At 39.2% G+C, this 123,695-nt stretch overlaps 1 protein-coding gene across 3 annotated transcripts; it reads left to right on the forward strand.

The window, feature by feature from the left end:
• Nucleotides 1–12,751: 12,751 nt before the first annotated feature.
• LOC122873631 (protein ELFN1-like) lies at nt 12,752–120,183 on the forward strand. 3 transcript variants are annotated; one of them, XM_044190605.1, is made up of 6 exons: nt 12,752–13,140; nt 82,365–82,428; nt 111,367–112,150; nt 112,239–112,392; nt 113,428–113,594; nt 114,576–120,183. In XM_044190605.1, exons 3-6 carry the CDS (start codon nt 111,861–111,863, stop codon nt 116,716–116,718), a joined length of 2,754 nt encoding a protein of 917 aa, XP_044046540.1. In that variant the 5' UTR covers nt 12,752–13,140; nt 82,365–82,428; nt 111,367–111,860; the 3' UTR covers nt 116,719–120,183. The 3 variants fall into 3 exon arrangements, with proteins under 3 accessions (XP_044046540.1, XP_044046542.1, XP_044046541.1); XM_044190606.1 differs by lacking the exon at nt 12,752–13,140 and adding an exon at nt 65,466–65,483; XM_044190607.1 differs by lacking the exon at nt 82,365–82,428.
• The last annotated feature ends 3,512 nt before the right edge of the window (nt 120,184–123,695 follow it).

Consider the following 123,695-nt stretch of genomic DNA (forward strand, 5'->3'; position numbering starts at 1 on the left):
AAAGGAGCGTTTGGACAGGCTGGATGGGGATTTGCCTGAGGCCCTACTAAGAAACAGAAGGAACAGCTGTCCTTGACACATACACTGCAGACAAATATTCGTGCAGGCACGCAGACAAAGACATGTACATGGACACGTACATGCAGAGTACACACATTCAAACCAAGCCTGTCTATTGTTGCCTGAGGGCACATTTTTGCATGGAGGGCAGCTATTCCACAGGACGGGCACAGGAGAAGCCCACGAGGCCGACACACTGCATGGTGGAAAAGACCTTACATGTGAGTTTCAAATTATGTATGCTTTTCATGAATGCCTTTGTTCAAACACACACTCTCTCTCTCGACCTCTCTACATTTGTTTTATTTCTCAAATGAAATAACTCCATTGCTGAGGAATCCTGCAGGACTTGTTAACATAGAAGGCCAATAAACTGACTCGTTTAAAACAGACACTGCTTAAATCTTCCTAGAATGGATAAATCAATGTCTCTCTCTCTCTCTCTCTCTCACACACACACACACACACACACACACACACACACACACACACACACACACACACACACACACACACAGGCGCATGCACGTACATAAACAGATACGGGGTCTTAAAGGAAGGTGTTAAGAGTTATGGCAGCCATTAGGTTCTCACATGGAGCGTTTCTTGCATATTGGTTTCTGTTGCTGTCACTGAAACTGATCATTCTTCTCCACTAGCAGTGTTTACACTTACAGTAGATGTTTTAAAAATGTCACAGCAGATTATTTTGATGAATAGAACAGTTTTAGTAGCTGTGTGGCTTACAACCACATGTCAGTGTTGTGCTTAAAAGTTAAAAGACAACATAAAGATGGCAATATAGAGCTAATCTTCAAATAACTAGCAGAATGGGTCTTCCTGGAAGATAAAGTATCCTATAAAAAAGATAATCATCTCCATTACAATGTTTAAAGGGCTTTATGAAGTTGTGTAGTAGCTTGTAATACAGGCAGATGTAAGAAATAACTTCATCAGGCGTTGCAATCTGAAAGCAGATAAATAGAAGCTTGTTGAAAAGATTCCAGTGAAAAGTTATAATGAAATGCAAGGCATGGACATAATGGATCCCCTACCACGATGCCCAGAAATTAATCAATTCCTGTTGGTAATTTTGGAATATTTCTCCTGATGGGTTAAACATTCCTGACATGAACACAGACAGTTGTTTCTGGAAAAGGCAGTCATTTTGAGATGTGACCCCCAAGCACACCACAACCTAACATCCACCGACTAATATGACTAAAAGAGGGACCTGTACTTGTAAATGTAGCCATAACTGCATGTCTATAAAGATGCTCAGTAATCCAGGTAGTGATATCTAGAAGAAGCAAGTCAGAGGCAGCTGGATTGGAAAGATTTTTCATTTAGACACACCTGTGCACATCCAGCTGCGCGAGATGATCACCAGTGTAGAAAATAAGAAAAAACTAAATTCTGCTACACAAAATAACGTTTTTCTGACTTTAATCTTTGCTTTTTTTCTTGCAAGATACTGTATAGTTTTTACTCTTCAGAACTCTAAAACCTATCCAAGTAAAACAGTCACTCTTCGAATTAACCGTTAACACCTCATAGATGTGCATGCAGAAGACACTGTTTTGTATCAAGTGATCAAGCAAAAAAGGTTGGGAACCACTGCTCTAGAAAGCTCTAACTGTACTTTTAAGTATACTTTGAAATAGTCTCTTGTGTGGATCAAAATCATTGTAAATGGGTTAAATATCCAGAGTTCAGGTGCGCCTTAAACTCAGCAGCTCGAGAAACCACTGGTAACACCTGAAGATTTATAAACGGTCAGGAAGATGAATAGTGGACAAAGTTCTTCCAGATGCACCTGCGTATGATGTTGTTTGTTATTAAAACAGCTCCAAGCTGATGTGGAGGAATTAAAACAGTCTAAGTCTAGTGCTAAATATAAATTCACATCTAATCTCGCCAAAAACTGGAAAGGTACTTACCTTGCAGTTTAACAACTTGGATTCTAAGTTGTCCCAGACGATACTGGTCAGGATATGAAAACTGTTCATGTCTGCAACCTCAAACTGTTCTACCCTATAATGCTAAAGACCTAGAAAGCTTAGAAAGACATGTTCTGAAGATGAAGAGTTTTTAGGTGTGTCAGATTAATAAAACACGAAAACATATTAAGAAGGGAAGAGTGCGGCAGAAAGGAAGGTTGAAAGAAAATGCAGATTAGCCCTTTAAAGCCTGCAAGGTGAGAAGATAAATGCGTGACATCTGTGATCGTGGGAGAAGCAAAAACATACAAAACAAACTAGTATGGAGGAGAACAGAAGGGAGAGAAGACAGAGGCCTCAAAAAATGGGATATTTAAGATCTAATCCAGTTTCTGAGCACTGTACCAGCTCTCTGAAAGAGAAGCAGAGAAAAAGCACACAAGTATGACTAAGTAAAAGTAAATTTGGAAGAATGTGCGTGCCAGTCTGTATGCAGAATCAGCTGGATTTCCTACTTGGGCAACCATGTGCTGATAGGCAGAGTGCTGATCCCCGGAGTCGCTATGATTGATTCTTTTTTTAATCTTCACCTTTTTCTGCTTGGATTTAACCCTCAGCTTTTTTCTTTGCTTTACTGGATATTCTCATTTGCACAAAAGAACTATCTACAGTAAGTCTGCTACTTTATTGGACTCTCTCTTGGCTTCTCATAGTCTGTTCCCATAGACAGAGTTTGGCCCTTAATTTACCAACCTGTTTCTGAATAAGATGTTTTCCAATAAGATATGACTTAATTTCTAATACGCTAACGCTGCATCTGTCCATCCATCATTTATATATTTAGTTGTGTCTTCAGAGTAAATAGGGGACTGTACAAAAATTATCTTGGGGATAGGAGGGTCAAAAAAGGTTGAGGTTTATGTATTTTGTCTTTTTGCTTAAGGAAATGTAGTGTAGTTTTTTAAAACTTCAACCTTTTGTTGAAAGATGGATTCTAAAACAAAAATTTAAAATAATGGCGTTAGTGTGTGCAATAAGTCATAAAAGTGCACTTTACCAACAATGTCAGATATACACAGAACCACAGAATACATGTGGATTTTAATAGATATTAGTAATTAACCGTTATTGTTATCTCTATCAGCAGTCATTCCCACTTTCACATATATGCACATGTAGTCATCATAAAGGAAAAAGTAGATGTGTGGTATAAAGTTAGCCTATAATATAATTTACGTTCAGTATCACATGTTGCCAACATGTTATTCCATTAATATATTCAGAGTTAAATTACGGTACACCATCTTAAATTCTTCATGCTTTTGCCTCTTTGAGTTGTTGATGGTGAAACGAGTTGTACCAACTCAATACTGATGGATTATTTTGAGATACTGGGGTCGGAGGGTGTTGCAGTTTGTAAGTCAAGGGGAGTGTCCAAAGAAAATATTAATAATGTTGGGGATGGTCTTGCTTTTTACAAAAGTGAAACGTAAGGTTCAGCCCGACTTCCCGCGTTAGTAATTTTGGTACAGTCCCTAGGAATCTGGTTTATCTTTTGAATTTGGGACAGAATTATGATTACTTTTAATACTTGGATAGGTGACCACACATGAAACATATGTATGTCTACAAGCTACACACATCCATGTCTTGGCTGTCCCTGAGTTGTACACACAAGATTGTGCACGCATGATTAATATTAATCAGACTTTACTGGTTAATGTTGCTGGATTCACTTTAAAGAAGAGGAAGTTCTTTTAGATAAGTAATTAGATTAGAAGTAACAAATGAGTGAGCCTCATTCGAACGCACATACACACACACACACACACACACACACACACACACACACACACACACACACACACACACACACACATCCTCTGGTGAATATGTATGAATTGATGCTTCCTAGTGGTATGACAGACTGTTTTCAACCCCCTTTGATCTGTATGCCTGCTCCTGTATCCCCCCATTTCACACACACACACACACACACACACACACACACACACACACACACACACACACACACACACACACACACACACACACACAAACAAACACACTGTCCCTTTGAACCTCGGCCAAGATGGTGGGTCAGGAGCACACAGTGTCCAAACAGGACAGGAAATGGAGCTGGTCCATGTAGAAAACAGCATTAGCAAACTCCTGTTTACATGTTACAGAGAGAGAAAAGATGGACACAGAGAGACAAAGAGCAAAGGAAAAATAACAGCTGAAGAGAGTGTGATATCTGTCAAGCCTTTCTAGTACTGTTACAGAGATTCTTTGTTGAGGGTTGACAGTAAATGCAACTAAGTATATTTTGCACGTATGCACAGCTTGTGTGTGTGGATGTGTGTGTTTGAGCTGCACTTGTGTGCACACCACTGCAAGTGTTTGTGTACTTTTTACTTGTGTGTCTGCATGTGTCTGTCTGTTGAATAGGCTTCTTGTCATTGACCTAAAAACAGTGCGAGAGCCTGCCAGTGTTGCTTAAATCCTCTTTTCTTCTCCATTCCCCCAGTCTCTGTCTTCTAGTCAGCTCACACACTCGTCTGTGTGTAGATGTGTGTGTTTCTGAGAGTGTGTGTGTGTGTGCGCACGCGTCAGTTGCTGTCTCTATTTAAACATCTTACAGACTCACAAATGGCGGTTCCTGCCAACAGAGATGAGAGCATACTGTTCACAAAGACTCTTACTCTCCCACTCTTTCTCTCTCCCACTCTCCGATCAGTCCCTCCTTTATACTTTGAGGTACCCATGGGATATCATTAGTGTTATTACCGTATTAGGATAAATGAGTGCATGTATGTCTGTGTGTGTGTGTGTGTGTGTACAGTTACATATGTATGTGTGCCAACAGCGTAATGAAGTTGGTGAGATATTGCATGTCCAAACCCACCCTCTGAAGGGTTGGGTATAAATAAAGAGTAAGAGATATTACAGACGTTGCCTTCAAGATCTCAAGCGTTATTTTTCTTTCCTGCATCCTGCGACTCCTTCATTCTCTACTCCATCAACTGTGTGTTTACACATCTCTCTCTCTTTTTTTTTTTTTTTAGCCTTACGAAAGGTAGAGCGAAGTGCTGGTGTTTTATCAGCTTCATGAAGGTAAAGTGATGTTACATCACCAAATCTCTCCTTAAGGGGTGAGGGTTAAGCATAATTAAAGCTGCTGCTTTCATGTTTTCTCTCGCCTCGGCTAGTCTTCGCTGCCACCGCTGGCCTTTCGTTCCGTATCAAAGGAGACTTTGGTCCTCTGGGGCTGCAGACCCAGACACACATGACACAGATTACTACACACACACACTACTCACACATGCACACACATACACATTCATCAGGATTTTATTTGGTGATTTGCATCAGTTAGTTTTTTTTAAAGGTTGTAATTTCAATCTTGCACACACACATCAGGATTTAATTTACATTTTAATGCTGTGTTATTAATTTTGAGTTATATTCAGTTTGGCTTTAGATAAACTCAGATGTAGCTAATTGGGTACCAATTTTCTATTTTTAGGTTTAGATTTTATTTTCAGGATAAACTCTTTGTAGAATGGTGTGTATCTTGCAAACTGTATATCCTGACGTACAGTTTATAATGGAATTACCCTACTGTAAGATTGCATATAGCCTGTAATGATTGTAGTAAATATAGGAAGTGAGTGTTCTCTTAGGACCGCTAAACTATTCCATTCTCGCACAGCACATAATGGTATGTACCACAAAAAATTCATAGTAATTTGGTGGTAGACAAAAGAGGGCTTCTTGTTTCTAGACAACAACTGTCGAATTTTCCAGCTGAAATGATGATTTTGTCTGCTTTAGTTAGCTAGCTAGCTAATTAAGCTAATGTTAGTTCCATGAGTTCAAGAGGGTCCAACTGTCGACCTCCCATCTGGGGACCCCAGGTCTGCGAACCAATGGGAAGAGAGTAGGGTCCCCATACGTGAGCTGTATCATTTAGTTTTCTGCCACAAAAGTATAAAAGCAAATAGGCTACTACTTTTACGGTAAATTTAATTAAAAGTGAGAGGGTAACAGTAAACTGTGTGAAAAAATATAAGTGGAATAAAAATCCAAGAGAGCCACACGAAGAGTGCAATGTTCAAGTATTACTGGGCAGATGTAACTTTATTTTCAATCTTTTATAAAGATGTTTGTAACAAACATTAGAATTTTAACATTAGCGAGGTGTGAAAAAATAGATTTAGGATCCAACTTAATGCTAACATTAAACGCTAGCCAATGTGCTGTTGAAGAGCTTGTTGTAGGCCTATATGGTCATTTTGTGTTTGTCAGTGTAGTAACGTTGTTATGTTTTTATTCTGAGCAGAAAAAACACTGGAGAATATGTTTTTTACTTTATATATTTCATGAACGTTTTGAAGCAGTATGAGTTTAGGTACAGTAATTCACTAAAATCAAACCCTGACACTGACAACACAAGAGAGATTTATGTTTTCAGTTTTATTCCAGAGGATATAATATATTGCAATCTCTTTCACATGGTTTTAAAGGGCTAACATAGCTTCTCCAACAGGCTAACATCACCTGCTGCGCTTTATGTAATGTCAATTTTAGGTAAATTAGCATAGTTTATCTTTGACACTGACAAACAACAAGAAAGAATATTTAGCTAGCTAATTAAGCTAATATTGGCTCTGTGAGTTAGTTGGAAACTGTGTCTCCAGCTGACTCATATTAATATGAACCCTCTAAAAGGGGTCTTAAACATGCATTGGACAGCAGCATACATATTGTGCTAAGGCTAAAGCTTCATTTCCCAAGCAAAATGTCAGCATCTTCACTATGATACATGTAGAAGACATGAAAATAAATAAACATTCGTGTTATATTGCAGTGTAGAGCTAGTTAGTCCTAATATTTTAGATAACAAATGGGAAAATTTAAGGTCAGACTTTTATGTGGTTTAGTGGTAGAAGGGGTCATCCACCAATTAGAAGGTCGGCGGTTCGATCCCAGCTTCCCCACTGAAACCCAAATTGCTCCCGAGGGCTGTGCCTTCGGTGTGTGTGAATGATTAGTTAGTTTCTTTGGACTGATGAGCATTCATCAGTGGGTGAATGTGATATGTAGAGTGTGAGGCGCTTTGAGTGATTGGGAGTCTAGAAAGGCGCTATACAAGTACGGTCCATTTATTTCATTTAAACATAACCCTGTTTGGCTGTTTAGCTTACATACTTGTTTGTATTTTCAAATCATATGTTTTCACTCTTAACTTTACAAAAGAAAAGGCTTTTAGGGTGAGGACTAAACAATGTGTGTAAAGAGCAGGACAGAGCTGTAAATGTTAGCCTACACTCTGATAGCATCCAGGACCGGTTTCCACACAGTAGGGCATACAATGCGGTGGATGCTAGTCGTGAATGGGGCTTACCCCACAAAATAATGTAGTTAGTTAACAGTGTGCTCCTTGACTTTGGAAGTAACGCTTATTTACCATCTCTCTTACTACAGCGCCACACATATACACATACAGTATAACACATAATGTACACAAATAACTGTGACGTTCCTAACAGCTGCATAGGGACAGGGGTCAAAAGTAACCCAATAATGCCTGATAGATTTCCTTCTCACCTCCATCCTCCTCTTCTCTCATGCTGTCAATCATCTTAAACCTTAAACCTGTGAGCATTTCTGTCTGTTTCTCTGTTGGTCTCTGTTGCATGACAGCACTGACTGCAGTGTTGTGATTGTGTGCATGTGTATGTCTGTATCTTACCAATACAGAGAGGAAATATACAGTATGACCACATATGTGCCTTTATAGGGCATCTATGGAATCATAAAGTCAATTGTATGTCAATAGAGGAAAACAGCATAAGTGATCATACTATGTGTTAACATAAATGTTCATATATGCAATGACAATATTGGATTATTTTTGTGTATATTGACATACAGTATGTATGTAAGTAGTGATCATATATGTACATACTTTATGACAACATACAGTATATATTCATATATGAAGGTAACATTGTGATGGTTGTATACATAAATATGGAGAATTATGTTTATCTCAACCCTCCAGTTTGTACCTCTCAAGTGTTACTGTTACGTTTAAGTCACAGAAAATACATGTAATTTCTCCATTTCTACAACAACCAAAATAGCCATTGTCAAACAATGATAATATTTTTTAATATAATAAAATAACATACATTTTGATAATTGTATGCTGACACTAAAATATTGAGGGAACAAATGTTTATTCTGATCAATTTTTTACACACATTTATTCAAACAATGACCAATACAAACAATGCATGGTTATTTTTATATGGTAACATACATGTTAGGCAACAAATAAATATTTGGTTGTGATTCATAAGTCAGCATAATAAATGCTACAATGCAGCACAAAGGTACGTAGCATTGTAGTAGTTCAAATCATTTCTCATGTTTGCATTTATGTGCATAAATAATACATATGCACATGTAGTTGTTATTTGTGTATGTCCACACAGATTTGATGCACACAAGTTAAACACTGTACATGTATAATACATTCAGTATTTAACACTGTATGTATGTATGTATGTATGTATGTATGTATGTATGTATGTATGTATATATTGTATGAATGTGAATTTGGCATAAACACATACTGTGCATTTGTATATTTATCTGACTTCCATATGGGTGTGTAGATGTCTTTATACAAACCTGACTGTTGTAATCCAGTTTGTTAGTCAGATCAGATCAGATGACACCTTTCACTCATAAATAATCAAATCACAGTTAAACAATTAAAACAATAGTATAGCCCCTCCAGTATTCATACACATTAAGGTCATCAAGGTCATGTTTAATTGAGGACACACACCTGTGGACACACACACACACACACACACACACACACACACACACACACACACACACACACACACACACACATAATGGTTAAGTCAGAGTCACAGAACTGTGACAGCAACCTTTGACCCTAAAATGTCCTCAGACGACTGGCACAATGCCCACAAGAGACATTCACCATAAAACATTTGAACAGCATTTGTCAAAGTATTTATGTTTGCTAGATCCATTTTGTTTGTTTTTAAGTTTCTTGTTTCCACAGAAAACTGGCCAAAGGTAATATAATATCTTGATGTGATGTGACATTACATCAACATGTCTCCTGTGTAGCTATAAAAGAGTCTGAAAGTGGAACATTTGTTAGCAATCTGAGACATCAACAGTAACCAATAGGTCGTGCTGTCAGTCGTCAAAGAGCAAAAGCCTCTTAGACTCAGCATTTTGCAGTGACTTTCAACAATCATACCGGCAAAATCCATCGTAGACATGGAAGAGATACCATTTATAGCCACAAAAGACCACAATGCAGAACACACACAAGACATGACACATCCTGACTAGTGGGGCATAACTCGTTTCTTTTGAAACTCTTGGTCTGGTACAGTATCACTACATCTATATGTATATTATTCATCAAATAAATAAGTGAAATAATGTGAGACTATCCCTATTCTCTTCCAAGGTAAAAAGTTGATAGCAGAGTTATATTTTACCATGATCTTACTAGCTTTTCGCACACCTTTCAACCCCATCTCACAATCTTCCGCAGTGGATGGAGTTTGCTCAGTTGTCATCAGTGTGAAATCTTAGTCCTTTGATAATAGGTAGTCATATACTGTATTTCTATTATTTAAAACAATATCATAATGATACCAGCAGTGGTAGCAGTGCAAGTAGTGTCAAGTTTCAGCTTTACAGTCTGCACAGGGGAGCAATTAGTTTGGGTTCAATTTGATTGTTACAGGGTGTTTCATATTGATTATTGCTTAAAAAAAGAAGCTATGTGAATTGATTATGTATTTTTAGCAGATCCTATGTATTAAGGTGGGATAGTGTATAATCAATACATTGATGCCCCAAATACACTTCTGTTTAACACACCTTGATCACAAATTAAATATTGAGTTGCACTAAATATCACAGATTTTTACAGATTTCTTCCTTTCACCGGGATACTATGTTTTTATGTTTTCCAAATCAAGATTCCCCTTCTTCACTAGATGTGGACTTGCAGCTCTGTAGTGCCTGCACCCCCAACTGCCTTCATTTCTTTTAAGTAGAAACCATTAAGAAACATTAAAAAAGTCTCTATGTTTTCGAAGTATTTAGATTTTTTATATTTCAACTAAAGTTAACTGTTCAGTTACACCTTCTGTAAATTTTATTACAACTTTAAGGTCTAAATGCTTTCTTCACAGCCTTCCATAATGTATTATTTTGTTGGCCTAAAAGTAGTCAAATATAAACATACAGTATTTATTAAAAAATAATATAATTGGCTTGTAAAATACCCACCAAGTATAGGTCTTTAATTGTTGAAACTCAGATTTCAGTCCTAGTTGATTTGGTGACAGCAGTGGTTTGGTACTACAGGTCCCAGAAGTCTGGGGGCAGCAAACACTTATTGAGCAGCTACTTTGTCAGAAATACAACAGAAGAGCAACTGATGTATCTGTTCACAGTACAGCCAAACAAACTCCTGTTGTTTTAATAAAGATGTCAGACACTAATTGGCCTTTTTTCCATCATGTCATGAGCAACCGTGATCTGATTACATGCTGCGCACGATGCAAGAAGTTTCCCACACAACAGCAGGAGACAGAAAAAGGAGTTACCTTGCTGAGGAGTTGGAGGTGTGCAGCTTGTCGCCTGCAGGTCTTCATCTAAAAGCTCACTGTCGCTGTTCCTTCTTGTTCCATTACTCCCTGCAATATTTAAAACTGATCTGCTGTCAAAAAATGCTGAAAATGAGTGTTGTCTTGTTTTGTATGCATTTTTTATGAATGTTCATGGTTACCACTATTTCACTGCATTTCTTTGACTATGTCACAATAAAAGCCACCCCTGTGTTTCACCAGTTGAACATTCTTAATGTTAAGCAGCAGGAGTAGGAAATGTTGCATTTGCATTAGCAGTAAATTAATAGCTCTGATACAGCATAAGGAAAGTGAACAGTAAACAGTGAGGCTGATTTCAATTAAATACAATTACAAATGGTAACATGGATTACATGCATGGATCGTTTCCTGTGAAACCCTCACGCATGTGAAGGCAATTTGAACCCTGTGGCGGACTCCGCCAGTAACAATGAAAACTATACTATACAGAGAGGTGATTACTGAATGTAAATACATTGATTGGCTCTTGCTGAAAAAAGGTTGACCATAAATAGTATAAAAATGGGGTTTGATTTCATGAAAATCTTAAAGATGAACTTTAAACCTCCAAATTCACAAGAATAAAATCAGAGGACATGGTAGCTAAGTCCCTGGTTGTTGTGACCCAATGCTGTATGTAAAAGCACCATGGCTCCACTGCATATTAGAAAATGTGTCATCTAATTGACGTTTTTATTCTATCAATAATATCATGCCTCATTATATATTCATCCCCTGTGCAGAAATTAACAGGTCAGAGGTCAGGTCAAAGGTCAGCAACTAACAGCGCACCTGGCGCAGATGCAGATTATTTAGTATGTCATTCATGGACACTTCAGCATGGTCTCATCTATTCGATCCACATATGCACAGACAGACAGGAAGAGAGGCTTCTTATGTTTCTTCCTTTTTCCCTCCCTGACTTCATCTGCCTCTCATCCCCCTAATTCCTAATAACTCAGTCATATATGAGGGTAACAGGGGTGTGGTTCACTCCAAAGTCAGCCATCACCTACAGCCATATAATGGCAGATTACTGGGTTTATATATAGTCTGTATATCCACTAATGCGACATATGATGTCAGCCACAGAACATACAGCTGTGGATTTATGCTATCTGTGAAAAAGGGTCAGTTAATGTGCAAGACTTTGAATAGGAGTCATGTTTTTTTTAGATTACAGTACATGTGCATATTGTACTGTGGTATTCATGCGTTCATTTCTCTTTCAAGTTGGTAATTTATCAGCCTCCATGCCTGTGTGAGTGCATGTGGGCCTGTGTGTGCCTGTACTAAAGAGGCAGTTAATCTGACCATGTCTGCTGACAGGACATCAGGTTGCCCCATAGTGCATTTAGGCAAACAGCCAACCTCAAATAACATTGGACTGTTCATTCTGGTAGGGCTACTGTAGCTTTGCCTCCAGGAGCAGAGACCTGGTGCATCAACCAGCAGCTGGAGTGCAGAAAAACACCAGGAAATGTGGATTCCCATCACTTCCAAATAATACAGTATTTCTCTAATGTGCTGTAGGACTCTTTCATTCTCCCAAAGAACTCCAATAGCCTGGATTTCATACAATTTCGTCAAGAACTTTGGCAGCTTGAGTTTGATATTACTGTACTTATCAGGCTATCTCCCTCTCCAAATGGGAAAGCATCTAATCTAAATGACTGTCTGCGGCGCGTGAAGTGCCATGCAACCCTCTCTCCTCTACCGGAACAGCTGGCCTGCGGTCGCTTCAGTTCAGAGGTGGGAGGCCACGGATTGAGGGTGATTGAGGCACACACACACACACACACACACACACACACACACACATATATATATACACACACACATATATATATATATATATATATATATATATATATATATATATATATATATATATATATATATAGAGAGAGAGAGAGAGAGAGAGAGAGAGAGAGAGGGGTAGAGGTAGAGAGACACTGAATTGATTAATCACAGTCTGTTTCACTGTTTGAGAGAGAGAGAGTCAAAAGGCAGTCAGAGAGAGAGGGGGGGAGTGGAGCCTGACGCAGTGTGAGAGGCAGAAACTGAGAGGAGAGAGACGGAGAACGAGGGAGACAGCGGCGAGGAGGCAGCACATCACATCACGCGCCGTTTTGCATCCCAAAATCTTGACGCGGGTGAATCGCCACACTAGCTGCTGCTGGTGCTGCCGCCGAGCTCTTTCCCGGTCACTGATCTTCACAGGGACCACAGAGGAGACACGTGCAAGCTGGGATCAAATTAGTGACAAAGACTTTAAAAAAAACAAAACAACAACAACCCAAATCTACACAGCCACACATATCGCCAGAGGCAACGAGCGGACCGTTTTTGCCGAGGAGACCTGCGAGGCGAAACGGCGTCTTCTTCTTCCACGCTGGCATCTGGAACAGGTAAAGTGAAAACATCTGTAGATTGCGCACAAAGCCTTTGGCTTCATTTCATGTTGCCTGCAATGGGGTGGCTGGACTCGCATTACGTAGGCAACTTTGAAATACGCCAACAGCTCTGGCATTCCTGCGGGTCTGAAATCACCGACTCTGACCCCATCTGTGTGTGTGTGTGTGTGTGTGTGTGTGTGTGTGTGTGTGTGTGTGTGTGTGTGTGTGTGTGTGTGTGTGTAGGCGTGATGAATGAGGGGAAACTGCCGGTTGGCTATTGTCAAGCAGCCTTGCTTGCCTTATCTCCATCCCCGTGTGTCCGTTGCTAATGCGGGCGCAGATACATAGATCCAGATTATCGGCTGGTGACTGTGTGCGGTGCCTGATCGTCCCGTGCTCCAGTCTGTGCAGCCTAAAACTGTGCAACTTTGATCGGAGCATGTTCAGCGTTTAAAGATATGTCTGAAACGCGTCATATTTTGCGCACATTTAGGCTGGTCACTTGGTATTAATTTAGTTTTTGTCCCGGGACGGGCTGCAGTGTCAGAGTGAGGGACCGGCACGGTTTAGCCCTCATATCCGCACCGCAGTCCAGCGGGCTGAGTGTTCAGCACCCTGGACAGCGGCTCTGCACACTCTGGGCTGCACGCGGAACTCTTTTATTCCTTTTCATGTGTATGTTTCCTGTCAGCATGTTTCTTATTTTATGTGTGAGAAGTCTGTTGTAGGAAACACTTTCATACATCAGGCCTACTGTAAAACCACATTCCTTCATATTCTAAGCAGTTAGGAGAAAGATGTATCCCCCTGACAGATTTCAGTCCAACCATGCACTAGTTTTAACATGTTAGTCTCAACATGCAGATCCATACAGAATGCAGAACATCCTAACACAAGTGCTTGTGCATGCAAGAGACTGACCATGTAAAGACAGGTGACAAATTAAAGGGGTACTCCAGCGATTTAGTATTGCATTCCCATAAAGTTGGGGGACTCACAAGAGACAGATAAGGAAATAAATTCTGGTCAAAATTGAAGCAGCAGAGGCAGAGATATCTGGACTTTTATTTGATTTGATTTGACTTTATAATCAGAATATTTCTCTGAAATTTGTGTTGCGTCCCAAGACGTACACTGTTTCACATACATAACAACACCCAACATTTAACCAAACAAAATAAATACTACAAACGTAAATTACATCAGATATATTCGTAATGTCTGATGTGGTCCGTCTACGTTTCCCATAATGTAACTCAAAAGCGTCTTTCATTCGACACAATCAGGATTATTATGTTCAAACTTTGAAAAGCTCCAGAGCCTGTTTTTTTCAAATCCTGTGTAGTACTCCTCGTGACAAGTAAACTGAACTTCATGTGTGAAATTGGCGCTCCTTTAAAGGAACAACCTGATTTAGTGAGTGGAGATACATAATGAATGCAGATGCTTCCATACAGGGCATGAGAGGCTCACTGAATGGTTTAATGGGCATGCAAATTACACGAATCATATACTATGGCCTTCATAGACACCAGATCTCAACCCAACTGAACACCTATGGGAGATTTAGGAGTGACGTGTTAGATAGCGCCCTCCACCATCATCATCAAAACATCAAATGAGGGAATATCTTTTGGAAGAATGGTGTTTGTCCCTCCAGTGGAGCAGAGAGCTGTAGAATGTATGCAAAGTAGCCAGGGGTGGTGGCCAAACACTTAACTAAAATCCTTTCATGTTAGTTTTTCCACCCATCTGCATGTTTATCACCACTTTGCTGGCTTTAAATGTATAAGCCTTACCCAGTTAAAATGTGGCTGTGCAGCAAAAATCCAGGCCTGTTAAAACAGCCTTGATGTGCAGTTAAAATACAGTAGCCCACCGAGTGCATGTGTGTGACAAAAAGTCACTCAGCCAGTTAAATTTTGGCTGCTGTGCCCTGTGCATCCTGCCTACTGCCCCACTATCTGTTGTAACGGATGTTGTTGCCACTTTGTCCCATAGGGCATGGACTACTAACAGAGTTTTTCCACTGACTGACTCCAATTGTTGGCTGAGTGCCACAGAGGGAGAATGGGAAAGAAAAGAAAGACAGACAGATTGATAGAAAGAGCGAGAAGAACAGGGTCCCACTCCAACCATGAATAGACATGAGGTAGTTCCAGTAAAACAGAACAGCTTCAATGACTCATTTTAGGACGTTATGCGTTTGGGTGTGAGAAATGGTTGGCTGGCTCTTTTCAAGGCCAGAGATCCTCAGTCACAGTGAAGTCTTTAGTTGTCCTGGAAATTCATTGATAACTATCTTAGAGGTCGCTCATCTTGCTTTCATCCTGCATTAGTACTGCAGTGCTTGCTGCAGCACACTTCTCCAGTCTCAAGAGTTGTAAGAGCAGAACACTTTTGTTCAGGCTGGAACAAAAGGGTCCGTAAACCTGTGGTAACAGCTCTGTTTTGATTCTTGAGAGCTAAATCCTTCACTGAATAAAGCTAAACAAAATCTCTCTACAAGCAGCTACACAGTGAAAGCTTTTTGTGCCGCAGCAGCAGAAATGTCAAAAATGGTGGGATTCTAATGGTTACATCTGTATAAGGCAGGCTGCAATATTAGAAATCAGCAGTAATAAAAAGTGACAACTTTAGTAGAGAGGAACTGCCAGAATGTCTGCAAGTACCAAATGAATGAAAAGTGATGGTTTTAATGTCTGTGCTGTCTTGTCATAGTACCCGGTTGTTGCTCTCAACCTTCACCTGAAGTTGTAAAGGTGGTTTTCTTTTCTCTCTGTATCATTTACTGTAGACCCAGGAGTGAGCTATCCATCCATGGTACAATCTTAGTACCTAGAGGCATCACTTTGGGGCAAATTCTCCAGGAATACTAAAGAAACTCTGTTGTGTAATGGGAGATACCTCCTCGCTCTCCCATCCATTTACTGCATTTTCGCTCCTTTAGCTGCCACTGCAAAGGAGCAAATGGAGCACACATCTGTTGAAATCCCAGGCTAAATTTCAAAATCAACTCTCATCAGTTATTATTTGTCAAAGCCATCCATATTTCAACAGAAACTAGTTCCTCATATTAAGCATGTTGGTGCACAGAGAGCTGGCAGCATCTCTTGTCATAATGTTGATCTTTGTTGAGAGGGGACACCCCATGGTGTGGAAGCAAATCTGCATGCATAGTTAACGTGGCACCTCCCTGCTGACTGAGTCTGAATGTGAAGACATTTTTTACTGGGCTATTGTTGAGAAATTGTCTACTGTTACATTTATTCATTTTCTGATTTCTTATTGAAATACGATTGGAATACAAATAAGGTGTAAACAAATCTTAGATTAGGCTACTTGTCATGAGAAAAGTACCCAAACTCACACACATTAAAATTCTGTGTAACACACAAACACACCCACACTCATGACATGGCATTGTGTATTACGAACCAACACACACAGTAGCACATATACACGTATATGAACAAAGCTTCTGGGGAGGGTACGAGGGATGTGTAGAGACATTCAAACAGACATGTGCATGCACAAACACTCGCACACATGCATGCTGCTGACACACACTACCTAGCACAGAATGCACACGCTCAAGCAAGCACATGGATTAATAATGTACCATATTCCCAGTAGGAGGCTAGTTAGCATTTCAGGAAGATTGCACTAACACTGGGGAACTGTAATTAGGAAGTTATTGTTGCAAGTTGCAACTCTCTCTCTTCTCTCTCTCTCACACACACACACACACACACACATGCACAGAACATGCACGCACACAGTATGTAAATAATGAAGCAAGGGGGGGGCAGTTTATTATCCGTTCTCCAGTCTGTGTCAGTCTGATTTTTATTAATCTGTGTGTTATGTGCTTTGTCTTTTTCTTTTTGTTATTCTTGTACCTTTCTAGAAAACGGTAGAATGTAACTAAGTACAGTCACTCAAGTACTGTACTTAAGTACAATTTTGAGGTACTTTACATGAGTATTTCCTTTTTACTTATACTCTACTGCATTTCAGAGGCAAATATTGTACTTTATACTCTATTAAGTGTATCTGACAGCAAAATTTACAATGGAAATATGGAAAACTATATTTGAATTACAGAGCCCCCGAAGCCCTGAAAAAATGACATGTATGTTTTATCTTGTTCACATAAGATAAAAATAATATAAAATAATTATTATTTAGTTTGCACAAGATCTATATCTTGCACACAAGATTAATCGAGCGGGCTCTGGATTATCTAGCCATGTGTCTCTGAGATTTGTACCTAAACGTTTTTGGCCCAAGCTCATCAAATTTTGATGGTTTGCTTTTTATCTGGGAATCCTAAAAACTACAATCATTTTGGGTCTCAAGTTAAAGAATCCTGAGAGCCAAGCATTCCGTTTTGAAACAATGAGACAACCCAACGGTGACCTCATACCTCATGTTCATAGCGTGAATGATGAATGAGCTGCTTAATGTATGCTGACCCATGTCTTGCTGATGCCAGCATGCCAGAACTAGAGCTAATCCCAACCTAAATTCTCCAGCAAAGGTCTTACCTTTTCTTTTTCTTTCTATCTCCCCTCCCTAAACACCTTTTTGCTCCTCCCGCTTATTCCTCTCATCTCTCGCCATCTCTGCTCCAATCTTTCTATACCTTCACAATGCACACACCCTATTCATGCAGCCTGTATGTGTGTGTGTGTATGTGTGTGTGTGTATGTGTGTGTGTATTGAGTCAGCTAGTTTGTATGCCGGCTGCTGCTGTACCAGCCTCTCTCTGGAAATCAAGGAGAGATCGTGGTGTGTATGCTGAGAGAGGGAGAGGAAGAAAGAGCAGGGGAAGTCGGCGAAGAGGGCGAGAGGTGATCGAGACAGAAAGATAGATTGAGAGAGGGATAGGGATGCCACAGGGTAAAATGAAAAGGGAGAGGAAAAAAATAACAAAAGGGTGGGAAAAGATGGCGAAAGCGTTCAATAGATGTGTTTTCCTCCCAGCTTGCTTTCGTCTCTATTCTGTTTCATTACCTCTGCCCTCTGTTGTGCAGACTGTCTCTGTGGCAGAAGTAGTTTGGAGACACTGTGGCCTGGCAGAGACTTTATAACCCTCTGATGTTCTGTTCTGAGGTGCTCTTCAGGGCTAAGAGGTGACATCTCTCTGGCTGTCCCATTAACTACTACAGACTGGACTATTGAAATGGTATTACCTCCCCTGACTGAGCAGCACATCGGCACTTCCTCCATTTCCCGACAAAGATCTCTTGTTCAAACCCCAAGATACCTGCAGCAGGAGAGCAACAGGGGAGATTGTTTTTTTTTTTTATTCGTCTCTCCTCTCTTATCTTTCAGGCATCTCTCTCTTTTCTCTCTTCTCTGGTGACAAATTTCTCTAGGGTTTGGGCGTCATTTGTGTACCCTTCCTGTTGCTTGAAATATCCTAATAGCAGCTCTGACAGAGAAAATAATAGAGAAGAAGGGCAAAGATAATTGTCTCTGTTAGCTAACAGATAACTTTCATATTTGAGGGACAGTTTGAATCCTGAAATGTTTTTTACTCCCTGTTTGAAAAACCATTAGTAGGTCCATTTAATATCCAGAAGCTCATTTTACAACCAGTTGACAATCTGTGGCCCTGTCATAGAAATAAGATGTAAAGAAAACAAGCTTAAGAGTCTAGAAATATGGATTGAGAAACCTTACTTCCGGCATTGTAGCAACCGTAACTAGGCACAGCAGGCCTGTCAGTCTTTGGATTTCTACGCATGTCGAAGCTGTGTGTATTCGGTTGTAAAAAGAGAGATCATCTGCATTTAAACAGTTTGGGCTGTTTTTTTATTGTTTTTTTTTTTTTTACTTTTTCAAAACAACAAATTCAAGAGCAAAAGTGTAAGAAATGGATTAAACAGTGTGTCTGCTGTTATGTAACTACAAATATTAGCATGTCCCGGCTAACTAGCTTACTACTAACTAGTAACTTAACCCAGCGTTTCATACTATGTCATTTTTTAGGGTTACAAGTTATGTTAAAAAAAGCCCTGTTCGAAAAGCACAGTATTTCCCCTCTTCATAGAAGCTGGTTCTGGATGCTATATCATAGTTAATGTTAGTGTTTCTGTCGTGCTCTTGAGAAAGTTTACACTCCAACAACCCCAGCCAAACGTGTTATCCAAGACAACGCTACAGAAAACACATTGCTTATTCCTCATTCTAAAAGTCTTCTATCTTCTCTTGTAATGTTAAAAAGTGAAACATATTATTTGAAAATATGAACAATAAAGCATAAATATAACCTCTGTCTTGTCTCTGTCTCTGTCATAAATATAACGCTTGTCCAAGTATGTTACTTTGAGCAGCTAAATAGGGTTATGTTAGAATGAAATACATTAAAATGATCTTACATTTGTCCTTATTATAGGCTACTTACAATGCTAGGACTAAGTAGCTCTACACTGCAATACAAGAACAATGCTTCTTCTGTATATCCATGTCTTCTATATGAATCATCAGCTGCTGACTTTTTGTCTCAGTCTCCAGCACAATATCATGTATGTAGCCATCAAGTGCATATTTAAGACCCTTCTACAGCATTCTCTTTTTAAAACGAGTTAGCTGTAAACATTAAAAAGTCATCCAGAGGCAGTGTTTTCAACCGACTCATGGAGCTAATGTCGACTTAATTAACTAGCTAGCTACAGCTGTTAAAATCTCCCAGTGACAGATGTCATTTCTTTATGACAAAATCCACAGTCACTGGCTAGAAATGTTAGAACTGTTTTTGTCTGCCTCTGGCAATAATTTCGAGTGGTAAATCTGCCACCGTTATCACTGTAAACTTCATATGTGCCGTGCGAGAACATAAAGCTTGACACTGCAATTATTAGGGCAGTATTAAAACCTGAAATCTCTGAGTAGGGCTGACAAGTAAGCTCTTTGTTTCTTTCTTTTTGTGTTATGGAAGAGGATCAAAAAGAATCACTGTGGGACTGAAGAAGCTATTTTATGTGCATTTGTGGTACATGTGTCAACTGGGCATCTACAAAGAGAAAAATCATATTTCTTGTGGTTTCAGTCTGCCATGTCAAGTCAAGTTTGTCTGTATAGCCCAATATCCTATTCAGTGTCTCAACGGGCTTTCCAGGCCCACAACAGCAGCGGCTCTGAGCCCAAGCTTTCTAAGAAGACAAGAAGAAACTCGCCCAAAAAAAATTCACACATAAAAAATGGAACAAACTTTTGAGAGGAAATTCAAAAAGAAATTGTCCTCTACTACAGTATGTATGTCAGCAGCAGAAAACTTCAGATGTCTGAACAATGGAGTTAGAAATTGTCGATAACTAATGTTTCAGTATCAGAATTAGAAATACTTTATTGATCCCTGAGGGGAAACTCTTTTGTTACACTAGCTCACTACAGTATCATGTCAGTGCACACAGGAATAGAAGTACTAAGCAAAAAATATAATACACTATAATACAGGTCAGATAAATTAAGTGCCAAGTGGGTCTAAGTATAAAATTAAAATAAGTGTAAAGTACAAAGTGGGTTTCCTGGTTGATGATAATAATATGGTATAATAATACAATGTAATAATACAAGTAAAAAGTAATAGTGCATGAACTGTCAAGTTAAGTGTAGCCTATTAAGATTATAATGAGACGGTGGATATTGCACAGTAGTAATAGATGTATGAATAAATATCAATAAATAGGGAATTTTAAACTGAAAAGAGTATTTTGCACAGCAGTTTCCACTGTAGGTTTGTATAAGTGTGTGAAATAGCTTACGTTGCCTAGTTTGAATGGGGCTCAGGCAAGAGTGGCACTCAGCACAGCCTTTCAAGTTACCCAAGTAAAATAGTTGAGGTAGAGTCAACTGTGCTGTATTTCCAACTGCGCCGCCACAGTGGTGTTAATAAAAGGAATGAGGAGGCTTTGTTTCATGATGCAGCGCTGTTATCAGTCTGAATGCAGCCTAACTTTAGCAGTGTCGTACACCAACCATTGATGACAGATTTAACTAACCAGTTGAGATGAAGGGCTGTTAGCATACAACATTATCAAACCATTAAACAACAATTGAGTAAAGCCTCAGTTTTCAAACTAGTACCATACACTGTAAAAAAAACCCAAAACATATTATCAAGTAATTTTGTCTATTATTGAGCCTTAAAAGTCCCTTTTCTCCTTTTTTCTTTTCCAGTGCAGTAATATAATTTCAAATGTTTTCCAGTTATTTCAAGAAATTTCTGGAAATGCCTGTGTATCTTAAAAGAAAGCAGAATAAGACAAATTGCTGCACAAATAATGTAAATGAATAATGAAAAATCTTAATTAAAAATAATTTATAGCTTAAGGAGTTAAACAAGAACTTAAAAAAAGAAACAAATACCAGTTAAAACACTGTTACACTAACTCAAACATATAATCATACACCACTACAGACACACAACGCCATCATACAATATACCACCAGTGAGGGAGAGGCACCGAGTATTATAATGCGAATTCATCCATTGTCAACAAGTTCAAAAAGTCCTTTCTCACAGTTGAATTAATATAGTTTCCAGTTCATCAGTGTTATCGGCTTGGCTGACAGGCAAGCCAGTTTGAAAATCAGGTGTACAATTTAAGAATGTAAAGTGAAACATGTTGATTCAAGAAAATTCATGAAACTGTTGATTTATGTTGGATACAGTATGAAATGATCTCACTATACTTGAATATTATTATTATTATTGAATATGTTTCACTTTAAGGCACTCAATAGACGATTAATGACTGATGAAATAGAGATGCAGTGTGTGCATAATATAAAAACAGTGCCTGCAGTCAATAAACTTAATGGTTAAAGCTGATGCATGGTGATACTGACATTTAATAGTATAGGTGATATTGACTGCTTCTTACAGCTGATTTGTTTGAAGTCCTCTAACCAAACATGGAAGGTGTTTCCATTTCATTGATGTTTCTGTTCTGTGTAGTTTCTGCAATATGTCCTTTTTGTCAGTTTTGTTCAATTTAGTACTTACAGTTATTCACAAGCTTTGTGAAATCAGCCAATTGGCAATCACAACAGGGGCTAAACCATACAAACCTTTTGTCAGTTAGCGCTCAGTAACACCAGGGAAAATACCAGTGTTTGGCAGCCAAGTGTGCATGTGTGTGTTTGGGGTGGGGAGGATGTGTGAGTGTGTTTGTTTTGTGTGAATTATTAAGTGACAGAGTGTATGAGTGGGCGGGCTTCTTGCTTCTATGTGTTTGAGTGAGGTCAGAGGTCATGTGTGTATGTTTATGTCAATTTGGGAATTGTGTGTGTGTGTGTGGGCAGGAAGTGATGTTGGAAAGTGTGTGTGTGTGTGTGTCGAGACAAACTAAATATCTCGTATAATCCTTTAATTTCCCAGAGCACTGTGCATTTTATTCAGTTTTTGTAGCCAAGTCGCAGACATACTGGAGTGAGTGAGTGAGTGTGTGTGTGAGAGAGATACAAGAGAGGGAGAGTATGTGTGCATACATTACGTGCATGTCTCTGAGAGTTCAACCAGAGAAAAGAAAAGGAAACGAGAGAGAAACAGCGTTCATATCTGACAGCTGTTTGCAGTATGCACTCTAGGCGTTGGAAGTATGACACGCTCTGTATTTCTCTGTGTGTGTGTGTGTGTGTGTGTGTAAGTGTGTTGAGGCATATGCTGGGGGTTAAATGTGTGCGTGAAAGCAATATTAGGTGTATGTGATTTTATAATGGCAGTCTGTAGTCAGCCTATCATTTTCTCCCTTTGTTACTGTCACTTTTCTGTCTCTTAGGCATTGTGTTGTGATGTGACATGTTGTCTTCAAGTATTTTCAGATTGCTTTTGTTTGGAGAGCTTTTCTCAAACCCTTAAGAATTTACTCCTTAATTTCAGTTTATTTGAGGAGGTAAAAACATGCTGTTCATAGTTGTGAGTGTTAAAACAACAGCTATGCAGTCTAGAGCTGCAACTAACAATTGTTTTCCTTATCAATTAATCTTCCAATTATTTTCTTGATTAATAAATAAGTTGTTTGGTCTACAAAATATAATAAAATTGTAAAAAAAAAAAAAAAAAAAAAGGTGTTTTGTCTGACCCAACAGTCGAAGAACTAAAGAATTTACGATGACGCAAAACAGAGAAAATCAGTAAATCCTCACATTGGAGAAGCAGGAACCAGAGGATGGTTGACATTACTGCTTGAAAATAAACTTAACGATTAATCGGCTAATTGGTTCTGCTCTAATCCAGTCTTAAAGACTTCAGATGTATTGAAGGAATAGTTCGACATTTTGGGAAATACTGTATGCTTATTCGCTTTCTTGCCAAGAGCTAGATGACAAGATTGATACTATTCCCATGTCTGTACGGTAAATATGAAGCTACAACCAGCAGCCGGTTAGCTTACTTAGTACCATGCCTGGAAACAACTAGACCAGCTGTGTCCAAAGGAAACAAAATCAACCTACCGGCACCTCTAAAGCTCACAAATTAACATGTTATATGTAGTTTGTTTAATCCGTACAAAAACCAAAGTATGTACCAGATTATTTTTTGGCTGGACGCAGTAACTTCCTGGAGTGTGTGTTTGTTGCCTGGTAACCTCACAGTGACGACAAGACTCCAGCATATTATTTCGTGTATATCAATATAGACCGAATCACCGTGATGTTACGCTAACAACAAAAGTCACTTCAGAGTAGACAACTGGCAGTTGATTTGAATTGCGGAGATATGTAAAATCTGTAAATTTGTTTATTTCTGTTGTCATTTCCAGCCGTAACTGTAATGCTTAAAGATATATAGTTAAACACGGTGATCCGACCCATCTGACGTTTCTGCTGTGCTTATTTTATGTACTGTGCTCCTTTGCTAGCGTCTTTTATAAACAAAATCTACCCAACAGTGTCATCTCACCACTGGTCAGACTAGTTTTGGGTAAGCTAGAACTTTGATTTTCTTTGGTTTGTGGCCCAACAGGTAAATTAGTTAGTGAACGTGTTGTTATTAGTGAGATATGAAAGCATAAAACATGCGCTGTAGATGAATGAGATGCATGCATTTTGAAAACATTCAACATGATGCTGCAGTTAAACTGTATGTAAAACGTTATGTGACGCAGAGGTTTTCTACCCAGAAGTTATTGTAAACAAATTTCTGACACCAGTGATATCTCCCATTTGGTGAAAAAAACTACTGACACGTCAACAACGTTGACAGGCAGTTACATCAAAATAAGATTCAATATTAACACTGATACAATCGATTCAGCTAGTTTTATTGGAGCTATACACTGTTTGTTTTTGGTTTCACTTTGGTAACGAAGTGTTACAAATACAAACAACAAAGTGGTTAATTTAAGCTACTCATCTGGTGTGACAAATTCTCGACAGAAAGCAAATGCGTGCGTAACCCAAAATGTCAAACTATTCCTTTAAACATTCATCTCATTTTAATCTCTACCATCAGTCTGAATTCAGATATAATGTGTATAGGTTAACACACTTAACAGGTTCTATACTTGTACACTGATGTTTTGGACATAAATTGAAAATTAAAAAGAAATGTGTTTTTGGCATAAATGTAAAAAAGTGAAAATCAATTGATTTTGCAGCTAAAGTAAGTATCCAGTGTAGCAGAATACCTTTTTTGAGCCTGCAGAGACTGAAACACTCCACAGGTGAGAACAAAATAAAAAGAACTTAAGGGAGGTAAAGGCAAAGAGTTTCTAAATGTATCACAATGGCTCAATGTTAGATGTACTTCCATCCTTATTTCTCTGCCCCCCTTAGATCTCCCACAGACATTACCATGACAACCCTGAGAATCCTGGGTAACGACAAACAAGCAGCGCTGTCAACCATACAGGACTGTTCCAGTCGTCCAGAGCTACAGCAAAGCATTGCACTGCTCTGATACAGAGAAATTTGAAAAAGAGTGTCATTTTAAAACAAGAAACAAGTCAAATTAAATCACAAACTGTAAGCAGCAAAAAGCTACAATAAGCATGTGACACCAGAAATGTATTTCTTTCAGTTGTAGTGGATTGCACTATACTGTAATGTGTTCTTGTTATATTTTCTATCCCCCCTGAAAGGCTGTTCCACTGCCACCTTTTTTGAGTAGCAGACAAATGCAGTTGTGAAAAAAGAGTTCATATTAAAATTCCAATAAATTTCACTGCATGTGAATCAGGTGCCAAGATATTACTAGTAGTACTAGTGACTAGGGTTGGGGAGGTGGACCACGTCATCTCCTTACAGTATATGCAGAGTAGTGTGACTTTTCTGCAAAATCAAGCACACATGTCATTAAACCTATAAGGAACTTGATCTTAAATCATGTTATTTTCAAATATATCATCTTCTGTGCTGTACTAAACATTTGAGGCCACAAGAAATATCAAATAATTGTTGAAAAATGCCACATAGTTTAGTTTTTGGCACATTGCAGTACAAGTCAGCTCAATTTGCTTTACATTAAATTGCATACAGCAACAACAAGTAGCATTTAATAACAGAATATAATAAATACAAATACAAAAACAAACAACCAAATGAGATATGAGAAAAACCAAACGTACACAGTAACTTGTTGCTAGGCGACACTGGCTGGAATACCATGGTGCATGGTTCAGAATCACCTGTTACAAAATGAAGAAAAAGGAAGACCTAGTTGAGCTATTCTAAGTCTGCGATAGCTTTAATATGAACTGTATACTTAAAAAATCTGAATATACAAGATATTCTCTTTAGGAAATGTAACATCTGACTTGAATTGGAATAGAGAATAGAACCAAGTCATTTTCTTAATTTAAGGGAGGCTTCAACCATCACATTTTTATTAAATTTGGGCCTAATAACCTGTTCTGAAGACGAGAATGTGTAGTTCAACATCTCCATGTTTGTCTTCACTGCCTGACCTTTTTGTTGATGCTGCCTTTCTCGTGAATATTTCATACATAAAAAAGGAGAGCAGGCTAGTTTAACAGGTATTTTACAGTCTTAAAAACCAGCAATTCTGTAAAGATGGCTTTATTTCTAAAAGCCCTCAAATATATGAATTTAGGAGAGCAAAGAGTATGTTTAGAGAGCAAAAATAATACTTAGATTATATCTCCACCAAAAATAGAGAGATGCAATTTTAGCTGAGCATCGAGATAAAATCAGGCTAGCATATCATGGAGCATGAAGCACACACATGCGCAGTACACACACATACACAGACACAAAGACGGCAGCAGCATGATGATGTCAAGACCAAAGTCACATCATCTAGGAGAGAAAACAGGCTAGAATCTCATCACAGCATCCTGAAATGAGATTACCACCCCAGCCTTGCTTTTATATAGAAGTCAATATATCATTCATCCCTCTCTGCCTCCTTCCCCTACAAATTGTATTAAACCCCAGATATGTCCCTTAGAATCAAGACCGGATTGCTGGGTGGGGTGGTGGGACGAGAGACAGAGAGGGAAAGAAAGGAGAGAGAGAGGAAAGAGAGATGTGAGTGTTGGGGACTTTACAGAGCGTGGAGCTTCTTTCTGCGTCACTCAGAGCAAGCTCAGTCAAGGACACATTGAGACGTGTAAACTCAAACTATCACACATCTGTTGTGTGTCTGCGTCTGTATGCATGTCACACAAAGCTGGGTGCACCATTATGTTGAGGTACCACACACACACAAATACACACGGTGTGGATTCTGTGAACAAAGCTGATGCTCTCAAATCACTGCACTCACATTGGCTGCTACTACACTACATGGCCATCATTTATTAAGGCTCTTTTAGCTAACAGCCAGCAGCTTTTTTGCTCCTGCCAGTCCTGTGAGATACACTCTTTGCCATAACCATTATAAATTAAGGAGAAAGGCCTCAGAAGTAGTGTATTTGGGAGACAATGACTATTTATACCTATATTAGATAAACTGGGTAACAATTTTGCTTAAATTTCTGAGTTCTCAGACCATTTTCACAATTAAGAATGACTTCCGGATGGGAGCCGAAACGTCTTGATTCTGAAAACAGTGTCCAGATGACTACGACTGAAACCTTTTCTACGATGGAACACTCCTGGACGAATGAGGGACTACACCAACTTGTTTTGAAGAATTTTGGGTAACAAACACGATACACAAAAATGGGAGTAGTTACTAAGGAACGAGTGAGGAACGAATCAGGAACGACCTGATAATTAATGAATAGTTAATGAGTAGTTCCTGAATAACTTTGATTTGAGACCTATATAGTAGATAAGGATGAGTTGCTAGAGAACAGAGTGGGAGATACTATTTTAATAAATCATTCGTTAATAATTAGTTCTTAAATATCTGTGAATCGGAATAAAGTCCACTGTCTTCATGAGTCGTTCATGATTAATTATGAATCAGCCACTGAGCGCCAAAAACTAACAACTCATTCATTAATCATTATGTAATCATTAGTTACTCTTTTTGTGCATCCCCAAGTAAAGTGATACATCACACTCAGTAGTTACTAAGTAGTCCCTCATTATTTCATGACTATCTGACCATTACCTACCCCCTTTTTTGCCCCCCAAAGTATAGTAAAACATCATCAAACAAAACTAACCAGTACATACTCAGTTTTTACTGAAAAATCACAATTAGTTTTAATAACAAATCAGAGATGGCAGGATTATCAGATTTTTTTAATCCGTGGTCATACAGACAACAGCAATGTGGGAAAAATGCAAGTGCAAGAGCTCATTCTTGGTAGATTACTTGACATGGCAAATACGGTAGCATGATTGAAGTATTTCTACTGTTTATCTTGAAATCAGTGGCCAACCTTGCTAATGGGAGCACTGGATGCTATGTGTCCTCATAAGTTTGACCATTTGGTATATTTTATTTCATTTTATTTCACCAGTATAGTCTCTTGAGATAAGGGTATCTCTTTTTGTATTCGCCAAATTGGCACTACAGTTTACAGACAATAAAAACCTCACAATACAAAATACAGTGGAAAAAAGCAAAGACAAAACACCACACAATGCAGGCATACAACTCACTGCTTCCAGCCACAGAGAACATATCCCCACAGGAAGAAGCAGAAAAAATCTACTGTCCTTACACTGTACCTCATCACACAGCAGTGTGACTCACCCACCCTTCTCTTCCCTCTCTGGTCTACAGTTGCCAACTCAGCTATTTAGCTCACGTCTGCCCTCTTTGACCATGCATGGCCTCACCCCTCCTTCCTTCTCTCATGCTCACCTCCGTTCTCCTCTTCTCCCTCTCTCTATTGGCTTCTGCTGCTCTATAAGTCTTAACAAAAACACTCACGCACACGAACACATATGTGCCCACACTGCACACACATGCATTTAAGGCACTTTATACACTTAAGATGCAAATGCAACATAAAAGAGTGTCTTGATCATTAAAAGGTCCTGAAGCCAATCATAGTAATGAGATCCTTTGGGATGTGCTCATGTCTGAATTAGAGTGTGGCTCGGGCGGCATATTTCTGTCCGTACCTGACCCGAGTCCGAGAGAGTAGTAACCGAGCCTGACAGGCATTTTGTTTTTTATGTCCAAACCTGACCCAAGCCTGCAATTAAAGTAAGCAGAAGCACTGAGTTTGTATTACCCTGTCACGCAATTGTTGTTACCATGGTTTCAGCTTGCCTGTTTACCCTAATATTACACGTGTGGACAGTGCACCTTGGAAATCACCATCAAAAGGCACTGTTGTATATAGGCTATAGGTAGCAGTTATAAATATAATAAAATTTGAGTTTTACCATTGATGATTGTCAAGTCTTCATCTTCATGAACTCTTGAACTCAACTGTAACTGTTGTTAACTGAACTATTTACATAATCCAACCATCGTGGTTTATTTAGAGTTGTCGTGAAGGAAGAGGATAGCATCCACCGTGGATGGCTTCAGCACTGTCCTCCTCTGGGCGATGGTTCTTCCAGCAACGCTAAAGTTCAGTTCTCTGCTGCTGCTAGCTGGAATGGCCAGAATGCCCCGAACAAATACACCTAGCTTCGGTAGTTTTAAACTTCCCCGATGACACATTTTGTTTGACGTCCTCCATCCTTAGCTAGGCTACATGAAAATTTCCCGCCTGAAATAGCCTATGTGTTCCATTCATGTGTTATTAAATAAATAACAAACCCCGGCACTGAACAGGAAGTAGCCCAACACAGACAGAAGGTCCATCATTTTTATTTTTACACTATATTTTCACTAAAAAGAACATGAAGCACCATGTCGAGTAGGGCAGCCCACTAGCCCAGCCGACGTGACTGAACCCGACCCAAACTCGAACATCATTTCTAAATTTTTGTCTGAACCCGGTATCCACCATCTTAGTGTAGATGTGTTTGCTTGCATAGGATTGTGTTTTACTATGTGAACGTGAAGCTGTTTGTGTGTGGTCATGCATCCTGTGTGTGTGTGTGTGTGTGTGTGTGTATGTGTGTGTGTGTGTGTGTGTGTAAATGGAGCTCTCTATGATGGCTGAACAGTTGACTACTGTCCGTCTGTCCACGTTTTCTACAATTAGAACTGAGTGACTGTCGGAATATTTGGCTCTTCTTCCATCCTCAAAGTTCTTTGATGTGTGCAGCCAGCAGCTGTGTATCAATGGGCTGGGAGCCAATCAGAAGCCAACTAGGGCTCCTTATACTTTGGCCCAATACTGCAAAACACTGGACTCTTTGATATGAGTGATATGATCATTTTGTGATCAGTGGATGATAAAATGGAACAGCAAGAAAGGTCTACTGTGGATTCAGGAGTTTTTGATGAGTCTGTGTACTGTGCATCCATCATGTCTGTAGCCTACATCTAGCCTGCATTTATAGTGATTTAGCAGCTTGAGCCTTTTTTTATATAAAGTAGAGCCATACATGCATATTATTACAAAATACTGTTACTGTGCTTTAATTAGTTTCTGGGACTTTCACTATACTATTCAAACAGCTAAAATAGGAAATGTTGCAAAAAAAAAATCTGGCATGAGTACGAGATTCCACAAAAGAATCGATTGAAACAGATATTGTACATGCTGGACAAATTAATGAACTATGGGGAATATTTAGACGATGGAATTACTCACAGTCCCTCAAAATTCTCTCTCAAGTTCATGTAGTTGATTTAGATATAAAATAAAACATGATTGTTCAACTCTGTGGATACCTTGCTTTAACTTTATTTTTTGGTGTGTTGTGGAAAATGTGAGAGGTTTGTTTGCCCTCTTCAGAATTGGTAGGTATCATGCTGACTGTCACATATTTCCTTGTTCCTATGTTCGCAATAGCATGCTGGACAGCTTCCTTCCTTTGGTGGCTCCACGCTTCACCATGGTAGGTCTTTTGTGGTGGATTTTCCGTGGAATTCTTTCTTCCATCTCATTAAAATAATTGTTCGAGCGGTATGAAAGAAGTTGAGCATGAAAGCAGTCGAATTTAAACGACATTCAATAGGATTTTTATACGATATTGTGTGTATTGAGTTAACTACAAACTTAACTATTGAAATTGGGTGATATACTATACTATACTATACTGTAGACACTATAAATTTTGTCATACTGTTTATATCATGGTAGCTGTCCATGTAATATTTCTCGGTGTATTATGCATTTTAGGCAATTTTGCAAAACAATAAGCTGGACTTCTTTATGGTAATATTGGATTTTTACATGATTTTTGCATCAGTGTGAAGAAGCACTTTAATCTGTGAGGTATCTAATTTACTGGATTATCCAAAACCAGCCATGCTGTTTGGTTTTATCCATAATTGAATTTCCAGAAAATCTATTATGTATACAGATACTGTCATATATATATATTTTGTATGTAAAACCTCAATTTGCTGGGCTGTCTAAAAAATGTAGTGGAGTAAAAAGTAGAATGTACGCCAAGTACATAAAGTAGCATAAGATGGAAGTACTTAATTAAAGCACGTCAAACCTGTAATTAAGTACACTACTTGTGTAAACTGTACTTAGTTACATTCCATCACTGTCTTGGTCTCTGAGGAAATGCTACAGAAACAAATGCTCATCTTTTCCACATCAACTTGTGTGTGCATCACATTGAAAAGGTCAGACATTTCCTGTAAACTGTTTTCTCAACCTGTTAAGATCACGCTCGATCAGTTCTCTAATGTCTCCCCCTGCGACTGGTTTTAATGAGCAGATATCTCCTGAATGGGTCATCCAGGGCCATCTGCTGCTTGTCACTGGCTGATTATTGTGCTTGTCATCCTGCTTTGTCCGTCACCTGGTTGCTAGTGAAACAGCATGACTTGACCGTGAGGATCCAGTCTGCTGAAGCGTCCTTGAGCAAGACACTAACTCCTTATCAGCTCTAAATGAGGCTACTGCTCTGTAGCTGGAGGGCAAACGAAAAGAGAAACTCCCTAGAGGGATAAACAGAGCATCACATTATTGCTAATTATTATCAGTGGCCCTGATGTGCCGATGATGAACACCTGATTTAATTATCATTGAAGAGTCTTTTTCTTATCAGCCTTATCGCCGCACTAAGGTGCTAAAAGTGCAGGAAAACTAGATTCTGGAAGTGCTATTTCCCCGCTGAACAGACTGGTCTCTTAACCTGAAATGATCATGTTTATAAGGGATCTTGTTACATATTGCACGATGGCCCATTAAATACAAATCACCAAATGCACAGATCAAATAAATGTCTGGGACATTCTGCCAGTCTGTGTCCGTATGTGTACATAATTAATGAAGTAGCAGTACTCTGAAAGAAGGGACATAGGTCGTAGCTAGCTAGCTAGCTTAGAGAGACTGGTATTGCCATAGGAACCAGCTACACCCACGCATTCATGGATGGGAGGCAGGGAGAGTCACAGAGAGACAGGGAGAACAAGAGAGAGTGAAAAGAGAGAGAGAGAGAGAGAGAGAGAGAGAGAGAGAGGGATAGATGTGAGAGTGATGTCTTTGATGTGACTACCAGCCTCAGGTCTCTAATCTCTTCCTTCTAAATATTTTTCTGCTTATGCGATGAGATTCACCCTTTTTTTAAAAATTCTCCCATTTACATGTTCTTTGCATCCGTGACAGATGTCCTTGGGCAGAGTGAACATGGAGATGGGAGTTTAGTCAGAGATATAAAACATGCGAGCGTGGTTTAAAACAAGAAGTGATGTCAGTCAGTCCACCTCTGTGTGCTGCTATGTGGAGGGAGAAAAGTGATAATACCTGCAGGGTGCCTTGAACTGGAAGAAGCCTTCAGGGAAGCAGAAATGCACTGTAGAATTGTATATGCATTAGACATGTGGGGGCCCATGTGTCACATCTTATCAGGCTGCCCAGAGTATCTTAGCAGCCGCCCTGAGTCTGCTGCGTGATAGCTCTGTCTGTCACATACTGTAGCTGTACTGAAATACTGCGGTGTCATTTTGTTTGGCTGAGCATTGATCTCTCTCATCTCACTCACAGCAAGCCCATCAAAAATTCCTTTTATAAAATCCAAACTTCCATCAATTACTAACTAGGCCTGGGTGTAGAACTTTGTTTTTTCTGTTGGCTTTATCAACTTGTTTCCATACAGTAGAGACAACAGTCTTTTTTTTTTAGCTGTAACAGGGCGTGTTCGCAATGTTTTATTCTGTTAGATGAGCAAGTTGATGTAAAATGAGACTACAGATGATTTTGGAGAAAATCAGCTGGTGAACATTGCTGTGCAATATGTATGTCTGTGAGTTACAATCATTACAACTTTCTGCCTTACGGGACATAATGTGCAATAATGGGACATTATGTGCAATATCATGGACATAATCATGAACATTTTGAATTAACCATGTACACTTACCTGCACTTTTGTACATAATAGCTATATGCAATTCACCAACTTGAGATATGAGCAACTTACGATTCTTACTGTTTACCTTGTTTATATTTTTGGCATTGTGTAGAATCATAATAATAATAATAATAATATTAATAATAATAATAATAATAATAATGATGATATTTTGGATTTTGGATATCTGTTTATTGATATTTTACATTTGCACTCTTTTGTACTGCAACTGTTGCACAACAATTTCCATCTGGATAAATAAAGTTTTATATTTTCTTATCGAGCACCAGGATCACTATCTATCGAACCTCAGGACTTTTGTGGTACCCAACAAAATATGTCCATAGCACCAAATATTGAAAAGTCAAGCCATCTCATTTTATTTCTTGTATCTCATTTCTCCATCTCATCTAATTTTTGAATCTCATTCTTCTAGCTCATCTTATTTCTTTAATTGCTCTATTTATTCTCAATTCTTGTTTTCATTTCTTTATCTAACTAATTAGTTTCTCATTTCTCTCTCATCTAACTTTTTAAATCTTAATCTTTCTTTGTCATCACATTTCTTGTATCTCTTTTTTCCACCTCATCTCTTTCATCTCCTCTCTCTCATCTTTTTAAATCTCATTTCTACATCTCATTTTTATGACTTATTCCTCTATCTTATCTCATCACGCTCTCTCATCTCATCTCATTATCTCATTTCTCTTTTTCATCTCATTATCTCATCAATCACTTTTTATCCAACCAACTCAGAAGTAAATGGTTGCTAAGCAAAAAGTAGAGCTTTTTCTCTAGTCAATGAAAAACGGCACTTTTGAGATACAACCTTTTAATGTGGCACAGTCTGTGGAAAAGTAGGAAAGAAAGTGGACAGTGATAATGAGGATAAGAGAGGTCAGTGGGAATGATAAAGAGGAAGTTCGATGTCGTCCTGACGCCCATGCTGACGGGACCATCTGTCAAACGCACCTATCGCTTAGCTCGCCTGCAGCCACCTCACTCATTGTCATCACTACGGCCTGATGGATGGATTTATGTGGTGTGTGGTGGTATGTATCAAGACTGAGTCAACACCACAGTGACTGTGTGATAAGCCGGGTGAGACAAGGGACAGAGTGCTTCAAGCGGATTTTGTCATTAGATAATTGTGTGTATGTTGTTGGCACAACACACATATGCTTCAGGGCAGCATAGGCTATCATTCCACCGCTCCTTTGTTCTCACTCTCCCTGTCCCTCATGATGGAAAGTCCTCGAGCTTTCCATTTCCCTTACTTTTCTGTTGTGTCCTATTTTTTTGTCTCTATTCCTTTCCTTTCTCATCTTTTCAATTAGCTTTCCTTTTCTTTTCTGTCCTTCCCCTCGCTTTCCTTTCCTTTTCTTTCTCTCTTTTCCTTTCCTGCCTTTAACCTCTTATTCTTTCTTGCTCCTGTCATGTTTGGTGAATTCAATTAAAAATGGACGTTGAACTTTTTCAGTGATGAAGTTCTATCCACACGCTCTTTGCTTAGTGATTAAACTTGTGTCTGACAGTAGCTTTTTGAAATCATTCTCCCCTGAGGCTGAGAAAATGACAAAAACAAATATTAGGAAAAAGATTTGGGTCATTCGCTTGTCACAAAAGAACTTCCTTGTTGGGTTTGTTTGCTGAAATATAATCTTGGTTTAAAATATGTTATTTGACCACCTAAGCCAGTTGTCCTGTCATGTGCTATGATTTCTGTAGTGGATTTTCAGATTTTTGCAGGAGGTTTACAAACCTGCCTGTTTGTTTGAATCCCAATGAAAACCACAAGATCAAATTGTTCTCAGTCATTAATGGTCCTTCTCATTCTCTTTGACTCATCCCTCCTGACTCTTTTACTCTCATCAAAATACAGTATTTCTGCTGCTCCTGTTTCCCCACAACTTCTATCTCCCTCTCGCTCTCTCTCACTTTCTGTGTCTAACCCTACCTCCTTAAAAGTGATCTATACCACCAGAGGGGTAATTTGCTTTAGCTCAAATCCTAGATGAAAGCCATTTTTCACCCAACAGAGTCAGGACGGCTACATATTCAAGTGTTAAAAGCAATATATTTCACTGAACGGAGGTGGGAATGGGAGGAATGGTAAAGATCAATGGGGGTTCAGAAAAACCCACAGTTCAAAATGTACTTCCTAGTATCGGGGACATTCTGTGCCACTTTCTTTTCTTTCCTAACATCAAATAAAATAGACGCCATTGTTTTTGTGTGCTTTTCTGGTGATGAGAATGTGTTAATTAACCAAGGAATGCCTTTACAATCATTCGTGCAGAGAGAATAATGAGGAGGAGAAACAGTTACTCATGCATTATTCATTTGGGGAACCATTTTATTTTGTACAAATTTTTAAAGTCCAGAAAGTAAAGCATTGGTCTGGTGTTTTGCTCCCTGATCCAGTCATAGATTGACTTTCTGTGACTCTAGCGAAAAAGGTCCTGTAGGTCTTCTGTCTACATATTGGCTTTCATTTCACACTCCACTTTAGTAATGTATGGGCAGTCACAGTAAGGTCCAAATCATCCTGCAGCCCAGGGAGCAGCTGCTTTACTGCTGTGGCGAGAAAGAGTTATTATAGCCTCCTCTCTTTCTGCTCCAGTATTGGCACTCTAGAGTGATGTTGGGCCAAATGACTTTACATATTTAATGTATTGCCACAGGCTAGGAGACAACAGACATCCACTCTTCACAATGCGCACTATACTTGTCCCTTATGCCTCCTAACAGCAGACCTAAATGATGCTGTTTGGAGGGATTCTCAGCTTTGCCCTGGGCTTGTCCACATGCCATTTTAAAGAGGTGTGCACTGTGGTTTCAGGTTTGAATTTGAAAAGAACATTAGCAGATGTGCATGTTCTCTAGCTGAGTGAAATCAAAGTGTTTTGCTCCTCACGGAGCATCACAACCGAGCTTTAAGGCATGTGCTGCTCCTTTGGCTTTATGCTCACTGTAAAATAACTGTTAACAGCCTGTGAGATTTTCACACCGCAACTTGATTAAATCAAATGTTGTTTGGCTCATTGATGTGCAATGTTAGCATGTGAAGAGTATCATAAACACAGGAGAGGGTTGAGGTAGGGATGTTATTAGTTTCTGCTTCTCTTATCTCTGTACAGAAGGTGAATATTATATTGCTATCTCTCTGAGGCCCGTGTGTGTGTGTGCACTTATGAATCTATGCACAGGGTAAAATGTGTGGTCCTGGACAGTCTAACATCTGACACACAGACACACACCCACACATACTCATACATACTCATGTTTGTATTTCTATACTTTTGAGGACCCTCATGGGCATAATGAATTTCCTAAGCCTCTAACCCTAACCAAATTCCAGCATTAACTTAAAAACCAATGGGGATATTTACTAAGCCTGTTTCAGTCACCACAATTTCTCAATTTAATTTTCATTCCCTCCTCCCATATTCTGCACAGCTAAACAGGAATGCTTTAAAAATGTATATTGCATGAGCCCAAACACGCAATTTTCAGCAGTGCCACTTTTCATGCATTTTACTTGTGCAAAACGTTGTTAGGGTCCTTTAATAAATAACGATAGACAATTTGACTTTTAAGTGACTTAAGAAGGGAGGCATATCCTTAATAATTATCTCCCAAAGTGTTAACAAATAAACAAAGTGAGGACCAGCAAAAATGTGCTCCCTTCTCAAAAATGTTCTCAATCTTAAGGACTAAAAATCAAATCGGTCCTCAAAAGACCACATTCATTTCTGTACCTAGGAGAATCCTCTGACAAAAAGCATTCCCTCGCCCCTAACCCTGAACCTAAATGTAACCATCACAACTAGATGCCTAACCCTAATCCTAACCTAAAAGTTATATTTCTCAAGATTTCAGTACTGGTTATAATCCTTAAAATTTCCAGTATGTGTATGCATCGTTTCCAGTGAATCTTACCGTGCTCCAGTGTCCTCAGTTTACAAAACTCTCTTCACACCAAGACACACAAACACACACGCATATACAAACTGTCATAACATCTTTGTAGTTTTTACAGAGAGTTTGAATGAAATCACGTGTGTCTTTGTGTGTGCTGCAGCACTTTACATGTGCAGTCTGAAGGACAGAAAGCTCAAGCAATCAGACAGCAGCTCCTGTGGTTCTTTGCACAAGTTACAACAGAAAAGGCAAGTGGCATTAAAGAAGAATTCACCCTCAGAGACTGTGGCATTATTGTCAGCTATTAGACTCTGATGTTCAGTGCATTCCAAGAATTATTATAAGATAAAGTGCTGTAATTTACTCCCCCCCTTAGACCCTCATGTACTTTTAGTTCAGTTAGCTGAGACACCAGTGTGAATTGGCATCCTTCAGCTGTGGATTATACAATACTATGTATCCCATGAGTGAGATTTTTGGTCAAGAAAACATGAGAGCCACGCTGTTCACAGATGAAGAAACATGCCTTGTGACTACATTGCATTTTGGTCTGTGGAGGCTGCTCTTGCAGGAGAAACTTGTTTGATTTCCTCTTTTTTAATGGATTTTGTTGAAGATTGTTGAACCTCAGTGAGTCTAGATTTCTGAATTACTTTAACTAAAAAACTGATGTGTTAGATAGCCAAAACATTTTTGCTGCTGTAAATACAGTACAGTGTATGTTTGTGAAATCTGGAACTTTGCCCTCCATCTTTTTTGTGCTCCTGCGATTGAAAAAAAAAAAGGGTTTGACTAAGAGCTTTCCTCCTGCCTTGGAGTTTAATACATGATCAGTAAAATTCTTCTACATATGGATGATTGCTTGAGCCTACTTTAATTTACCCCAATTTATCCCTTCTGCACTAATCTGCTATTGTTTTCGGTTTTATTGTTGTGCCTGCAGTCTGATTGAATTTTCATCCTTTATCTGGAAGTTGAGGAGCTACTGAACTTCTCCTCAGTGTCACTTGACAGCCCTGAGCAGAGCATTATGGTAGCACTTTAATCAGTGTTGAAAATAAAACAGTCACTGCTAAATGTAATGTATTGGTGATTTACAGCAAATACAGCAAACTGGGTTTAGATGAGGGATTTATTGTCTATTCCAAGATATTTTAAAATGTTTTTGATGGGCTTTTTGCCTTTATTTTGATAGTGTAGTTGAAGATAGACAGGAAAAGGGGAGAGAGAGAGGGGATGACATGCAGCAAATGGCTGCAGGTTGGATTCAAACCCTGGCCAATCTTGCTACATGGTAGCCACTCTACCAGCTGAGCTATTGGGGCACTATTATTATCATATCATCATCATTTTCATTTCTCTTATCACATAAAAACTCAACACATAGTGGCTTTAATGTAACATACTGATATACATACATTTTACAGCAGGCATTTTTTGCCTCCTACCCAGAAATCGCTATTCTCTGTATAAAATAACATGAAGTATACAGTATAAAATAGCTCACTTTTTTAGTGGAAAATCCAATTTAAAAGTGAATGACTTGGTTCTGTGTCTATACTTAATGTCCATAATTTGAGTGACTTCTGCTCTAATCTGATTTTGAGAAAAATATTTTCCAAAAAAAATCTCACATACATTTTAAACTATAGTACAGGCCTTGCAATCCAAATGTTTTCTTCCATTTTTTTCACAATGCACAAATAGAGGAGATGACCTTGTCAACTAACAAAACAAGAGACACTTTTAATCTTAAATGCCTAGTTCCAGCACAGCCTCTCCATAAATGTTTCTGTTTAAATTGAAGATGTTCTTCTCCATGACATAACCAGAAGACTGTGATAATTTTCTTTGCTATTAGAAGCAAAATTCTTAATAAATAAGTCAAGTATTTTCTGGTATGTTTTCGGGAGCTTTGGGCAGTCCCAAAATATCTACTAAACCCTGACTGATGTATTTTTAAAGTAGTAAACTTTTCTAATCGTCTTTTTTGATTCGTTTTTGGACATTCTCCATTGTGAAGTACCACTATGATCACTGCACTTGGCCCGCAGCACGGCTTCTTCACACAATCTCAGAGTGATTGCTTAAAGTGATCTGCCATTCACAAAAACACACTGCTCACCTCGGGCTGGCTGTGTTTGGACAGTTGTGTCATCATTCTCCTAAATGTCCCTGTTAGCATGTTTCTCTCTGCTCACGTTGCTGTGTGATGTGCCAGTAATTAGTTTCTCTCTCTGCAGCTAATTCAGGTTGCGAAAAAAATAAATGATTACTAATGGGAAAAGGATCATCACTGAATGCACAATTAGGTGAAATATAATAACATTGTGCCATTAGATGTTGTAATGGTTATGCAGGTCAGTAGTCAGATATCACTGCAATGCCTCAGAGTGACACAGTTTGAAGGTAAAAGCTGACTTGTGTCCCCTAAAGCCAAAAATCAGAGTGAAGAGGTTGTCCTGCCCGCCAGACAGTGACGTCTCTCTGATGTTTGTCTCTGTAAAAGAGGCTTTCAGAGGACTGGAAAAATGACTTTCACAGTAGGGTTACATGCTGATTATCACATTGAATACCATTTAAATTGCATGAAAATCATTTGAATGTAGAAATTATTGAAAAGAGTCTCACAAAGCGGTTGCCCGTACTCAGAACGACATCTGAGAGTGATGTATTTTCAGCTCATAAAACTGGCTAGAAATTTTCATAATTTCACACATGGAAAGACATCAGGTCATTCCAAGGGTTATAGTGAAAAGCATCGTGTAAAAATGTGCACAAATCGAACGTTAATTTTACAGATTTCCTCCTTTAGGAACCAATTCATCATTTCCTATTTAGCTCACTATAGTTATGACCAAATCACTCGGTTGTATTGTAGAAAGCACACCTTAAAGAGGCTTGACATTGCTTTTTACTGACTCAACAAATTATGAACTAGAACTTGACAATGATTACTCACGTTGATTTACAGAAAATAGTCATCAACAATTTTGATAACTGATTAATCGTTCAGATTAATCAGATTCTGTATTCCATTAAATACATTAAAACTCTTCCAACATTTTGTACCATGCTTGAAATTTCAGGGGAAATGTGAAATCTGCATCAGTCATCTGCCTTTAAATTTTGTGAGCTGCTCTTGTTGGCCAGAGGAACAGCATTATGTAAATTCTAAATTTGAGTAGTAGGCACCTTTTTTTAACACAGCTACAACCCATATGGCCTGAGTACTGCCTGTGCTCATCTCTATCCCAGAATATTCAGTTCTCAAGTCCCCATGGAAACCAGGCACGCTACAAGATCCACAACACTCATGTGTTTGTGTGTGTGTGTGTGTGCATATATGAGTTAACACTTTAGATAGACAGATACTGTATACACGTAGATTACATCATACATAAATACACTGTAAAGATCAGACCAAAATGGCAGAAATACCTCAGAATTTGTGGTTTAACAAGCAGCCAACCTACAGTTTGGACTTATTTACTAACCATCAACAGTTAGCTTAGCAAACAACCCCCAACTCTGAAGAAACCCAGGTGATTCCTGACTGTAAGCTTACAAAACCCTATCACCAGACTGAATGCTGATATTGGACGATTCTGCAGCCCTCTTATTATGTTCAGTGACAGCTTTCTTAATGTTCAATGATATGTTTTAATTTTTACAGTATCTGTGCACGGCAGCTACCGTATGGTTAAGGGTAGGGAAAGATTGCGAATACGGCAAATAAACAGTTAATGTATGGTTAAGGTTAGGCAACTAAAACACTGAGCTTAGGGAAAGATTGCGGTTATATTTTAAAAAAGCTGACATTAATTGCAGGGCTGGGATGGGACAAGAACTGCAGTCGCCCACATGAAAGTCAGACGTGCAACACATGCCAGTGATGGAAGAAGTATTCAGATCCTCCAGATACTCCACTACAAGTATAATTCCTGCATTCAAAACCTTACTTAAGTAAAAGTATATAAGTATTATCAGCAAAATGTACTTAAAGTATCAAACGTAAAAGAAAAATGGCATATGTCAGTGTTTTATATATGATGTTTTTGGATTAATATTACTGCTGCATTAATGTGCATGTTTACTGCTGTAGATGTTTAAAGTTGAGCTAAGTTTAACTACTTTATATACAGTATAGTGGCTAGCTACAGTAGCCAGCTAAGAGAACAAAACAGCCTTCACACACTTTAGCTAACATATTCCTGTATCAGTCTTTCCACTGAACTCTCAGAGACAAAATAGATCCAACAGATCCAACTCCTGATAAGACAAGCCGACTGTCCACAATGTTGAAGTAACGGAGCGTTACTGGGATTAGTAACTGTGATGCAATTACTGAATTTCAAATTGTAATCCCTTACACTACTTGTTACTGAGAAAAGTAATCACATTACTGTAACTTTACTGTACTTGTCCTTGTCCCACCACTGTTTTTTCTTACACTCATACATCTTGCTTTCTTTTCCTCGCACTCTACCCGAAGACTTTTGCCTCCTTTTCTCCTCTGCTTCCTCTCATCTCTGGTAGCTCTTATCACTCTTTGTGATTGAAGTTTCTGGTTCAACAGTGTAGGTTTATTCCCTTATATGAGGTAAAATATTCAGATTTGACTAAATCTAACACACACAATGTTGTGTCTCTTTGTCATTGAGGTTTTTGTCCTTGTTAGTTGTGTGACCTGAGGAAAGAGTTGTCTCTTTCTCTCACATGTACACACTTTCACAAGAGATGTCAGTTAAGTGAACCAGTTTCAAAGCACAGACCAAGAATGTGTTGCCCTGATAGCTTCTGATCACCAGTTGTCACCATCACCTGATGCTGACACACTCCTCTATGCCCCAGACACCACTAACACCAGACTGGAGTGTGACTGAGAGCAACAGCATGACACACTTCAACCGACTCTGCACTCAAACGCTTTTCCTGTTTTGAACAGATCTCTCTTCCAGCTTGACCCTCCCTTCCTCTTCTCCTATCGCCTGTCCTCACCTGTCGTGTACAGCCTTCTCCTCTCCTCTACGCTCCTTTATTCCCCTGTCCTGTCTTTTTCTTTTTTAACCCTACACAACAGCTCCTCCGCCCCCAACTTAAGATCCCTCACAAAGATTTTTATGTCTTGTCTCCTCCTCCTCCAGAGAGCTTAACAAAGAGATGGGGAGAGAGAATGAGAAAGGAAGAGAGAAAAGTTTTTAGATGGTTTGATTGAAGTGAGCCCTCATTCCTCTTACCTTATAGTCTTTATAGTGATAAAGAGGAGATGAGAGATGGATGAGGGAAGGTGAAATAGAAGTAGAAGAGTGGGGAGTTGACAAAAGGAGCACTGATTGTGACCAAGAGTGGAGGGGAAGTGGGTCTTTCTCAGTCCTGCACTGATGAGGTGAGGAAGTGATTGGATTGAAGAAACATATATGCATAGTATTGGTAACATTGTGCAAGGCTTTGACTATTTTGGGATGCCAGGCAGTTTTTTTTCAGGCAAGTCAGTTTTTACTACAATAAACCTGACAAAGAACCCATGCCTTAAAATATACACAGAACAAACAATTTAATAAAAACACACAATATACACCCAACAACATTGCAAAAACACCACAATCTACAAACCCAAGACGCTCTCCTCACTAGAAAAATGACAGTATTGTTGAAACACTTTAAAGCACGTACACTATCCTGGCAAACAACGTCTTGCAAACAACATTTCCTTCCACACTGTCTCCGTTTTCCTCCCGTCTCTGTGCGTTTATGATGCAGATTCATAAAGCCCTGCAAATGTTTCGTTCAAGTTGAAACATTCTGAACTCGCGCGAACATGTCTTTACGTCTGATCGCATCTTTCCATTGACTTTTTATGCAGTTGTGCCTCTAAACTACGCTTTGCGTTCTCTATAAACACATAGTTAGGAGGAGGGTGGATGGTTAGGTCAACAAAGTGTGTGCCTTGAAGACCATTATTTGTATCCTGCCTCCTATGACCACAATCTTTTTCTTTCCTTAACCAAGTAGTTTTAGTGTGAGGTGGAAGAGCAGTAAACACAATTATAATGAATAATGTGAATAATGAACTGAATTATCATTTGTAACAGTTTTGGTCCTTGTTGTCGTGCCAGTAGCTGTGCCAAATTAGAAAACGCTCATATGGGTCGTTTTGGTAGGCAATGACAAACAAGGTAGTTTGTCATTTAGTTTGCAAGACTTGTTGTTTTTTACGGGTGTCTTTTTTGAAATGGTTGTGTATGGGGAAAAAGTCTCTTTAGGCTGAGGTGCTTGACAGGATGCTCCCCAGAAGCTAGATGTTTATGGTTGTGAGGCAACAGCAGGTGGAAGACACAACCTGCGCAGCTGAATCTGCCACTAAAATCTGCAGATCATGGTGACGGAGGAAGCAGAGGGTTCGGCAAAACTCGTTTGAAAGACAGAATGACAGAATCACATATAAATATTTAAAGCTGGAATAGAACATGGGAAGAAAGCTAATTGGTCAGTGTGAGAAAGTGGACGTGATGGAGAGGCTGGAAATGAATCAGTGAAAACCAGCAATTGACGAGAGTAAAAATTCACAATGAGGGCGCATGAGCGACAAGAGATCTTCCTTATTCAACTTTTGAAATTAAAATCAAAAGGATGATTGGATTAATCCCTGTATTCAGTCATCATACTGTATATTGTGATTTAAAACAGCCTAAAAGTGTGTGCAAAAATACAAGAGAGATAATACAGACAAACACAAAAATAGTCCTGTTTGTAATCTGTTTACCAAATGCACAAACACATGTGTGGGCAGGTACCCATTTACACACACACACACACACACACACACACACACACACACACACACACACACACACACACACAAAAGAAAGTGCAGCGTTGGCAGGGAGGACTAATTTATGCTTGAGTGCAGTTAAATTAAGGCAGATGTAAAGAACTGTTACCCAGTTTCAGCATGTGCTACCCTGTTAAACGCAATGCAGAGCACACACATTCTCTCTCTCTCTCTCTCTCTCTCTCTCTCTGTCACACACACACACACACACACACACACGCGTGCGCGCGATACAAAGGCGTTACAAAAATTCATGGACTTACATAATGAAGTTGAAAGTGTTCACTGAGCCATAGGATGTGGACAAACACAAGAATGCCATGGCAAACGGAGAACAGAGGATGCCAGAGTGCTGGAATTCAACTAAAATGATTCATGGCTGAAATGGACTGTGTCAACAATGCTGGTGGGAAGCTTTTACACACCAAATGTTAAAAATACAACAAAGATTTTTTTCAATTAAGTAGAACAACTAAGTCAGTGGCAGCAACATCAGACTAGCCAAGCACTAATTAAAGATGAATTGTTAGTTACAAGATTTCCCAGAAGTAACGTCACCTTGCTATAAGCACTTGTTGACTGTAATGGTTGGTTTTCTTGCTGGTCATAACTGTTCGTGGTCCTGGATATTGCCTGGGGTAGTTATAGTGTGTTTTTCAGTCATAAAATGGTCTGAGAAGTTGATTTAGTGAATCTCACCTACTTTAAATATCATGATGATTGTAAGAGTTGTAGGTTGTCAGTTTGTTGTATGTCAGGACCCTTCTGCAGTTTATATTTGAAACTGGGGCACAGTGTGTATATAAACAGTGCGTATATGCGTGTGTTTGTGTGATTGTGTGATGATTGGAGTTAATTGGAATAAAGCTGGACTAATAGTTTTGACCAATGTTCTGGATTAGTTTTTGGGACTACAGGTGACTGTTAGCTGTTTTAGCCAACTGTTGCACATTTACAGTGATATTTTTGAAAAAGGCAACGTTTACTAATGGTCCCTTTGCAATAAACAAATAAAGAAAAAATAAATAATTGAACACACATTTTTGGCAATACATGCACATTCTACCTTCCAGTCGTCCCAGTTTCACACCCATCATGCATGCACATACTGTATATTTTGTACTAGCAAAGAAAGAAGGGCAGTACATAAAGCTTTAGCCATCCTACAAAGCTAACAAAGAAGCTACTTCATAATGTAAACAATCACAATATCAATTTTCAAACCTGGTACCTTCGTCTGATATTTTCTGCTATGCTTGAGCTTTGTTACATAAGTCCAGATAGGAACGAGAGTAGGTTTACATAACTTTGGTAACTAAAAGATGCACAAAATTATCTGGTGATATTCAATATTTTTATTACTAAATTTTATTTGAAATTAAATCCCATGAAAAGACTAAAACCAAAAATGAATTGATCCTACTAATAAGTATTGCCTGTGTAGCCAAAGCCTGATATAGCAGTTTTTTTTTGTAGTCAATCCAACATACACCATTATACTGTTGTGAATACTCACTAGAGCCCCAAATGTGTATTAATCTGCAGCTGAAAATAATCCCCAACAAATTCAATATTTCCTCCTCTTTGAGTAAAAATTGCTAAAAACTACAGTGCCCAATTGTTTTAGGAAAATGAAAGCATACATTTGTGATGGGTTTTTTAAAGATTCCTGTCTTCAGTGGGAATGAATGGGCTTGGGGCTGAGAGCCACGTACAGGGTGAGGAAGTTGGAAAGTATAGAGAGACAGACTAACACATTGGTTGTCTTTTGGTCGCTTTGTGGGATTTGTTGGCACTAACAAAAATGGAATAGCATTTTGCGATTCTTATCCTTTAACTTCTCCTTAATTTTTCTCTGCAGTTAAATTGGTGCCGTCATAGCTTCTGCCAAATTCTGTTGGAAGTTCAGAGTAATTGAACTTTGGCTGTAAAACCAGGGCAGTGTGTGCCGACACGGTTTGCACAGCTGCCCAGGAGAACGTAGCCGCTCTCTCCATTAAAAAATAATAACCTTGCTCTGTGCAATGTCTCACTTAAAGGTTGATGTACTGTATGTTTTCATTGTTTGAAAATGGTCTGACCCTAACTAGTCAATAATCTGTTTTTATTGTACAACTGACCTGAATTACCATTAGAGTTCAATTAGCTGTAAAATCACTAAACATGGTCTTTTCTATCACAATAGAATATTTCTAACAAAAGCATTCACTACTGATGCTCAATAACAATCAATAATGGACCAGCAATGAATGTTTACCGTCTTTTCTTATAGCATGTTATTGTTTGCAAACAACAGCCCATCTTCTTTCTCTGTTTTTTTCCTTTCTTTGAGTATAAATAAGGGACATACTTAAACACTTTCCTCCTTCAACCAGTAATTCTTTTCCTCCATCAATACCTGCATAGTTGTGTGTCCTTGTTATACAGTTTTAGTTTTTCTAGGTCTTACTGATTCCCTGCCTCTCTCTGCCTCTCTCCGTCTATCTCTTTCAGTGCTCCCTCCCACATCTTATTGCTCAGAGCAAACAATTACTTGCCTTGTTTGAAATACTCTGGACTAAAATAAATCTGAATAAATGTAGGGATCTCAGTCGCTACAGAAACGTAATGTGGGTGATGGAGGAACAGATGCAGAAAGGCAAAAAGAGGATGTCACTGCTTCTGAGCGTCAGAATAGCCCTCTGTTATTTTCTGCCTTCCACACATACATACAAACACACAATTATATATGTCCCTATATTTCTGAAACAGAGCTTTGTTTTAACGAAATTGTACCCCTAAAGGCAGAGAGGAAATGAGGTATTTTCTAGTGAATTACTAAAGAAAGCATACAACCCTGTCAGACCTGAGGGCTTTTTATTATTCCTGGGTAAAAGAAATATAATTTCTTTCTTTTCCCTGCCTCTGTTCTTATCTACCCCTGCATATTCATATTTGCTTTACTATAAAGCTAAATATAGTGGATCCCCTCAAATCATCCATCCTGGTCCGTCGATTACTGTGACTTCCATTTTCCCAACTGCAACTCTAAGATCTTGGAAGGGAAGAGAGAAGGATTTCAATTGCAAATAAGACTCTGCAGAACTCTTGAGGATGCATATGCGCGATTATTTAAAACATTTCTGACATTTCTGACTTTTATTTTACAGTGTACAGTAGGATGACAGAGGAAGAAATGATGGGTGGAGAGAGAGCGGGAAGGGATGTTTATGGTAATGAACTGGATTAACCCTTTAATGGTCTCACCCAGAAAAAAAAAGATGAAATAATTTTTGGCGCTGTCCATTTAAGTGAAATGAAAGACATTTTAACACATCTTTTTTTGACAAAGAAGAGTCATGTTTAAACTTTTTTTTTTCAAATTTTCTCAAAGACAAATAAATAAAATAAAAATACCCAATAGTCATAGTAAATAGTCATAATACAAACCATTGCTGACTTATTTTCCTATAGGTATTTCCTATACACAATCTAGATACACCCTTTAGACAGGAGTTGCCCCAAGTCATCAGAGTGATGTCCACAAACTGTTATTGTGTTTAATTGAGACAAATACTGTAAAAAAAATAAATAAATCAACAAACACTTAAAAATGTTCTTATAGCTGCATTCAACTACATTATAGTGTGTTATAAACCATTTATGAAGTGTTTGTATACTGCTTATTAATGCTAAATAGGGGGACTTAAAAGTGACTAAAGTGTTACCAAAAAAGGTTAGCAACACTACTTTTACCATTGATGGACATTTTTACTAATTGGTAGACCATGTTTTTAGAAAAAATTATTTTTCTTTTGGGGGATATTAATTTAGATAATTCTGTTCAGGAAGCCCTCTATTAGGAATAAATACTTCACCACGAACAGGCCGCATGCTAAGAGTAATTTTCCTGCCACCAACTTCCTAGAAGGAAGCCACCTGGGAAATTAGTTTGGCCTAACAACTGCTAGAGATGGCTCAATCAACAATTTTTTCAACAAAATATCACAGCTTAAAATGTGCTCTTCCAAACAGTTGAGAAGACCAATAAAGGGTTAAAACCTACAGCGTGACACTGTATTATTACCTCAGGCCACCAGAAGTGTTACTGTTAACAATATTTCATCCTCTCAAACGACTTCCATTAATTAGGAGTTGAATAAACAAAGCGAGGCTACACTATGGACCGTAGACCTAATAATAAACCAACAATTAATTCATTGAAGCACAAAGTCCTAATCTACTTTCTCTGTAAGAAGATATATAACTTAATGCTGCCTTTTCAGCTTATGATAATTTTGTATAAGATCTCTGCAAAGATATAAGATAATGCTGCATTTCTGCAATTCCAGTGTGGTCGTGTATGTGTGTATGTGTGCGATTTTGTGCCAATAATAGAATCTTAATTGGTTGATTAGGGAGGATTAAGGTCATTGATTGGATAGAGCTCAGGGCTCACCTGCTGTTCCCCATATCTAATTGGTTGGCTAAATAACATTTCAATGAAAGGCTGGGAGCTGCAGCAGGCGAGCGTTCACACACAATCACACACACACATACAGCCGAGAGGGAAGGACGAAGACGGATAAGAAGAGGAGCAGGGGATGAGGGATGGAGGAAGGCAGAGAGAGGGAGAGAACATACCCGAGTGTCTCAGACTTTCTGGATGACAAAAATATGGTCTGTCAATCACAAATCAGGGTCAAAATGTGTGTGTGTGTGAGGGAGAAAGATGCTCAGAGCGCACAATGTGCAGGTGTTCAGAGTAGACCGCTAATAACCTGTGTCAGCACACATCCACACGTCTCACACACAGTCACACACTGCGCTGTGTGTGAAGTGTGATAGCTGTAGCGACAGTGACAGGCTGAGGAAGATGAGTCTAATAATTGATTGACATCCGTGTCCTTGCAGCTGTATCTGTGGCTGTATGTGTAGCTATGGATTTTGTGAGTGTGTGTAAGAAGTAGTGTGTGTAGTTGCCTGTGTGTATGAGTGAGTGTGTGATTTCAATGTTGAATTTGACATAGTTAAACCTGCATGCTGCGTCTGCACCTGCAGGTTTTTATATGTGATGGCACATGTTCAGTAGCTTGTTGTCAGTTGCTGTTTTCATGGAACAAGGACTCACAGAATTTCACCTGGTTTATGCAGGCTGTTACAGGATTACTGAGGTGTCTGCTTGGCAACTACAGCCTGTATTATTATTATGGGAGACCTTAATGATGGTGAATTATCATTACTGCAGAAAATGCTCCCCTGCACAGTAGGAAGGAGGCACATAAACAACATATTCACACACAGGAGGTTGTAAATCCCACTCTAGATATTTCTAATGTGCTGTGCTGAGCGAACAGCAGTGTGTAACCAAATCTGAGCATATGTTCGGTAGAAATCCAGAAAACATAGCAGTAATTTTGTTTAACGAAATCAAAAAAATGGTGAAAGATGTACAATAAATTCTCATTATTGATTAAAGACAGCAGTCCTTTCACACACACAATTAAATTAGCAACAGATGAATGGTTTTATAGATGATCAGGTGAAGAAATTACCAAAAAAATGTATTTTCAAAGAACTGGAACTAAATGTGATCCTTTACTGCTTGAACATATTTAAAGAATTATATACACAAAATTACAATTCATGAAATTAAATTGCATTGAATTATCGACAGAATTAATCTCCAACTAAATTTACTCTCAACGCAGTTTTCGATAAGTAAATCATCTGAATTCTAGAAACTGAGATTTGCTACAACAACTAACAATATATAACCAGACTTTCAATTCAGTTCAATTTTATTTATTTATATAGTGCCAATTCATAACAGAAGTTATCTCATTGCACTTTTCCTATAGAGCAGGTCTAGACCGTACTCTTTATAATATTATTTACAGACATTACATTTGGGGGAGAGGGAGGCACAATGCAAATACCACCTAGAATTTTTTAAATAGTAGAAATGTAATTGTAGTGTTAATATTAAATAAATTAATAATAATAGGAATGACAGCTATGGGGCAAAAACATGTCAGTATTAGTAACAGAGCCAATAACAACAACTGTAGTAGCAGTTGTCGAGCAGGAACACGGGGGCAGCAGGCGGCCCACAACCACAGATCCAGTCTCTGCAGCTCTGGAGGCAGAAAAAACTGCTGAAAGCGACAGAAGGAGAGAGGAGAGAAACGAGAAAGCACAAAACTACGGGAGAGAGAAGATGTCGAGTTAGTAACATGCAGTAATGGGATGAAAATGCATACAGATGGAGAGGGAGAGGAGGAGAGAGGAAAGAGGTGCATCATGGGAAGTCTCCCGGCAGTCTAGGCCTACAGCAGCATAACTAAGGGATGGTTCAGGGCTCACCAAAGCCAGCCCTAACTATAAGCTTTATCAAAGAGGAAAGTCTTAAGCCTACTCTTAAATGTGGAGATGGTGTCTGCCTCCCGAACCCAAATTGGTTTCTGATTCCACAGGCGAGGAGCTTGATAACTGAAGGCTCTGGCTGCCTTTCTACTTTTGGAGACTCTAGGAACCACAAGTAACCCTGCATCCTGGGAGCGCAGTGTTCTACTCGGGTAATACGGTATTATGAGCTCTTTAAGATATAATGGTGCCTGTTAAGAGCTTTGTAGGTGAGAAGGATTTTAAATTCAATTCTGGATTTTACAGGGAGCCAGTGCAGAGAAGCTAATCTTCAGCTAACCAGTCAGCTCATGTGCAGTCCACAAGTCTAGAATCTTTAACTGGTAATGTAAGGGAAATAAGATGGATGAATAAAATAAAATATGCATGATTGTTACTGGGCAGCTTTTTATCTTCCAAACTTCAAGCTCGTTAGCTAAGCCTCACTGTTGCTTACATCCAGTTAGATACAGTGGTGCATTAATCAGGGCTGCAAACAAACACCTGGATCATAGGTGTCCAGTTATACTGTCCGCTCACTAAAAGTTCCATCTTCCAGCCAATCAGAATCGAGAATTCTCAGTGGCATATAATGGTATAATGAAGACAAACGTATCAGAAATAAGCCACCATGAGAAAACAACAAATTCTGATGTTTTTGAAAACTTATTATTGTTAATTATTGTTGCACCATGCTTGCTCATGGTAGGATTTGTTGGGTCTCTGTAAATAATATTATAAGACCCGCTCTATAGGAAGTGCAATGAGATAACTTCTGTTATGAATTGGCGATATATAAATAAAATTTAATTTAATTGAATTATTGAGATAGATGTGGCAGATATTGTGATATAAATTTTAGATCATATCATCGATCCTATTCTTAAAGGGGGTAATGCAGCGATTTTTGCATTGCGTTCCCATAAAATTAAGTGACGGACGGATTAAGACAAAAAGTTCAGAGACGTTACGATATCTTGAATTTTAGTCCCCAGCATAAGTCAGGCTCTAGAAACCCTATCTACACTTCCCATAATGCAAATAAGCAGTGTCTTTCTTTGCACCCTTTCTACCTGTTAAACACCTTTTTCAAACTTCACGTCCCCATTTTGTAACAGGTTTTCTGTTAAAAATGTGTAGTCTCCCATCCAAAACTGAGATTACTTAAGTGACATCATCAGGGTTATTTTCATGACAAGTAAACTGATCTTCATGGGTAATATCAGCAGAGTTCCTCTTTAAAAACAGATAACAATCAACATAATTAACGAATCGCATTTGCAACATAGGATGATCAGCAGTTATTGCATACTGAGTTGTTGAAGATGCTTGAGGCTTGAAAGACAAAAGGACATTAAACACCACAAAACATTCTTCCTCTCTTGTGTGCTCAGTGTTCTGCTATTATTTAGACTTTAGAATTTGGACTGAACAAATTAAGTGAATATTCAGTTGATCTGATGTCAAATGTGAGTTATGATCTGATCTGATGATGCTCTCTCTCTCTCTCATTTACACACACACACACACACACACCCACACACACATAATAAAGATAGGCCTTGACCTTTTGGCCAATGGTCGTGTCATATTAAGTAGGGTGAGAGTACAAACCTGACTCAGCTCTTTAAATGTAGCTGTATGGACACACACATACACTGTGCACGTACTGTAATGTGTGTGTGTGTGTGTGTGTGTGGTGAGGTGGAACCACTAGAATAGCAGGCTCTACTTTCTCATTTGCCATATTGTTCAGAAGAAGGCACTTAAAACTAGATGGATCTCTCTTTCTCTCTCTCTCTCTCTCACTCACACACACACACACACACACACACACACACACACACACAGATGCATACACACACTCTTTTACAAATTCAGTATGCATATTTATAAGATGAATCACTGAATTATTGAAAGGTTTGAAAAGGAGCCAATAAAGGTGCTGTGTATATACTGTATGTACACACATACAGTATATGTGTGTGTGTGTGAGAGAGAGAGAGAGAGAGAATGTGTGTGTTTTGTTTTTAAAAAGCAAATGAACTAAAAATCATGACATGCATACCTCTGCAGGTATTGATGGCTTTACCAAGTACATGCACATGGATATGCATACACCACAGACCTACACTTACACACATGCACACATTATCTCTACTGTATGAGAACCTTTTCAGTAATTCAGTAGTTCTTTGCTTTTAACACTTCAGTTGAGCTTTTTAACAGTTTAGATTTTTCCTGACTCATATGCTCAGACGCCATGTTCATAAAGTTTAGTGCTCATTGGAAAAACTTGTTAAACAGCCAATCCTCCATTAGCAAGCCTGGCTTCAGGATGTCATGATAGTCCTTCAAATATACAATAAGAAGGTCTGTCAGGCTGTTCTTTTGAAATTGGAAACCATTCTTATCCTTCTGGACTAGTGAATAAAGATAATGATAACTGTACTTTAGACCATTTCAGTATATATTGTCATGTAACAAGTCTCTCTCAGATTGATTTCAATCTGATTGGAAGCCAATCTGTGATTGGCTTTAGGCTTTGTAAATGCAGATGTGTATGTGACTGTGCGTTTACCGTGTTCACACATACAGACTGAAAGTGGCAGCCTTCTCGCACAAGCCTTAAACCTGCAGGCGTGGCAGCACCAAGCAAGTAATTTACATACTGTGATGTATTTCCACGCATCATTTTTCTTATTCAAGTACTGCTAGCTTGTTAAAGTTATATCATTAAGATTCGGGAAGCTGTTGACCTCAACATTTTCTTTGAAGTACCTTTACGTAGTTGAGTGGAGTAAAAAAAAACAACAACTGTTCCTAAAGGAATCAAAGCAAGCATGACTGGTTATCTCCAGATTTTTGCTCATACGTATCAAAGACGTTTTCAGCAATTCCTCCAAATTAAATGACAAAATATGTTGCTTGTAACTGCCCTGTAGAACGGGCAGGTTAGGTTTAGGCACAAAAATAACTTTGTTAGGGTTAGGGAAAGAGCATGGTTAGGGTTAAAATAAGTACTTAGTTGAGGTTATCTGACCTTGGTCATCATGGTTACAATAATAACCACTTGGTCAAGGTAAGGGAACAATTGTGGTCATGGTTACTTTGGTTTCTAATTTTATATATAGCAGCACTGGATAAGCATTTGATGAGCCACTTAAAGTTACACCAGTGTGAAGAGTTGGAAGGCTTGTCAGACACCAGAACACTGTCCAGCAGTTTACAATTATGGAGATTTAACAGCAATCATTTTATTCTCTGTTTTGACAATTGCGAAATATATAGTAGAATTACCTTGTTCATGGTACATAGTAACCTGGAATGGGTGCTGGCACATGTTGGATTGGCCAACGCTGTATGTTGCCAGATGTTACATTGCTTTGGAGCAAATGTTGAACCAGGTTCAGCTTTTTTTTTGCTGGACAAACCTGCATTTGCACCGCATCAAATAATTGAAATGAATGATCAGGCTGCACATTCTCATACATTGTCTTGAACAAATCTGGCTTTGCATTGATCTCCACTTTAAAATTTAAATTACAGTATGTATCTACTTTGTCTTACAACTTTACAACTGTTTTCTCTTAATAAAATATAATGGTTAATAGGAGACAAAACATTATATATTACATATTACAAAACATAAGTGCTGATCTGATTTTTCCTTTAGAGTCATTGGGAGGTATAAATGGTCACATGACCTGACCAGCCACCCCAGACCAGCAGTCCTATTCTTAGAATTTTAATGAATACAACCCAGTTTTACATCTTCCTATGAATCACCCAGCGCTCAGACTCTTTTCACTATTAACACCCTGCGGTAGTCACTCTGTGTTAACTTGAGTGCGTACAAAATCATGAGTTACTCATTTAAATGCTCATGACAACAAACCACATCAATCCAATTTACATTTTCAGATGACAGACGTTTCCAACTTCCAGCCTCTGAAGACTGCAAGCTGCAGAGTTGTGTACACACAGTTATGAGACAGCACAGCTTGTACATTATGATGAAAAATTAACTGAAATCAGAGTCATTAGTACAGTATGTGGGCTGTTCAAAAATCCACATACTGTATGATTCTTTAGCCCGGGGTTTAAATTAAAGCCCTCTTTACACTGGTAATCACACTCAAAAGGCCTGTGCAGAACACAGCCATATCTCATCCTGATCTTGTCTGTCTTCTTCCATCATCTGTATAACATATCATCCCTCCCCTGAGAGGCCCACTGTTGGTTTTTCAAAAAACTTACATACAAGGTAAATGGAGCATTGATGCAGAGCAAGATGGGATGTTGCGCTGTACTCAGTGGTTGCCATGACATTTGTAGCATCCGGCAACTGAGCTGAGCAGTAAAGATTTCTTCTGTCATGTACTTTAATACACACCACTTCAGCAGGATATGAGGCTCAGGTTTCTCCTTGAAGATCAGTTTTCAGATATGTCACTGACCATTTGAAAAGACAGATCACTATTTAAAAACTAAAGGAAGGAAAGACCGAAATGTAATTTAATGAGTTTTTTTAAATTGAGTTTCAATGATTTATGAACTTTAATTGACCTTGTGTTTTACCCATTTATTCAATTGTAACTGGGTTATAAATACTTAATAGCCATATGAATGGTAGAAATGGTAACATTTTGTAATATACTCCTATAAAACAGTTTATAATGCCTACCATTATCACAATTATCAATCACTGAGTCACTGAGTTTTTACTTATTGTGTTTTAAGCTTTCATCTACATTTACGTATTCAATTTTTCTGCTTGCTTGCTAATAAATGAATTATATAACTAAATAAATTACATAATTTTGCAGTTAAACAAAGGTCTATTGGTCTGTTTTCTACTAAAGTAAAGGGTTCAAGATCAGTCATTCAGCAATGTTGACTTAAGTGATGTAAAATTACAAGATGGTGTATGCTCATCACAGGCAGAACATTTCCTTGGAAGAAAAAGTATTCTTGCAAATTACAAATTAATTTCCAGAAACAGTTGCATTAGCAGAGAGCTGATGTTAAGTAGATTGTGTCCATTCAGGCCAGCATGGTGCAGGATATATGTGTGAAACAGGGAAGGTCAAGGAAGGTAGATACTGTAGTTAGTCGCTGGCCGAGTTTTTTCAAACCAGCCCAATTTCATTACTTTCTACTTGGGCAGTCTATTTATTATCTTTAAAAGGTGAATCTTTAAGATCGCTTTATTTGTGCAAATTTGGCTGTTGATTTGTTGGCTGTGTCTAGTTGCCACAAATAGCCAATGACCAAACTGTACAGACATTAGCTGTTAGCTAGCCTGCAACATATGTACAAGTCATTTGTGTGCATTTGAATATGGAGGACTGAACTTGGCTTCTGTAGTTTCCAGATATGATTTTATGATTTATTCGCTTGAGAGCCTGACATTGCATTTTGCACCAAAACCTATGAGAAACAGAGTCGCAACAACTTGACTGTATTGTAGGCCTACTGTACTAAACAACCATAAATACAGTATGACTTCTGGTTCAGACCTTCGTAGAGTTTACTTGTGATATTGATAGGCTAACTCCAGTGTGTGAGATGACATTAGAGGCTACAGTCAAATCTAAAAAGGGTTTCATAACCTAGAGGTGAGATGTGACTGGCATGTTGTTTGAAGAGTTGCAGAGTTGAAGGTTGCGTGAAAGAAACTTTGGAAGCTGAAACCTTTTTCACAGCAGACATTTTGGCTTGTCATAGTAGGAAAAACACAGGTGTCACTTACGACTGCGCCGGTCCATTCAATTGTTCCTGTAAGTCATGACATTGTGACAGTGAGCCAGCATTAACAATTCAGACATCATTCATTTTAATATTTACACCTTTGTTTTTCCTACTGTGACATGTCACAATGTCTCTGTGCTTCAGAGAAGTGTGATACTGTTGGGCTTTAGCTTGATTTTAAAATACAAACATGGTGTGAAATTGTTACTTCCAGTTCCTTGGCTGCTTTGAATGGACTTTATCAGCCCTGTCAACTAGGACGGGTGTCTGTGTTTTTTGTTATGTAGTCTCTGCTCAGATTTCTAGTAAAGTGAAGTGGAAGCAAACAAGACGTTTAAAAGAGCATTATGCAATTTATGACCATTATCAACAATTACCAGCTGCTAGCCAAGTACAGCAGCATCCACAGGTATGTGTGAAATAAAATAGATTGTTTGCTTTTTATTGCTTAATGAAATGTAATGTAACACTTGTGACTCGCTTTTAAACACCTACTATTCCCCATCTTTAAAAAGATATCTGAAGGTGTGTGTGTGTGTGTATTTGTGTATCTGAAACTAAGGCAAAAGTGTATTTCGGATGCTAAATCTCAGCATGCAAAGTAATCGTTAAGTCATTGGTATTGAATGAAACTCCTGCCGATATATTAGGGTCATTTTATGAGACAGTAAAATCTTACTCAGCGCACCTTCAACAACTACATACATTTTAAAATCATATTGCAGCAGACAGAAATGAAAATCCATAGTGCTAATATCAGGGGTCCCATATTGATTGGGATTGGGTTTCTTTGCTCTTAGCTTCTTGCACTTTCAGAGCAGTGCCTTCTAAATTAATCCCTGCTGCTTTATGTGAGGAAACAAACTCTGAAATATTAGTAAGATAATGCGAGTCGACAGATCTGGGAGAGACATGAGCAGAGATCAGCATGAGAAACCAAGAACAAGACTATAAACACTTTGGAGAATGAAGCCCTGGCTGTCTGTTCTGGATAAGTGAGAGCCTTGTTCCATGTTTATAAATTCAGACTAAAGTGATCAAAGATTAACAGGTGGAGTCTTAAACAATTTAAAATGGCCTTTTAATAAGCAGCTGAACGTCAATGAGGGGAAACCAGCTTAGAACATCTTGCATGCCTCCCAGCTGGGATGACTTAATAATTTTTAACTCTTGGTTAATGTTGTGACTAAAGTGTTCAGAAAAAAAAAAAGACTAAGACTCTTAATGCTAATATCTTCAGTTATAATAAGTAATGATTTGATTTTTTTTCCTTTTTTAAATTGTGTAATGAAATTTGTGTAGATTTTTGATAAAACTCTTCTATGGGTTTGTTTTTATTATGAGTGGTGGAAGTATTCAGATCTTTTACTTAAGTAAATACCACAATACTATATTACAAGTTTACTCAAACCTGCAATAAGGCAGCGGAAACATGACATTAGCAGCTTTTAAGTTGATTATTCAGTTACAGTATCAGTAAACAACTGATTAGACAGTTGTTTATTCATACATCCAGCAGTTACGGAGCAACATTATCATTCATTTGGAGTCGTGTTTCTAGCCACCTGGTGAATGTAAGTCCAATATTCACTCTCCTTTTAGCTCTGTTTTTGATCTCTACCAAGTCCTGATGGATATATCTGGTTCTTTAGCTGGTAAATGCTACACTTTTTCCCACCAGCTACTTGCTAACTTTGTCTGTCTGCTGTTTGGTGCAGAACAGGTAGCGTATATTGTGGGTTTTTTAGAGCTTTTTCACTGAAAACAGCTGCCTGCTGCACCTGAAAACACCGCTATGAGTACAGCGAGAGTAAGACTGTTGTATTAGTAGTCAAGCCAGGTAATCCAGATAAACAGTAGTAGGACCCAAAATGCAGACACCGGAGGCAGAGGGATGCAGTTCAGTGATTTAATAGAAACAGAAAGGCTTACATGGCAGGCAGAGAGCAAAACCAGGAACGGGAGTCCAAAGCACAGGCAACTAATCTGAAAAGGAGCAGGCAGACAATCCCAAATCCAAAGAAACAAGCAATAATTCCAAATCCAGAAAAGCAGGTGAGATCCAGGTGAAAAAACACAGTCCAATAATACAGGGAACACAAACAGGAAACAAAGACCGGGACACTTAACAGGAAGACAAAGACGATCTAATAAAGAACAAAGGAAGCACACAGACTTAAATACACTCAGGTGAGGGAGACAACAAGACACAGGTGAAAACAATCAGGGCGGAGCAAACAATCCAACTGGTGGGAAAGGCAACCAAAGACAGGAAGCAAAATTATCAGACACATGAGGGAAGGAAAATAAAACAGGAAATAACATACATAAACCCCCAAACCATGACAAAAACAATAAAGTTGTGGGCTGGACAGCTAAACAATGAGGTGAAACTCACTATAAAGCTCCATAAAGCCGAGGGGGAGCCACAGATTCAGGTGATCTCTGTAGGTTCATCACTACAAGTGACTCTTTCACATTGTCATATTGTTTTCATATTGTCATTTGATATGTTGTTATTATAAAAATATCGATTATAGCTGCTTTAAGCATCATCTGAAAATTACTTAAAGTATCAAAAAAACTACTCATTATGCAGCAGAATGGCCCCTTTTAGTATTTTGTTGTTATATATTTTGGATTATTATTACTGATTTATTAACATGTAAGCAACATTGTAATGTTGTAGATCGTTTAAGTGGAGCTAATTTTAACAACTTCATATCCTGTTATGTAGTTTTATCTATAACAACGCATAATATTTATAAGATGATCATGTTTAAAATCTTAATCTGCAAAGTAACTAACCATAGCTATTAGATGAATGTAGCAGAGTAAAAACTATAAAAACTATAATAATTCCCTTTAGTGCTTTGGTACAGTACTTTAGTAAATATATTTAATTACTTTCAAGCCTGATTATGAAGTATTTTAGTAAACCTTCATATTACTGTTGGTCCAGGTTATGGCTGTAAGGTGAGAACTTTTGGTGGTAACTATTTTGAATAATTAAAGACTAAATCATAAAAATTCAATTTATGTATGAAATTGTTGTGTAATCCATTTACAAACAAAAACAAAGTCAACCACTGCTTCCATATTCAAGTGGTTATCTCTTCACTTTTCTCCTAACATGCAGGTGTTAATGCTGCTTCCGCAAACACTAAATACAACAACAATCAAGGGCTTGATATTGTAGTTTTATGTATTAAATTAAACAGTGGGGCTGCTGTAGCTCAGTTGGTAGATCAAGTTCGGCCATTAAACGCAAAAATGCAAGGTGGATGGTGGTTTGCTTCCCCAAGCTCTTCCTGTCTATGTGTCCTTGAGCAAACACTGAACTCCAGTGGCTTCCAATGTATGTGTATATATGAAATAAATGTTACTTTAGACAAAAGTGTAATAACAATAATGTAAGAATTTTGACCCTTTTTACTGGGATGTTTAACCAGTAAGCATTGATTTGAAAGTTTAGACGTCTTAGTTGCATATAACCACTGTTTCAAGAGCATGGAACCTTGACATATAAAAAACTTTTCAGCCACATTTATAATAGTTTTACCTTAGACGTCAAGACATCTTTTGACCTGGAAGTAAACAAATCAATTCTGTGCTATTCTCTAGTGCATATTTGTCTATTATCTGTACCAATAACACATTTGTCAGGACAAATGATGAAAATGAAGATGATGAAGTATTGAATAAACAGCTAAATTACAAGCAATAAGCTTTTCATATATTATTGACAGCTTCTTGTTTGGTCACCTCTGTGTCTACTATTCGCTCTGTTCATGTGAGAAAGATTATACAGTTTTTCTAATTGTTATGGTTCCTATTCATTAGGTTTTTTTCTATTATAGATTTACAGAAACTGTCATTTACTGCAGTACTGGAGCCCTCACTGCTCCAGTTGCAAATAAACTGCAGCAGGACATGAAGGCAGAGAACAGGTGGCATTTAAATGCCTTGTATTTGCAAAATGAGAATTTCAGGAGGAGAGCAAGAGAGCGCAAATGTGTTTTGGCTGAAAATGCAGGCACTATTGAACCTGAAGGTAGGGCAGGGAGCATGGAGACAGTGTCCTTACCTAACCCAACTTAACCATAGCATTGTCATGTCGTAAAAAGGGATTTATTTTTCAAAAGTGATTTGTAACAGTTTTGGAAGGCACAGACAAATGATGTCATCCTGCCGATAATAGGTCAGATCACACGTGTCGTTCTATAGGCCGTGGACAAATTATGTATTTTGTTGTTTAATTTGGAGGACTTGTTGACTTTCTGTTATGATGCAGACTAAAGTGAAGGGGCGGAACAACTGCTGGTAGAGATTTAATTACTAATTTGTAAATTGGTTGACATTTAATCACGTAATTCATAAATATCCATATTCTATGTTTCTCACAACTGACATACTGGTCCTATTGATGGGAAAAATTAAAACCTGAAACAGTGACAGGATTGTTGTACTGGGTATGATAAAGCGCACCTGTGCACACTAAACCCACCATTTTCATGTTTACTAAAAATTTACAGACCCTCACCTGCTTTCCCAAAAAAGTCAGACTACCCTCCTTTCAGCAAAAAGAAAAAATACATTACTCTCCCTCTTTTCCGACCTCCCTTCCCCCCCTAATCATTTTTGTACAGAGATTTCCTAAGAGGAAAGATGATAAGTTACTCTGTGAGAACAAAAAGCAAAGAGAGACTGAGAAGCTGGAATATCAGATATAGTCAGTGGAGGTACATTTTTTACATTGACTTTTTCTTGCTTTTGCTACCTTTGAGCTTTGTAGGGCAGATTTTACACTAAAAACCCCAGAATAACCAAGGCAACATATTCCTGCCTTATACAACTCCTTACCTTATCTATCAAAATATGATCATACCCCATGAAACATTCACAACAGCCACAGCATGGATAGTAACTTACAGACAAACAGCTGGCTGTTGAAGATTCCCCACAGAGGCTTTTAAGACATTCACAGTGTTCAAGGACACCTGCAAATGTGAAGAATTGGCTGAAATGTTTCGAAAATTCTCCAAGGTACATTTCTCCCTTCTCCATGCTCTCCTCTCTCTGTCCCTGTCATGTCTCCACTAGTGCTAAAAGTCATTACAGTCATGAAGTGTCTCTATCATGTTTGTCTACTAAATCAGTGAAGTGTGTGTGTGTCTGTTTTTCTGTCTCATTGTTTCTTTCACATCTAATCGTACACTAGCCTGCTTCCTCCATTAGAGATACAGTGTGTCAAAGGAGCCTCTGGGCCTGTGTGTGTGTGTGTGTGTTATGGTGTGTGTGTGTTATGGTGTGTGTTGTGCTGTTAAGAGTTTAGCCATGAGTCCTGTCAAAACCTTGAGTAAACACACACAGAAGCTCATTTGCAGAGGACGCTCGACAACGAAAAGACAAGACAAACAAGGCGTGAAACAGAAAAGACGTTACGCAGTACAACTGTTCGGTGTGTGTGAGAATCCTTTGTGTTTGTGTGAATCCTCTGTGTTCTGGCCTTATTTAGGCTCATTTACAGTAAACAGATGAGTTAGGAATTCTGTTTATCTGGTGTCAGGGGGTGGAGGGGGCGGTTGGAGACGTGGGAAAGACGGAGAGAAGAGGCAGAGCAGCTCCTTGCATACAATGATCTATTTATCAATTCCCCATCCTGTTTCTCTCCTCTCCTCCCATTCTCTCCTCTCCTCCTCCTATTTCTCCTCCTCTCTTGACTGGCCTACTTGCTTATCCTCTTCAGAGCACTTTAAATTCAACTTAACAACACTTTTTCTTTGGCTGCTGCTTCGTTCCTCTCCTTTTTCCCCTACACTTAATTTCTGTTCAATTGCTCATCTTCCCTGGTACAAATAAGATACAGTAGAGACAATTGGCTGCCTCTATCTCATTCCCGCTATTACTCCATCCACACACACGCGTGTGTGTAAATGTGTTTGTGTATGTAGTTTGTTTTAGAAAGACTGAAAGAAAGAAGCAATGAGGACAATACAGAGGGCCATAATAACTGTGGAGTTGTTGTTCTCAGCAGTACACTGCTGCAATGCTTTAATTAATGTCTAAATATAGAGTCTTAAATAAATGCTTAGAGGCTGATTTGAAGAAATACATGCCAATTTCCTGTAGGCATATTGCTTAATTAAAAATGTTATTTTCTGAACTTGAGATTTTGTCAGTCTGTAAAATGGAACCAGAAACAGGCAGAGAGAGAGAAAGAGAGGAAGGGGAAGACAGAATAATAGAACAACATCTAAAGTGTGAATTTTTGGAAATGTGTTTAAATAAGACTGAGAGTCTACAGCCAGCTGTGTGACTGTACTTAAAAACAGTGATGCTTTGAGCAAATGCTAACATGCTCACAATAACATGCAGGTATACTGTTTACCAAGTACACCACCTCAGTTTAGCGTGTTAGTATGCTAACATTTGCTAATTAGCACAACACAAAGTACAGCAGAGGTTAATGGGAATGTCATTAGTTTTGCAGGTGTTTGGTCATAAACCAAAGTATTGGACAAAGTAAGTTTTGACTTGATGATGTTGAAGTTTTTACAATTCATCCTGAGAGGGCACGGGTATCTATACTAAACTTCATGGCAAGGCAACCAATAATTGTAAAGACATTTCACTAAAAGCCAAAAATGTTAACCCGTTGGTGGCGAAAGAGTAAAGGTCAGGGATCACCAAAGTCAGTAGAATTCATTATCTGGGGACTATGCATGTCTGTACAAAATTAAAGTAGCAATCCTATAGTTGTTGAGATATTTCAGTCTGGACAATGTGTTGTCAGCAGTGTTGGACCAACCCACAGAACGATAAATCCCATGAAAAAGACAAAAACCAACTGTATACTGTAGACTACTGTATGTAGTTTGATTTTTTTTAAAGGCTCAGCAATTTTCTAAACATGGGCACTGCAGTTTTTAGCTAACGTTTCTCAAACAGTCGTAAACAGGGCATTTGTTGGGGACTATTTTCTACTGCGGATTAATATACATTTGGCGTGCTTATGAGTATTTACAGCAGCAGGACGGTGAATGGAAGCCATTCCATTTTTCTGTCACTATTTTTTGTGGATGTAGCTATAGGTGGCTATCAAGCTATGCAGGAAGATGACATTCTTAAACCTCTGATTGGGTTGACTCTTTCTCCAACTGGGGGAAACAACATTCAGTGGGAACAACAGACCTACTATATATTAATCGCTGAGATGTGGGCAGCCATTCAGAGATATCAGGCTAGGTGTACGTGGCATCTGTACAGTGGCCATGTTCATCGTAATGAACATGTTACCCTGTGTAACAGTGTGGCTCACTGATATGTTTCTAAGAGAGAGAGAGATCTATGTCTCCTCATTTCCGGTCAGGATTGTACATACCAAAGTGGGTTTTGTTTTTGTATGAACAAACAGTAATCAGAGCAGGAAAACCCAGTGGGGGGCAGGCAGAGAGAGAGAGTGGGTGGAATCATTACTGTGTGTGCTGCTGTTTGTGCTTTTCGGGGGGGGGGGGGATTAAACTGAAGGGATAACTCAAAGCTGATTGAAAGCCGTGGCAGGGCCAGAGCATGTGACTGGCTCATGTTGATATTATGGTGTCATCGAGATCATAGTTTGTTTCTCTCTAACACCCGTCAATCAGGAAAGCTGCTAAAAAGCATGTGTTCAAGTGTATATTTAGCAACACCGCACTGCTGGCTTCAGCCTGCATTTGCTCAAAAATTTCAAATCCCCTATGCTAGAGAATGAAAATGGTGGATTTAGGCACTTAAAGTGATTTGTAGAATCTTTGTTTATCATCAGATCTTTCCTTGAAAATCATGAAGCATATTATAGATCCTGGGGGGAAAATAACAATTAGTCATTTTAGCAATTTAGTCATTTGTACTCTATATTTTTGCCAGGTATAAACAGTCTGCACAGTTTGCTCAAACTCTAAAAAATCCACCCGGCAAGTTGAAAGGTCATTTAACTTTGCCTCTTCCTGCTACAGCATCTCAAACAAGCCTGTTAAACGCTATTAAATTACCTCTACCTTGGCAAAGGTAACATAAGACGGGCCCATACAGCAGCATTGCTTCTTTTGACTTCAGATGTGATGTGTTTACCAGCTCTGCCTACCTAATTTGTATATGGAGATTAAATCACACTGCGAGCAGAAGTAGTAAATGTACAGGCCTGTAATCATATGTCATCATTCAGATTGAGATAGTGATCATGAACATGTTAAACCAAGTAAACCGTACATGTTACTATAACAGCATAAACTGAAGTAACAGGATGTTGTGGCTACTCTGGTCAGTTAGGGAGGAGCAGCCAGAGTGCTAGCAGCAGGCTAGCAGGTGGGTTTTGATATTTAGGTGCCTACAATTACTGAATTCATTGCTTCTTGTTAATATAGTTAAGTTATCGTTACATTTGTCCCCTCAGCACTCTTTTATACAGTTGTGGTGCTACATTGGATCCTGGTTCAATAATACTGGCAAACTTCAGCTGCTGTCAGTAAGGTGCACATACTGAATACCTGTGTAGCCTAAAGGTAGAGTCACTCTAGCACCAGTCTCCAAAATTAGCTCTTCCATTCAAAGCAACTGAAGTTTCTGTGACAGACACATACAAGAATGCATTTCCTGGTAGGTACACCTTTGTTCAACTTCACAAATTTGCCTCACAAATTTTGCAAGGTCAGCTAATGCAAACAACGATGCACTGTGTTTTGAAATGTAGAAGCCATGTTTCTACTGTATCTGTGTGTCAATTTCCTGTCTAGTACAATATTTAACTACCACACTACAAACTGCAGCATTGTTCTCATGTACTACTTACAGTTTATGATCGGTCTGTTCAATATTAATTTATTACCAAATCAGACCTGTGAGTGTGGGGCAATTTTGTTGGGCAGAAGGCTAATGTACCTTAATGTAGTGCAAAGTAAGAGCCACTTGGATTGAATGCAATTTTGTTTTCATTTAGGACGGAGATATATGGATATACTTAGATTTTGCCTGTGAAACAACACTGTGTTAGCTTTGACATCCCATAAACAAATATTAAATTGTCAAAAATATTATTTAATATTATGTTCTTTTAATTTGTGCACAAGAGTTATTCATTCAAGAGTATGTCTGGGTATCAAACCTCAATACTTACTACTTTAACACATTTACTTTTTGGAAATGTGTCCATAGCACAGGGTATGAAAAGTGTAAAGTGCTGAAAGCTGGCATTAAATGTCAGATTTGTAATCTTTTTAACTTAAAATTCCTTAATTCAGTGAGCAGGGGTTAGCTCCTGGTTGAAAACAAAATGTTGCTAGTTTTATAATATCTTATTTAAGTTCTTGTACAGCTGTTTTGTGTTTAGTAAAACATTTAACAAACTCCAGAGCACAAATTTGTAATTCTCCCCTTGAGACCTTAAAAGTCATAAATAAACAATGTCAATAAAAAATCCTGACTTGATAACACCTCAAATAAGTCCTTTACAAAGGGAGGGGACTAATGTTCTCACCCTGTCCAAACAGGACACTCTTGCTGCTGAAATAACCTGGGAAAAAACAGAGGGAGAGGTTGGTGTGTTTTCAGCTGATCCACTTCCTCCCTGATGTTGGCTCTCATTTGTCTTGGTTGGAAAGTGAGTACAAGGCTGGAATACTGATGACTGTTACCCCCTCCCCCCCTCTTTCTACCTCTCTCTCATCTTCACCCCATCCATTTATCCTCTCAACACATACTCTACATTCTGTCTGCTCAACTGATTTCCTGCCTCCTGTCTCTCTCCCCCCTTTTTACCCTCCTCATCTCGGCTCTCTCCCGATGCAGCTGCACTTCGCCGACCCAAATTTCACTTCCACCCCTCCTCTCCTCTCCTTCTATCCATCTCTCCATCTGACCTCACTCTACCTCTCCCGCTGCTCAGTCTATCACTTACCGGCTACATTATCCAGCTCCATTCCTCCTCCTCCTTGCCTTTTTCGCCCTGCGTTCCAACCAATTCCTCCTCTCATCTTGCCTTCAGCATCCTCCCGCATCTTGCTTGTCTTTTCTGCTTTGGCTTTCTGCTTTCTCTGATTTAGCGTCGGCCTTCTGTCCTTCTCATTTGGTCTGCCGTCACCTTTCTGTTTCTCTTTCTTCCTCTGTGTCTCTTGCTGGCCTGTGTGAATTAGTTCCTGGTCTATGTGGGTCACGAGGGTGATGAGACGTGAAATCAGAGGTGTGTATATGTGTGTGTTCCTGTGACAGAGAGCAAGGGAGAGTGGTCGAGGGAAACAGGAAGGAGAGTTACAGGGAGAGAAACAAAAAAACTACAGGACAGCTCAGACTCCGCAGGTGACGTCCAACCTGGTCTTGAGAAATTAAGTGAAATGTCTCCAAAGTCTCCAAATACAAACATGCTCTGTGGACAAAGTGTACACCTGCCATCCTTGTAGCTTCTACATCTAAAACATTGTAGTTTGGTATGGCAAGGCATGGTATCTGCCTTGACTTCACAGCTCTTGCTTTTTTAATTGCTTATTAGAAGTATTTGTCTTAACTTAAGGTGCAAATAGCCTAATTTATAGTAGGAACCATCTCCTCCAGAAAAACAACTGCGCTTGTTCTAAATGCCCAAAAAGTTGACATCGCTGAGTTTTTTATATCTTTTTTTACATTTTGCTAAATTTTCAAGTGTGATTTTGTCTTTTCACTTTGAGCTACAAAGGAAGGCCTTAATCTTAACCTGCCTAATAATCCAGTATGCATACTGATTTAAACCCAGACACTTGACCTTTTTCCATTTATGCTTAATTTATTACTGTGTGTTCTGCCTGTAGCTTCTTCGATAGGCAGTGGTGGAATAAGTATGGAGATATTTTATTTGAAAATGTAGAAATACAAAAATGTAAAAATACTCCATTACAAGTAAAGGTCAAGCATTCAAAACCTTACTTACGTAAAACAACACACATATTAGCAGCAAAATGTACTTAAAGTATCAAAAGTAAAATCACTATACAAAGTATTTATCTATAACAATGCATCATATTTTATAAATTGATCATCTGTTTTACATGTAAAATCTAGATCTGAAAAGTAACTACTATACTATAGCTATAGCTGTGAAATAAATGTAGAGAAGTAAAAGTACAATGTTTCCCTTTGATATATAGTGGAGTGGAAGAATAAAGTATCATAAAATGGAAAGTAAAATACAAGTACCTCAAAACTATACTAAGTGCAGTACTTGCATAAATGTACTTAATTACATTCCAGCATTTAATGTCCAAACTCTCACCACACCACACCTCCTCCCTCTGCTGCTGCTGTGATTCACTGCAGGTAAGTTACCGCTTGTAGAGAGAGGAGGGGCTGGTTTGTCTCAGCCAGCAGTAAGTTTACAAGAATTTGCCAAATTTTAAGATTTGTGGCAAACTAAGATAGAACAGTTAGACTGCATACAGACAGCTTCATTTTAGCATGTTTGTAACAATTCACTATTAGCCGAGCTAGCTCACTGTGCTTGTGTGAAACATAAAAGACTGCAGACCAAGCAGATTAAAATATAGCTTTCTACATGCCATGTTTATGCTTGTTGAACAGGTGTATTGATAAAGTAGGCCTAATGCTTTTTACTTGTGGAGGTTTAATAATGCTACAGTCATTAATGATTGAGCACTGGGCCCATTTAATACCATGCTTCAGTACCCATCCCTACTCACAAGTGCCGATCGGTATGTGCAACTCTCAACAGAGATAGCTACTTCCATCATCAGCTCTGAAAAAATACATGTGTTTAATTATTTTTTACCAGTTGCCTCATCAGGCAAGTGAGTTGCTAGATTTACTTGCCTGATGTGGCATTTTACTTGCCCCGGGCAATCGAGCAATCCTCATTGTTGAGCCCTGCATGGGGATTAATGGGGATTGACTCGCTTTTGGAGCCAGCTTCAAGTGGCCATTCAAGGTACTGCAGTTTTTGGCACTTCCACGTTGGCTTAATTTTTCAGCACCGAAGGTTGCAGCTTGGTTACAGTATGTAAAAATAATCTGTATCTTGCTGCAAAGTGAGCTGTTCATCTCCAGTGAGGTTTAATCTGAATTTAAAAAGGATGTGAAATGCATGCTGCATTTACTGGGATTTCTTAAAATCCGTCTCTGTGGCATTTCACATTTAGGATAATGGGAAGTGAAATGCATTTCATCCTCAGTGTCACCTAAATTGCCTTCTTTCCACAGTCTGTGCTCCCTTGGTGACCAGGTTTTTCAATGGTGCTCTCTCTCTCACTGCTCAATAAAAAAAACCGACATGATTTATGAAATATGTCATCAATGTTAGCACAAAGGTATAGAGGAGCAGAGCATCTCACCCCACACTGAGTGACTTCAATTTATCACTTGATGACCAGGGTACTGTGGTACTGGACCATAAAAGTAGCTTTGTTTGTTGTTTGTTTCCATTCATTTGAGCTTCTGTGGTGTAAATCGATCCGTTGATTGATTGCTTCATGGACTGTTTGATTGACTTAGTGTCACTCGGTTGCCAGCTTCTCTATTTAAAACTCCCTCTCACCAGCAGGCTGTTTGTGTGAAGCAAACTCAACAAAAGTTGAGTTTTCTTTCAACGTGAAGTTAACTATCCGAGGAGAGCTTTTGCTTTACCCAGGATGATCTGTTGTCTATCTGATGAGGTTTGTCAGCAGACTGTCTTTCAGCCTCTTTCCGAGTCTTCTTCCCTTCTCATTTCTCTGCAACAGCGCGAGGCGAAGAGCAGCCATAAGGTTGTCTCTCTCAGAGCTCATTTTTACAATCCCTGAATTTAATGAGCATCTGCAGCGGAGCAGTCGATAGTTTGCTGATGAGCAAGAACTCGTTTGTTTTGATCATTCGCTATCTGGAAGACTTCAAAGTTGGAAGTCTCAATAGATTTTCTGTGGGATGAAGTGGCAGGAGATCTCTGCAGCAGTGATGAAGAAGGACACTCCCTGAAATGTCAAATCAAAATTGTAGTCACAAAAAGTAAAACCCTAATTTTGCATGAATCAGTGAATGAAGTAAATCAGAAGGAGGAGATCATGACGGCAAAGAGGCTGTGCTGAACTGTGGGTGCTGAATCATAGAAGTCTGAAGTGGATTCAGTTCTTGACTTATGCAACAAAGTTTGCTACTGTGAATTAAACTTTTATTTTAAGTTTTTATTTGTATTAAACCATCATCAAATACTTTACTGCTAAATCGTGTTTGCGCAGTAGGAGGTTCTGCTGTTGGCTGCATAGTACTAATCTCATATTTTATAAGATCTACAGTAAGAAAAGTTGTGTAGCACCCCAGTTGAATAAAGGAAAGCCTTGACTGATGGTCTAATTCTGTTTATTTGTTTCCGTACACTTCATTAAACCAATGTAAGAGCTGAACAGAGAAGTAGACAAACAGAAGGCAAGAAAATAAATTACAACTCTGTTAGATTACGTTACATTAATTGGCTGATAGCAACACAAAGTTAGCTAACTTAACATAAAAATAATCCAAAGTCCTTACAAACATATAAATTCATTAAACTCAACCTTGTTGACTGGAGCTAAAATTACATTCTTGTTGTTAACATTATGTATTGCTCTGTGAGTTACTGTACTGTTTGCTTGTCCTGTTTTTGACTGTTTGTTACATCCGACTAAGCTCCTTTTAAAATAAGGTACCTCTGTGTTTGACGGAAATAACAAAATAAAAGCCATTAAAACAAAATATACAAACAAACTTTACACAAGTTAGGCGCAAACTACACTGTGTATTGGGGTCTTTTAAATTGTGTGACATATTGAATACTGGGGTTATTGTTGTTTTATTGTTTCCATTATTTATTTCCAATTTCACTTTTATAATTTTAGTGTTTACATAGTGCTACTGCAGATGGACTTTTCATGAATTGTTGTTTTGCAGATGTTATGCCTGTTGGAGTGTGTTCGTAGTGGCTGTTTTGTGCATAAAGACTAAACATAGCTTTTCCTTTGCTGTTATGTTTGCCAGTTAATCAGGACAAATTCATTATGAGAGGAGTCTCAATTCTCCCACTGAACAGAAATAATCAAAAGACTAAAACAGAAAAGAGGTCACATTTATTCTCAGATTCTTTAAATCAGCAAAGGTAAGCATTTTGTTTTCAGCTTTTTAAGTACAGCATTAATTTCAGTTAACTTCAGTTCTGTTAAGTTATCTTCATCTTTACGCCGAGGTGAGCTTTTGATTTAATTTGGATAAAATTACTTTTCTTTAAAAAATACACAAAAACATAATTTTCCTCTTAGCTGGAGTGCTATCTATGCATCCCAATAGTGTTTGTGATTCTCTGACATTCGCTGTGGCACAGTGGCATCTGATGACGCTCAAAGCAGCACAAAGTTACATTTGACAGTGACGTCTCTTTTCGAATATAACCACACTGTTAATTACAATAATCAGCAGACTGTGTTGGAAACACTTTCTTCTTATTTCTGCACAGAGAAAGAGGCACAGTGCGCGTATGTTGTTTTGGTTGAACCATGCCTTTAACTAATGATGTTGGTCAGTATAATGTAACTGCTGAGCCTTGTGTGTTATAAATAACAATCCTCTGTAGTGTCATTCATCTACATCTACTCATCCATTCTTTTTGAGATCAGTCGATTTCTTTTCTTCCTCCATCCCTCCTTCCCTCACACAAACTCACCCACATCCCTCCCTGCCCTACCTCCCTTGATCCCTGTCTCTGTAATTCAGATTATTTTAATTCATATTTCATCCTTCTGTTTTATTCCAACTTAATCTATTATTCACAGCCTGTTTTAAAAATGTAACAGTGCGAAGGTCGCTGATCCGTGCTCGCTTCTTACTGGCTCATACAAGATACCATGTGCACACACACACACACACAAACACACAGACACTCATACAAACACAAATAAACAAATATACTAACACACATCAAAACACATAGAAATGTCTACAGAAATTATGCATGAGGGTTGAGACCAAGGTTTTTCAGAGTGGCCAAGAGAAAGATACAAATGGGGGGGAGAGAGAGAGAGAGAGAGAGAGAGAGAGAGAGAGAGAGAGAGAGAGAGAGAGAGAGAGGCTGTGTTTGGAATTGCATACTAATGTACTATTTATACTAAGTATGATGTCAAATTGAGTGCGTTCCAACTGCATAGTATGTGGATTTTGTGTATGCGAGAAATGCCCGGATGTATACTAGATTAGCAAGAATTTCTGAGTATGCGGCATGAGCTTACTGAACATACTCAACCGCCCCAAAATACATTGTGTCTCTTCAGACTGTCCAATGACGGACTGCGAGGCAGACGGTTCTCGCAACACCCTGTAGGTTGTTTTTTTTTTTTTTTACAATTTCCTTATGCTATTTCATCACTAAATTCAGTTCTGAGAATTTTTGAGTCAAGAAATCAACTGTGTAGATTTCGAATATTGACAGTTTTACAAAAATTGATGGCGAATCGAAAATCTGCTCGTTTTCGGAGCTAAGAAGCTCCACAAGCGCCTGCGGCAGTAGCTAGCAAGCCAGCCGGCCAGTCCCGTTCACAGTCCAGCTCTCCATCTTTGATCTTCATAGTTATTTTACCTTAATTGCTATTCTTCTTTAAATCAAACATGAACCAGCAATATCTTTATTAATGTATAAAAATTTGTACCAAATAACCTCCAACAATAGGAAGCAAAATATTCACATCCAGTGTGAGGGATAGTGACAAGGGCAAATAGTAAAATCTGGCTTCCCCTTTGATGTCATCAAATTGGAAAACAACAATAACAAAACATAAAAAGATCATAAAAATGAACTGAAATAATTAAAAAAAACATTTCGCTGCTTTTAAGAAGGGTTACCATACTGTCATGTTCATATCATATTTTCATTCAACAAAAGGAGATCAGAAAATTCAGGCAACTGCAGAGGACCACATATAAATCTGTATTTATAACTCACCTGCCACCATCATCATAATACTTAAATCTACATCCTGCATATATTGTATAAAAGGACACCAAATATTTTCAAAGGGCACTTTTTTCCTTTTAATAATGTAAGTATCTTTTCCAGAGGCAGAGTCATGGACAACACTTTATTAAACTTTGGTTTACTGGTCTTTTTCCAAGAAAGTGAGATCATTATTTTGCAAGCAGTTAACAAAGAACTAAGGTAGCAATATCTGTCTTACATAAGTAATGTTTATCAGGGTATAGTCCTGAATTATTACACTTTGTAAACCTTGTTTAACCTGCTTCTGCAATACTGTATTGCACTGTACTATGGTGATGTCAATAAAGCAAATTTGAATTTGAGAGAGAGAGAGGATTAAAGAAATGATAACACTCAGAGCAACAGACAGAAAGAGAGACATGTCTAACAAAAGACAGGAAGAAAATGAGAATAAGAAAGAGGGAAAAGATGGGAAAAGGGTTGGACAGATGTTGCATACTGAGCCAGCAGATGGTGGAGTTGGAAGGAAAAAAGGTAAATGGGGGAGCGAAAGAAACAGAGAACGAGACAGAGAGAGAAAGTCATATTCATAGAATTAAAGATGAGGATGAGGAATAGAGTGAGAGAGCGAGAGAGAGAAAGAGCAGAGGGAGTGATGGAAGTTGTTTTAAAAAACTAAAGAAAGAGGAGAAATGAAGGGAAGTACAGGGAGAAACACACTGCACGCAAAGTAACACACTCACACATACACAGACACACTAGAGTAGCAGATCACAGAGCAGTTAAATAGGATCATAATAATTAATAATTTAAAGAAGCGAGTGACATGGCTGCGGTGTGTTTCCCTTTGAAGCGCACTCTCACACGTAATGTACAGAAACCATCACCCCAACTCTCTCCCTCTCTGATGTGCATCTATGCACTGAATTCTAATTGCCTCCTTTACCAGCCAATTAAATGGCAGTATCTGTCACCATGACAGCTCATTAGCAAATCAGCATTCAGCTTTCAGGCAGTGTGTTTTTCCAGCCGCACGTATGTGTGTGTGTTACTCTGTGGACGTGTGCATCAGTAATGCCTCATAACTTTGCCCAGTATGCAAAAGCCGATCGCTGACCCGACCACGTGTGTGTCTGGGAGTGCTGCTATTAGCAGGAAATGGAAAATGTTTTTTTTTTCCCGTGACTGTGCATGCAGATATAGACGAGAGAAATGGGAGCTCTGATTCGTGGCATTTTGTATCTGCAGCCGCTTCTGAATCCATTTTCATTTGTTTGGAGGAGAGATTAGTTCCACGGCTGGCAAAACATCGTCAGGCGACACAGGGAAGCGGGTTTCATACCCTGCCAGACAGGGAAAGACCCAGCAGAGCATGCTGGGAGCAATGACTAAGAACAATGGCGTTTTGCCTCATAACTGAGGGGGTTCAATTATGATCTCTACTACAGATCATCTTTGTAAATTACATTACAAAAAATCTGTACCAAAATGAAAGAAATTAATATTTTATATGTTCTGGTTTCATGATTGCGCCGACAGTGACACTAACAGCTGCCACACAAAGAGCACAAACTTTGCACTGCAGCCCACTTTAACTTTCTAGCTGATGTGACCTTTTTATTTACAAGCATGGAAACATTTCTTGTCCTGTACCGTAGCTTAAGGAATGCGTTACCAAATGAACATACACTGGGGGTGAAAGTACACTGCTAACGTCATTGTGCAGCTTAGATTAGAGTCAGCTGTAGCATTTGGAACAACATAAAAACTTAGCTTGCTTGAGGAGCAGCTGCCTCCAGAAGTATTTTTTAACACTGTAAGTCCTTTCTCAAGGTGTTTTTCAAAATTTTTATTAGTTTTCATTATTTTGACTTTGTTTCTAAATCATATTTTTTCCCCCATCAGTTTGGTATGGCTCTAAAAGCTACAATGCCCACCAGCCTCAGCGACCAATGCTATAGAGAAGAAGCCAGAGGCAAGAATCAGAGCCGCAGAAAATTCAGAAACCTTTGTCGTTACAACTGGAAACAAAAAAACAAAACAATAGAAAAACATCTCACCATACTATCATTGCTGATCTCATCCAGATTTGACCCAGAATCTACAAGTTAACTAAATTTAAACTGCTGAACGTTTCATCAAGTTTCTAGAGAACTTGATGTTTAGCTTCAGTTTGCTGTTAGTGGCCTACGCAACAGGTCAGTGATTGGATGTTTCCCACCAAAATGCTTTTTGGGAGTCGTAGTTGACTTCTCAACTTAAGTTTTCATATACACAATTATTTAATTAAAAAAAACAAACATATTTTATGGCACAGTTCATCTTTTGTTCTGATGATACACCTAGCACAGTTTAGTGCCCATCCAAGCCTTAGAAATGCTCCAACTGCCAGTCACCTGCCGAAAATGAATGACTTTCACTTACAAAGTCGCCTAAAAGCCTAAAATATCTCCTCCCACTTCACCTACTTCTATGCCACTGCTAACAAAAGCTGCCTGTCCTTGACTTGTAAGCTACAATTAACAGCACAAGTTAATTTACATTGTGTGTCCATGTCCCTGCCTGCTGAGCTGTCATTCACCAACCCACCCACTCTGAGGCTTGGAGAATTTCTGATGCGTGGTAGCAGTCTGTACGGACATGGCTTGAAAACGGGAGCTCGGACCAGACGGTACAAAGTGTGGACTAGTAGCTGTAGAGGTGCAAGTTCTTGAGCAAGGTAACTGCTCGTGGAGCTGTGCTACCCGGCAGCCCCATCACTCTGGCATCTCTCATTAATGCATGTCTATAGGTCTGGTGCGTTCAATTGTGTGTTTCGGGCCTGTGTGAGCGTATAAATGAAGAAAAATAACAACGGAGTGAAAAATGTGAATTTCCCCAAGGGGACTAATAAAGTACTTTTTATTATTATGTATCTCCAAAAAGTGTTCTTTCTTTCAGTGATAAAAACCTAACAATAAACCTGAAAATCATTTTGATCATGATTTTTAACTCCAGAATGGGGTGAATTTATGTATCATCACAGTGCTGCTATCAGCGTATACTCTAGTGGTTGTGGAGTGGGAAGGGAAGGGTCATCAAGTCCAAGTGCTAGCTCCTATAGTCTGCATGAAAATTTTACAAGCTAGCTGTTTCCCCTGTAAGCAGTCCACTTGTGCCTCTCTTGGTTTGGCCTGGCTGCCTGCTCAATTGTGCTCATCACACTCATCGCCTCCTTCAGACTGTTTTTGCTGCAGATTGTTCGCTGTCCTCTCCTGGTAGGTGTTCTTCCCATCCTCCATTCTCCTCTTTAGCTCCCTCTAGACAGACTTAACTTCCTCCCTGTCCCAGAGCCTGAGAGCTCTTTTCTGCCTATTTAGAAGGGATTTGATGTCTTTGTCATCTGGAGTTTGTCCTTTGGAAAACAGTTTTTTTTGTTGGAATCTAAAGTGTCCACACAGACACTGAAGTAATCCGTAATGCCATGGGAGAGTCCTTTGATGTCCCACAGAGCAGGTTCAAGTCTGCGCATTCATTAACAGTCCAGGAGACCGTCACACACTCCGGAGACCAAACACTTACAGTCCTGACAGCAGCGGGTTTCTGCTTGACAGCAAAAAAGGATCATGTCATGGTCTGATTTGTAAGTAGAGGAAAAGGTGATGCAGCAAGTGAAACTTGCAACAAGCCGTAAACACAACAACATTATAAAGCTGTTAAAAATGTGTTAGCAAACAGATTTATTACACAGGTTTATTACACATCCAGCAGATAGTGAGAAACATTAGCATTTATTTGGAGTTGTGTTTCTGGCTACATGCAAATGTCCAGTTCCAATATTCACTCTGCTTTTAGCTCTGGTTTGGACTCCACCAAGTCCTGAGGGAAATATCTGGCTCTTCAGCAGCTAAATTCTCCACTTTGTTCATCAGCTAGTCACTAACTTTGTCTGTCTGCTGTTTGGTGGTGGGCAGGTAGTGTATGGTGGGTTTTAGAGTTTTTTTTTACTAAAGAGATTGAGCTGTAAGGGTGGCTGTGGCTCAGGAGGTAGAGCGGGTCGTCCAGTGATCACAGGTTGGCGGTTTGATTCCCACCTCCTCCTGTCCATATGTCAAAGTGTCCTTGGGCAAGACACTGAACCCCAAATTGCTCCTTATGGTTGGCCAGCACCCTTCGTGGTAGTGAGTATGTGTGTGTGAATGGATGAATGAGCAGCAAAAACCTTGTAAAGCGCTTTGGATAAAAGCGCTATATAAATGTAGCCATTTAACCATTTAACTACACGACTGAACCAAAACAGTAAAGTTCAAAAATACATATTTTTCCTTACCTGTTTTGCTATTTATCCATCTAGATTGTTTTAGTGTGAGTTGCAGAGTTTTGGAGATATAATGGAATTAGATGGCACTCGGCTTGTGGTGCTCACCAAAAAAATAATAATTTGAAAAACTCAACAGCATTGTCTGTTTCCAGAAATCATGACCCAGTTACTCAAGATAATCCACAGATTTGTTGTGAGCAGTTTCATGTAGGAACTATTTTCTTTCTACCGATAGTTCTTACATGAAACTGCTCACAACAAGGTGAGTTTTGGAGATATATGACTGTGTGTCGGGTAAACAAAATACCACATGTGCGAACAGCATCTTTAACAACACAGACTAATAAACACATATTTCACAAGGCTTGTCTTGGCAGAATCCAAGTGGAAAAGGTACCTTTGTGTCTTTGCCAACATTTAAAAGCTGTGAAAAGATTAAATTAAAGTTTACTACAGCATCTCCACTACCTGCTTCTGTTTATCAACTGCGATTCAACCTGCTACCTGATATGCCGCCTTCACACAATTTAAATGGGATTCCCCACCCTTTCACACCAGCACAACAAAAGGGAGCAAAGCCAAAAATCTTTCGCTATGTTTTCCCGCCCCAGCATTAAGCAAGTTCATCATATTAAGGAAGAAAGGATGCCATTTCTTGTGTCTTTAAACTGTGTTCGTGCTCGTTCTTTAAGTTGTTCGATTGTAGTTGAATTTACAGTAACTCAGTATCTTGCATTACACATTGGATAAAGTGTGTGCAAATTGAAGAACAGACAAGGAAGACAAGGTTGGAGTTGCCAGACGTAGTAAATTGAGGATTAAAAGAATTTGTCTTAGTCCAAGCAAACATACAGTGCAGTACAAGACATTTTGACATAATAATTCTGAACATCCATTTGATCTGTTTTTACTAAATCAAACTGTTTGCCTTGTTATGATCACTGATAGCAGATTATATTTTATCCACCTTTTTAGATGTCCTTCATTGTCACATATTAAAACAACACATTAAACAGATATCACATGGTAAATTACACATACAACACATATGTTGCTTAGCGGTAGAGAGATTTAATATTTAGAAGAGTCCGACCAAAGTTGATTGGTGCGCCCTGAGCATGCCTGCGGCCAGCCTGGTTTTTTTTTTTTTTTTTTTCTCACAACAAATCAGATATATCACACTGCAGACCTCCCACTGATGGAGACCAGCTGAGTCTGACTCACTCACACTGCTCCTGGGCTCACTGGTCACTGTGTTTTTAGCCTTCACAGACTCTCATCTGTGAGGATAACAATAAATACCCAGCTCCTCTCTCTGCTGTCCTCTCCATTCGCAGTCAAGGGGACCACAGAGGCGAAAACGCACTGCTGATGCACATGGAATAGCTAAAGAGTGCTGTGTGTGTGTCTCTGTGTGTGTGACAGTTCAGTAGTAGTTTCTATGTTTAGCTGATTTGCCAGCAGTAATGCATCAGAGCCTCTGTTTTTAGTTATTCTTTGTTTTACTGCAGGCTTCGCATCCATCTCTCCCCTCGTGTTTTCCCCTTTGTTTCTCTCTGTTTCCTCTTCCACTTCAAGCTGTTTCACCTGAATGATTTTCATTTGTGCTGTTTTCAGTGGGTTTTTAATGTCAAATAAAGTTTATAATGGGAAGGTGGACTGAAGCCAAAAACAACTTCCGAGACAAAATTGTCTTCACAGTTCATGTTACAGTATGTGTGTACAGTTGTGTCTTTGAGGAGTTTGTCTTCATCGCCTGCAGTGATTAAGGAACGTTTGTGATTTTTGTGATAAAAAGCTAATCTCTGCAGTAGAGCTCGGAGCACGGGAGCTCAGGGATGTTGACTGAACGTCTGACTGTTTATTCTGTCCATCGGGCTCATAGGACTGCATGGACACACACAAACACACGTCATTATCGCTACATGTGTTAGCGGTGTCATTCAGCTGTCAGTAACACTCAACAGCTATTCATTTGTAACAGTTTGCTACTTTGCCTTTTCACTCAGGCCTTCTCTTGTTTCCCAGCATCCCTCTCTTCCTCATTCAGTCTCTCTCTCTGTCTCCCTGTTGGTTCTGTCAATCTCTACATCGTCTTGCTCAAACAGCTCTCTTGCTAATAAAAAAACATAGCTGCTTTATATTCAGTTGTATAGCATGGCTGTTTGTTTCCATAATTCTTCTTTTCTTTTCTTTTGATTGTGCAAGTAGCAGTAGATTTAAGAGATTTAGCTCAAAGTAGAGACTAGAGCTGCAAACTTTAGACCTAATGACTTAAGACTTGACTACTCTGGGACTTGACTCCCTAAAGGTCTCAAGTAAGTCTTGACCTGCCACACACACCAAATCTCAATTTATTAGGTCTATGCATTGAAAGTACAAGGTCTCAGCTACACTATTGCTATACCACATTTTTGAATACTGATCATTAAATGACACAGCACATTTTCCTTTTAAAGTCCTAAAAGTATTGTATCTTGACTTGTACTTTGTTTATAAAGACTTCTGACTTGACTTGCCCTCATGTCATGGACTTGAGATCTGACTTGAAAAAATAGAGACTGAGAGAGGGTCTAGATTGCCTTCATGCTTAAGTTGTAAGCCAACAGGTATGTGAGATCCATAAAGTACTCAGGAAAGGGGAGAAAGTGGTTGGGAAAATAGCACAACATATATGCAATGGAATTACATCAGCAAGTGACCCATCCGAGGATTAAAAATGAACCTCCATGCTCAAGACTTGCGAGATTGAGAGACCTGATTTAGACCAGTCTAAAATTACTTGACTTGACTTGGACGTGCCCCAAAAGACCTAAAAACAGTGGTGGTTAGCGACACATGTATACAGTAGCATGTGTTTGGGGAACTAGAGACAAGCTTAAGATACACAGTTGGTGATTGATGCAATATGTGAAGGATAAGAAATGTTCACATACAATCTCCCTAGAGTATTAAGTGTTTATTTTTCCTTGCCTGAAGCTTAAAATACTGCCTGACTCATAATTTCTGTCCTACACCGGGCAACAGGTAATTTAATGTCAGGAAAATGCTATGAAATGTAATTTACATGAAGAATCCTTGTTTTTTATACTTAGAAAATACTTTAAAAATCACAGTGCTGCTCAGATGACAACCTTTGCTTGCCAAATTATATTATAAAGAGGTTAGAAAAGCATCTTGACAGAAGACAAGTCAGAATTGTGCATGCATAATATAAACATTCAGTCAATTTGCATTAAATGATCCTAGAAAACATAGATAATCAGATTATTTAGCTCACATTAGTATTTCATGATTTGTAAATGTAATATGTAATTCTGCAAAGACACTTGGCATTTGGAAACATGCTGCAAGGGAATCAAATAACACTATCATGAGGACTAGGTTTAAAAGACTTACAGGGGTGGACAAAATATCATGAAAACCTGATAATATAACATAATTCAATTTAACAGCCCTGCAACAAATTGACCGCTCGCTGAACCCCTCCCCTTAACAGAGATTGTCCAATCATAGCTTAGCAAACGTAAATAGAAACAGCAGGCCTGTCAAGCTTTGGATTTCACAACATGGTGAAGGAGTGTACATGGGGATGTAGTAAGAGCGATAGAGTTTGGAAGGTTGTGTCTTTTGTTTAGCCTTTCCAAAATCAAAAACACTAGAGAAAAAATGTAAGGAATGGATTAAACAGTGTGTCTGTCTGCTCTAATTTAAATGTTAGCATGCCTGGTTAACTGGCTTACTACAGTAACCTAGTGTTATTTACAAAGGCAAGGGACATGTCATCAGTTTACTACATTATTACAGGTTACATTAGAAAAATAACCATTCAGGACTGGAACATCCACTGCGTAATGATATAATGCGTAATGTATTATAATGTAATGTAATGCTCTTTATTTGGTTTGGGTAAGTTTACACTCCAGCAACTCCAGGCAAAGTTGCGTTTGGTAGCGTTACGTTTGCCAAACTAGTTATTCCTGAAATACTTAAAGTAAAGCATAGGCTACTGTGTGAAAATGTGAACATTAAAGGGGGAATATGTAAGATTTGGCCAGAATTTTAGTTTAAAACATTAAAAAAAATTAACTAACCTTATCAAAAGAATTTTGAAGTAACAGTACTGACGTCATGTCAAAGACGTCTATGTATTGTGTTGCAGAGATACAGAATCTACTGAAATTAGCATGCTAACCTGCTAGCCCCGGGCCGTCCTCTGTTGTAATATCATTTGTGCTTTAAGAGATAGTATAGCTCAAGTAGTTCCAGCTGGGAGTTGTGCGAGCGGCGAGTTCGCTACATTACACAAGCTCTTAGCTTTTTTAGTCTAATAAATAGGGTAAACGTACCTATTTTAGTTAAAATGAAAGTCTAATCTCTCATTTGAAATGTCAACAATTCATTTATACCAATTTCTAATGTTTTTATTGTTTATTTTGTCAAAATATGTCAAAAGTCTGGCATGGGCTTAATGGGTACCAAATAAGCCCACTTCATGATTTGTTGATAAATAAATATATATATTTAAAAAATCTTGACAATACAAACTTTTCTATTCAAATCTGTAATCTTTTAGCTCTCAATAGCTATTTTCATTTTATCTCCACTCCTATCCTATGGCCTGTAAATGGCATTTGAAATAGGCATGACCAGCCTTTCTGCTGTGCTGTCAATGCAGAAAAAACTAAACTTACAACAGATCTTCTTTGGAATGTGGCCAAAAAACTATTTGTGAACAAAATCTCAAAACTATGGAAATTATTCTTCAATACTTCATGTTTCAGTATGTGTTGTCATTTTGTCTGTATCTCTATCCTATGGAGTGCTGTTGGTATTTGAAATTCCACAGAAACAAAATAAAACTCACCAAAGCCGTCTTGGTTAAGTCTTTCCACTGTTCCAATGCTCACCAACTCTGGTTTGGTCAAAATAAATCCTTAATCCACCGCGTTAGATGTGAAAAATATTCTGGCTCTACACGCTGTTGCTGCTCTTCTCTGGAGAGTCCTTGTCTGAGCTGCTGTAAATCACCTCGGATGCCTTTGCCTTTTAGCATGATATCATGTGTGTAGCCTTCATGCGCATAATAATACCCTTTTACAGGCTTCTTGTTTTAAAACAAACCAGTTAAAACATTAAAAAGTCAGCTGGAGATCGAGTTTTTAACTAACTCACAGAATTTTAGCATTAGCTTGCACTAACTACCTACAGCTGATAAAATCAGTTAGCGGCAGCTGTCTTTTCAGCCGACAAAATACACTAGAAATAAGAAGTGATTGCTATTGCTATATGCTGTTGTTCACTAGTGAGATTTAAGACCTATTGTTTCAAAAAATTGTATCTTTGTGACGCTGATTATAAGTCTGTGTCCAACGTGTTAAATCGAGTTTGTGGTAATTATATTTTTATTTTATTTATTATTTTAAGTCTGTGGTGTGTGGAGGTGATGTATAGCATTTGTAGCTTGTCATATTTTGGTGGGGCTTGGACACAATAACAGGACCACTTTACAGTAACAGGTAGCTTTCTTTGCTAGGCTTTCTCATATTGTTTCATCTGAATTATTGAAGACTTTTTTATATCCCTTTAAAGACTAAAGACACACACACACCCACTCACACACAGCAGTCTACTAGACACTTGAGGATGAACAGTCATGTGACAGAGAGGACAGAGAAGGCTGTCAACTCTCTCCGTATGAGATTGAGTTTTTCCTGTGAGGCAGAGCCACAGATTAGCCTTGGAAATAGGAGCTCTTTCTCTCCATCTCCCTCTGTCTGTCCATCATTGACTTGCCAACTGTCAGATGTTGCTGTCATCCTCAGCCGTCCCTTCATCTGTCTCTCTAATGGGATTCCCCCTCTGTTTTCTCTTCACACAGCCCTTATTTCAACAATCCCTTGCTTTTCTTTTCTCTTCTGCATCCCATTTCTCTATCTACCTCTCCTCCCCCTCTGACACACATAGAGCTTTGAGGTGTCCTATTAATTGTGTTATATAAATCCAATTTTTATTATTATTTAACGAGTTTCACTTTACCACAGTAACCAGGGGAAAAAGCTGAGTGCAAACTTCATTCCCACTCCTGTTTTTTTCTTTCCCGATGCTGCTTAGCTGTCCCTGTTTGGGGTTTTTAATGTGGCAGACTGTCAGTCTGTGCTGCTGCCAAACCATTTTCAGAAATGTCTAACCTTTGTCATTCTAACCACCCTCTGTCTCCACCCGCCCCTTCCTGTTCCCTTCTCCCCTTTTTTCTTTCTTTTTGATAGTGATGTGAAAAGCAAGCTGAGACTGAAGGCTCAGCTGGTTCGGAGAGGTCCGCCATCTGCAAAGGTAAAAAGTTTTCCTCCTCCTTTCTTTGCCACTGTCTGTTTTCCATTCTACTCTGTCTCTGCTTCTGAACGCCAACCTTCGCTGCTGCATGAGAAGACGTCAGCAGAATACAAAACATTTCTTTAACGGTCCAGACAGTAAATGGCATGCAGCAAATATTAAGAACAAACTTTACACCTACAGTATTCTTAAAAGGCTTGCATGGAGTCGTACAAATGTACACACACACACACACACACACACACACATGCACTAGAGGGAACGGGATATTCATCATGTGATTTACCCTTTATTTCCTTTGGGAATACATTTATGACACTGTGTGTGTGTGTGTGTGTGTGTGTGTGTGTGTGTGTGTGTGTGTGTGTGTGTGTGAGAGAGAGAGAGAGAGAGAGAGAAACCTATTTTCTTTTCCCTTTATGAGAAATTGTGAGCTGTCAAAGGTTTATGGGTTGCAGCCACCCAAGGACAGCAGGATTTGTAACACAAAAACAGAGATGCTCAATGTACATGCTCAATGTACATACATGCAGCTTAAAGCTGTGATAATGCTACAGTTCATCATGTTTACCTTATTGAACATTACAGTGTATATTTTGTGGCATCTCGCATATCAAGGTCTGTTTTCACCCCTGTCTCAAAATAGCAGTATGAAATGCAGTTCATACAGTCTGTAAGGGAGGAGCACCCAGAGTGTTAGCAGCAGGTTAGCAGCTGTGCTTCAGTGTTGAGGTTCCTTCAAATTACCAAATGAATTCTCTCAAATTAATATTGTTAAGTTGCCAGTTACACACACCAGTCACACCTGGAAACTGCCCAGTACAACTACAGTCTGACCTGTTGCTCACTGAGCAGTGTGGATCAGAGGCAGGTTAAGGGCCCTTAAGGGACATCTCAGCAGATTAATCCTGCCAGTCAAGGGACAGAGCTATCATTGAGGACGCTGAAGTCAAGCAAATTTTATTTATATAGCCCAATATCACAAATCACAGATTTGCCTCAGGGGGGCTTTACAATCTGTACAGCATACGACACCCTCTATCCTTATACCCTCGCACCCCCTGGACCCTGAGGCTACATCCTTTTTCTTTTGGGGGTATATAGTTTGGGGGTTTTAGCAACCTGGGGGTAGTTACATTCTACACACTTAGTGGATATTTTATACTGATTCCAGTATGTTTAGACTCAGTATATTTAAATGTTGGGTAAACATTCAAGAATTTGTCCACCCTGAATGTTATTCCAGGCAGTGTGGAGAAGGCTTTGAAACAGCCTTCATGTTTCAGACCCTTCAAGCTGGGAAACATTTCAAAGAAATATAACTAAAGAGTTCACAGAATAAATGAAATATTTAAATTATGAAGAGATTTTAAAGACTCTCTTTTTGGTGTTGGTTACAGCCCTAAGCAGGGATTGAACTGTTGGTCACTAACCTGCTTCACTAACCTTTAGTCTACTGCTACAGTGGATGTTGTTTCAGTTCTCATTTTTAAATCTCTACTAGCTATTTTTGGCTGCTATCAGTTAGGTGCACATGTGCCGCTGTGTAATGCAGGACATGACAACATCTTGGACAAAGTGGACTTAAATCTAAATGAGTTTCGCTGGTAGTCTTGTTTTGATGTTGGAATATGATTCAGGGATTAACTTGTGTTATCTATGATAAATATGTTATATTAACAACGGGTCACATGACTTGTATGTGAAAGGGGTCGCTTTTAGTGATGAACCCACAGAGAATTATCATCTGACTCTACAGTTCGCTCCAACTCTACAGATCGTTTTTTTGGTTTTACAGCCCAGAATGTTTCTGTTTTAGTTCAGTCTCTAATCATTTCCAGCCGCTGCAAGCAGCTGTCTTCAGTGAAAAAGCTCAGATAAATCCACTGTACACTACCTGACCAGCGCCAAACAGCAGACAGACAAAGTTAGCAACAAGCTGTTGAACACAGTGGACATTATAGCACCTTAAGAGCCAGATATTTCCCAGGAGTTGGTGGAGACCAAAATGAGAGCTAAAACAACTAGAGCAGAAGAACTCAAAGTGAATATTGGATTTACATTCGCCTGGGGGCCAAAAACACGACTCCAAACGAATAATATAATTAATTAATTATGCTTTTTGTCTGCTGGATGTGTGACCAGGAAATTGTTTGCTAATAAGTTCCCCATATCGACTTAAAGCGAGACTGTGTTACTTTTGTGAGAGGAAATAACACATCTTCCTCATACAAATGAAAAGCTTTATTCATAGGCAATAAAAGGCACTTGTCCTAATTCAATACACTTTGCTGCCACAGCCTTACTTGGTCTGCTACGACCAGTAGCTTATGGTGGCTAATGTTAGCTAATGTTAGCAAACTTCAGATAGATATTGATATGCAACTGACATTAGTGAGCCACTTCACAGACTTTATGACATTTCTCTACTTGTACTACTGTTACATTACATTTTAGAATTCACCATTACCCTGTAGTTGCCACTTGTGGCCACAGTGGCCACTTTAAAAGGTGATATTGTGTCAGTGTTGTTTTCATAACTTGTTTCTGCTGCCCCCATGTGGCCAAAATATCTGTTATTGCAGGTTTAACATCCCTTTATAACGTACTTCATGAGATAACAGATTTTTTCTCCATTCTGTTCAATTGTATGCAGTAATAATTAAATAAATTATTTAAATTATCAAAATTATACCTCAGAAACCTGCCAGGCTCCATTGTCAATCAGAGCTGCGCACAAATAAAGATTCTTGAAACTAAATTAACAGCAGGAGATTTTGCAGATCTTGTTACGATAATATCTGTCTTGTCTGCCAGGATCAATAATCTCTTCAGCTGCACCTTGGACTCTAAATTGCAATCACAGTTGCACTGTGAGAAGTCGTCAGTCAAACCTGGAGTAATCACAGAGACCATCGACAACATTCATGTGAAGCTGGAAAATCGTGGTCTTCATCACTGAGGGGAGGGACAAGATAGAGATTGAGAGAACATCATTATCATCAGTTTCATCGCTTATATTGTCACTGTGACCTTCATCATTCATCAGTTTAATCATAATCATCATTATTTCAACCTCCACAACTGTGCACACCATTGTTTCTCCGTCCGTCCCTCCATTATTCTTCCAGACTCACATGTGGCCTCCTGCGCTCGTCTGTCAGCATTTACACACCAGGATTCAAGGCTTTTCTATTTCCATCCCTAATGCATGTGAATGACCTGTTTGTGAATGTCTGTCTGCGTATGTGCATGTGTTTGAGAGGATGTGTATGTGTGAGGGTGTGTGTAATGAGGTGATTTTTATCCGTCCGCCTTGTCCTGTCAAGACCGCAGATTCAATTTGTGTGTTGAGACAGAAAGAGAAAGATAGTGTGTGTGTGAGAGCGAGTGCGAAATTCCTGCCTCATCTTCGAGCCCAGAATCAGAGATGGATGCAGAGATGAATGCTATTTTTGCCATTCTGTGTTTACCTCTGTGTGTATGGGGGGGGGGAGGAGATGGAGAGCTCAAATTTAACAACTTGGCACAAGCTTGTGTGTGTGAGAAAGAAAAGAAAAGCGTTAGAGGGAGGAAAAGGGGGCAGGAGAGAGCAAGAGGGGTGGATAGGTGTGAACAGGGGAATGTGTGGAGAGATGAGTGATTTTGGTAAGAGTGGAATTTCAGATTACAAGAGGGCAGATATATCTGACAGGAGAGACAAGTGCTGCTCCGTGCGTCTTGTGGAGCCCAGTGGGCAGATGAATAAATGATACATGCACACAAAAACAATACATATGCCCCTTTAGACTCAGAAATTGGTATTTATTAAAAGAAAGTCATGATAGACGCACATATTTTCTCATCAGTGCGTACAGACTTCTATGTGATATGGAATTTGGGTTTAAATCAAAAAACACACTGGTAACACTTTACTTTAACCCTTTGCCAGTTTATTCGGTACACATAGCTAAAATTAATGCAGTCTAATGCTGCAATAAATCCTCCGTGAAGATTATAGTGTTCAGTTTTTGTTGAAACAGTTTTAGAGAGGTGTTGATTCAACTTAATGATCATTTTGGAGGATATAGTTTGTGGTGCTGCTGAATTGTATTGCTACAGAGTTGTTTGTTATTCAGCCTAACCTCAGTGCATGGGCTGGACAAAATAATAGAAACACCTGCCAGTATAACACAATACAGTTCAACAGCAACACAAACTCTAAAGCCTCCAAAATGACCTTAGAAGATGAGCTCTTACAATATCCACTTGTAGCAACTTTGTATGGTTATGTTTGGGCACTTAGAGCACTTTGGAGCACTTTGTTGACGTCTAATACAGAATAATTCAACAGTGACTTGAAGCACAAGTGCTTATTTTGTTAACATTTAACCAAAACTACAGCCTTTTCCTAACCTTCGTCATATTCTTTTTGTTACCTAAACCTAACCACACGCAGGACTCAGGACGTGAACCCCGGTGTCTTGCACTTAAGTACTTGCATAATCTGTGTGTGATACATAAATGGAGAGCTTCATTCAATTTAAAAAACTTTGTCTGTGACCCCATTCCAGGCAGCGTTTATGTTTACTGCACAATGTAACTGGGAAAACAAATTAGTAACATATAAAAGTAATTTCTAAGAGACAGGGTTGAGCAGACAGACAGGCTAAGGTGCCGGCTCCAACTCCAACTATTGCACAATATTCATAAAAGAAACCTTAATAACACATCCCTTAATAACATTCTGCTTTGACTTGAGACTTGACTTGGACTTGACTGCTTTAAGACTTTAAGAGTTATTTGAGACTTGCCTTGACTTTGAAACTTGACTTTAGACTTGAAAGCAAAATAAAAGTACTTGTACATTTCAAATTCTGACCTGTTAAAATCCTGGAACAATAAAAATAAATACAATAGCAACACTCTGGGCTCGCATGGTCACAGCTTGAATATTTACATGCCATGCATTAAAAGTACTGCATTTGTTTTTTATTTATTTCAGTTATGTAAAACACAGCTGTAAAAGCAAAATTTTCCGATGCTCTGTCACTTTAATGGTCAACATTACAAGATCTGACTTGACTCATACTCATGCTGATAGAACACGAGATACAAACAACTCTGGCACTTGCTAATCAAAGTATTGCCATGCAGTGCCACCAGTGGTCAAAAACTCCACAGTGTCCATTTAATCTGCTCACAAGGTTGAGTCATGAGGTCTCAATAGAGTTTCACACAGTGTAATTTCTACAAGCATGATTTTTATTCCAGCAGGAGTAAATAGCTTTCCACACTGTCAGCCCAAACGTGCAGTAAAACACACATCAGATCATAAATTATACCTGCTCCTGAGTGATCAATCACGAGGCTGTTATGACTCGCAGTATGTAATGGTGCGTAATGATACAATAGCTGCTGCGGGGCTGTTAGTGTATGCTGACTATGCAAGACCGAAGACAGAGCTAGTCTTATTTTCTGGCGTATGATGATGATTTAAGTTTATCCTCAGAGCAGGTTTAGTAGATGTGTGTCAATGTTCATTTATGGTGGAGGCTATGCTCTGCATAGGTTGAGCTTGTTATTTTTTTAGCTTATATAAAACAAAAACCCGTCCAGGAAGTAAAAATAGTGTTGAGTGAGATTTGTAGAAAATCAATATGAAAAGATCTGAGTGAAACTCGTGTCTAATCAGCTGCTCATTGGTGTTTTATCCATATTTTTCTCTACACTCTTTACTTGAAACATTTTTTTAACTGTGCTCCTCACAAAAAGATGTTGTTTACTACAAACTATGGTGAATAGCAGCAGAAAACACAACAATATTTGGGTGTATGGCAACATAAAATTCAGGTGAAAATCAGTTCAAACCAGTCTTCATTCGGGAAAAAAAGTATTTTTCTGTGAAAATTGGAAAAAATGTTTTATGAAGGCAAGGTTTCAGGAACCTGGGGAATGCATGTTTTTAGCTTTGAGCATACAAATCTTTTCTTGTCTCAAATCCTCTGTTTCATGCATCTGTACCCTGGACTTTCTCAGTCTTTTCCTTAATCTGACAGATAGCATAGAATCACGTTGATTTGATAAAGTAGGAAGAAGTGTGCACAGCCTCATATGATATCATTAAAGTTGTCTGACATCTCTCAGGTTGGGTGTAGGCTCCAATAACCATCCAAATTAGACGAGTCGTAGCAGCTCGCAAGGCAGATCCATCTTGGTTTATTGATAAAGCGCAGCGGCAGCAGACACATTTCAGCACTCATCAGCACCACACTCTAATTATCCATGTATTTACCTGACTGAACAGGTGCTACGTGTGCCATTAGTAAACATCAATATATTTTTGTCAAATGAATTGCTATACGATGATATAATTACAAAGGAAACCATAGTAAAGACAGTGGATAGCTTCTATTTTTCTTGTTTGTGTGATATTTGTTCAAATTAAGAGCACATTTCCCAGAAATATTGTTGTAAAGATGTTGATTTCTGTCTTCTTTCCTCTCTGGCATATATTTGCATACATTTATTGTCTCTTTGGATTTGCTGCAGGAGATAAAGATTTATTTTCCTACAACCTTTTCATTCCCCTCAGATTCTAAAACAGCAATAAATCTGTTTATCTGCACTGCACAAATCTCCATGTTATCAAGGCATTCATTGTCGTAAAAGTTTTAATATTTGAACAAAAAAAAAACCCTGCCAGGTCAGTGAGTTTAAACCTGTTTCCAATACAAATTGACTGTTTTAAACAGTTAAAGTTGACTTTTTTATGTCTTCTTTCAAGATAATCATGCTTATGTTTAGAAACTTCTTGATAAAAGCGGATTCATACAGGAAGCTGGACGAAAAAACCTCAAAGCACTTGCAGATTGTTTTACACTTGTTTTCAGAAATAAGACATTTGTGGCTCTGTGGCTCAGTAAAAGACAAACATTTGTCCAAAAAGATGGTGGTTTGCTCAATGAGTTAATCTTGGGATGCACTCAACAAACACACACTGGTGCAAGTGAACAAAAAGGGTTGAAAATTTACAACATGTACAAAAGAGCAAACGTCACAGTCACATGTAGAGGAGCAGAAGTAATGTGGAGTTTTGAATGAATGCATAAAAAGGTCAGGTATTGTCTCCTGATTTGAACCCTGATAAAGACCTGCCGAGGTTGACACATCTGTTATTTAATTGTTTCATGAGCAGGCTTTTTATCAAAACATTACTCCTTCTCCTCTACATGTGAGTGCCTGAAGTTTGCTCTTTTGTACATGTTTAACAGACAAAAAATACTAGATGTTTTGCAAGTGTAAGTCCCCTCTGTTTTGTGCTTGAGATCGATACTGTACTGTATATATCCCATGTAATCCACTCCAGAAGAACATAGAGGAAAAGTAAGTGTAGTGGCTGCCAATCCTCTCGTGATAGTTTCTTTTGTTTAACCTCATTATACTAGCGTATCAAAATTAAGGTGGTAATGATGTGTTTATTTTAAAATGACAAGCTTAGCGAAAGCAACAGCACATGCATCTGAGGAAAAAATGTCCTGAGAAGATCCTGTCAGCATCCTTGTGGTTCATTTGTCTCCGCAGCGTGGTGGTGACAGGTGTAGAAAGAGAGACAGACAGGGCAAAAGACAGACAGAGAGAAGTCGATGCAGAGCCTGCTGACAGTTGAAAGAAGATCAAAATCAGCCACATAACTTCTCCTCGCTTTTAAACAGGCCCACACATCCAGGCCGCACGTGCTCAGACGCCTCCGAGATGTGACAGACGATCGTCTAGCAACACGACACGCGAGGGAAACAAAACTGAAAACAAACAAAACGAATCACAAAGTATGAGGAGGTGCATTTCGTATGCAGAGGAACTACCAGGAACAAGAGAGAGGGACAGATCATAACAGATGGAGGGTCTTGGATGACTTGAGACAAAAGTGCTTCTTATCTACCTAGTTCTATGAAAAAGGAAAAACCAATGAACAAATAATATAAACAGTGATGAACAGATAAACAGAGTTGCAGCTGGAAAGTTTCTGGCTATGCGTTTATCTTTCATACACAATCACACAAACATACATGCACTCCAAAAAAAAACACACAAACACTTTAAAAAAAGTTATGGAATATTTTGAATTAAAATCAGATTTCCAAGTATGCACGTGCTTTGGGGCAACAAAGATTAGCCTCAAATAGCTTTTTATCTGCTGGAAATTAGCATCTTTGCCTGTATGTATTTGCTAAAGTCTCTTAGAGTGTGTCTTGTCCTAAAGCATCTAATTTGAATTCTTCAAATGTGAAATTTGCAAGGTGGGACTCACACTCACAGACAGATGTCTCTTGGGATTATGCAAATGGTCAAAACCTAGCTGTAAATCTGCAGCCTAGTCAGATCTTTTCCACCCAGCACCTAAAACTGTATTAAATCTTCCCTGGTACATTATTTTGGTGAGGAAAAATGACTAATAGAATAATCTCCCGTCATCGCTTTAGAACCAGCCTCTAAGCTTGTCACAAATCCAAAACAATGCCCGTCTGAGGCAGAGGAAAACCAAAAATAAGCTGGCGCAGATGGGTTTTTTGTGGTGGGGAAGGCAGGTGAGGTGCAGTGAAAGAAAGAGCTCATTTTACGCATTAAACAGTGTTTGAGATATAAGTCCTGCGATAGCAGACATAAATATAAGGTGCTTCAGCTGGAATAGATTTGTAAAAGTGCTCAACAATGTTTCACCACATGAATATTCATCTGGTAAAGTTCTTCCCTGATTCAGGCAAATTATTTTGATTTTAAAAGCATATTTGGTATACTTTGCATTTGAATAGTGGTGGGGAAAGTATTCAGATCTTTACTCAAAGCAGCTATAATCAATATTTTTATATTTACAAAGGATCAAATGACTATGTGTAAAGTGAAAGGTGTCGCTCGTAGTGACTGATGGAGAGTTGCCACCTGACTCACGCTGCTCTCATAGCGTTGTTTTCGGCCTCAGCAGGCAGCTATTTTCAGCTCTAAAAACCCCCTGTACGCTACCTGCTCAGCACCAAATGTCTGACAGACACAGTTAGAAGCTATGTTAAGCTAATGAGCCAGATATTTCCCCTGAGAAGTTGGTAGAGACCAAAAACAGAGCTAAAACGAATGTACATTTAAAAAGTATTAAACTTTTGTTGTCTCTCCCAAGAAACTCCCGTAATTTGCATGGCCCTCAAACTTTATTATGAATACACGGATCCAAGTTTTGCATGTTTGTCTGACGTCACCCAAGTTGAAACACATCTACACACACAATCCACACACTACATACAATTTCAACCCATCTGTTACCGCAACCTGGCAACCCACACCCCGATCCAAGGGGCTAAGTTAACGTTAGCTGTTGTCAAAATGTCAGGGCATGACAGGTATGCAGTGGTTATAGTGAAACAGCAGCAGTCATGTTTTGACCACCTGGTGAATCTGAGTCCAACATTCACTCTCTTTTAGCTCTGTTTTTGGTCTCTAACAACTACTGATCTGTCTCTTTAGCTGCTAAATGCTTCACTGTGTTCACAAAATTAGTCGCTAACTTTGTCTGCCTGCTGTTTGGTGCTGAGCAGGTAGTGTACAGTGTTTTTTTGTGTTTTTTTACTGCCCTGTGTAGCTGAAAATAGCACTATGTGAGAAGAGAGTGAACCGAAACAGTAAAGTTGCAGACAACTGTTTAGACAACTAAACAATGAGCTGAAACTCACTAAAAAGCTCCATAAAGCAGAGGGGAGCTGAAGATTCAGGTGATAATTTTTTTTGAAGGTTTATCACCACGAGTGACCCCTTTCACAGTGTCACATTGTCATTTGATACATTGTTAGTGTAAAATATCGGTTATAGCCACTTTAAAGTTTCAAAAGTAAAAGTACTCATTATGCAGCAGAATGGCTTGTGTGTCAGTGTTTTATTGCTAAAAGCATGAAGTGTAAGCATCACTTTAATGTTCTAGTGGGTCTTGGTGAAGCTAATTTAACTACTTTATATAATGTAGGGTAGTTTAATCTATACCAATGCGTCATGTTCTAAAAGCTGATCATATGGTTTATATGTAAAATCTTCTTCAAGCAACTACAGCTGCCAAATTGTGGGTCAAAAGTGTAATATTTCCATCTGAAATGAAGTGAAGTAGAGTTATAAAGTAGCAGAACATGAAATACTCAAGTAAAGCACCTCAGTTACCTCAAATTTGTGCTTGAGTTAATGTACCTGGTTACATTCCACCACTGCATTTGAATTAGAGCATATTGTTGTGTTAATAATAGCTACATGTTCAAACATACAAATGTAAAGGTTACTTGCTGCTATAGGAACAGGCTGTCCCACTGGTACATCATACAAGTGTGTGTGTGTGTGTGTGTGTGTGTGTGTGTGTGTGTGTGTGTGTGTGTGTGTGTGTGTGTGTGTGTGAGAGAGAGAGAGAGAGAGAGAGAGAGAGAGAGAGAGAGAGAGAGAATTGAAAAGGACGGAATTACTCAGTGGGAGAGGCTTTGTAAGGTTCTGTATAATATATCCCATGTTTTCAGGAAAATGTGACACCTCAAAGATAAGAGCATCAAATCATCAAATGTGGTGGATTTTCCTGCTGCTCTAGAAGTGTTAAAGTCACAATTTTCAAGCATGTCAGAGCTGAATTATGAAGAAATATCAACAAAATGCATCCAGAAACAAACTGAAGTCTGACTTCTATCGGGGACTAATATGTCAAACACAGCTGGTTTATCTGTGAAGGAAATAAATGTTTTTCTTCGAGATATGGGCAAAACACATTGATACAAAACATCATAAATCATTATGAAGAAATTCAACTTGGAGAAGATTACAGTTATATCATATTCCTTTATTTTTTGGTTCTAGTTTCATCAAATTTGACATTTGTTTGAATTAATCTCAGGTAACACTCAACAACCTCAGACTTTATGGGTGTACTTCATCTTCAGCGGACGTGTAAAAACAGTAGCAGGCATTTCGATGCATCTGAGTGGTGTTGAATGGCCCTTTTAATATGTGCATGTTCGCCAAGTATTCAATTGCTGAAACATAATACAGAGAATATGAGGAGGTTGGCATAACAGAGAAGGAAGCGGTGGTGAAATATGACGGTGGTCAAACAGATTATTAGCAGCTTGTTGTGTCTGAGTGGAACTGTAACCGTGGAAATGAAGCTTTGATGCAGCACCTCCAGCTCGCTCAGAGATGTCAATCAAACTGTGTTATGCTGGTTGAGTAAGCGATTCTTCACAGAGTATTTACACAAAGAGTGAGAAATGATTTCTTAGCTGTTTCGAATGTAGAACTGTTTTATTGTATTATTTTGGCAAATTTTTTGAAGTGCCTTTTCATCAGCAACATCACCCAAGAAGACCATTTCCAATTGCAATTCTATAGCTTTATTATTGTCTAACCTCAGCAGTTTACTGTCACTAAGTAATTTGAGTACTGTGTATGGACAAAGTATGTGGACATGAGAGCATTACACCCATATGTGAACACTTCCAAAACCATGGTCATTCATCTGCTGTTGTAACAGTCTCCACTACTCCGGGAAGACTTTCCTCAAGATTTTGTAACAAGGCAGCAGGGATTTGCTCCCATTCAGTCACAAGCACATTAGTGAGGTCGACCACTGATGTTGGGCGATAAAGCCTGGCTCGCAGTCAACAACGGTGTTGTGTGGGGTTGAGGTCACAGCTCTGTACAGGCCAGTCAAGTTCTTCCACACCAAAATGGGAAAACTCTTTCTTTATGAAGGAGTGTACTCATACTAAGAGTTAAGAGCTATTAAGTCAATACCTTTCAAAAAGATCCATATCAATGGTTTGGTTATTTTAGGCAACTACAACTACTTGGTTAAGGTCAGGGAAAGATTGTCTTTATGGTTAAAAGAAAATAATGTTAACTGTTGGTAGACAGGACTCCAACTTTGGTCACTAGTGTCAAAGTCACGTGCTTTGTAGACCCAACCATCCACCTAAACCCTAAAGTTGCCAGATACCTTTCAAAGAGACTACAGTGTTAATACAGCAGGGGTCTTGATGCAGAGGGCTCCAGCAAAAAAACAACACAGGGTTGTCCAGTAAAACTTTGGTTAAACCTGCATTAAATTAAATTATTTTTTTGTTTGGCTACTTAGAGTGGCAGAGACAAGCTTCAAACACAATACCGATATATTATCAATTCTTAACTTGTTATGGCAAACGTATGCAAGCAGTTGCCCATTTACACATTCAGCAAATATGTACGGAGCAACATTAGAATTCGTTTGTAGTCATGTTTGTGTCCACCACCTGATGAATGTAAGTCCAATATACACTCTTCTTTTATCTCTGGTTTTGTCTCCACCAACTTCTGAGAAAGATATCTTCCTCTTTAGCTGCTAAATGTTCAACTATCTTCACCAGCTAGTTGATAACTTTATCTGTCTGCTGTTTGGTGCTGTATAGTAGGTGTATCAGAGCTTTTTCATTTAAAACAGCTGCCTGCAGCGTCTGAAAACAATGCTGATGAGTGAATCAAAACAGTAAAGTTGCAGGCTGTAAAACCAAAACAAAGAGCTGAAAGACTCTGAAACACTCCACTGAGCTGAGAGCAACTGCAGAGTCGCATGATAATTCTCTGTGGGTTCATCACTATGAGCAACACCTTTCACATACACGCAGTCATTTTATCACATTGTTAATATAAAAAATATTAAGTATAGTAGCTTTAAACTTTTGCAGAAACACAGTGCAACAAGTATACATTGCTGTCAGATTACTTTCTAACACTGTTCACTAGACCTCTCAGGACAAAAGAGAAAATGTTGGCTTTTCTGATATCTTTACAGAGTTGTAAAGTTCTAAAATACTGCTGTTTTGGTGTTTGACACGCTTTCAAACTTGTGGATGTATCACTCAAACCAGACTTCCTGGATTGTATTTTATCTTCTCACCAGTACCTATGGCATCATGCCTTCACCAATGCAGTCCCTTGTGCTTTTCTAAACACAGCTATATTTATCAGTCTGAACGCAGCTCAAGAGGTTTTGCAACATCATGCTACTTCCTCCCTTGCTACCGAGAGGGGTCAGTCATTGTTCACATGGCTGCAAGAAGTCGCATGCCAGGAATACATAAACATTGGTCGTTTTCAGCAACCGGTACTGGCTGTTTTCAATTAAGGACAGTATCATTACATGTGTGATAGAGATGACAAGAATCTTTTGTTTAACTCATCTCGTTCACAATCTCTCCTTCCCCGCCATCGCAAAACCTGCCACTCTCTGTTTCTCTTTGACTCTCCTTCCTCTTCTGTAACTGCATGAGTTTGTGTGAGAGAGTTTTTGTGTGTATACGGGATGTAAAAACACATTTATCATTTATTGTGCTTGCTGGGGCTTGCCTTTCTCCTTTTTCCTTTCCAACTCACGTGTGAATGTGTTTGTGTGTGTACTCATGTTGGGGAGGGGTGAGTTTGCTTGTGTGAAAGCATTTTGTTTCAACAAAATCATGTTTTATGTATGTAATGCATGGAAGCATTGCAGCTGGAATGCATGTCTTACCAAATCAACAAGCTATGCATTAAAACTGTGTGTGTGTGTATGTTTGTGTGCTGGTGTGGACAATTCAGTGAAGCAGTCTCCTTAGGTCAACAGATTTTATAAGGTTTAGACAAAAGGGTTACAGAGTCACATCTTAGTTACTCACACACACACACACACACACACACACACACACACACACACACAAACACAGACACAAAAGTTCTCTGTGCAGGGTCATTCCAATCACCACTTGAGTCACAGTTGCAATGAAATGACCTTGGCGAGGTTTCTGTAGGCTTGTATGGAGTCGGATGAAGCTCCGGCGTGATGAGGTGTTGACCTCTGCTGACGCCTGGTTGGTATCTGCTTTGTGTCTCATGTCACAGAGCAGCTTTCCCACACACTCACAATACAAGTTAGGAAGCGGATACACAGTTTTGTTTGTCGTTTCCACAAACTGAAAATAATGAGGCTGCTGGTTCCCATGATACCTGACTGGCCGGGTCTCCCTCCACTCACAGCCAATCGAGTGGCGGACACCCGCTCATTACAGCTTAAGCAGGCATGCACGCATTGATGTCCACACCCACACACACACACAAACACACAAACAGAGAGAGAGTCTGACTTCACCTAATGCTGATTTAGCAGCACATACCATCTGTCTAGAATGATTAACCTTTCCATCAATCACTGGTTTCTCCATTATCCAGACACACATTTACAAAGTAGGCACACGCTGGCTCTCACATGAACTGAGAGAGAGCAGCAACACACAAATATAAACATGATATAAGAAATTTTGTTTTTATCCTCAGTGTTTTTAAAAAAAATGCATTATTGGCTGCCACTGATACAAGTTTATGGAATTTTTTGTTTCTATTTCAGTGGGCTCCTACGTGAAACAGTATTCAAAGCCCCATGAGGGAAATTGTGATTTGTGATATTTGTGACTTGACTTGACTATTCTTTGTCAGTTAGAACAACACTGGTTATTCTACAGGAGATATTTCCATATTTGTGTTTTGTCCACTCGTCCTCACACTGCATTGAAGTGGATGGGGTTCTGTTGGAAACACACTAATCAGAATTTAACAACAGAAGAATTAAGGTGCTGTCAGACAGTGAGCTGCTATTGCTGCGTCTGCCATCCAGCAACATTTGTGTTCTGTGTTATGAATGGGCGGCAGCAGAATGCAACTCCGCCGCTTGGGCTACTGGCAACCTCTGATCCTACAAGCAGCTACAGGCTGCTGCTGTTAGTTTTATTTTATAACTTTACTTAACAGAGTGGGCTCTAGCAAAAAGAGGCAGCAGTTAGCAATATGACCAGGGTGTGAACTACAGGGAAGCCAGGGGGAGCTTGGCTCCTGTTAATAAGACATGAGCTCCCCTGAAAACATGATTTGTGAATTTCTGGGGAGTCTCTGAAATATTGATAATATGCAATTTTTGCCATGCATTTCTATTTTTCTGTATCTTTATCATCATGGATCACGCATAAAATTGATCATGCATACTGTATGTGTGTTGTTATAGGCTGGTTTGTTTATACGTGACCCTCGCATTTGATGTCTTAATTGTACAGAGAAATTATTATGCTCATCTGTAAGTAATGGGTAACTTTAACTGTTGTTGATGAGGACTCAATGCCTTGTAGGCAGCCTGGTCTGCTCTGTTTTTGATAATGCTCATACATTTGTTTCATACAGTTTCTACATATTGTTCCTCATTTCCATCATTTATCTCAATTGCTGTCGCCACAGCAGAGGTTGTCTCTCTATCTGTCAACACAGCAGCAACCTGGATAGCAGGTGAGCAGCATTTCCATTACGTTCGACCTCCCAAATTCAGACACCAACTCACTGGTGTCTGTCACACACAAACACACACATGCAGACACACACAAAGCGAACAACACAAGCAGACAGGCATGCAGAGACACAAACATCTTGGCAGAGTTATGGGTTGTATGAATACTTTTAACCGTAATGTGTTTATCAAGAAGTGGCAGTCAAAAAAAGTGATTTTGGCTGTGTGCGTTTGTGCATGTGTTCAGCAGACACACTGATGCTGCTTTTATAACATTTCACAGTTGGCTGCATGTATCAAGACAGGAAGGAAATTAACAGCTTGAGGTGTCTGAGTGATGCTTCTTCAGCTGCTGCTATCTGTGTGTATGTGTTCGTGTATGAGAGAGAGAGAGAAAGAGATACGCTTTCGTATGAGTTATGGGATGTAGCCCCGGTCATTTGTCTGTTGAAGTTCTAAAGCCAAACTTTGCAGAAGTTTTCAGACAGGCCATAACACGGTCCACCTACCAGAGCACATAAGCTCTGCTTTCTATTACTAAGAAATCTCTCTCGCGCTTTCACTCACTCTCTCAGTGTAGAGGTCGCATATTTTACTGCATGCTCTGAAGACAACAGATAACTACAGTAGAGCTGGTTGTTTGGAAAAATTCTGTCCACCTCTCAGAGAACTCTGGAGACTATTTTCTGGAGGAACATTAGATTGATCCATAACACATCTGTTTTTGAATATTATCTGTCTAAACAGCTCTTAGAGGAATAATTCACCAAAAAAATCAATCTTCTGAGTATCAAATTCTCACCGCCTGTAGGCTTAAAAGGTGGTATCTTGCTCCTTTAGGGAGATTGGCAGCTTTAGGCAGCTTGGATTCACAGCAGTTGGTGCCTAGTTAATGCAGCACAGTGAAATTAATTTACGCCCTCGTGAAATAGGTGGTGCTGCAATCGTGGTGATGCAATGATTCCATGTGCTGTCAGTTGACACAATTAATTCAAGACAACTTATTTGTACATTCCATTGCTGTCACATGACTGACTGAAAATCATGCTACATCTGTTTTGTGGACTAATTTATACTCAGGCAGAACATAATTATATAAAACTGGATAAGTTGATAACAATACAGCTAACATTTTGAAAGATTATTATTATTTGCGTTTTGCCTTTACTGACAAGAAACATGGGGAGAGAGAGAAGGCAACTTGCAACAATAGCCAGATTTCCATCCAAATTTAATGCAAATTTCAGCCAAATTTCCAGAAAATCAAATTATCGCGCTTTCCATCCACTACTGTTACGCAAATTGAGAGCATCGAGAAAAACAGCTGGTGTCATTAAACCATTGCAGAAGAAGACGGTGCAACAAGATGACGTCATTGAAAGAGCACCAGTCAAACCTCAAACAAATAACGATGTCGAAAAATATGCAGGAAATATTGCATTTATGTTTGTTTCATGTATTAATCTGAGGAACGTTACAGTCTCCTCATCGCTCCGCACAGATCTGATGTTTTCGTCTCTCCAGTGGAAGCTTCTGTGGATGTTAAAGTCACATGCTTCGAGTATGTCATGATTAATTCTCTGTTTCCATTGAACTTCTCACATTTTGCTTTTACTGATACACCAACTTTTCCACCTCTGCCAAGTGTAGCAATATTTAGTCTTTGAGTCAAATTTCCAGCGTTTCCACTCAGGTTTTTTTATGTGCAAATTGAAAATGTGGATATAAACAGGTGGATGGAAATGCACTTTATGGTTGTTGGCCAGAATCAAACCGGGGAAGCTGTGATTATATGATATGCGTTGTAACCACTAGTCCACCAGGACGATCCACAACACAGCTAATATGGTAGCTTCTTTCATTTTAGACTCGGGCTCTCCGTTGTCTCAAAGATCAGCACTTTCAAGACAACTTGAGGTCAACAGGGTGAATTTACATGAAAGCTCCATGCATATTTACTTTGTATCCGTGAGCTTGGATTGTACCTCATTTGTACGTCACTTTGGACAAAAGCATCTGTCAAATGAATGACTGTAAATGAATAAATGAATCCACAGATTACAGTGATTCCATTGAAATAAAATGATTTTGGTCTGCGCTATTGTTGTTATAAATGCTGGTGTGATTTGTCCCTTACAATGGATTCCAACAGTGACACAGGAAAAAGTGTCAAAATGTAAATGGAAACTTCTCACACTTCTCCTGCAGCATAATGTACTTTCCCGGTGTTGATCTGTATTGTTCAGTATGTTCCAAACACTCATAGTTTCTCCACAAAATAGCTATTTACACTTCTTTTATGTAGCACTATCATCTCCCTGTACTGTAGCTCAGAAGCTCCGCCAGAAGTATTGTATTTAGTCATGTATTATCAAAGCAATGAGTGTGTGGAACAAACTGAATATACAGATCAACAGTGGAGAAATGGTTTATGGTGCAAGAGTAATTGGAAAAGTTTCTATGAACATTTTGACACATTTTTTTTGCTATGACTCTATATCACCTTTGGGATCTATAGTAACTTGTGGGAATCCATTCTTACTAGAGCTGTCATCCTCTGCAAAAAAAGCAAGCTACAAACTTTTCAGAGCCACTTTTCAAGCCCTTCAGGCAGCAAGTATTTTATACTCAAAAGATAGATTTGCAGTGGAACAGGTCACAATGACCACTGTAGCACTAATGCAGCACTGATGCTGGATACAGCTGCCTGTGTATGTGTTTCCATTCTGGCAGGTATGTAAAGCCACGTCTTTTGGAAATGAGTGAGTAACAGTAATGTCACTGTGTGTATATTGGAGTCCATTAGTTTTGCATGTGTACAATGTGGGAGCCTGACAAATCCTTTTATATCAGAGAGTTTGCATGTGTGGGTGTGTGTGTTTATTTGTCTGGGATCACACATAGCTTTCAGACATGTTTATCTTCAACATTAGTGTGTGTCCGAGAGTGTGTACGGGTGTGTACTTCGGAGTGTGAAATCCCATTAAGCGTGTTAAAACCCTCTTTGGCCTACTGCCTGCTCCGAGAGAGACAGACTACACACAAACACAGACACAGTTATCACACCTGTGTACGTGTTTGTTTTTCTGTGCAGGCCTGTGTGTGTGTGTGTGTGTGTGTATCAGCTTTTGGAGAAGTGCTATGTCAGGTGATGGTGGTAATTTTCTGATGTACATTTCACACCATCAACACTGTTGTCTGTCTCACACCTGACACAGGTTTTACCTCTTTCTGGCATCTAATCTACAGAGTCTTTAGTGTGCCGCCAAAATATGTATAAACTTGTTCAGTATACCTAAGGAAATTCACTATATGGCCAAAATTTTGTGGACACTTTAAGAATCCACCTGTATGTGATTTATGTGGACATTAATATAGATGTGCCCACCCCTTTGCTGCTATGTCCCTCTGTGAAGGCTTCCCACAAGATTTTGGAACCTGGCTGCAGGGATTTACACCCATTCATCCACAAGAGCCTCGACGAGGTTGGCCACTGATGTCCGGCAATAAGGCCTTGCGGTTGAGGTCACCATTTCGTCAACTTCCACGAAGTTGGAAGCATGTTATTGTCTAAAACTGTGGTTCAGAACCTCTGGGTCAAGGGATCGTGAGATAAATGTAAGGGGTCCCCAGATGATTGTACAGATGAATAAAAAAATCTTTTTTGTGAAATACTATAAATATTATATATTTATTCATAATATTAAATCTAAACACTTTTTGAAGGCCTGAAATGAAATCATCTGGAATGGGAAAATCCCTCTTTGAGTGAACTGCTCACATGTTCAAAATTCATAGATATGCAATCTGTTATGAAAGGTGACAAGTACATGTGACTTTATGTATATAAAGGGGTCATAAGAAAAAAAGTATGGGTATTACTGGTCTAAAATATCATTATGTAGCATGCTGTAACATTAAGATTTACCTTAATTTGAACCAAGGGAACTGTGAAAAACAGCCCCAGACCACAAGTACACAACAGTATGTAAACACGGCTGTTCACATACCTTTGGCCATGTAGTGTCTAATTATTAATTAGCACATTTAATGAACTTTTTACTTCTTCTTTTTTCTTTTTCTTCTTCTCTTTCTTTTTTTAATGCATAATTTAAATGCAATTTATTAACTGATTTAAAATAAATACTGAAAAACTATATGTAGTATAGTTGAGGTTCAGAGTTCAATCTTGACCTTGGAAACAGCAGCTGACAAAACAGTGTCATCTCAAGGTCCATTTAGTAGCTGGTCTGGAGCTTTCCATGACAACTTTCATGACTAAGGAGCAAACGGCATCTGTTAATATGATATAACTGAAAGCTCCAGAACAGCTACTAAATGAGCCCTGAGGTAAGATTGTTTTGTAAATATGAAGTATAGTATACAGTATATACTACCGGACACACTTTAGTTTATTTTTATTTTTAATTTGACCATAAAAAGCACAACGACAAGGAATTTTTTTTTTTACATATTTCCACTCTGGTCCTTGCTCTCATTTTCTCGACTCTCTCTCATGTAGCGCTGACTCTTTCCACCTCTGCTTCCCATCTTTTCTCTCTCCCCGTTCTCTTCTTTTTCCTTTCTCCTCTCTGAATACTAAACGCATTACATAACCATACATTGCTTCGCCACAGAGGATCATCTATGGCAACTCACATCACTTCTCTCTGCAGGGGATTGACAAGTGCAGCCCCACAGGGTCGATGGAGGAGATTTATATCAGCAGTGCCTATTATTCTGGCATAACCCCCACACTGCAAAGGCAGAGATAGAGATAGACACACAGATAGACAGTGAGAGACACTGCCACAGAAAGAAGACAGAGACAGATGAGAAGATGTTATACCGTGATGAGAAAAATAAAAGAGCATATATCAATAGCATTGTTATTTTCCCCATTTTGTCCTAGTTGCCATCCCCTATAACACAATAACACAGCAGTGAATGTCTCTCTCTCTCTGTCAACACCACAGGCTGGGTAGCAGGCAGTGGAATATTTCTATAATAGAAATGTCCGTCACGCTCCGTGTTTCCATATCTCTTACAGAAACGTCCATCACTCCAAGTCTGGACGTCAGCTCAACCCCCAACTCCCCACCCCTAGCCCCACCACAGCCCCTCAACCCCCCCTCTTTTAAAACCCCCGAGGCGGAGGAGAGGGGGCGAGAAAAGACGCAGGCTTTCGCTCCCCATCAGGGATGTGTGATTTTGTGTGATGTTGAAGCCTTATTTCCGTAAAAGTCAATCACTCTGAGAGGGAGGAGAGGGAGGGGGGTCAAAACAAATTACATTCTTATGGATGTCTTTGAATCATGTGGACGACAGACAGACGCACACTCGCTCTGTCTCCCGGCGTGAGAGGTGTAGTTGTACTTGCCGCGGAGCAAGCTGCTTTTTGATCTGACTCTATTTCTCTATTTCACTCCCGTATGTCCACTCTCCTCTTTCTTTCTTTCCCTCCTCCTCACTTCTTCTTGCTCTGTAATCTAATCTAATCCAGATGACTCACTTTCATCGATTGCACAAATCTCATGTGTCATTTGTGCCCTGCAAAGTGTGTGTGTGTTTGTGTGTGTGAGGGCATGTACACCAGGGGGCGAGCAGTTTTGTACTGCCCAGAACAGACTGTGTAATACGGTTTGATGTGAAGTCCCAAGACACTGAGAAAAGATTAATTCTTCACAAGCTTGTCCACAGTTTGACATCTCCATGTCCTGGGGAATCAATACGCTTCATAGTAAAAACACAGGCAAAGGGAATTTCTTTGTCTTTTTTTCGGTTAAATCTATATTTAACTAGGTTATACCTTCTGAAATCCAAAATCTGCAAGGGAGAGCCTGCCAACAAAGAGTAAGCATAATGTAGATGAAATTTTAGATAAATACTACAGAGGAGAAGGTTCTGGGGACATACCGACAGAAAGAGAGAGAGGCCTAAAGCCAAAAAAAAAAAAAAAAAACAACAACTTATTCAGAGCAATGACAACTCCCATGGATTCATCTCGCACAGCTCCAATGAAGGCTTTGAACTCCGGCAGAGAAATGAGTTTCTGAGTTTTCAAGCCTTTAAGCAGACAAATTTACACGATGAACTCAAGGCATCATAAAGACTGTCTAGCACATCTCTGTCAGGGCTTGAGGCAACAAAGGGAAAAACTGTACACTACTAACGTTCGTATTTCTGTGTTACATAAATACCTAAATTATTTGGGAGCAATCCTAAAATAGCCATGTAAATTTTAGGATACATACAGCATTAAGAGAAGCTGCGTATGACAGAGTTTGCAGAGTAGCCGGAGAGTGTTTGAAAGTAAAATAAAGAACTCTGCAGCTAGAAGCGAGGAAAACATTGAAGTTGAACAGAAATTGGAATTTCTGGACACTTTTTGTGTAATGAAATATAAACTAAAATGATACAATAGCTATTGTGCATAATCTTCCATTTTTCAAAAGAGGATAAAACAGTTTTTGGATATACAATATGTATGTAAACAGCATCTCAGCTTAAGCCTTCAACTGACATTTATAGATACACGCTATCAACTTCTGTGGCGCGCTACCCACTGTTAGTGATTTAAGACATCCGTCCCTTCACAACATTAAACATTTGGGGGGACCCATCGTGCTATTAGTATTTCACTCAGAAAGTAGAAGCTAGCATGCTAGGCTAAGTGGCTTTCACTCTTTCATTGATTCCCACTAGACATTACTTTTGGTTCATGTTTCAACAGCTCTAACACACTCAGTGCTGTGTTCGTTATTCATTGTACAAAGTAGGAAGTCTAGCTAGCATTAGCCGTCTCTCTTTCATGGGTCCATTTGTGGTGATGGAAAATAACCAGTTTGTGGGAACTGCTCTATAGGAAAAGTGCAATGAGATAACTTCTGTTATGATTTGGCGCTATATAAATAAAAGTGAATGAATTGAATTGAATTGAATTGAAATTATGAACACACCCTAACCAAGATGTTTTTCGGTTTTATTTGTGAAACAGTTGTATTGTTGAATCTCAACTAATAAGCTGTTGAAATGTTACAAATGAACTATCTGTAGGCGGACTATCCAAATAAAGTGTAACCTAAAGTTTTATCTTTAAGATGACTAAAATTAGTTTAATACTACAGCAAACACTCCTTGAGCAGCTACTTCGTCAGAAATATGACAGAAAAACAGCTGGTGTATCTGTCTACAATGCAACCAAACAAACTCACAATGTTTTAATAAAGAAGTCAGTCAAAAACAATTGCAACTGCTCACTGTGGCTGCTTCTTCTTGTTCTATTGCTCGCTGCAATATTTAAAACTTATCCCCTGCCGAAAAATGCCGAAAATGACCATGTCTTTTGTTATGTAGATGCATTTTTGATGATGAATGATCTCGGTTAGCGCTAACCTCAGTGACAAATATTGCACTTCCTGTGGATGCTTCACAATAAAAACCCCTCCGTGTTTCGCCAGTTGAACGCTTTTTATGTGAAACACCAGCAGTAGGAAATGTCTGCATTAGCAGTAACTTCATACACTGTGTAAAGAGAGTGAACAGCAAACAGTGCTGGATTAGATGTGTGCATTATTCCATGTGTTTAGGTGGCAATCTGAATTCAGTGTGGGAATGGCAGACTCTACTAGGTAACCACTAAATGTAAATATTTTGAATGGCTAAATAGTATCAAAAATGGGGTATGATTTCATGAACATTTTAAGGATAACTTTAAACTGCAGATAACAACACTGCATCCTGATGCCACATTGCAACAAATGCAATCACATCTTCCTCCTTTGGTACTGGACAGTAAACAGGAGAAGCTGCCTTATTCTCAGTACTGTATGGATTTACAGTAAGTCCTAACACACATACAGTACTGTATATGGGCATCATGAGTCATTTGTCTTTCTGCTTTTCCTTCACCACCATCATCATTTTTCTGTTGATGGCTCCTCGCAGTTTTGTTGGGTGCTGCTGTTATCCACACTGGTTTGGAATAGTAATGGGAGTACTGGCAGAGTGTGTGATGCAGTACTACACACTGAGATGGTGAACTCTGTGTGTGTGTCTGGTTCTTTGTCCATGTATGTGCATACATTAATGTGTGCCTGTTATTAATGTGCTCATATTTCTGCCTCACTCACAACCTGCCCAGGAGTATAACCCATCTCCTAAGTGCTGTTCATCAGTCACATGGAAAAAAAGAAGATGGTGGGGTGCTGGAATGGGAAGTGCGCGTGTGTGTAGTTGGTATTTATCACATATGTGTGGGGACTAAAATACGTTTCAGTGATAAAGGATAATTCTGGTTTATTACAACTTGGGTTTTATTTTCCCAAGTATGGCCATCATTCAATTAATAATAACATTTTACAATCCGTTTAATTGTTGAGATCTGGTAACGCAGCGACAAGAAACCCAACCAGTTTCTACAATAATACAGGTTTTAAACAAACTTATTTGAATGAGAAATCCAAGGCAGAAGGTCAAATTATGATCCAAACAGTTCATTAAAAAAATGTATCAGTTTACAAGCTGACTTTCTGGTTCCACTTTGACCTACTATCATTACTGCAATGAGGGATTATTACTGACAAGGTTTTACCTCCCAATGAAGTGGATTAAACAATCGGAGTAAACTCTTAACTGGCTTGTTTCCAACCTGTCTGATCATCTGACTGCTCATGTTTCTTGCCTTTGTTGTAGCGATGTTGCTGTGTTCCCAGATCTCAGCAGTTACTTTGGTGAGTACAAGGTTGTCATAACTGATAAAAAAGGAGGGCAAAAACTACAGTAAGACCCAACTTGTAATAACCCAGATTTACTAAACTACTGACTAAATTAGAATTATGATTAGGCTAAAGTCTTGGCTAAGGGCTGTGACATGTAGCAGTTATATTTAAAGGCATAGAAACAGTTTGTGAAATATGCTTATTTGCTTTCTTGCCGAGAGATAGATGAGATGATCGATACCACTCTCATGTCTGTACGTTAAACATGAACAGTAAAGAGACAGTTAGTTTAGCTTAGCATAAAGACTAGAATTAGGGGGGAACATTCTAACATTCTAACTAACATGTTGTCCTTGTTCATTAAATCCGTAATAAAACCGAAGTGTAAGTGGAGTCAGTTTATAAGAAAACATTTGAAACTAAACCACAGCTACTGTACTTAGAAAGCACAAAGAGAGTGCATGCCTTAAACAAAGCTGTTAGTTTTGGTATTTTAAGAAAAGAACATCTTAAAAGGCAAATCAGCATCTGTACCTACATCAAATCTGCACCAAAATGTAACCACTTTTTCCTTGGCCCATGGCCTAACCTTCAACCAGATGTCACTGAAATCTGTATCAAACAAACAAGACTGAAATGTAGCTTCCAGGCAGAGGTAGAAAGAAAAAAAACATCCTAAACATCTTTATTGCATTTTTTAAGCCCGACTCTGGATACGCAGAGCGGTCTGAGAGGAGAATCGCCACATCGGAAATACAATAAAGATGTTGTTTTCTGTTGTGGAAGCTTAAAACTTTTTAGTCTGTTTCTATTTAAAATATTTTTGTTAACTTGCCTCATTTGTTGCTGTTGATTTCTCTCTTACAAGCTGCTGGCTCGCTGAGATTAAGATCAAGTGTATGAAGATACTCAGTCATGTCAGTTTTAAGACATCTAGATTCAAAGGACACTGGACTTTGTTTGGCTGCTTTTGACTATGTGTGTGTGTGTGTGTGTGTGTGTGTGTGTGTGTGTGTGTGTGTGTGTGTGTGTGTGTGTGTGTGTGTGTGTGTGTGTGGAGATGTGCTGAATAAAATAGGGATGTTATGCAGAAAAACGCTCATGTAGAGAGGCTCAGTACCCTGCTGTTTAGCAGTGTGTGAGAAAGGTGACGCACTGCTGTCTGTTTGTGTGTATCAGAGTAGTATGACCAAGCCCAAAACACTCTCCAGGTTTCATATTTTCTTTCAGAAAACATGTACATCTACATGACACCATAGCAGTCACCCTTTCAGTAAAGCAAGGTTAGAGTCCACCTCAGTCTCCCTCCATATGACGGTTTGTACCCTATAAATCTTTGAGTGTGACATGACTGGAAAGCGAGCCGGTCATGATGCTGAGTGCTGGAATATTCCACACAGTTGTTCTCAGCAGCGGCATGTGTTTGTACGCACAGAGAGCTCGAGCGCGGTCGGGGAAGGCGATGAATGATGCAAAATGGAAAAGAGGCCGACAGACTCTTAACAGTTCCTTCTGCGTATATCACGTTAGCTACAACAACTGCATTTACTACAAAAGGAGGTCAAATGCAAGCCAGTAACTGCTACTGTATCTCTTTCTGCTCCCTGCTGCCCTGCACTCCTGTTCTGTCTTCTGGCCCTTCAGCCAACATCACTTACCTCGGTATAAAAAGAGGTCAGGCAGAAATCAGCCGTCTCTGCATGTTAACTAAACTGTTTGGTCTCCCCTCCTGTCTCTACACCCCCATGTTCTCCGTTCTCAACTGTTTGTTTATCCGAGCTTAAGCCTTGGTCAGCAAAATGGACATTTCCTGTGCGTATGTGTGTTTGTTTGTTTGTGTGTATAGCTGGCAGCAGTTCCTACCCTTTCTCTGGTGGCCTAACTGGGTAGTTTGTCTCATGCTATGGGGAGGAAGTCTCACCATCAATTATAGATTATGCTGACTTGGTGGAAAAGCCTTTGCATGTGCGTACACACCTACTAACGCTCACGTACGCTAGTGCACATTTGTGACTTTCACATAGAAAGCCCAGATTAAATCAGAACTTCCAGGTTCTGTAGAGGTAAGGAAACGTCCTCCAAAATCACACTGACATTTGCAATAACACAAAATACTAAAAATCCAGCACTGCAACATAACGTTGCTCAACAATATGTTGTGTGATTCACTCCATTTGTCTAGACAGGGATGGTACAATTAAAAAAAAAAAGAGTAATATTGTTGTCTATTTAATATTTCTGTTTTTAGCTGCCTATAAAAACACCATTTCCCACAAGCCCAAGACTGTTGCAGATTAAATGTCACCAGCTTGAAAGACTGAGGCCAGTTGAATGACAAGCTATCTAGTTGGGGTGGCCAATGTCACACAATTTGGTTTCGATATTATGCCGAGTAATAACAGGGCCAGAATCACCAATATCAATAGCAATACTTTTTATTATTAAAAATGTCTTATATATTATCCTGTAGGGGAGAGCCATGTGTAATGATTCATGAGATGAATTGATCATGAAAAGGCGTCTGAATACAGCTTCATTTCCACCAAATGAATTGCCAAACAAAAACCATTTCTTTTTACTATTCTCTGTGAATTACCTGATCGCATGCATGTTAAAACACAGGACAGTTTTTAAATGGTAAACAAAATGATATTAAATGTTATTTGTTTTTGCTGCGTGCATGCATATAATAATAATAATAATAATAATAATAATAATAATAACAATAATAAAACTTTATTTATAGAGCACTTATCAAAACAAAGTACAAAGTGCTTCACAAAAAGAGAAAAAAAATACCACAGTGAATGATAAAATATTAAAGAAATAAAATACATAAAAGCAATATAATAAACAGACAGCTCAGGTAAAATCTGGATATGCTTTCCGATAAAAATGTGTTTTGAGAAGAGATAGCAGCAGCAGAGATGCAAAGATGCATCAAGAAGAGTGCTCATGTGCCTAGAATGTGATCTAACGTGAGATACTCAAAACAAGTAATAGTAGTATTAATACTTTAGGTATCAAACTGTCCACCCCGACTGGACGCTAGTGGTGTGGCTATGGGGATGTCAAGGTCGGTCTGTCGGTCCACCACTTTGGTTCAGACTGAAATATCTCAACTAATACTAGCTGAAATGTCATGAATTTTTATACAGACGTTTATGGTGCCCAAACGATGAATCCTAATGAATTTGGTGATCCCCTGACCTTTCATCTAGTGTCAGCATCAGGCCAAAATACTTTGGTTTATGACCAAATACCTGCAAAACTAATGACATTCCCATCAGCTTCAACTGTGCTCTGTGTTTAGTGTTAATTAGCAAATGCTAGCATACTAACACGCTAATCTACAATAGAGAATACGGTAATCATTATATATGCAAAACATCAGCATGTTAGCATTGTCAGTGTGAGTATAGCCTCACAGAGCTGCTAGCATGGCTGTAGAACCTTTGTCTTGTTTAGACTGCAGAGATTACAGCTAAGAAGCTGGAAAGATGATATTAGAAGAAATTGTTGGTCAACATCATGGATAATGGAGGAACAGCTGTAACAATGTATAGTACACATGCTGCTGCGCTAACAACTCATCATGGGAGGTGTAGTTTTTTTAATTACAGCTCAACTTAACAACTTACTAACAAATTTGTTGTTTAACTTTCTTAAAACCATGAAGGGCTGAAATTCTATCAAGTGCTGTAGTAGATACTTGTTTATCTTATAATATGCGTAGTAAACCCCAGGAACTGATTACCTTCTTTAGAAAGAAAGATCACAGAGTCCCTCATTGAGAGATAACACCGAGTCACAGAAGCTAGTGGAACAACGGCTAGCCAAGATGTGACGTCAGGACTTTTGCTCTCTACAAGGACACATAAAAGTTAAGAGAAGCTGTGTCCCATTCATAAAAAGCAATTCTCTTTTTTACCCTCCTTCTCAGATTAGAGGTGACATATCAGCACCTCTCTACCTTGCTATTCATCTGTAATCAATAAGGAGGGAAAAGCAGCCAAAAGATGCTTGTCAGGATATCCAGACCTTTTGCTCCTTTCCACTCATTCTCCTTCACCTCCATGATGTCACATCCTATTTGTTGCTCTTAAAGCTGAGAAAAAGGCTCTCAAAGAGAAGAGGGAGCCACTATTCTAGCAAATTCCCCAGACAGACAGAGAGCCGCTCTACATCCCTGTCTCTTCCCAGCCTCCTCTTTTTCTCACAGAATCAGTGCCTCTTTCTTTCCTTGTTGCCTTATCCCTCCCTCTTCTTCACTCTTTGCTCCATCTCACCATCTCTCTCCCCTTCCCCAAACAACACCACTCTCTTGCACCCACTTTTTCCTCCTCGCCACTCCACAACTCTTTGCGAACCTCTTTCTTTTGCTTGCCTCCCTCTGTCTCTCTTGTTCCATCAGACATCAGCTGTTTTTCCCAGGAAGTGTTTTATTTAGAGCAGATTAATTAATTAGATACAGCATCAGAGTAATGGCCATTCTTAGCCCAGGCCTATCAAGGCCCTGAGGCTAATGGTGTGGTGTGTGTGTGTGTGTGTGTGTGTGTGTGTGTGTATACTTACAGCAGCAGCAAGCTGTGAGTATTTTTAAGTTTTGCAGGTGCTTGTTGTGTATCTGCATCAATGTGCGCTAACTGGACTTTTCAAGAAATGCCTTATGAGTATAGAAAATGTATGTGTGCATGAATACATTTGTGTGTGTGTGTGTATGTGTGTATGAGTGCCAGAGTGTTATATAAGAAGAAATAACTACCTCTATCTCATCATGCTGATAACAAGGTTGTGTTTGTTGGTATCTCACAAAATAAACCACTGTGTTTCATTAGCGATTCTTTTCTAACACCCTCCTCCCATCTCTCTCTCTCCCTTTCCCTCCAGGGACGAGTTCTCACACCAAGTACAGAGCAGTGAGCAATGAGGAACAAAGAAAAGAGGTGCTTGTCCAATCAGAGATGCAGATGGCCACAGACATGAGCACCGGGCAATCTGGCACCAGGACAACTTCCACTTGCCAATTTATACATAAAAAATCAAATGTAACCCCCTAATTAAACAACTGATACAGTTTACCTAGAGTTTACCTTATACTGCCAATGAAGTGATACATCCCATTCCTGTGCTCATTTCTACTTTGATAAATCCTTAATTCCTAACACATGTTTAACATAACTCAAACTTCAATTTGCTATACGATTACAAGACAAGCTAAAGAGAAACAGCAACATTTTATCATGCTGTGACTACACCTCAAGCAGTACAGACACAAATCTGACAAAAAAGGCAACACCAAGTCACCATACATTGAGATATTACTACACAAACAAGCCCTCACTCCCTTTCAAATGGCGCTAGCCTGCATGAATAAATGTTAGATGGCAAGCATCTCTGGTCGGCTTTCTCCAATAGATATTGTGACGACATCCCAAATGGCTCAGAGGACAGGACAGGGACGGCAGAGACATAACGTGACAGGAGGTACTTCATCAGTGGTCCTGTCCACATCCGGCTCCTTCCTCTGTTGGCTCGCCCTGCTGTCAGTAATGCGGTTGCCAATGGTAACAGCTGACTGCTGGCTTATCGAAGGAGAGAAAGGCTTTGTGTGGCTGGCTATCTGCAGTATGAACCAGCCGCCTTATGAGGCCATCCCATCCCACATTAACAGGTAAGGAAACTTACAATGAAAGTGAGTTTTGTCAACATTATTTTTCCTCTTTGCCAGAGATCTACAGCATTCACACTTCTCTCAACAGCACTATTGTGGATCTGAGGCTGAATGAGAACAAGATACGCTCGGTCCATTATTCTTCACTCAGTCGCTTTGGCAACCTCACCTATCTGAACCTCACCAAGAACGATATCAGCTATGTGGAAGACGGAGCATTCTCAGCACAATTCAACCTGCAGGTGAGCAATGACATAATGTACGTTTTTACACACATGCACACATATGCACATCCATACAAATGCACGTTCTTGGATGCCCTTGTTAATGCACATACACACAATAGAGGAAAGTAACTAAATACATTCACCAAATACTGTATTTTGGTCAATTTTGAGGTACTTTGGGTATGTTAAGCTTACAATATGTTAAGTTGCTTGACTCCTCTACTATACTAGATTTGGAAATATTATTTACTCCTATACATTTATTTGAGAGTTATAGTGTTGGATAATGTTACAGTATAGTAAATAAAATATGATCCATTCTTATAGATTAAACTACCCGACAGTATGTAAATTTGTTAAAATTAGCTCCAGCTTTACCAGCTGCAACATTAAAATGCATCTACGCATTAATGCATCAGCAGGCTAATAATCCCATTATGTAATATATATAATTAATGCTGGGTATCAACACTTTTTTGGTACTGACCAAAATGTGTCTGTTTAAATCTGTTAGGTATCGATATTGAAACACCCTTTAAATTCTTAAATTAAACTTTTAATATTTAAGTACACTTTGCTGATAATAGTAGAAGATAAAGATAAAAATAAAATTCTGAATGGACTTCAGTAATCAAAGGGATTATTTTTACACTGTGGTACTACTACTTTTACTTGAGTAAAGGACCTAAATTCTTCCAGCATTACACACACAGATGGACACACAGGCACACAAGAAAGACAACACTCTCTCATTATAGCTTCCAGAAACATTGAGGCAAAAGTGTTTTCACCAAACTGCGCTGAATGCGGCCATAATGAGCTGGCATGCTTACACATCTAACCCAGCTGCTGGAGTTGTGCCAGGAGGTAAAATGTGAACAAGATCTTTGTAAATTCAGCACAGCATACAGGCTTAGATCACCATGTGAAACATGAATTGTACTGAACCGTCGTGTTTGTTCTATATGTTCCCAGCTTGTAGTGAGTGATGCCTGGTGCTGGCCGGCTCTTCAGAGATTAGAATAATCCCACTTGTCTTTGTCTCCCCAGGTTCTCCAGATGGGTTTTAACAAGTTGAGGAACCTGACAGAGGGGATGCTGCGAGGCCTGGGCAAGCTGCAGTATCTCTACCTGCAAGCCAACCTCATCGAGACTGTTACACCCAACACCTTCTGGGAATGCCCCAACATAGAGAATATAGACCTCTCCATGAACAGGTATCAACCTGGGTCCGTGTATGTGTGTCTAATGAGAGAGAGAAAACATGTTTTCTGTTTTTTGAACAAAACAATCAATTTGAAAATGCTAGCTTGATCTCTCAGAAATTGGCCATTTTAAACTGTTGTCTGACATTTTATAGACTAAACAATTTAGTGATTAATCGATTATTCCATCCCTAAACTGTAGCTGTTTTGTTGTATAGTAATAATGTGAAAGGGGAATTCAACACAAAAAATGACAAAGGCTACTCGCAATCTGACTTTTCTGGGTTCATATTTTTGTTTCATTGGTGTATGATGCTAACCGTGCAAAGGAAGAAAACAAGTTTAAACATTTCTAGCACAGGTAGATAGGAAAATATAGCAAATAAAAACAGGGGCCAAAACATCAATGTTAAATGTCAGGCTTTGTCTCATCACCCCAAGGGCGGCTTTCTTCTGATGTTGGGCAGACAGGGAAAACAAGCACAGAAGAAGATGCAGAGATACTAATTTTCTCACTGACAGTATCATCAGTAAACCATGATGCAATGCTGCAACAAGCCATCTTTTCAATAAAAGTTGAGATTCCTACTTTTTCTCAGTGGGAATAACTGTCTTGTTCTTGCTATCAGTACTGTACTGGTATTGATCTCTTGACTTTAATGTAAAAGCAACAGCTGTTTAGCTACTCTTTGGGGCTTATTGAAAGGTATATTGGGAGATCTTTAAGACCATAAACTGAAGTATAAGAAGACTCTAGAGAGAGCTGTGCAAAGTCTGATAATTTGCCTCGAGTCATGTTGAGGGGGCTAAAGACTACAAGTTTGAAAATCTAGGGAGGAAATCTGGGGGTGCGAAGTTACGAAGGAGTGAGCTCACCAGACCTCCGTAGCCCGCTCCTCATCTCAACGCGATGATACTGTATTCAGCTATGTGAGTGTATCTTTAAGTGAAATTTCCCTTTAAATCTATGATTTTCCCTTTGTCCCTTTTCAGGATCCAGGTGCTGGATGGCAGTTTGTTCTCTGGACTCTCTAAGCTGACCACCTGTGAACTTTACACCAACCCCTTCAACTGCTCTTGTGAGCTGCTGGGTTTCCTACGCTGGCTATCAGCCTTCCCCAACAGGACCAGTGAGAGGATGGTGTGCGACTCCCCTCAAGGATTCTTCGGCTACAACCTCCTGAGCCAGAACCCCCGGTTGCCTACCCAACGCAACGCTCTGCACGTGCTCAATCTTGTATGTGCAGACGACGGCAGTAGTGTGACATCCTTCTATGTTATTGGCTCAGCCGATTCCACCACCATGCCCCCAGATTTTGCCTCTCCCTGCGGATTGGACGATTGTGCTTCGGGGACCCCTCCTGATGAGGTAATCAGCTTAAGTCCCATTTTCTCTGATGCCAATCCAATCATGACGCTCAAACAGGTGCTACATTCAAGCGCTGTGATAACGGTTCAGATTCCTCATCCGTACAGGAAAATGTACATCCTGGTGCTTTATAACAACAGCTTCTTCACAGATATCCAGAATCTGAAAAATCAAAGAGAAGATATTGAGCTAAAGAACTTGAAACCTAACACCGACTACAGGTACTGTGTGGCTTCTATACGAAACTCCCTGCGCTTCAACCACACCTGTCTGACCATCTCCACTGGCCGCCGGGCCGGGGCTGAGAGGATAGCTAATCAGTCGTCAGCCACCCACTACATTATGACTATTTTGGGCTGTTTATTTGGCATGCTACTCTTCCTTGGCCTAATTGTCCACTGCCTGAGGAAGAAGAGGATCATGGAGGAGAAGGAGAGGAAGATGAGCAGGATCCAGAGGACTCTGATAGAGCTCAAGTATGGTGGAGAAGGGGATATAGAGGGAGGGAGTGGAGGATCTGTTTCCCAGAAGCTTGGCGCAGGGGAAAGTCTGTCCAGAATGCCTTACCTTCCTCAAGGTGGTGAGATAGATCCATACAAGCTGCAGGAGGTGATAGAAACACCGGCGCACAAGCCTGCTAAACTTAACTACATGGAGGTGAGAGGGTCTGGCATTGAAAGGGAGAGGGAGAGAGAAAGAGAAAGAGAGCGAGAAAGAGAAAGAGAGCGAGAAAGAGAAAGAGAGCGAGAAAGAGAGATGTCGCCACAAGCAAATCCCCAGGGCTCAGTAGCAGAGATCTCAACCATTGCTAAAGAAGTTGATAAAGTTAACCAGATCATCAACAACTGTATAGATGCTCTCAAATCTGAGTCTACCTCCTTTCAACAGGGGATCAAATCCCCCTCTTCTGCAGGCGGAGGGGCTGTTTCAACTGCAGAGCCGCAGCTGGTGCTTCTCTCTGAGCAAGGAGAGAGAGGAGAAAGAGGAGGCGAGTTCCTCTCTCCAGTGTATAAGGGAGGAAGAGGAGGAAGAGAAGAAAGAGGGAGAAGCTACCATCATTCACTGCAGCGACACCACAGCATAGAGGCTCCTCCAACCTCCAAAAGGCCCAGCACCTCCTCTTCTCCTGGCTCTGCCCGGAGCCCTCGCTCATTCCGCTCAGAGGGAGGCTATCATACGTCAGAGACCCGCTATATCGAAAGAACCTCACCTGGAGAGAGAGGAGAAAGGGGAGGCGGTGGAGGAGAGGCCATCCGTACAGTCACCCCGGCAGCGGCTATCTTGCGAGCTGAAGCTCAGAGAATCCGTCAGTACAATGAACACCGCCACTCCTATCCCGGCTCCCAGCAGCACCTCCAGGAGCTGCAGCACCACCCCCAGATGCTGCAGGAGCTTCACCACCACCCAGGGGGCCGTAAGCCCTCCATGTTAGACCCCCTCACCCTCAGCAGGCAGGCCAAGCAACGGGAGCTGGCCTACTCCCAGCTATCGCCACACTATCCGCTCTCACCCCAGTACCACAACCTCAGTTACTGCTCCAGCCCAGAGGAAGACGAGGAGGAGGAAGGGCTCCTCTGCACGCCGACCCTGGGGCTGTGGGAGAGGTTTAAACTGCACCGTAAGAGGCACCGACAGGCGTCCATGGAGGACGAAGGATACGTGGCAGCCGGACACGCACTGAGGCGAAAGGTTCAGTTTGCCAAGGATGAGGATCTTCACGACATACTGGACTACTGGAAGGGTGTGTCCGCCCAGCAGAAGACCTGATCCCACATCTGGAGACCCCAAACACTTTGAAGATGGAAAATAACAACACTGCACCCATAACATACAGATACAGATACACAGATTGATACAAAAATGACCTGTAAATACACACAAACACACACAACTTACAGGATCTACAGAATCAAACTGCACACATGCATCTATATACACACACGTTGGCTAACACTTCACACAACCCAAGCCTTTGCTTCTGAGAACATGAAGGAGGACCAAACTAATATATTATATTGAACAACAAAAATCATAACTTATAGAGAGACTGAGTTACTTTTTGTAATGTAATGAAAATTATAGCTCAGATTTATGTAGCTATTGGTACTAAGTTTTGAATGAAGGAAAAAAAAAAACAATATTAAGAATAGAAAGCTTAAATGTTGCCGGGCAACCCATCCTGAACAGCCTGGCTATGCTTTTAATCTGCCTTGAGACTGACATTCATCAAACCTGACCACGGCAGATTAACCTCACCAATTCTCATAACAACGGTGGATTGATCAAGATTTTGCTTTGCTGGGGTGGTTGTTTTTGCATCGCGAAAAAAGACATTTTGAAAGATTTGCTGTGATTTGGGAGATTTAAACCATCAAAATGACAAATTCTGGATGGGTCACCAGGCAACAGTAATATTCAACTGTGCTGAGAATGAGTAGGTAGCTCTCACCAGAGAGTGAGTATAATGTGCCAAATCAACCAAGGGGATAGTAGAGCCCTACTGTGTACCAACTTCTCCTCGCCACTCTTTTTATATACAGAATTTAAAAAACCTAGAATGATATGTTATTACTATTAATTATTATTATTACATTACTGGTTTTCTTATTATTCCTATGCTCCTCATCATTAATATTATTTGAATATGGCATGGCTCTGTCGTGTGACTGTGTTTTGACTGTTTTGAACCTCTCAGCTGAGAAGTGCACACCAACAGAGACAACCAGTATGATGGACGAGACATTTGAGTTCTTCTTTTCTACCAAGAGGAATGTGCTCGCTGCGGAGCCAAAAACAAGCCCGTCTTTTCTCTTGGTGAACCCCTGCTACGCCTGCTCCTCACCCTCCTAAAGAGGGAACGCTGTACAGATGAGAGAGAGAAGTTCTATATTTGCAACAGAGGTGACTGTTTTGTTTGTACAACATGGTTTTGAAATCTTTCAGACTTTTCAGAAACCACAATCCCAAGTTAGTTACCTACCTGCTCACTTACAATGGTACGTTTTTGATTTTGAAATCGAACTAAAAATTCTAATCTTCAAATGAATGTCTTCAATTCCCACAGGGGAAACATATCTGCACTGTTCAAAATCAAAAAACGACTCTTAGGAAAAGACCTAAAACTCTCAGCTTCCTTCCCGATACACTGTAGATCCACTGTGTTTTATCAACAATTCTTTTTTCTTTTCTCCTCACACCTCCCAGGTTACTTTTTATTTTTTGGATTCCTCTGGTTCCACTGTGGTGCCATTGTGCCAACTTGATAAATCACAAAGAAGTATTTGAAATTATTTTAAGTACTACTATTTACAGACCTCTTCTCCTTCACATCGATACACACCAGTTTGCCAAACAGAACAACAATTTGCACAAAAAGATCCACCACCATTGGCTCACTGCTCCCTTCTACCCTCCAATCATTTCTAAGACCAAAGTACTGTGGTAGTAAATTGACCCTTATAGCCCCTGCCCCGGCCCCAACTACTTACCCACCATCACCCTTACAGTTACAACTCTAGCACATGCATACACATACACATTCAAGTGTACTCATGCACACACAACCACAACCACACACAGATGAATGTATTCATTGAGAATTTAATACTGTTTAGCAGCTGGATTTTCTGTTTTCTGATGTACAAGCTGTATTCAAACAGTGTCCTCATCGATCTGATAGAAAACTTTGTTTAGATGGCCACTTGTGTTTCAGAATTGGAGATCAATAAGGAATATTTGGCTTTAAAAAAAAAAAAAGTCTCATTGGCGACTTTCCTCACACCAGTTTGTGTCACCATTTGAACCAAATGTTGTCCACAAGAAGCCCATATAATTGCCACTGCAGACATCTATTGAAGTAATAGCAATGGGGTTTTGCCTTATCAAAGGTTTTCAACTGAAGTTCCTGATATGAGACGTGTTATAGTAAAATGTGAGTGGTATCACTAGTGGGGTGAAAAGAGACTACATGTATATCTGCAATACCTGCAGAATCTAAATACCGGAGGCTGAAAAGAGGAGAAAAATGTGATAACAAAAATACTGCTGTTTATTCTATACAGAACTGTGCTACAACAACTCATTTAAGAAGACCGTGAACCAGGGATGGAGTCAAGAACATTTCAATTCAGTGGATTTTGAATTTAACAAGCTTGTAATATTCACAGTATTAACAAACAATTTGTAATTACAAATGCTTATACTGACTGAATCACACCCACTTCGCTTTCTGAATTGAAACAGAATTGACTCCAGCCTTGAAACAACACTGAGAACTACACAATAGAAACAACAGAGCTGGCAAACAATGAAAAGTTTATTGGTGAATGGAAACACTGTATAAAATTTTTTTTCTCTGCTATAATGAGTTTGGAATGCTCAAGTCATTAAGCCCAGTTAAAGCCATAATCGTGGGTTAGTGAAATCACCACAGCTGTTTGTAGCACTGCAAAAGCACATTCATTTGTGTGGTTAAAAAAAAAGACCTCCTCTGGTACTGCAGCAGCTATAACATGGTTCCTCTACTGCTGCAGCAAAAAATCCGATCCAAACGAAAACTGATGAGCCGTGGTTGTTTCTGCATTACACGTCCCAGATTGTGGCTTTAACTAAACAACAGCCTTAAAACATTCGATTTTCTTTCATCTTTTTAACTTTAGCATTGCTTTGAAAATCGAACAATGTCCTGGTTTCTTAACTTATACTTTCCTGACTGCAATTTTATAATTGCTTGATTCTTAAGCCGCACTTGAGCATTCTTTGAGTAACAGTAATATCAATGTAGCGATGTATTAAACTACTGTTTGTTTGTTTTTCCGGTTCTGTTTATGAACAATAATGGCCTGAATTTATCATGTGTCAGAGAGTAGCAGAGCCTGTCTAGATTCAGACAACAACGAGCTGACGGTCGAGGTGACCAGTCAACAGTGACCCTAATCAGCACTGCTATTCTTTGAAGCGTGACGAAGAGAAACTGTGTTTTTGAAACAACAATGCCTAGAAAGTGGAAATAAATAGAGGTCCTACTGACAACAGACAGAAATGACAATGGAGCATGCTGCAAGGAGATCCTCAGTGGAAGCTTGTGTTGTATTCTTCTAGTGAATGACTCAGGAGCAAGAGAGCAAGAGAGAGTAAGAGAGAGAACGCTGTGCCATAGGATCTCTCAGAGGCTTTCTTTATTTATTTTCTTGTCAAAAAATTAAAATGAGCACAATAAAATAGCCTTTCTTTCACTGTCTCCTTTCCTGGAGAAACCATACGTATGCCAGAAGTTTTAAACACACTCAGGACTTTCACATTTCAGCAACGTTTGATTGATTACTTTTGCTTGAGTAAATGCTTACGGGGCCAGTTTACCCAAATCACGAAAAAATATATTTTCTTACTTTGTTCCACTGGTATCTAGCCATAGGCAATTTTGGTATAATTTGTTAATCCATCTTTGAGATTGCTGCTTCCACCACAATACAATGAAGGGGAACTAAATTTGTTGGTGGTGCTCAGTATTGAAAAATTACATTTAAAAAATTCAACAAAAACATCTCTTTCTATAGCACTGTCCCAGTTTGTCTGGACAATCCACAGAGCAGTGAGTGTGCTTATTATTCTGGAAAATAATCTAAATAATAGGGGCATCATTTCTGAAATGACAAATTGCATTTAGACAATAAGCCCAAGACATGCAGGAGGCGTTGCTCTGTCATTAGCGTAGCTGTGGTTTAAGGTTTAAAACAGATTTAAACCTGTGTTGTCTAGGTCAAAGCCACATGATTACTTAAACCTCATTCCTGTGTCCATTATCTAAACTCCTGTAGAGGTCACTGTATCTGAGGTTTAACTTAAACGTGCAGCAGACGTAGTGTGCTGCAACTGTGGTTTAAGTTCATACAGTTCAGTATAAGGACAGATTCATACAGCTCAGATAATTGTATTAATTTCTAAAAATATATAATATATATAATATATTATATAATTGTGTAATTACAATTAATTAAAGGTGTTATTTCTTCCTCAATTCATTTTTGATGCCAGTAACAGGGTTACTGATTATCTGACAAACATAACAACCAGTTGTTAATTAATGCACCACCACAAGTCCAGTGCCTGCAAGGAGTAGTTTACCAGTATTGTACAAATCATAGAAATGAATAATCATATATCCATTGTCATTCCCACCGCAGTTGGTGGAACTAAATTCATTATCAATGTAGCATCGAGTCATCAGATCACTGTAAAGGGTGAGAATCTTAATAATTGTGCATACAACATCACTAGCGGTGTAACCACATTCACTCGTATTGACTAATTGTATGTCAATATGCAAACAGTGGAAACATTGCAGAATACAACGCAGATCGCAATAACACCAGTAACAGCGCAGCTACATAGATAAAATGATGATAACAATGACAATTCCAGATTATACAAAATAACATTTTCTCACTTAACTGCAAGTGGCATCTTGCCGTAGAGATAGTTGTGGTTTCACTGGCCCAGGTTTTGATCTGTCTCTCACATCTGCTTCCAATCAATACAATCAAGGAGAATGAAATAATGTTTGAGGTGCTCGTAGCATCGAAAAATGTGTGCGAGAGCAGACCATCTACAGGAGCAGCAGGAATCCACCAAAGCCGAAGGACAGGTATGTGGTCCTTAACCAGTAGACCCTCTGCCTCTGCTGTCTCCCAATGCTCTGTCCCATTAACCACTCCACTGGACTGCATATGAACAAATGCACTGATATTTAACTGAGAAAAAGGAGTGCTGCTGCACCTCCCTGTGTGTGTAACAAGCAGAGTGTGCACGTGTTGTGAACCCGCCTATGTAGGCGCATCTTACTTTCTGAATAATGTGCCCTTTAAATAACAGGAGAATGCTGAGCTATTGGCTTTAGACCAGGATTTTGTTGGTCAATGGTGCAATCGCTTTGCTACCATGCTGATATTCACCATCTTAGTTTAGTGTGATAGCCTGCTAACATTTGGTAATTAGCACTACACACAAAGTACAGCTGAGGCTGATGGGAAAGTCATTAATGATGGCGCTAGAGGAGAAATTAAGGAATCACCAAAGTTATTACCATTCATCCTGAGGGGAAAATGAGTGAAAAGTCATGGGATCACCAAAGTCATTAGGGTACATCGTCCGGTAACCATAAATGTCTGTACAAAACTTTGTGCCAATCCTCCCAGTATATGTTGAGACATTTCACTAGATAAGTGAAAACATTGACCTGCTGGTGTCATGAGAGGAAAAGTCAAGGCATCACCAAATTCATCAGGATTCGTCCTCTGGGAATCATGAATATGGGTACAAAATATTGTTGGGATATTTCAGTCAGGACCAAAGTGGTGGACCAACCAACTGACATTGCCATCCATAGATCCAAACTTTCGACAGCAATGTGTCTGTCTAGAAATATCTTGAATCCACATTTAACTAAAACTATCTGTGTGGCTAGATACTACTAGAGGCAAGTGAGAAAAGCACTTTAACAGTGTCCTGCTATCTGATATGTGGTTAACTCTGTGGTTGCGCACAGTCATAAAGAGTTCTCTAATTATTGCTTATACATATACCATGTAGCAAATTTGTAGTTTTATAACATCGCACAAAAACAGGGTCTAAGGACAGAGGGTGTTGTATGCTGTACAGATTGTAAAGCCCCTTGAGGCAAACTGTGATTTGTGACATTGGGCTATATAAATAAATTTGACTTGCCTTAATTTAACATGAAGACGTCACAATAATTAATAATTCAAACTGGTTAATCCATGACAGACTGATATTTGTGAACAGTTTTTGGCTTGTAGTGAAATATAATCCTGTTAAATAAACTGCATAACCCATGTAAAAAAAATAATTTTGGCAAACCTCCACACTTTTTATGTGTCAGGCCAAACTAAATCTGGGTAAATGTAAATATGGATCAAATTTGCTTTAGGAATACTTGGATGAACACTGACGAACCCAAGACGCCCTTAATCAAAATACTGCTTCAAGAAAGATTTCAAAAATGGGAAAAAAGTCATGTTGGATTGGCACTGTGGATGAAAGGCCCTATTTGGAGCGTGTCCTTGGTGAGATGAATTAGGATGCTTACTTTGCTGAATTTTAATTTGACAGCAGCAAGTGAATGGACCAAGTGAACCATCTAATGAGGAGTGTCTTGAGGGTGAGTATCTCTGCACAGAACGAGTCAAAACACATTTTGAAATTTGGTGTTTAATACGCCAAGAAAAGACAGCATTTAAATTAGAGAATCTTTTTTTGTGCGAGGAACTACACAGTGTTTGTCGATACAGCGTTGGTTATGTAACCTACTTCTCCGGCAATTTCAGGATGTTTTGTGCCAAACAAAAGGTTTGACGTGGTTGGAGTTTGAACTGTCAGCAGCTGAAACATCATCATCTGAAATCTAGGCTACCTTTACTTACAAAAAGGGATCTGTCCTTGCTCTTTCCCCCCACACAGCCATTTTCCACATAGTTACGACATCCAATTTCATTCAGAGGCTTTTAATGAGAAGCTTTACTGGCGATGATGCAGGTAAGTGCATTGCTCTGAGAGACATCAGCAATGCAACACAGGGCATCAGCTTTACTTGTTCACTTTCCATGCACATGTTATAATACTGTCTGATACTGCGATTACAAAAGGACAAAAATCCTAAATGAATCTTACAAAACCAAAACTGCTTATCCAACTGCTGGCTGTTTTATACAACAGATATGGTCATGTGA

This window comes from Siniperca chuatsi, linkage group LG3, assembly GCF_020085105.1.
Source record: "Siniperca chuatsi isolate FFG_IHB_CAS linkage group LG3, ASM2008510v1, whole genome shotgun sequence".
Lineage (NCBI taxonomy): Eukaryota > Metazoa > Chordata > Actinopteri > Centrarchiformes > Sinipercidae > Siniperca > Siniperca chuatsi.

Coding starts and splice junctions, on each gene's coding strand:
- LOC122873631 (XM_044190605.1), top strand. CDS start 111,861: ATGGCAAGCATCTCTGGTCGGCTTTCTCCAATAGATATTGTGACGACA. Junction 112,151..112,238: donor ATCCCATCCCACATTAACAG/GTAAGGAAACTT, acceptor TTCTCTCAACAG/CACTATTGTGGATCTGAGGC. Junction 113,595..114,575: donor ATAGACCTCTCCATGAACAG/GTATCAACCTGG, acceptor GTCCCTTTTCAG/GATCCAGGTGCTGGATGGCA.